The 144,179-nt window shown below is 41.6% G+C and overlaps 1 protein-coding gene, 1 long non-coding RNA gene and 1 pseudogene across 3 annotated transcripts; 2 read left to right on the top strand and 1 right to left on the bottom strand.

Annotated features, from left to right (window-relative positions):
• Positions 1-51,861: 51,861 nt before the first annotated feature.
• LOC139702726 (endoribonuclease LACTB2 pseudogene) lies at positions 51,862-52,373 on the bottom strand (annotated as a pseudogene).
• Positions 52,374-65,086: 12,713 nt separating this feature from the next.
• On the top strand, positions 65,087-66,463 carry LOC117794738 (uncharacterized). Its single transcript, XR_004618603.2, has 2 exons — positions 65,087-65,273; positions 66,165-66,463. It is a non-coding gene; the product is annotated as an uncharacterized lncRNA (long non-coding RNA).
• Positions 66,464-85,378: 18,915 nt separating this feature from the next.
• Positions 85,379-137,060, top strand: N4bp1 (NEDD4 binding protein 1). Of its 2 annotated transcripts, XM_027938982.2 has the most exons (8): positions 85,379-85,679; positions 112,766-114,447; positions 123,339-123,469; positions 126,589-126,685; positions 127,939-128,046; positions 130,031-130,138; positions 131,992-132,292; positions 136,005-137,060. In XM_027938982.2, exons 1-8 carry the CDS (start codon positions 85,482-85,484, stop codon positions 136,140-136,142), a joined length of 2,763 nt encoding a protein of 920 aa, XP_027794783.2. In that variant the 5' UTR covers positions 85,379-85,481; the 3' UTR covers positions 136,143-137,060. The 2 variants fall into 2 exon arrangements, with proteins under 2 accessions (XP_027794783.2, XP_027794785.2); XM_027938984.2 differs by having other exon boundaries at positions 131,992-137,060.
• The last annotated feature ends 7,119 nt before the right edge of the window (positions 137,061-144,179 follow it).

Genomic DNA, 144,179 nt, shown 5'->3' with positions numbered 1-144,179 from the left:
CCTGGACAACTTAATGAGACCCTGCCTCAAAAATTTATTTTTTTTTTAAAAAAAAGGGTATTGGGGTTAGGACATATCTCCATGGTGGAGCCTTTATCTAGTATGCACAAGGTCCCGGGTTTAATACCCAGTAGCAGAAAAGCAAAATGAATCTGTACTATCCCTGATTCTTTCCCCTGTGACATGCCTGAGAATCCCAGGGATCATTCTCGCTGCCCACAGACATTCCTGCCAAGTCCCTGCTGAAATCACAGGCAAAATGATGGTCAGAGGCTTCCCTATCTCTGGAGATAAATGCTACAGTCGAGCCCGTGTGTCTCGTGGATAACATGCCCGGTTTCCCCCAGATCTTAACATCACTGTGGTCCCACCACCTCCACTCAGGTCTAGTGCATAGTAGATGCACCAGAAAGATGGAGGAATGGAAGAATGGAGGAAAGGATGGATAGAAAAATATATCAGATATACACTTTCAGTCAGGGTTGGGCATTGAATGGCTGTTCAACGGTAGCTAATTGGTTTTGATAGGCAAAGGTAGGTCTTCATGAAATGCTCACTGTTAGTGGTAGGTGGGTAGATTTTGAATAACAGTTTCTTCAGATAATGATTCAGTACTCCACAACAACTCCTCAAACATTTTTATCAAATTAAAAAAAAAACACTCTAGTTTAATGCTATTATGATTTGCATCTTAAATGTCCCCAAGGACACTGCTGAAGGCTTGGTTGTAGCCCATGGTACTATTGGGTATGGCAGAACCTTTAGGAGGTGGGGCCTGGTGGAAGGAAGTTAATTCATTGGGGCTTTGTCCTTGAAGTGATATTGGGACCCCAGCCCCTTCCTTTCACTCTCACTGCTTCCTGGCCACCACCAGGTGAGTGGCTCTGTTTCAGTACATGCTCCTCACCATGATGTTCTGCCTTGTGACAGGCCAAAAACCTCTGATACCTCTGAAACCATGAGCCAAAATTAACATTTCTTCCTTTAAGTTGGTTTATCTCAGGTATTTTATCACAGCAACAGAAAGCTGACTAATACAAGTACAAAAGGCAAAAAGCACAGGACTGGAGTTGGGTCCAGTTATACCATTTACCAGGTTTCCCATCCTGTCTACATTTCCTTAGACCTCTGTTTTTTCATATGAAAAATCAAGGTGAGTGTGCCTGTCCCCAAGATTTATAGTAGGAATAAAATGGAATTTTTTTTTTTGATAGCACGTTGAATTTTTCAGATCAGTGTGCATTTTTTGAGTACCTGCTATATGTTCATCCCTGAATGAAAGAAATAAAAGACAGTGTCCCTACTCTGGAGGGTCCCATAGTCTAGCAATTAAGACAGACTCAGGAATAGGAAAATGACTGCTAATTTTGTGCCAATTTGTCTGGCCCATAGTGCCCAGCTATTTGGTCAAACATTATTCTGAATGTTTCTACAAAGGTGTGTTTTGGATCAGTTTAACATTTAAATCAGTGGATTTGAGGGGGTGGGGGTTACTGGGGATTGAACCCAGGGGCACTCGACCATTTAGCCACATCCCCCGCCCTTTTCTGTATTTTATTTAGAGACAGGATCTCACTGAGTTGCTTGGAACCTTGCTTTCACTGAGGCTGGCTTTGAACTTGAGATCCTCCTGCCTCAACCTCCTAAACTTCTGGGATTACAGGCATGTACGACTGCACCTGGCTAAATCAGTGGACTTTGAATAAAGCAGATGCCCTCCATAATGTGGGTGGGCCTCATCCAACCTGTTGAAGGTCTGAATTGAATAAAGAATGACCTCTCCTACATGACAGGGAACTCTGCCAGCAGATGGCCTTTGGTCTCAAACTGCGACTCTCCCTAAGGTTTCTACCTACCAGCCTACCCCTTCAGATTTTGGACTCACTAAGCCTTTCCACAAGCCAATTCTTTAAAATAAATCTATCTACACACAAACAACAGCTTGTTGGTTCTGTTTCTCTGGAGAACCCTGACTAATGCAGGAACGGTAACACCACAGTGAGCTGGACACTCTAAGAATGGTCCCTACAGACTCTGTGCCACAGAACACTGAGAAGCAGCAATGAAATCTGTCTAGAAGGGTGTGAAGGCCTTTGATGCAGGAGCTGGGCCCTGGAGGCCAAGTACCTGTTAAGAAATGAGAAAAGATCTCCCAAGCATCACTCAAAGGACCATGGTCACTCCTTCCCTTTCCCAGTAGTAGTGTGAATTTTGATCCAGTTCTTTGCCTGAGCCATTCAGCCTATTGTTTGAGCCCTCAGCTATGTGACCTAAGCAAATCCCCTACCTTCTCTGAGCCTCAGTTTTCTCCTTACTAAAAGCCTTCTTCAAAAATAAATAACTGCATGCCTACTTCAATGGGTGCGGGAAGGCACTCCACACACTTGAAAAGGCCTTACAAGTTGGGTGCAGTAGCACATGCCTGTAATCCCAGCAGTTTAGGAGGCTGAAGCAGGAGGGTCGCGAGTTCAAAGCCAGCCTCAGCAAAAGTAAAGTGCTAAGCAACTCAGTGAGATCCCGTCTCTAAATAAAGTACAAAATAGGGCTAGGGATGTGGCTCAGTGGTCGAGTGCCCCTGAGTTCAACCCCTAGTACCACTCCCCACCCCATCCCCCCAAAAAAGTCTTAGAATTCTTTGTTGTCATTAAAATGTTTAGTAGACTCATACTCTCAGGAGCCTCGGTGAGTGTCTTTAGACTTCTGTCCAAGAAAATAATGAGGAAATGGGCTTATACTACATCATGTATTATTTATAAATTAGCTGTAAAGAAAGACAACACTTGAACAAATTTAAATAATCAAATGGTATTATAAAAATTAGGGACTTTTGTGTCTTGAGATTTCATTAAAGAGACAGCATCTTGCCCTAAGCCAAGAACACAGTTGGATTCAAGACCTAGATGTCCAGACCTGAACTTGGCATCAGAGGGAGGACACGTAGGTGGGCTGAGCTAAGGAAAGCATTGCCCATGGGGGGATGGGGTGTCCTCTGAGCCACCCTCCCACACACACTATGCAGAAAATCAAGAGGACAAAGATGGCATCTGCCTTGGCTGAAGACTAGGATCATCCTGGGATACGCAGGTGACCCTGCAGCCAGCCCCACACTGTCATGAAATCCAGAGCCTGACCACAGGCTCCCGAGAATCAGGGTAGTCCAGTCAAGGCCACCAGCTGATTGCAGACCAGTCACTGAGAGCATGAGCTTCCTTACCTGGGCTCTACTTACCCCAGACCCCACTGAACCAAGCCTCTCTCTAAATGACCAGTGTTAGCTAGCGTTTAAGGATAAGGGAGAACGCCCTGTGGGCAGAAGGAACTAAAACCCTGCAGAATTCAATTGGCCTCTGCATCCATTTAGAAGATTAAAAATATACCTGGCACATATTGTCTCCCTCTTGTGAGGAGCGAGCTACTAACTAGACTGCTCCGGGGATGTTTCTTAAGTCTCAGCCCAGATTAAAGTCCAGACATACATTCAGGTATTGAAAAGTTCATATGTCTACAACTTCAAACCGAAAAAGGAGAAAAAAAAAAAAAAGCAAGACATCTGTGAAGGCAGTCAGAACCCAAAGTGATGGCGTGACTTTTCAGGGCCTGAGACCTGGGTTCAAATCTTGATTCCACTCCCTGATCTTGTGTTTCTTTTCTTAACCTCCCTTTGCCTCAGTTTCTGTGTTTCTCAAATTTAATGACAGCTCTTTATAGCTCTTTCTTTAGGAACATTGTGAAGATTACAGACTAGAGGATGCTACTGGCTAGTTGAGGGTGGCATTTCAATAAATAGACACACTTACTATTATTTCACACAAAGAAATGGTTCTTAATGTTTGCATTAAAACATATTGGATAATCATCTTGCAATATAAAAACTAGACAGCAAATAGCCTAAAATCAAAGGAACAACACAGCATGCACTATGTAGAACATCTAATTCCATGCTACCGTTAGGTTTTAGAATTGAACATTTTCATCTTTATTTTATGCCCAATGCAGAAATGCCTCAAGTTTATTTACCAACTAGACACTAATGTGCATGCTAAGGGAAATTACCCTCACCAGGATCTATCTATGGTTGTAAAATGTTAAATAACAAATCACTTAGTAAAAGTGATTTTTTTTTGTTTGCTTTTAAATAAAGATGAGAGTGATAGTGGAGTTCATAAAAATAAGTCGGTCAGACCTGTGCCTGGTTCTTTTCAACACATCCCTAAAAGCAAGGGTCTGCCTGCCTCCATTTATCTTAAACGGAACTGAGGCTCCCGACTCTGGGAAAGGAGACTGCAAATGATCAATTACATCTTAGGGCACAAAGTCAAAGGTTAAATGTATCATTGCTCACCACAGGCCAACCCTAACCTCAGGATTCATGCCATAAACAAAAAAGGAAAAATATAGTCAAGTCCGTGAAGGTTGCAGCTTTAGTCTCCAAAGAATTACAAAAGGGAAATGATGACCCCTACCGTTCGGAACAAAAACAGACAACACAGAGAGGAGCTGGTGTGGAAGGAGGAGTAGTTTTTCTGAGAACTCAGACACAGGTTCCCACAGTAGTGTGGGACCAACCGAGGACCAACCGAGCAGGACAGCCTGGCTTTCTCTCCAGATAGCTCTCTGCAAAGCAGAGGCCCCTGGTAAAATTGGAGCTACATTTGTATTTGCAAAACAGAGAGAGAATGAATGAGAGGGACTGTTTGGGCCCTGGGTATAAAGCCTCAAGGGAGAATCCTCCCAGGCACAAATGGGTCTCTTACTCCTAACTCTATAATATCTGCTAAAGCTGGGACAAGGGGTGAGGGGCGAGGAGTTCTCCTGCATCCTCCTGCTCCCCTACAGATCTGCCCCTTCTGACCTCAAAACCCAGAGCTCACTTTCCAGTTCTGAGGCCCCAGTCTCCACTGTAGATCCCACTGTAATGAGGCCCTCCACGGGCAACTGGAAGTGACATATAATCCCTCTTTAAACAGGAACAACCCAGTGGTGCATGCCGTATAGTAGTAATCCCAGCAACTCCCAGAAGCTGAAGCAGAAGGACCCCGAGTTGAAGGCCAACCTGGACAACATAGACCACTCCTCAAACCTGAAATTTTAAAAAAGGACAAGTGGAGGAAGGAAACCAAGGGAAAGGAGGAGAGGGGAGAAGGAGTAAACACTAGGGAACAAAACTGACCCACGTATATTTTTCTATTGTGTGCATGTACGAATAAATAACAACAAATCCCACTGTTATGCATAAAAAAATAAATAAGGAGCAATAGTCCATGATCCAATGGCCCAGTGTTCTGGTTTGAATCTTCAGTGTTGTCCACCAGCTCACGTGCTAAAGGACTAGACATCAGCCTGGGGTGCTATTGGTAGGTGGAGGCACATTTAGGAGATAAGGCCTAGTAGATAGAATTTGAGGTCACTGGGGGTGTGCCCTTGAATGGAATCCTGGGACCTGGCTCTTCCTCTTTCTCTGCTTTCCAGCTACCGTGAAGCAAGCAGCCCTCCTCCTCCAGCACTTCCACCATGATGTGCTACCTTTCCACAGACCCAAAAGCAGCAGGGTCAAATGACCATGCAATGAACCAAAATAAACCTTTCTTCATTTTAAGTTGTTTATCTCAGGTAATTTGTCACAATAACAGATAGCTGACTAATACACCCAGTCACTGGAAAATTGTGGAACAGAGTGGACAAAGCTGAAAGTAGCCTTGACTAAGGCCACTCAAAATAGCCACCTGTGGTAGTCAATGGTGCTGTCCTCCAAATATTTTTAGACTACTTTCTGGCCCCTCTTAGGTGGGATCATATGAATAGTTCTAGTCAATTCTTTTATATATATATATATATATATAGAGAGAGAGAGAGAGAGAGAGAGAGAGTATAGGGACACAATATTCTATTTTATTTATTTTTAAAACCAGTTCCTTACACATGCTAGGCAAGTGCTCTACCACTGAGCTACAATCCCAGCCCCTCTAGTCAATTCTTTTTGAGCAGAAGTTAGGGCATTTAGTCACAAGTGAAATAGACCCTCCACAGTTCTTTTCTCACAATGAGCAGAGTTTCTCCAACCCCTAACCCACAAGAACCATGTGACAGTATAGTAGCAAAATAAAACTTGAGACTGGAGGGCTATTTGTGATGCAGCAGAACCTAGCCCCTCATGAATGACTCATCAACCAAGGTCACAAAACAGAGACTGTCTGCACTCAGGAGAATAGTAAAGTCCATAGGGAATTTGTGAGGCTGCATCAGGTAAGCCAGACCTTAGGTACTGCTTGGTTGAGAAAAACTAAAGTCATACTGACACTTGTGCTGGCCAAGGAGGGCACTTCCTTATTTTTTTCACATCATGGTATGTATAAAAAATTTTAATAGATACATGGTTCCCTGGGGATAAATTGAAGAAGAACTGGGGTATCTACATAAGATTCGGGGGGCTGGGGATGTGGCTCAAGCAGTAGCGTGCTCGCTTGGCATGCACGGGGTGCTGGGTTCAATCCTCAGCACCACATAAAAATAAAATAAAGATGTTGTGTCCACCGAAAACTAAAAAATAAATATTTAAAAATTCTCTCCGAAAGAAAGAAAGAAAGACATGCCTGTAATCCCAGTGACTCGGGAGGCTGAGGCAGGAGGATGGCGAGTTCAAAGCCAGCCTCAGCAAAAGCAAGGCGCTAAGCAACTCAGTGCGACCCTGTCTCAAAATAAAATACAAAATAAGGCTGGGGATGGGGCTCAGTGGCCGAGTGCCCCTGAGTTCAATCCCTGGTACCTGCCCCCCACAAAATAAACCAATAAATAATAAGAAATAAAAGGGGCTGGGGATGTGGCTCAGTGGTTAAGCATCTCTGGGTTCAACACCAGGTACCAAAAAGAAAAAACACAAAAAGGAAAGAAATTTTCCTTGGCTCATTGATCTAGAGACCGCCAAGTCCAAGAGCATGGTGCCAGCATCTGCTTGGCTTCTGGAGAGGGCCTTGCTCTGCGTCCTAACGTGGTAGAAATGCAAAGCAGCAAGTGGGCACCTGCCTGCTAGAGAGACAAACATGACGGGCAGTGCTGCTTTACAAAAAGCCCCTCTCCTGAAAACTAATCCAGTTCTGTGAGAGTGAGAACTCACCCTTGAGATAGTAACCCAATCCCACCAGAAAGATATTAATCCCCCCAATAAACTGCACCCCCCCCCTTTTTTTTTTAATACCAGGGATTGAACCCAGGGAGTCTTAACCACGGAGCCACATCCCCAGTCCTGAGCTTCTGGGATTCCAGGCACACACCAGGACACTCCCACACTCCGCAAACTGTCACCTCTTAAGGGCCCCCACCTCTCAACTCGGCCACAGTAGATATCAAATTTCAATATGACTTCTAGACAGCACAAACCATATTCAAATCATACAAATCTATGGTTTGAAATCTTTTTAATTTTTTAAGCTGGGCGTGGTTTGACAATTACAACTTTTTTTTGCATTACATTTTGTGCTTGAAGTGGCCATACACTTCCTGAGGAGTCTTGTTAACAAATTCTTGAGAGTCAACATCCATATCAAAAAACTTAGATGCAGCTGGACACAGGGGTGCACACCTCTAACCCCAGCAACCCAGGAGGATGAAGGAGGAGAATCCCAAGTTCTAATCCAGCCTAGGCAATTTAGGGAGACTGTTTCAGTCAGCTTTTTAGCTGCTGTGACTGAAAGGACTCGATCTGAACAAATGAAGAAGAGGAAAGATTTATTTAGGGCTCACGGTTTCAGAGGTTTCTTCATCCATAGAAGGTGGGCTCCATTCCTCAGGGCGGGAGGTGAGGCAGAGTATCATGGTGGAAGAGTGTGGCAGAGGGAAGCAGCTCACAGGAGGATCAGGAAGCAGACGGATATATTTGTATCTTGCCAGATACCAGGGATTGAACCACGGGAAGCCACACCCCCAATGCCCACCTCCTCCAGCCACACCCACCACTTCAATTGCCACTCAGTTAATCCCTATCAGGGGAATTAATTCACTGAATGAATTAAGACTCTGATGATCCAATCATTTCTCCTCCGAACCTTGCGAACCTTGCGTTGTCTCACATGTGAGCTTTTGGAGGACACCACATTTAAACCATAATAGAGCCCTAAGCAACTTAGCAAGAAAGAAAGAAAACTTAAAAAGGGCTGGAGCTAGAACTGGAAAGGTGGCACATGCCTGTAATCTTAGCAATTTGGGAGGCTGAGGCAGGAGGATCATAAGTTCAAAAACAGCCTCAGGAACTTAGTGATACCCTCAGCAACTTAGTGAGATCCTGTCTCAAAACAAAACATAAAAATGAAAAGGGGGGACTGGGGATGTGGCTAATGGTTAATTACCCCTAAGTTCAATCGCTGGCACTAAAAAATTAAATTACATTAAAAGAGGGAATTGAGGGTAGAGCCCAGAGAATCTTCCCAGGTTCAATCCCCAGTAGCAAGAAAAAAAAGAGGAAAGACAAGAAAAAGCAAAGATAACTTATATGTACTGGTAGGAATGAAATATTTCTACTACAAAATTGTTAAAATGATACTTAAAGAATCTAATTGGTTTTTTGAATGTTAAAATTTCTTATAATAATGTAAAAGTTTCTTAATTCAATGCAAAAATTCTTACTGAGTCTATCAAAATAATGATGAAACTAATTGGCAAATATAAATGTGAGTTGGAAGAGTCACCCTGTGGCTAGCCTGGATCCTACTGAGTGAGCAAATCAGCCCCAGACAGACAGAAGTATCCAAGCTCTGTGACATTTCTATTTCGGGGCTTCCACCTGGAGCTGTGTCCTCACAGCTGCCCTTGCCTAAACGCCTCCGTGCCATCCCGGTCTCATCTACAAGGCCCTGGCTGCCAACCCTCGCCCAACCCAGTCTCCACCCTACACATCACACACAAGCTATCCACTACCTCTGCCTGGAAGACCCCTCCCTCTGTGTTCCTAGCTAACCCCTAAGCACCGTTGCTCCTCGGGATGGCTCTCTTGCCGAAGCTAATCAAAACAAGATCTCTGTGCTCATTGTTTTGCATTTTGATCTCCTCATTTCGTAAAAATGGAATTAAAAATATGCTCATTTTGAAAAATAAAGATAACACCTGTAGGCATCCAGAACAGTGCTGAGAGTTTATAATAAACATTCAATAAACCATCACTGTGCCTTTCACTTTTCCTTTGTAGATTTACCACAAATGCTTGTTTGGGTGTATTTGTTCCCCACTGGACTGTGAACTCCGAGTTAAGGCCAGAGAGCGTGTGTTCTGTGCTTACCAAGGCCTGGCACAGTCCCTGGTATCAATATGTATTTGCTGAATGAATAAATCAATTTATTCAATGAGAACACACTTGGCCATAGAAATGATACACAGTGGAGAATCCCCATCAAGTCGTTGGGGGGGGAACCTGAAAGAACGTAAAATGCTTCTGTACCAATACTTTGACCTACTTCCTCTTGCTAGCCACCTCCTGCTCCAGTGCCTTTTGACCTTCCCCTCCTCCCCCTTGTATTCCATTCTCTCCCTGAGTTTGTTTCTCTATTCTCTGTACCATCCACATATGGCTTCTGGTAGACAGTAAAGGCGCCATACATTTTATTGAATAAGTGCTGGGATGCCCGGATGGATGAACAGACAGATGGACCACTAGCTAAACGAGAGGATGGATGTGGTTGGTACCTCCTACCTTAGCATGGAAGAAATTCCTTATGATTTCAAAGAGTCCCTCCTCCATGAAATCTCAACCCTTGAGGGTCCCCTCATCCAGTGAAGACAGAAGTGGTCCCTCTCCATGAAGATCATTTAAACCCTAAACATGAATCGGGTCTGATGGGCCCGTGACACTCGGGGGCTCCATCTGGGCAGCTTCTCCATTACTCCTAATAGCCAGCCTTGAAATGGAATTACTTCATTCTTCAGAGTAAAGTGCAAGAGAGCTTTCCCTCTCTGAACAGTGAGCACACACTGCAGAGACATTCTGCCTCTATAAATATGCTTTTCTAAATGTTAAAGGGTTAGAGCAATTTCCAAAGGTCTCTGCCTCGAAGGAGCCCTCGGATGATATTTAATTGAACTACTTTGCTTTGAGAAGTGAGGACACTAAAATGTAAGACGTGGAAATGCTTCTTGGGTTTTATGTCAAAATACAGGCTTCTGGATAAAATAATGGAGAGAGAATTTTCTGTTATTAAACTCAGGGAAGTGAACATAAACAGCTCAACCAAGGAAAGCTGAGTGTAGAATTTTATCAGACGGTCGGAGGAGAAACTATCTCCTTTTAAACTCTTATGTTCAACCCCTTAACAACCGTGGAAGGCACTTTGGTTGATTAAAAATCATTAGAAATCTCTCTCCCTCCTTTGGCCTTGGAAGAAAGTGAACATTAAATATAAACATATCTACCACAAGTTTAAATATTAACTTTTTTTCATAATATCCACCCCCCCCCGGTGTTTTCTGTGCAAACTCCTTTGAAGAGAAGAAACTGAATTTTGTGAAGGTTGAAAGAGAGAGAGGAGAACACCTGAGAGAGGCCAATTCTGAAAAAGAGCAAATGATCGATTTGTCATTTCATATCTGTGAAGACATTCAGATCAAAATTGGCATACTTTCAACCTAAATCACATCAAAGAGCCAGCAATTAAATCCTTGCTCCTGTTCAGTGTATTCAGAACGCTGGTGTAATTCGGAATTTGACGTGATGCTCTCTGAAGACAGAGAACTGGGGACTGCTGGGTCAGCATTCACAGGATGCTGGAAAGACAAGGCAAACACGTGTGCCCTGCAGAACCCCAGTGAACACCGTTCCTTCAGATCACAAGGTGAATGGCACCCCCTAGACTTTTGCAGTGACCAACCTGTGCATCTGCACTTGGCACTCTGTAGTTGTGCTAGTCTTTTGTTAGACCAGGGAATATCCCTCCAATTTGAGGAAAATGCAAACCAAAGAAAGGCAGGACCCCAAATCTCATTATGGTAGCCAAAGGGGATACATATTACTTTTTCCTGATTCCTTGGATCCAGCCCAGGCTCAGTCAAAGAAAGCCAAACCTGGTCTCTGGCCCAGAACTCTCTATCCTAAGGGGATGACACAACGGGCAAGCACACTGGAGATTATCAAAGACAACAGCAGTGGCATTGACAGGCTAGGGTGCTGCCGATTAGCAGGGCTCTCTGGTGCCTGGGTGGAGAGGAGCAGATTCCAGTGGACATTCTGGTGGCCGAGGTGGCAAAGCGACACCTCTTTCTAATTCACATACAGGAATGGGAGTGGTCCCTGGCATTGAGTGTAGGACACTTGCAGCAGCTATTGAGTCTGTTCCAGGGTCCTAATGCTGATCATCTCCTCAGCTACACAGCTTGCCCGGGTCCCTGTTCTCCGCCTTCCTGTTGACTCTGTGAGTTTTCCACCATCCTTCCAACACATCAGTCTTTTACTTAAGTTTTGCAGGAAGCAATTTCTTTTGTTTGCACATCTATCCTCTGCCCAACAAAGCCTCAGCTGCAGACCCCCTTCTTGCCAGATAATCCCACCTTGCTTTGTCACCTACAGGTCCCCAGCAAAGGCCAGATTTAATAGGGTATGCAGAATTCGAAGGGAAGGAACACGTTGGATGAGAGTACCCAGATGATTGGAATCAGTCTCCATTTACTGAATTTTTTTTAACAGATGAGGATAATAGAAACCATCTATTCCAAACCCTGCATTTGGGGGAGGAAACCAAGAGGAGGCAGGTGAGTCGCTCAAGGTCACCAAGCTTGTTAGTAGAAGCTTCAGTAAAACCTGTGATCTCAGCTTCTTAGTTCTGTTATTTATGTAGGCACCACAGGGTGGCTGGGGTTAAACAAAGAAGGGTCATTGTTCAGCTCACCATGCTGAACAATTTGTTGTTGCTTTTAAAAGCTCAAAGGGTGCTCTGCTAAAATCAATTTTGCCTTCGAATTTTAATCCGGGTCCAGAAGCATAACCCTGACTTGTGAAATCTTAAGAACAATGTTGTAAGGCATTTCGAACATAAAATTTTTAATTAAGATTTATAGGGTGGACACGCCTCCTCTTGTGGTTAAGACGTAAGAACACGGGGGATTAGAAAAGAGAACGAGGATGTGCAAGCCACAACGAACTACCCAGAAAGCCCTATCTGTCCATCTCTTCACCTAGAATATAAAGGAGACTTTGTCCTGCAAACGCTGCAAATGGTGTGAGCACGGAGCAGTAATGGGAAACTGAAGTGCCTGATCCTCACAATGTATTGTTTCAGTGACTCGCCTAATGTTCATTCATAGTATGGGAAACATCAGGAAAGAAATGAAAACACCTTCTTTTTTTTCTTTTCAATCATGGACTAAGTCTTTTAGTGAAAATATAAAAATTCAGTAGAAGAATCTTCCCACCTCTATATCTCGCACAGCGCTCTAAGACACAAGGAGTAGGAAATTTTAGCTTCAATTGACAAATCTAAAGGCAGACGCCTAGAAAGGAGGGATGCCAGGCCTGATGGCGCACACCTGTAATCCCAGTGGCTAGGGAGGCTGAGGCAGGAGGATCGTGGTGGGTTCAAAGCCAGCCTCAGCAAAAGCGAGGCGCTAAGCAACTCAGTGAGACCCTGTCTCTAAATAAAATACAAAATAGGGCTGGGGATGTGGCTCAGTGGTTGAGTGTCCTTGAGTTTTATCCCCGGTACCCCACCCACCCCCCCAAAAAATAGAAAAGAAATAAAGGAGAGAGTGGAAGCCATAGCCCCTGTCTCCAAACTTCTCCTTAGATCACAGTGGTCCTATAAAGTAGAGGTCAGCAAACTCTTTCCACAAAGAGCCAGATGGTAAATACAGTCACCACTTCTCATCTCTGCCACAGGTGATGACAGCAGCCAAAGGCAATAAGCAAATAAAGGGGAGAAGTTGTGCTCCAATGAAGCTGTATTTATAAATCAGGCTGTGGGTCAAATCTGACCCGTAGGACCACAGCTTGCCCACCACCGATCAGAGGTCAGAGTTCACCATCCCCACCCTCTAGCGCCCGCACATTCAATCATCCAGCCTCTTTAAACTCGTCCTCAACATCTTTCAGATGGTAACATCATCTCTCAAATCCAGAGGTGGTAATTACCATGGTAAGAGGCAACATCCCCAATTTTTCACGAACGGTGGCAGGAGGGTGAAGTTTTCCGACATGGTCACATTGTCGGGACACTCTTCACTTGTCAGAGGAAAGAACTTCTCGCTCCCCACACCGGGTCCCTCCACATAACACGCATCCCATCGCAATCCCATCTATAGAATTAGCATGCGACATCTCGTCTCCCGTGCAAGCGTTTTTTTTTTTTTTTGCCTGAAAAACTAGGCAGCCGTCTCACAGTGACAACGTGAGAATAACTTGTCGTTCTGGTAATGGTCTAACCGCATATAAGTGTCTGTCATAATGAAAATTGGTCTCTTCCATTTCAATTTATTTTGTCAACAATCCAAATGAATCCCGAGTATATCTTCCAACACCACCGCACGCAAACCAAATAGGAAAGAGAACTTTAAAGTGAACCTCATCATCATATGACTAAATATTTACATTAAAAAAGATTCTCTCTCCTGGAAGATGTCCCAGCTCTGCTGTTGTCCCCTGCCAGTACACCTGCAGCTTTTTGTAACTAATTAAAGAACTCCAGAAAACACATTCAAAAGGGGCTTCTGCAAACAGATGCACACTCCATTAATTAAACAAGCCGGAGCAATCGCCCGGGCTGTAATTGGAAAATGTGCTTCTCTCCTCCATTTTGAAGGCACAGTTATTTGCAAATGCTTTTTGATAGTTTCTCAAAAGGAGAAAGCCGGCTAGCAGCAGGCTCTGGCTTCCTCGGGCAGGCGGGGCAGATGTTTGGGAAAGGTTGGAGGGAGGAGGCAAAGTCATCCAGGTTCTCTAATTAGCTCTTCGGCCCCTTCCTCCCCCCTGTAGAAGTCTGTGCTAATTAGAAAAGGAAGTTTCAGAGCTAAAAAAAGAAAGCGAGTCTGTTAATGCTACTTAATGGCACAAAGACCGTCCTGTGCGGTGCAGTCCAGGGCTCTAATTGGGGTGGGTACCAGTCCAAGAGTGTGCATAGCTAGCCAGCAACCAGGTGCCCCACCCCTGCCCGTACCTGAGTTTGCATTGTCCACAGAACCAGTGATGTGAGCAGGAAGATGGTAGAGAAGGTCATTGGAGGGGAGAACCAAGAAACAAAATAGCCCAGAGTCTCTCCTCTATCCTTGCCCTTTCAGGCAGTGTGTTAGGGGAACTCCCATACAAAGTAGAATTCCCTCTTGATGAGGTTATCCTGGTAGGTGAACGTCCCTATGGGGCTAACAGACACCAGGACCTCCAGAGGCCAGTATTCAGGTCATTATAACAGGCCCTGGGGTCTGTGGTAGCATGCCCACAGAAGAGATTGTGGGATTCCAGCCTCCCTGGCTTCCTTGTCTTGGAGATGTGATGTCTTCCACCCTAGGAGACAAATCTCCCCTTGCTTGAAGATCTTGTAATACTGCGACGGGCGCCTTGCAAGTGTATGCTTATTTTTCTCAAAGCCCACTCAGCATCAGTTATCGATCGCCACAAAACGAATTCCTGTGAAACTTAGTGGCCTGAAAAAAAAAAAAAAAACAATAAGCTTTTCATTATCTCTCACAGTTCCTGACGGTCAGGAATTCGGGAGCAGCTGAGCTGGCCATTCTTGATCAGAGTCTCTCGTAAGGCTGCCGTCAACATGTCCACTGGAGATCAGCCAACCCAAGCCTGGACTGAGGACCAGAGGATCTGCTTCCAGACGCTTGCCCTGAAGCCTGGAAAGTTGGTGCTGGCTGTGGGCAGGAGGCCCCGGTTTCTCCCCACCTGGACCTCCCAAAAGGCTGCTTAAGTGTCACATGGTGGCAGGCCTTCTTGAGAGTGAGTGGTCAAAGACGGCACACAGTGGAACCACCGCCCTTCCCCCAACAGCAGGTAATTGTATCAGGGGTGGACGTTGACCCGTGAGCTGTTCTTGGGAAAAGTCCCACTAAAAAAGACAAAGTGGAGCCAGTGGAGCTTGTTGGATTCTGTTTCTCAAGAATCTGACCTGGAATATTTGGTGGATAAAGCCTAATCCTAAAGGCTGTAAGTGGATGGAAGTCATACAGAAGAAGGAGCCACGGGGCAGAGAAAGATGCATGGGAGAGCAGGGCACAAACACAGGCAGGTGTCAGTAATAGAGTGAGAGGCAAATATTAGGAGGTGTTCTATTACCTTAAAGTGGCGTATCTGCAAACTCCTACTGAGGGGTTAAATAACCCAGTGAGTAGAAAGGCCTCAGCCCTTCTCGTCCCTGAAATGATCTTCAGCAACTCTTGGAACCAAGTCTGAGTCTCATCTCCATTGTGACACAGGCATCCTCCTAGTACAACCCTACTGTGGCTTCATCACAAGCTTCTGTCCCTTACAATGAAAGCAGCCAAATGAGACAAAGTTTGTCTCAAATAAGGAATTTGCTATGATTTGGGTGCTGTTTGTCCCCCAGTGGTTCGTGGGTTGGAAGCTTGATCCTCTGTGTGGTGGGGAACCTTTAAGAGTGCAGCCTCGTGGGAGACCCTGGGGTCTCTGGTAGCATGCCCACAGAAAAGATTGTGGGATTCCAGCCCTCCTGGCTTCCTTGTCTTCAAGATGTGATTTCTTCCACCCAATTACTCTCCTGATGGCCACTATCCACCACAAGGTCCTCACCAAAGTCAAGTTGTGCTGATGCCAGGCTCTTCTAAAACTGTGAGCTAAATAAACTTCTTTACTTTATAAAGTTAAGATTTCCTCAAGTATTTCATTATGGCAACAGAAAAGAAAATACTACAGCATCTGAAGGTTTACATAGCTCCCTCACAATATGTGCAGAGAGAGATATGGGTGGGGTTGTGGGTATTGAACCCAAGAGTACTCTACCACTGAGCTACATCCCCAACCCCTTTTGTTTTTTAAGTTGAGGCAGGGTTTCACTAAGTTGCCTAGGCTGGCCTAAAACTTGTGATGCTCCTATCCAGTTTCTGGGATTACAGGCATGCACCGCCATGCCCAGCTCTGTGTGTCTTTAAGTTAACAAATTTACCTCTCTGAACCCCAGTTAGATCACCTACAAAATGAAGAGTAGTAACTTGGCATTCTCTGACTGGTGAGAATTAAGGGGTTTATTTAACACTACCACCGCTACATAGCAAACACTGAATAAGCAATACCCAAATGCTGTCGTCATTATCATCATTATCCTTGACACTGTGACCTGCAAAATCCAGTGGGAGGCAGCCAGGTGGACTTAATTTTTAAAATATGCAGCTTTTCTTGTGGTAATAAATACTGTGGTCTCTTCCATCATTAGATATTTACGACTTTCCCCAGTCTTGTGACAACTGTGAGGACAGTATGGCCCATAGGAGAAGCTCAATAAACACATTTTAAATTAATTAATTTGTGTTCAACATCTCTAGCAATTAGAGAAATGCAAGTCAAAACTACACTGAGATTCCATCTCACTCCAGTCAGAATGGCAATCATCAAGAATACAAGCAACAGTAAATGTTGGCGAGGATGTGGGTAAAAGGTACATTCACACATTGCTGGTGGGACTGCAAATTGGTTGCAACCACTCTGGAAAGAGTATGGAGATGCCTAAGAAAACTTGGAATGAAATCACCATTTAGCCCAGCTATCCGACTCTTAGGTTTACACCCAAAAGACTTAAAATCAGCATACTAAAGTAACACGGTCACATCAATGTTTATAGCAGCTCAATTCACGATAGCTAAACTATAGAACCAACCTAGTGCCTTTCAACAGATGAACAGATAAAGAAAATGTGGTATATATACACAATAGAATATTATTCAATCTTTAAAAAGAATGAAAGTATGGCATTTGCCCATAAATGAATGGAACTAGAGAATATTAGTTAAGAAAATAAGAATCCCAAAGAATTGAAGGACAAATGTTTTCTCTGATATACAGATGCTAATTCACAATAAGGAGTGGTGGGAGAATACTGGTATTTTGGACTAAACAGAAGGGAGTGCAAGGAGGGGAGGGGTCATGAGGATAGGAATGATAGTCGAATGAAATGGACATTATTATACTATGTGCATATATGATGACATGACCTGTGTAACTCTACATCATGTACAACCAGATGAAGGAGAAGTTATACTCCATTTTATGGATGATGTGTCCGAATGCATTCTACCGTCAGGTATAACTAATTAGGACACATTTAAAAAATTAAAGCTTCTAAAACAATTAGTTAATTTTAATTAATTAATACATTGTCTTGAAGGAAAAATATTTAAGACCACTCTTCTTTCAGCTCCCTGTCCTCTTCCTCACTTGTCCATGGGTGGGGAATGTCACTGGACTGGTCAGGTTTGTGAACACTGACTGGGCTGAAGGAGGAGGCACCTGGTTTGGGAAGTCTGTGGACAGAGTAAGGAGGTCAAAGGTGAGTCCCCCACGGAAAATACCCACCACCCTCCTCCCCTCCTGCCCCACCAGGCATCAGCCCTGGCCCACACTGAAGCCAGGTGCCAGGCACTGAGACTAGCACTCTTTTCTTCAGGTCCACTACCTGGTTAAAAAGTCCTCCGGCTCTGGGAGGGGGTAACACGGATAAGCCTCTCTTCTTCAAGAGCTGAGCCTTGACCCTGGGGGACCACATAAGCAAAGTAAGATCCATATTCTGCTACATTTCCATGGAAGAGTGAGTTTAAAGACGTTTCCACGTTGCTCGTTCTAACTTGCCACAGTCCTCTGTGTTGGGAGTCCAGCGTCAGCTTCTCATTTGCCGTTGTTCCCTTCCCTCAGGATTCTGGAAGAAAAGAGTAAACAGAATTGAGGTTTCCTTGGGTTCTTAGCCAAGCTTCAACTCGATACCATCTTTCACCCAGAATGTTTATTTTATAATGTTTATTCTGACAGAATAAACAAATTGATGAATACAATACACACTCCCGGGCCTCAAGAAAACCCAGACACACTCCCTGGCTTCAAGAAACTCACATCATGTTTAGGGGAGAACTAATTCCTGGGATTGACATGCTCGTCTCAGCCTTAGATATCGAGAGGACCCTCTGTGTAAGGTGTTGTAGCTACAGGATGGTGAAGACCCTTGTTCTCTGAGAGTCTGTGTGGGATATAGTCCCTGGGCAGCCTGCATTGCCAACTTGGCACAGGAAAATAAATAAATAATATATATGTGTGTGTGTGTGTGTGTGTGTGTGTGTGTGTGTGTATTCATGTTTGTTGTGTTAAGCTAACGATTTCAGCATTGTTTGTTATCAATAGCTTAACCCCTCCTGACTCTATGGTTCAAGTATGACCTACAGCCTGACTTAACTCCAAAGACATAATGCTTGTTGAATAGCCATAAAATCTCCTGAGAGGCTACGTCATCATCCTTCTAATCCTGTTAAAAAAAAAAAAAACCACCTGAGATAATCCATTTTTAAAAAGGAAAGATCTATTTTGACTCATGGTTCTGGAAGGTACGAGAGGCTCCCCACTGACAGATTGGCCCTGTTGTTTTGGGGCCTGTCAACAGGATACCATGGTGGGGAGCACACAGTGGCCAGGAAGCAAAGAGAAAGGAAGAAGAGGGGCCAGAATCCCAATATCCCCTTCAAGGGCTGCTCCCATGACCCAATGTCCCTCTACTAGGCCCCTTTTCCTAGAGGTTCCACCACCTCCCAATATCACTGAGCTGAGGACCAAGTCTTCCGCACCAGGCCTTTGAGCCCTCTGCTTCAAATCCAAACTCTAGCAGAGTCTAACTATCAAGCTATCTCTGTTCTGATCTCCTAAATCACATTATTTCAGGATCCTGGGGGCCATGGATACTAAAGAGTTGGGTCTTCGTGACAAAAGCACAGCAGCCAGGATGCAAAACAAACCCTCAAGTTTCCCATATATAATGAAAATTGTGTTTATGGGAGACACCTCTTGCTCTGATAAGAAGATATATTGGAGGAAGTAAGAACTACATCGGTTGAAAAGAAATAAGAGGCTAGGAAGAGTAGGGGTGTGGGAAATGAGGGGCCATAAAGGGATATCAGAGGAACAGTGAGACTTTGGCAGATGGTGGAAAGGAGGCCCTAGAGACTCCAGGCAACCGTGTGGCTTCTCCTTTCCCATATTCCAGAGTGCCTGAACCACTTAGCTTTCCTCCCCACCCATCAACATGTCCAAGAAGATCATTTTAAGCAAAGCACCGTCTTTCCCAGCTGATAAACTTACAATTTATGGCTTTTCACACGGTCATTTGTCATATCTCTTCCCACTTATTGAAGATTCAAAGAGCACTGTACTTTCTACTGAGGCAAATTCTGCTAACTAAGATGAACAACAGAAACAAACCACCTCCTCCTCCTCCTCCTCCTCCTCCTCCTCCTCCTTTCTTCTTTTTTCCAATATTGGGGATTGAAAACAGGGCCTGGAACCTACCACTCAAGTATTCTACCACTGAGCTTACACCCCCAATTTTTTTTTCATTTGTATGTTGAGACAGGATTTCCCTAAGTTGCTGAGGCTGGCCTTGAAGTTGTAAGCCTCCTGTCTCAGCCTCCAGAGTAGCTGGGATCACAGGCATATGCCACCATGCCCTGTGGAAAACTTCCTTCTGGGGAGAAATTTTCCAACCCAGAAAAATGCCTGTCTAGTTCCCTGACCATATCTCCACGTACTTCGATAGGTATAACAGGTTGATTTTGCATAATAGGTTGCAGCAACTTCAATAATGAGGGGGAAACTTTTAGGATGGAAACCATATGTCAGGAGGGTGAAGAAAAAAAGGTATGAGAGGCTCCCCACTGGCTTTGTGAAACCTGGACCGTTTACCTCCAGACTTAACTTAGATGGAAAAAAATAAACTTCTCCCTTGTCCAAAGCATTGTTATCTTGGATTTTCTATTATTGATGATTAAACCCAATGCTCCCTGATGAGTATAATAATGAGTAACAGTGTCTAGACTTCCCCTGTCACCATAACAATTAGAAAATTACAGAACCTATGGAACCAATAATTTCAGATATTATATAAATGGCATCAAAAGATTGAGTTCTTGGGCTGGGGATGTAGCTCAGTTGGTAGAGTGCTTGCTTCGCGTGCACAAGGCCCTGGGTCCAATCTACAGCACCACAAAAAAAAAAAGACTGAGGTCTCTGAGATGAGGGAAAAAAAGCAAGGTGAACTCCATGATCTCCCCAGCTTTCTTCCTGAAGTCAATTTCTGGAGGTCCAAGGAAGGGGAACATTTAAATAGAGCACAGTGAGCACTGTTTGAACAGAAGAGACAGAGACTGGAATTTGGGGAGACTAAAGTAGCTAAATTTGTGGAACAAAATATTAAAGAGGAGCTGAGTGTGATGGCACACACCTGTAATCCCAGTGGATAGGGAGGCTAAGGCAGGAGGGTCCCAGGTCCAAAGCCAGCCTCAGCAACTTAGTGAGAACTTCAGCAACTTAGTGAGACCCTGTCTCAAAATAAAAAGTAAAAAGCGTGGGGGATGTGGCTCAGTGGTTAAGCACCCCTGGGTTCAATCCTCAGTACCAAAAAAAAAAAAAAAATACTTGACATGTGTAGAAGCAAGAAAATGTGAGATAAATAAGAAAACTCAGTCAAAAGAAACTGACCTAAAAATGACTTTTAAAAATGTCAATTAACAGCCAGGCATGGTGGCACATGCCTGTAATCCCAGTGGCTTGGGAGGCTGAGACAGGAGAATCATGAGTTCAAAGTCAGCCTCAGCAAAAGTGAGGCACTAAGCAACTCAGTGAGACCCTGTCTCTAAATTAAATACAAAATAGGGCTAGGGATGTGGCTCAGTGGCCAAGTGCCCCTGAGTTCAATCCCCAGTACCCACCCAAAAAAATGTCAATTAACAAATAAGTCAAAAGAGCTCTTACGATTAAATTCAAAATGCTTAACTTGTTAAAGCATAAGCTGGGCACAGTGGCACACACCTGTAATCACACACACACACACACACACACACACACACACAATAATAATAATAATAATAATATTTTTTATTTTTTATTTGTTCTAATTAGTTGCACATGACAGTAGAATGCATTTTGACATATTGTACACAAATGGAGCGTAACTTCTCATTCCTCTGGCTGTACATGGTGCTAAGTCACACCAGTAGTGGAATCATCCTTGTATATAGGACAATAATGTCTGTCTCGTTCCACCATCCTTCCCACCCCCACCACCCGACCCCTCCCTCACTCCCCTCTGCACAGTCCAAAGTTCCTTCATTCTTCCCTACCACCACCGCCACTATGGATCAGCATCCGCTTATCAGAGCAAACATGTGGCCTTTGGTTTGAGGGTTTTGGCTTAAAGAATAATTTTTTTAAGCCATGATCCAGCTATATAATGTTTGAGACTCACTTTTAAATCTAAGGAACTGAATCAAGAAATCTAAGGCTGAAAGTAAAAGGACAAAATAAAAAATGAAACCATGCACATAATAAAGCATCTACTGAGGGTGTAGCTTAGTGGTAGAGCACTTGCTTAAAATGCATAAGGCCCTGGGTTCAATCCCTAGCACCACAAAAGAAAATAAGAGAAGGAGAGAAAGAGAGAGAGGGAGCATGCATAAGAGAGTCTACACAGTCATGTAGCATATAAAGATAATCAACAAGGAACCGCATACATAGTCAGTGGTAATCCATACAATTGTATCACCTGGTGACATTGCAGCCATTTGAATTTGTATAAGCATACTCTACAATAACTGCAAAAATGCATTTCTCAGAATGTATCCGTCATAAAGTGGTACATGGCTATAGCAGACAAAGCAGACTTTAAAATTGTTACAAAAAGCAAATAAGGACACAATATATTGATAAATAGAGTCAGTTCACCAAGAAGATATGACAGTTTCCCAACATAGAGCTCCAAAACACATGAAGCTCCGGCTGCAGTGGCATATGCTTGTAATCCCAGCAGCTCAGGAGGCTGAGACAGAAGGACTGCCAGTTCAAAGCAAGCCTCAGCAACAGTGAGGAACTAAACAACTCAGTGAGACCCTGTCTCTAAAGAAAATACAAAATAGGGCTGGGGATGTGGCTCAGTGGTTGAGTGCCCCTGAGTTCAATCCCCAGTACCAAAAAAAAAGAAAAATGAAGCAAACGTGACAGAATTGAAGGAGGACAGAGACAGTTCTATAATAACAATAAGAGACCTCAATATACCGCTTTAAGTAATGGATAAGATTAACAGATCAATGAGGAAAGAGAGAGAGCACTCAAAAAACATTAGAAACCAATTAGACCTAATAGTCATATATAGAAAACTCTCCCCAACAAGAGCCAAATATATATATATTTTTTTTTCTCAAGTTTAGTTGAAACACTCTCTAGGAGAAAACATATGCTATGCAAAAGTAAAAAAAAGAGAGAGAGAGAGAGGAATGAGAATAAAGAAAAGGAGAAGGAAGAGAAGAAGAAGGAGGAGAATGAGGAGGAGGAAGAGGAGGAAAAATAAGGAGAAAGAGAAGAAGAAGAAGAGGAAGAAGTCATCTTAAATTGTAAAACATTGAAATCGTACCAACTACCTTTACTGGTCACAATGGAATGACACCAATCAATAGCAAAAGAAAAAATGAAAAATCCACAAAAGTCTATCTTTTTGTTTGTGAATGATACTTTTATTTACTTGCTGTCTCTAGAAGCAGATAAACTCTTATACAGTTATTTATTGCACATTTTTGGAAATTGACTATAATTTGTTTATAAACCAAAACACATATTAAATCAATGGACTTTGGACAGTTCATCCTGTGGTGTTCTCAGTACAAATGAACAAAAGTGTGATTTAAACAACACACTCTTAAGCACCAATGGGCAAAATGAGGAAACCGCGGGGAAATCAGAAAAATCTTGACACCAAAAGACGGGAGGAGGAGATAACCTCAATACAAAAGAAAATGAAAACACAACTTACCAATACTTTTGAGATGTAGCAAAAGCAAAAAGAGGAAATTTATAGCTGTAAGTGCGATGTAGAAAAAGAAGCCAGCCTGGGTACAGTGGCGCATGACTGAAATCCCAGGAACTCAGGAGGCTGAGGCAGGAGGAATTGCCAGTCCAAGGTCAACCTCCGCAAATTACCAAGAGACTCAGCAACATAGCAAGACCCTGCCTCAAAATAAAAAAACAAAAAAGGCTGGGGTTGTAGCTCAGTGGTAAAGAACTCCCGGTTGAATCCCTGAAGAAAAGAATAGAAGAAGAATTTAAAAGAACAGAGAGAAATCTGTAACCCCAGCTACTCAGGAGACTGAGGCAGTGTGAACGCAAATTTGGGGCCAGCCTGGACAACTTAGTGAGACTCTGTCTCAAAATAAAATAACAAGGGCTGAGGATGTAGATCAGTGATAGAGGGTTGTTTGCCCAGCGTTCATGAGGCACTAGGTTCAATCTGCAGCACTAAAAACAAATTCATATCAGCAACTGAACTCATTCATTAATAACTAGGAAAAGAACAATGCAAAACCAGGAAGAGACAATAAAGATAATAACAGATAAATAAAAATATTGAACAGAAAAACAATAAATCTACTGCACTTCTATTATTCCCCTCAATCTCTCCCCATATTGTGAGTTACCTTCCACCTATCAGAGAAAACATTCAACCTTTGGTTTTTGGGAACTGGCTTATTTCACTTAGCATGATAGTCTCCAGATCCATCCATTTGATGGCAAAGGCCATAAAGTCATTCTTCTTTATGGCTGAGTAATACTCTATTGTGTATATATACTACATATCCATAAGAATGGGACTCTAGGGCTGGGAATGTGGCTCAGTGGTAGAGTATTTGCAGGAGGCCTTGGGTTCAATCCTCAGCACCACAAAAAAAAAAAAAAAAAAAAAAAAAAGAATGGGACCCTACTAGAATAAGATATAGTCCATGCTTGTATAATTATATTAAAATAGATTCTGCTGTCATCTATAACTAAGAAGAACCAATAAAAAAAGGAAAGAAAAACAATAAAGAAAATCAATGAAACCAAAATTTGGTTCTTCAAAAAGATCAAAAAAAATTGACAATCTTTAGATTGAGGGAAAAAAAGAAAAAATATTCTAATTATTAAAATCACCCACAAAAAGTGGAGACATTACTATCAGTCCTACAGAAATAAAAAGGGTTTTAAGAAATTGATAAAATACAATTGAATTGCACACCAATAAAATGGACACTAAATGAAAAAAAAAATTCCTAGAAACACAACCTAATGAGACTAAATCATGAACAAAGAAAATCTGAACAAAACTATAACTAGTAAGAAGATTGGACTGGTAATATTTAATCTTAAAACAAAGAAAATCTCTGGAAAAGATGGCTTCACTGCTGAATTCTACCAATTAAAGGAGAACTAACAACCAGTCCTTCTTAAACTCTTCCCTTAAAGAGGGAACTCTTAACCTTAAGGAGTCAAGGAGTTCCTGACCCATCCTATAAGACCAACGTCATTTCAATACCAAAGTCAGACAAAGAAATGACAAGAAAATTACAGACCAATTTTCTCTTAACAATATTGATGTCATGACACAAAGTCAATACCTTTCCTTTACACCAATGATGAATTATCTGAGGAAAAAAAAACAGGGAAAAAATCTTATTCAAAATAGCTTCCAAAAAATAAAATAAGTTGCCTAGGAAAAATATAAATAAGGAGGTGAAAGACCCCCTGTAATGAAAACTATAGACCACTGAAGAAAGAAACTGAAGAAGACACTAGAAGATCGAAAAACTTCCCATGTTCATGGATAGGCAAAATCAACACAGTTAAAATGAAGGGGACATAGTAGGACAAACTTGTATCCCCAGTGACTCGGGAAGCTGAAGTAGGAGAATTGTAAGTTCAAGCCCAGCTGTGGCAACTTAGTGAGACCCTGTCTCAAAATAAAAAATAAAAAAGAACTGGGGATATATATATAAATAAAATGGCCATATGACCATGAGCAATATACAGAGTCAATGCAATGCCTATCAAAATGCTAATGACATTCTTCACAGAAACTAGGGGGAAAAAGGAAAGACTTAACATTCATTTGAAAGACTAAAAGATCCTGAATAGCTAAAGGAATTCTGAGCCAAAAAATAATAATAATAATAAGTAATGCTAATGGTATTACAATACTGACTTCGAATTATACTAGAGCTGTAGTAACAAAAACTGCATACTACTGGCATAAAAATAGATACTGGGAGACAATACTAAAGATACTAAAACAAACCCACAGAGATACAGTCATCTGATCCTGAACAAAGTCACCAAAAACATGTTTCAGAAAAGACAGTCTTTTCCACAAAAGGTGCTGGGAAAACTGGTTATCCATATGCAGAAGGATGAGAATAGATTCTTATCTCTCACCCTGCACAAAAGCCAACTCAAAATAAAACAAAGACCTAGAAATTAGGCCAGAGACTTTGCATCTCCTATAAGAAAACATAAGGTCAACCTTCCAACATACAGGCACAGAAAACAACTTCCTCAATAAAACTCCTTAAGCTCGGAAGATAATAACAAGAACGAATAAATGGTATGACATCAAATTAAAAAGCTTCTGCACAGCAAAGGAAACAGTTAAATGTTGAGAGAATCTACAGAATGGGAAAAATTTTTTACTAGCTATTTTTCTTTTATTTTTCCTTTTTTTAAACTGTTCTTTTTAGATATCATAATAGAGTATATTTTGACCTATTATACATATAGGGATTATAATTTAGGATCCCATTCTTGTGGTAGTACAATGGAGTTTCACTGGTGGTGCATTCACATATGAACACAGGAAAATTATGTCTGACTCATTCTACTGTCTTTCCTATTCTCTTCCCCCTCCCTTCTCTTCATTCCCCTTTGTCTAATACAATGAACTTCTATTCTTCCTTCCCACTCCCTTTATTGTGTGTTAGTCTCCACATATCAGAGAGAACATTTAGCCTTTGGTTTGGGGGGGATTAACTTATTTCACTCAGCATGGTAGTCTCCAGTTCCATCCATTTACCAGCAAATCCCATAAATTCATTTTTCTTCATGGCTGAGTAATATTTCATTGTGTATATACACAAATTCTCTTTATCAATTCATCTGTTGAAGGGCATCTAGGTTGGTTCCATGGTTTAGCTATTGTGAATTGAGCTGCTATAAACATTTATGTGGCTGTATCACTCTAGTATGCTGATTTTAAGTTCTTTGGGTATATACCAAGGAGTGGGATAGCTGGGTCAAATGGTGGTTCCATTCCAAGTTTTCTGAGGAAATCTCCATACTGCTTTCCAGACTGGCAGCACCAATTTGCAGTCCTACTAAAAATGTATGAGTGTACCTTTTTCCCCTATATCCTCACCAACATTTATTGTTACTTGTATTCTTGATAATTGCCATTCTGACTGGACTGAGATAGAAAATAAGTGTAGTTTTAATTTGCATTTCTGTAATTGCTAGACGCGTTGAACATTTTTTAATATATTTGTCAACCATTTGTATTTCTTCTTCTGTGAAGGGCCTGTTCAGTTCCTCTGCCCATTTATTGATTGGGTTATTTGTTTTTTTTTTTTTTGGTGTTGTTTTTTTAGTTCTTTATATATCCTAGAGATTAATGCTCCATCTGAGTGGATGTGAAGAAACTTTTGGGTTTGATTCCATCCCATTGATTGATTCTTGATTTTACTTCTTGCACTTCAGAAAGTCAGCTCCTAAGCCAACATGATGAAGAGTGGGGCCTACATTTTCTTCTACTAGGTATAGGGTCTCTGATCTAATGCCTAGGTCCTTGATCCATTCTGAGTTAAATTTTGTGTAGGGTAAGAGAGAGGGGTTTGATTTCATATATATGGATTTCCAGTTTTCCTAGCACCATGTGTTGAAGAAGCTATATTTCTCCAATGTAGGTTCATGGCAGCTATGCCTAGTATGAAATGACTATAGTTTTGTGGGTTGTCTCTGTGTATTCTATTCTGTACCATTGATCTCCATGTCTGGTTTTGTGCCAATACCATGCCATCTTTGTTACTATAGCTCTGTAGTATGATTTAAGTTCTGGTATTGTGATGCCTCCTGCTTCACTTTTCTCACTGAGAAGTGCTTTGGCTATTCTGGGTTTCTTATTTTTCCAAATGAATTTGATTACTGCTTTTTCCTTTCTGTGAAGAATGCCATTGGAGTTTTAACAGGTTTTGCATTGAATCTGTATAGCAGTTTGGGTAATATGGCCATTTTGATTATATCAATTCTGCCTATCCAAGAACATGGGACTTTGTGACTTCTAAGGTCTTCTCCAATTTTTTTCTTTAGTGTTCTGTAATTTTCATTGCAGAGGTCTTTCACTTCTATTGATTCCAAATTTTTTGTTTGTTTGTTTGTTTGTTTTGAGTCCATTGTAAATGGAATAGTTTTCCTAATTTATCTTTCAGCTGATACATCATTGATGTATAGGAACACAACTCATTTATGGGTGTTAATTTTATATCCTGCTACTTTGATGAATTGATTTATGCATTCTAAAAGTTTTCTGGTACAGATTTTTCAGTCTTCTAAATACAGAATCTTGTTCTTGGCAAATAGGGATAATTTGAGTTCTTCTTTTCCTATTCGGATTCATTTAATTTTTTTCATTTGCCTAATTGCTCTGGTTAGGGTTTCAAGGAATATGTTGAATAGAAGTGGTGAAAGAGGGCATCCTTGACTTGTTCCAGTTTTTAGAGGGAATGCTTTCCACTTTTCCCATTTAGAATGATTTTGGCCTTGGGTTTAACATAGGTAGCTTTTACATTATTGAAGTATGTTCCTACTAAACCTAGGATGTGGCAGGGTAGTGGAGTTCTCCTGAGTTCAATCCCCCAGACCCTAAATAAATAAATAAATAAATAGATAAATTTGGAAGCTTTCGGTACTCAAATCCAAGACTTAACTGCAGAGCTATGGTAATCAAGGGAAGGTCATAATGGCCTAAGGGAAGACATATAGATTAATGAAAAAGAATAGAAAGTCCACAAATATGCTCTCACACATATAAGGTCAACTGACTTCTGGCAAAGGTACCAAGGTAGTTCAATGGACAAAGGATAGTCATTTCAATATGGCACAACTGCATATCATATTATATGAACAGGGAGTGGGGGAATGGGAATGAATCTTGATCTTTGCCTCATCCTGTTCAAAAAAAATTAACCTGAAATTGAACTCAGGCATAGGATCCTCCAGGCCGTGAGTTCAATCCCCAGCACGCACACACACACAAAAAAAATGCCAAAATGAATGATAAATCTATATGTAAAAGTCAGCACTTATACAAGTTTTCAAAGAAAATATAAGAGATTTTGGAGTGAACAAGAAAGTTGAACAGGCGTGACCCCAATTGGAGAGGGGGCGGAGCGGAGCCGCCACCCGCACCCGCAAGGTGGGCAGACCCGCGACCCAGTGGTACATGGGCATGGTAGGAGGGACAGGGCAGAGCCGCTGTTCACGCTTGCAAGGTAAACAGACCTGTGACAGCCTGGCGGGTCAAGCCCAGTGGCCTGCCAGTGTGGTACACACGTCACCCCAACTGGAGTAGGGGCAGAGCAGATCCTTCTCCCACGCCCGGATCAGGCCCTGCCGGTGTGGTGGTCATGTGACCCCAATTGGAGTGGGGGCGGAGCGGAACCAACACCCGTGCCCGCAGGGTGAGCAGACCTGTGACCAACCTGCAGATCAGGCCCAGGGGTCCGCAGGCGTGGTAGGAGGGGCAGGGCAGATCCGCCGCCCGCGCCTCCAAGGTAGGCAGACCTGCAACACACCGGCGGATCAGGCCCAGGAGCCTGTCGGCATGGTACACACACCACCCTAATTGGAGTAGTGGCAGAGCAGAGTCGCCGCCCGTGCCAGGAACAGGCCCAGCGTCCTGCAGGTGGGGTAGTCACGACACCCCAATTGGAGTAGGGGCAGAGCAGAGCCTCCACCCGTGCCCGAAAGGTGGGCAGATCTGCGACCGACCAGCGGGACAGGCCCAGTGGCCTGCCGGTACGACAGACACGTCACCCCATTTGGAGTAGGGGCAGAGTAGAGCCGCTGCCCGCGCCTGTAGGGTAGGCAAACCTGCAACCAACCGGTGGATCAGGCCCGGTGGCCTGCCGGCATGGTACACTCGTCACCCCAATTGGAGTAGGGGCAGAACAGAGCCGCCGCCAGCACCCAGAACAGGCCCAGTGACCTGCCGGCGTGGTAGCCACGACACCCCAATTGGAATAAGGAGAGAGCAGAGCCGCCGCCCGCGCCTGCAGGAAAGATACACAAGCAGTATGAAAAGACAAGGAAAGAAAGGACCACAAGCAATGCAGGTCAACGCAACTTTAGAAGAGGTAACAGCTGCAGCAGATGGAATGTCAGATAAAGAATTCAGGATATACATGCTTCAGATGATCTGGAGTATCAAGGAAGACATTAAACAGCAAAATCAGACAATGAAATATCACTTCGACAATGAATTACGCAAACAAATCCAGGAAGCAAAGGATCAACTATACAGGGAGATAGAGGTTATAAAAAACAAACAAACAGAAATCCTAGAAATGCAGGAAGCAATAAACCAACTTAAAAACTCAATGGAGAATACTACCAGCAGAGTAGAACACTTAGAAGATAGAACATCAGACAATGAAGACAAAGTATTTCAACTGGAAAAGAACACAGACAGCTCAGCAAGACTGTTAAGAAACCATGAGCAGAACATCCAAGAAATATGGGATAACATTAAGAGACCAAACTTAAGAGTCATTGGGATACAGGAAGGTACAGAGCTCCAAACCAAAGGAATGAGCAGTCTATTCAATGAAATAATACGAGAAAACTTCCCAGACTTGAAGAATGAGACAGAATCCCAAATCCTAGAAGCCTACAGGACGCCGAATGTGCAAAATCATAAGAGATCCACACCTAGACACATTATAATGAAGATGCCCAACATACAGAATAAGGAGAGAATTTTAAAAGCTACAAGAGAAAGGAAGCAGATTACATTTAGGGGTAAGCCAATCAGGATAACAGCTGATCTTTCAACACAGACTCTGAAAGCTAGAAGATCCTGGAATAACATATTTCAAACACTGAAAGAAAATGGGTTCCAACCAAGAATTGTGTATCCAGCGAAATTAAGCTTCAGGATGGAAGATAAAATTAAAACCTTCCACGATAAACAAAAGTTTAAAGAATTCGCAGCTAGAAAACCATCTCTTCAAAACATCCTCGTCAAAGCATTACAGGAAGAGGAAATGGAAAATAACAATGAAAACCAACAGTGGGAGGTAGGACAGTAAAGGGGGGGGGGATAATCAAAGAGGAAAACAAACCATGTTTAGTAACAGAAATAAACAAATATGGCTGGAAGAACAACCCATATCTCAATAATAACCCTAAATGTTAATGGCTTAAACTCACCAATTAAGAGACACAGGCTAGTAGAATGGATCACAAAACAAGACCCAACAATATGCTGCCTACAGGAGACGCATTTGATAGGAAAAGACATACATAGGCTGAAGGTGAAAGGTTGGGAAAAATCATATCACTCATATGGACTGCGGAAACAAGCAGGAGTGTCCATACTCATATCGAATAAAATAGATTTCAAGCCAAAGTTAATCAAAAGGGATAAAGAGGGACACTACATACTGCTTAAGGGAACCATACACCAACAAGACATAACAATCATAAATATTTATGCCCCAAACAATGGTGCAGCTATGTTCGTCAAACAAACTCTTCTCAAGTTCAAGAGTCTAATAGACCACCATACCATAATCATGGGAGACTTCAACACACCTCTCTCACCACTGGACAGATCTTCCAAACAAAAGTTGAATAAGGAAACTATAGAACTCAATAACACTATTATCAACCTAGACCTAATTGACATATATAGAGTATACCACCCAACATCAAGCAGTTACACTTTTTTCTCAGCAGCACATGGATCCTTCTCAAAAATAGATCATATATTATGTCACAGGGCAACTCTTAGACAATATAAAGGAGTAGAGATAATACCATGCATCTTATCTGATCATAATGGAATGAAACTGAAAATCAACGATAAAAGAAGGAAGGAAAAAGCATACATCACTTGGAGAATGAACAATAGGTTACTGAATGATCAATGGGTTATAGAAGACATCAAGGAGGAAATTTAAAAATTCTTAGAGATTAATGAAAACACAGACACAACATATCGGAATCTATGTGACACATTGAAAGCAGTTCTAAGAGGAAAATTCATTGCTTGGAGTTCATTCCTTAAAAAAAGAAAAAACCAACAAATAAATGATCTCATACTTCATCTCAAAATCCTTGAAAAAGAAGAGCAAAACAACAGCAAAAGAAGTACAAGGCAAGAAATAATTAAAATCAGAGCTGAAATTAATGAAATCGAAACAAAAGAAACAATTGAAAAAATTGATAAAGCTAAAAGTTGGTTCTTTGAAAAAATAAACAAAATCGACAGACCCTTAGCGATGCTAGCGAAGAGAAGAAGAGAGAGAACTCAAATTACTAGCATATGGGATGAAAAAGGCAATATCACAACAGACACTTCAGAAATACAGAAGATAATCAAAAACTATTTTGAATCCTTATACTCCAATAAATTAGAAGATAGTGAAGGCATAGATAAATTTCTTAAGTCATATGATCTGCCCAGATTGAGTCAGGAAGATATAGACAACCTAAACAGACCAATATCAATTGAGGAAATAGAAGAAACCATCAAAAGACTACCAACTAAGAAAAGCCCAGGACCGGATGGGTATACAGCAGAGTTTTACAAAACCTTTAAAGAGGAACTAATACCAATACTTTTCAAGCTACTTCAGGAAATAGAAAAGGAGGGAGAACTTCCAAATTCATTCTATGAGGCCAACATCACCCTGATACCTAAACCAGACAAAGACACTTCAAAGAAAGAAAACTACAGACCAATATCTCTAATGAACCTAGATGCAAAAATCCTCAATAAAATTCTGGCGAATCGGATACAAAAACATATCAAAAAAATTGTACACCATGATCAAGTAGGATTCATCCCTGGGATGCAAGGCTGGTTCAATATACGGAAATCAATAAATGTTATTCACCACATCAATAGACTTAAAAATAAGAACCATATGATCATCTCGATAGATGCAGAAAAAGCATTCGACAAAGTACAGCATCCCTTTATGTTCAAAACTCTAGAAAAACTAGGGATAACAGGAACATACCTCAATATTGTAAAAGCAATCTATGCTAAGCCTCAGGCTAGCATCATTCTGAATGGAGAAAAACTGAAGGCATTCCCTCTAAAATCTGGAACAAGACAGGGATGCCCTCTCTCTCCACTTCTGTTCAACATAGTTCTCGAAACACTGGCCAGAGCAATTAGACAGACGAAAGAAATTAAAGGCATAAAAATAGGAAAAGAAGAACTTAAATTATCACTATTTGCAGATGATATGATTCTATACCTAGCAGACCCAAAAGGCTCTACAAAGAAACTATTAGAGCTAATAAATGAATTCAGCAAAGTGGCAGGATATAAAATCAACACGCATAAATCAAAGGCATTCCTGTATATCAGCGACAAATCCTCTGAAATGGAAATGAGGACAACCACTCCATTCAAAATATCTTCAAAAAAAATAAAATACTTGGGAATCAACCTAACAAAAGAGGTGAAAGACTTATACAATGAAAACTACAGAACCCTAAAGAGAGAAATAGAAGAAGATCTTAGAAGATGGAAAAATATACCCTGTTCATGGATAGGCAGAACTAACATCATCAAAATGGCGATATTACCAAAAGTTCTCTATAGGTTTAATGCAATGCCAATCAAAATCCCAATGGCATTTCTTGTAGAAATAGAGAAAGCAATCATGAAATTCATATGGAAAAATAAAAGACCCAGAATAGCAAAAACAATGCTAAGCAGGAAGTGTGAATCAGGCGGTATAGCGATACCAGACTTCAAACTATACTACAGAGCAATAGTAACAAAAACAGCATGGTACTGGTACCAAAACAGGCGGGTGGACCAATGGTACAGAATAGAGGACACAGAAACCAATCCACAAAACTACAACTATCTTATATTTGATAAAGGGGCTAAAAGCATGCAATGGAGGAAGGATAGCATCTTCAACAAATGGTGCTGGGAAAACTGGAAATCCATATGCAACAAAATGAAACTGAATCCCTTTCTCTCACCATGCACAAAAGTGAATTCAAAATGGATCAAGGAGCTTGATATCAAATCAGAGACGCGCCGTCTGATAGAAGAAAAAGTTGGCTACGATCTACAGTCGGTGGGGTCGGGCTCCAAATTCCTCAATAGGACACCCATAGCACAAAAGTTAATAACTAGAATCAACAAATGGGACTTACTCAAACTAAAAAGTTTTTTCTCATCAAAAGAAACAATAAGAGAGGTAAATAGGGAGCCTACACCCTGGGAACAAATCTTTACTCCTCACACTTCAGATAGAGCCCTAATATCCAGAGTATACAAAGAACTCAAAAAAATTAGACAATAAGAGAACAAACAACCCAATCAACAAATGGGCCAAGGACCTGAACAGACACTTCTCAGAGGAGGACATACAGTCAATCAACAAGTACATGAAAAAATGCTCACCATCTCTAGCTGTCAGAGAAATGCAAATCAAAACCACCCTAAGATACCATCTCACTCCAGTAAGATTGGCAGCCATTATGAAGTCAAACAACAACAAGTGCTGGCGAGGATGTGGGGAAAAGGGTACACTTGTACATTGCTGGTGGGACTGCAGATTGGTGCAGCCAATTTGGAAAGCAGTATGGAGATTTCTTGGAAAGCTGGGAATGGAGCCACCATTTGACCCAGCTATTCCCTTTCTTGGTCTATTCCCTAAAGACCTAAAAAGAGCATGCTACAGGGACACTGCTACATCGATGTTCATAGCAGCACAGTTCACAATAGCAAGACTGTGGAACCAACCTAGATGCCCTTCAATAGACGAATGGATAAAAAAAATGTGGCATTTATACACAATGGAGTATTACTCTGCATTAAAAAATGACAAAATCATAGAATTTACAGGGAAATGGATGGCATTAGAGCAGATTATGCTAAGTGAAGCTAGCCAATCCCTAAAAAACAAATGCCAAATGTCTTCTTTGATATAAGGAGAGTAACTAAGATCAGAGTAGGGACGAAGAGCAGGAGAAGAAGATTAACATTTAACAGGGATGAGAGGTGGGAGGGAAAGGGAGAGAGAAGGGAAATTGCATGGTAATGGAAGGAGACTCTCAGGGTTATACAGTGGAGGGGGTAGAGAGAGAGGAGGGGAGGGGAGGGGATAGGTGGGGAGGGGGGAGGGGGGAGGATGGGAAAGGCAGCGGAGCACAACAGACACTAGTATGGCAATATGTAAATCAATGGATGTGTAACTGATGTGATTCTGCAATCTGTGTATGGGGTGAAGGTGGGAGTTCATAACCCACTTGAATCAAAGTGTGGAATATGATATGTCAAGAAATTTGTAATGTTTTGAACAACCCACAATAAAAAATTAAAAAGAAAGTTGAACACAAAAACATAAACCATAAAATAAAAATTGATAAATTCAACTTCTTCAAAATTACAAACTCCTTTCTAGATGTGATAATGCGATTCTGTAATTCCAGCTACTTGGGAGGCTGAGGCAGGAGGATCACAAGTTCAAGGCCAGCCAGGCAACGTAGTGAGAACTTGTCCCAAAATAAAATGTTTAAAAAGGGCCAGGGATGTAGCTCAGGAGTAGAGTGCTTGCCCATCATGTGTGAAGTCCTAGGTTCAATCTCCAATACTGCAAAAAATAAAAAAATATTCCTGCTATTCTAACTGTATTAAGAAAATGAAAGAACAAGACACAGAATTGGAGAAAAAAAGATTCATAATACATGTGAAAAGGTACTTGTGTCCAGATATATTAAAAATTATTGATATTATATTAAGAAACTTGATATTAAGGAGATAATATCCAGTAAAAATTAACAAAACCGGGAAATAATAGCAAGAATCAATAAATGGGATAGCATCAAATTAAAAAGCTTCTGCACAGCAAAGAAAACAATTTAAAGAGCAAAGAGAGAGCATGCAGAATGGCAGAAAATCTTTACTAGCTACTCTTCCAACAGAGAATTTATATCCAGAATATATAAAAACTCAGAAAACTGAACAACAAAAAACAGATAACCCATTCAATAAGTGGACAAATGAACTAAAGCAGAAACTTCTCAAAAGAGATAAACCTATATGTAAAATTCAAATGGCCAAAGATAATATGAGAAAAGGTGTTCATCCTCTTTATCCATCAGGGAAATGCCAATCAAAACTACTTTGAGATTGCATCTCACCCCAGTCAGAATGGCAGTCACCAAGAATATGAAAAACAATAAATGCTGGTGAGAAGGCAAGAGAAAAGAGCCTTTATGTACTGTTGATGGGAATGTAAAATAGTAAAGCCACTGTGGAAATCAGTATTGAAGGTACCTAAAAGAAAGCTAAAACTTGAACTACCATTTGACTCAGTGATACCACTCCTTGATATTTATCCCAAAGAATTAAAGTCAGCATACTTTAGAGATGTATGCATACCCATGTTTACAGCTGCACAATTCACAACAGCCAAAGTTATAGAATCAGCCTAGATGTCCATTGACAGATGAAAGGATAAAGAAAATATGAGGTGGATATATATATATATATATATATATATATATATATATATATATATAGGCAGTATTATTCAATTATTTTTATTTATTTTTTTTAATATTTATTTTTTCAGTGGACACAACATCTTTGTTTGTATGTGGTGCTGAGAATCGAACCCGGGCCACACGCATGCCAGGCGAGCGCGCTACCGCTTGAGCCACATCCTCAGCCCTATTCAATTATTTTTAAAAAATGAAATTGTGTCATTTTCAGGAAAACGAATGGACTTGGAGAACATTCTGCTAAGTGAAATAAGCCAGACTCAGAAAAACAAGTAACATATGTTGTCTCTCATGTGTGGGAAATGGAAAAAAAAAAAAAAAGGAACATCAATATCATGAATGTAGAAGGGAGATTATTAGTATAAATGAAGAAGATGAGAAAATAAACTGTGGAGGGTAAGGAGAGGTATTGGGGATGAAATTTATCGAACTACATTATACGCACATATCAATATGCCAACCTGACACCCACTGTTCTGTATAAATTAATATACACCAATAAAAATTAGCAAAACTTGTGAATAGACACTTCACAAAAGATTTGTATAATGGCCATTAAGTACATGAAAAGGTGCTTGACATCATTCATCATCAGGAAAATGCAAATTAAAATCAAGTGAGGAGCCTCCTCCACAAAGCACCCAGTAAAACAACCGATATTAAAAAAAAAAAAAAAAGACTGACAATATCGAAAAATATCCAGAGAGCAACTGGAACCCTCATACATTGCTAAGAGATATGTACACTGGTAAAATCACTTTGAAAAAAATTTGACATTTTCTTTAAAAAAAAATTATTCATTATCATCCCAGCACAGTGGCACACACCAATAGTCCCCAAGACTTGGAAGGCTGAGTCAGGACTATAAGTTCAAAGTCAGCAATGGCAACTTAGTGAGATCCTGACTTGCAATAAAAAAATAAAAATAAAAATAACAAGGGCTGGAGATGTAATTCAGTAGTACAGCAACTCTGGGTTCTATTCTCAGTGCCAAAAAAAAAAAAGTTGTTCATTTTCATGGAACTAAGCAATTCTATTCTTAGGTATATATTTAATAGAAATAAAAGTATATATTCATACAAAAATCTTGAACAGGGGATGTTATGGCAGCTTTACTTGTATGAGCAAAAAAGAACAAAAAAATACATATCTACCAACAGATAAATTAATAAACAATCAAAACTAGTCAGCATTAAAGTTATTACATATGACCTGAATGAATATCAAAATTTCATGCTCAGAGAAAGAAGCTAGACACAAGAGTAAGACTACTTACTGTTTGAGTCTATTTAAAGAGGACTAGAAATGGAAAATCTAATGTTCAGTGGCACAAAGCAGATCATGGAGCATGAATACACCTTTTGGAGTGATAGAAGCATTCTGCATATGCAAAGTGGTAGTACTAGACACCCAAGCACACACGTTTGTCAATACTCACAAATGTGAGGTTGTGGGGGACTTTTTCTGTTTTTGTTTTCTGTTTTGGTACCAGGGATTGAACTCAGGGATGCTTAACCACTGAGCCACATCCCCAGCCCTTTTTACTTTTTATTTTGAGACAGGGCCCTCACTAAGTTACTGAAGCTGGCTTTGAATGCATGATACTACTGCCTCAGCCTCCCAAGTCACTGGTATTACAGGCATGTGCCACCCATTCCTGGATATACTTACAGATCTGTATACACACAAAAAAAGTGGGTCTATTTTATTACATATGTATTATACCCCAGTGAAGTTGTTGCTGTTGCTGTTTAATTGCAGGCCTGATGACTTAAGCAGGACACTTCTGAAATAAGGAAGCCAAAAGGATGTTCAGTTTGATAAGATTACATAGAGCTGAAAGTCACCTGCTGGTCTCTCCTCTCCCACCAGCTCTACCTTCTACTCTCATCTTCTCCCATAGTTGTATTCTCAAGTTACCCAGAATAATGTTAGTGCTATACACTATCCCTTAAAATGGAGAGAAAAATTCTAAGACCCTCCCCAGTAGCCAAAACAAAGTCAAGCAAGAAGAACAAAGCTGGAGACATCACAGAACCTGATTTCAAAACCTACTACAAAGTGACAGCAGTCAATAAAAAGCATGGTGCTGTCACAGAAACAGACCTACAGACCAATGGAATAGAATAGAGAGTTTAAAAATAAATTCACACATTTGTGGTCAACTGATAACAAAGGTTCAAAGAGGGACATATGATCTCTTCAATAGTGTTGGGAACAACTGGACATCCACTGCAGAAGAATGAATTAGACCATACACAGAAGTCAACTCAAAACGTATTAATGGGGCTGGGGCTATAACTCAGTGGCAGAGTGCTGGCCTAGCACACGTAAGGCCCTGCGTTCAATCAAACCCCAGCACCACCAAAAAAAAAAAAAAAAGATTAATAATTTGAAAGTAAGAACCAAAACGTAAAAATACTAGAAGAGGACTGGGGGTGTGGCTCAGTGGTAGAGCACTTGCCTAGCACCTATGAGGTCCTGGGTTCCAGCCTCAGCACCACACAAAAATTAATTAATTAATTAATTAATTAGAGGTATTATGTTCATCTACAACTAAAAAAGTTTTTTAATATTAGAAGAAAACATAGGCAAAAAGCTGACTTTGGTTTCGGCCAAGTTTTTTTTTATATTGCTCCCAAAACACGCAAAGAATACAAAAACAGACAAATAAGAACTCATCAACCAAAATCTCCCACCCAGCAAAGAGCCATCTCATGATTCAGGGAAAATATTTGCAAGTCATATATTTGAAAGTGGCTAATATCTGAAATATAAAAGGAACTCAAATAAAATAGCAAGAAAACTCAAATAATCCAATTGTTTTTTTAAATGAGCAGAGAACCTGAACAGACATTTCTCAAAAGAAGGCATAACAAAGGGCCAAGAGGTATATGAAAAGGTACTCAAGACCACTCATCATCAGGGAAATGCAAATTAAAACCTCTATGGTTGTGCTCCATTTGTGTGCAATGTGTCAGAATGCACTGTATTGTCATGTATACTAATTAGAACAAATTAAAAACTTCTAAAAAATAAAATAAAATAAAAACAATATGAGCCAGTACAGTGGTGCTCACCTGTAATCCCAGCTATACAACAGGCTGAGGCAGGAGGATAGGAAGTTCCAGGCCAGCCTCAACAACTTAGCAAGACCCTGTCTCTAGAAAAAAAGTGGGGGGGGGGCAGAGAAGTAGCTCAGACATGTGTGTGCGTGCATACACACACACGCTATGAAAATATCACTTCATAATTAGGTTGTTTTACAAAAAAGAAAAAAGGGTTGGGTATAATATGGTAGTAGAGGATTTTCCCAGCATGCTTGAGGCCTAGTTTGGATCCCCAGCATCAGAGAGAAATGTAGAGGAGGGATAAGATAACAAGTGTTGGCAAGGATGTGGAACAAAAGAAACCCTTGCACACTCTTGGTGAGAATGGAAATTAGTACAATCACTATGGAAAACAGCATGGAGATTCCTCAAAAAATTAAAAAGAGAATCATATGATCCAGCAATTCCACTCAGGGGCATATATTCAAAAACAAATAAAATCAGTATGTCAAAAAAAAATCCATACTCTGCTGGGCATAGTGGCCTACACCTGTAATCCCAGCAGCTCGGGAGGCTGAAGCAGGATGAACAGAAGTTTAAAGCCAGCCTCAGCAACTTAGTGAGGCCTTAAGCAACTCAGTGAGACCCTGTCTCTAAATAAAATATAAAACAGGGCTGGGGATGTGACTCAGTGGTTGGGCACCTCTGGGTTCAATCCCTGTACCCATCCCCCAAAAAAGATATCCACACTCTCATGTTTATTGCAACACTATCACAATAGTCAAGATATGAAATAAACCCAAGTGTCCATCAACTGATGAATGGATAAAGAAAATGTTGTGGATGTACACAGTGGAAGACTATTCATCCTTCAAAAAAGATAGCTTGCCATTTGTGACAATGTGGATGAACCCAAAGGACATGGTGTTAAAGTAAAATAAGCCCGGTACAGAGAGATAGATACCACATGATCTCACTTATATGTGGAATCCAGGGGAGTTTTAACTATTAGCCAGGTACAGTGACGAGCCTATAGTTCCACCTACTCAGGAGGCTGAGGCAGTAAGATAACATGAGTCCAGGAGTTCAAGGCCAGCTGAGGCAACAGAAAAACTCTGACTCATAAAGAGATGATAGATAGATAGATAGATAGATAGATAGATAGATAGATAGATAGACAGACAGACATAGATATATAGATACATAAATTGCACTAACAAAAGCAGAGAGTACACTGGTTGCCAGGGACTGAGCAGGAGAAGGGGTAAGAATGGGGAGCTATTTGTTGAAGGGCATTAGACAGGAGGAATAATTTCTGGAGAACCACTGTATAGCGTGGCAACTATAATAAATAATAATGTAGCCAGGCGTGGTGACCCTCACCTGTAATCCCAGCAACTCAGGAGGTTGAGGCGGAAGGATCGCTGGTCTGTGACCAGAATGAGCAACACAGTCCGCCCCAACCCAAAGCTCATGTGAGATCCTGAATCAAAAATGTGAAAGATACATATATAAAAGGGCTGGGGTGTGGCTCAGTGGTAGAGCACCCCTGGGTTCAGTACCCAGCACCACTAACACCTCAAATCCAGTCAAAACAAGTTGTCTGGTTACAAATGAACTAGGAAGACATGAACCATGGACCATATTGTCCTGTTCAAGGGGACTGTGTATAGAGCTTCTACAGCAAATGAGGCAGAAACACACTTATCTGTGTCTGAGGCACTGTCCTGCACGGGGCGAATGGGGAGTGTGACTTACCAAGGTCCATAAGTACCTGGAGCCACCTTAACAGAGCTGGTTCATCAGAATGACCTAGTCTGATGCTTTCAACCACTATGATGACCCACCTGATTGTCCCTCCTGCAAACGTTTAACAGACTAGGAGAAATGAATGCACATGGAAGTCCAGCTAGCTCCATAAATTATATTTCTTGTGTTCTGTCCATCCTATAAGAATGAATGGCTGGGTATGGTGGTGTGTGCTTGTAATCCCAGCAGCTCTGGAGGGTGAGGTAGGAAGATTGTGAGTTCAAAGCCAGCCTCATGCAAAACCGAGGCGCTAAGCAACTCAGTGAGACCCCGTCTCTAAACAAAATACAAAACAGGGCTAGGGATGTGGCTGTGGTCCAGCGCCCCTGACTTCAATACCTGGTATAAAAAATAAAATAATAAAAAAAAAAAAAAACGGATGGCAGCATTCCAGTTTTCTTTTCCTTTTAAAAATCTAGTAAGATTCTATTCCTTCACTCCTAAAGTTACATGAAGCCATGTGACTTGTTTTGGCCAATGAAAAGTGAGTGGAAGAAACAAAAGTCTCCTCCAGTAGAAAACTATAAGAAACAGTGAGTGATTTGCTGTGACCCTTTTCCTTCCTCTGTAATTATTGAGATGGAACTAGATGAAGCATGTGGACTTCATCAGCCTGGATCGCTGAGAGACAATGAGGATCAGAGCCCCTCTACTAAACTGCAGAAGTGAGAAACACACTTTCATTGTGTGAAGCCACTGAGATTTGGGGATTACTTGTTACTGTAGCAGAAGCTAGACCATCTTGACTGATACAGTGTAAGCCATTCCCACTGAGTCTTCTCATCTCTGCTTTTGGAAAAGAAAAATAGAATTTCTGAGCCCAAGAAGCTTAGAACCAGACCCTGAGACAAGGAGACCAGTCTTAAAGAACCAATTACCTGTCTTTCTTCCCTTCAGCTTGCAATCACTAATATTTGAGGTATTTGTCATGGTTTAAATGTGTCTGCCCCACCCAAAGCTCATGTTTTGGAAACTTAGTCCTCAAATTTACATGTTAATGACAGTTGGAGGCAGGGCCTTTGGAAAGTAATTAGAATTAAATGACTTCATGAGGGCAGGGTCCCCATAATGGCATGAGTGGCTTCATAAGGAAACTGGGAGACCTGAGCTGACACACTTGCTCTGTCTCACCACACAATGCCCTCTGCCATGTTATGATGCAACAAGAGGGCCTTCCCCAGATATTGGCACAATGCCCTGGGACTTTCCAGCCTCCAGGATGGTGAGCTAAATAAATCTCTATTCTCTATAAATTACCCAGTGTGCACAGTCGGTTATAGCAACAGGAAGTGGACTAAAAAAGAATTTCATTTGGCAGCTGACCACAGGATGAAGTCCACCTGCTTCATCACCCCACACAAACAACTGTCAGAACCATGTCCAACCTACAGATGTGTTCAGGTAGCAGTGCTTAAAATTTTTAAGTATGGGTTAGGGGTGGGGCTCAGTGGTTGAACACTTTACCCAGCGCACATTAGGCCCTATGTTCAATTCACAGTGCAGCCAAAAATAAAATACTGAAAATAAATTTTTAAATTGGAAAAGTTTACCTAAAAATCTGAATTTCTCCCCGGTAATCCCAGTAACTCAGGAGGCTGAGGCAGGAGGATAACAAGTTCAAGGCCAGCCTCACAATTTAATGAGACCCTCAGCAACTTAGCAAGATCCTGTATCAAAATAATTTTTTTTAAGAAAGAAATGAGTAGGTACTCAGTAATAAAGTACCCCTGAATTTAATCCCCAGTATCAAAAACAATTTTTAATAGAGTAAAAAATATTTATTGATAAAAAAAAGATGCTTTGGAATTACTGATTTTTTAAAGGGTTACAAAATTTAATGCACAGCATGATCCCATTTTTCTAAAAATAAATGTACACATATACAAATAAGATACATAAAACCACTTGGAAAAATACAACAAGATATTTACAGTGGTTACCATGTATAGTAAAATTATGGTGATTATACCTTCTTCTGGATTATTTATAATTTCTAATTTTTCTAGAAACATGATCTAGTAATAAGAAAATTAGTTTTAAAATATAAACTAATAACTGAAAACAGGTACAGTATTAAGTCAACATTTTCAAAATAAACTCTCCAAGTATAGGAGGAGTTCCATCAGTTCTCAGAACTTGGAATAGTGATTTCTCCTCAGTCTCCAAATGCTATCTATAAAGGTTGAGAAAATCTAGGAATCACATATAAAAAGAAATGTGTATACCAGGGCAAGTCCTCAAATAAGGAGCTCCTACGGGATGTCCGCATTACTTATCAACCCACCAGCACCTGAACAATCAAGGATGTTAAAGCACTACTCCAATTACCTACTTTAGACACTGCCTCTGACATTACCAAAAGGGTTGTTCGAGGTGTGAATGGGAAAAGTAACTATCATTATTCATGCCACTGAAGAGAGGATCTTTAATCACCAACTTTTGGGGAAAAGTCACACTACAATGTGATGGCCCTCAAAATTCCATGAGAATTCCATATTCAGGGTCCAAACAGATCATTCAGGCCCAAAGTTCAGTGTCTGCATCTCTGCTGCCATTCTTCTCCTGTTCCAAAATTCTGCTGGCTCACAGCAGGAGGTTTGAGCAGATTTTCCAGCCCTTTTAACACTCTGTGACACCAGGATTAACACCAACATAGGCTGCAGATTCAACCTAATGAGACTGATCCCACTGCAGTCCAAGACAGGGAGTCTCTCAGAACCCAAGTCAGTCCTCAGCCTCAACAACACAGGATCCCAAAAATAATTTTTATAGATAGGTAGATATAGATTGATTGATACAGATATAGGTAGATTGATATACACATATTTTTACATGCACACACACACACACACACACACACACACATATTTCTGGCTGCTCAGAAAAACTAGACTATCTAGTCCCCTTGGTCCCGTGTTTTTGTTTTGTTTCATTTGGGTAGTACCAGGGATTGAACCCAGGGTTGCTTCGCCACTGAGTTACATCCCTAGCCCACCCCCACCCCCCGTTATTTTTTCTTTTGAGACAGTCTTCTTAACTTTCTCAGACTGACCTTGGACATGCAATCCTGCCTCAGCCTCTAGAGTAACTGAGATTACATGTGTGCACAACCATGCCCACCTGGCTTTTTTTTTTTTTAAGATGAACTTCTTTTGATTTGTTCTTTTTACTTATATATAACAGCAGAATGTATTTTGACATATTATACAAAGTATAACTTCCCATTTTTGTGGTTGTACATGATGTGGAGTTACACTGGTCATGTATTCATTTATGGACAATAGGAAAGTGAGGTCCAATTCATTCTACCATCTTTCTTATTCCCATCCCTCTCCCTTTATCTAATCCCAGGAACTTCTATTCTTCTATTCTTCCCTCCCATACCGCTTATTGGGTGTTAGCATCCACATATCAGAGAGAACATTTGGCCTTTGGTTTGGGGGGATTGGTTTATGTAGTAGAATGAAATTGAACCCCTATCTATCACCCTGCAAAAAAATTCCAGTTCCATCCATATACCTATAAATGCCCTATTTTCTTTCTTCTTTATGGCTGAGTAATATGCAATTGTGTATATGTACCACATTTTTTTATCCATTCATCTGTTGAAGGGCCCCTAATTTAGTTCCATCGCTTAGCTATTGTGAAATGAGCTGCTATAAATATTGATGTGGATGTGTCTCTGTAGTATGCTGATTTTAAATACTTTGGGTATGTACCAAGGAGTGGGATAACTAAGTCAGATGGTGGCTCCATTCTAAAGAATCTCCATACTGCTTTCCAGAGTGATTGCATCAATTTGCAGTTCCACCAGCAATGTTAGAATCTACTTTTCTCCCCACATTCTCACCAACATTTACTGTTACTTGTATTCTTTATAATCGCCACTCTGAATGGAGATGGAAAAACAGTGTAAATTTGCATTTCTCTAATTGCTAGAGATGTTCAACATTTTTTTTGTATATTTGTTGACTGATCATATTTCTTCTTCTGTGAGGGGCCTCTTCGGTTCCTCTGCCCCTTTATTGATTGGGTGTTTCTTTTTTGTTGTTGTTGTTGGTTTTTGTTTTGGGGGGTTTTTTGTTGTTTGTTTGTTTGTTTGTTTGTTTTACTGTTAAGTTTTTTAGTTCTTTATATATCCTGGAGATTAATGTTCTAACTGAGATGAGGGTGGCCAAGATTTTCTTTCATTCTGAAGGCTTTCTCTTCCTGTTCTTGATTGTTTTCTTTGCTGTGAAGAAACTTTTTAGTTTGATACCATCTTGTTTATTGATTCTTGATTTTATTTCTTGTGCTTTAGGGTCTTTTTTAAGAAATTTGGTTCTTAAGCCAACATGATGGAGAATAGAGCCTATATTTTCTTCTAGTAAGTGCAGAATCTGTGGTATAATTCCTAGGTCCAAGCTTGATCCACTTTGAGTTTTGTGCAGGGTGATAGATAGGGATTCAATTTCATTCTACTACATATGGATTTCCAGTTTTCCCAGCACCGTTTTTTTGAAGAGGCTATCTTTTCTCCAAAGTGTGTTCGTGGTGCCTGAGATATTTGTGTGGGTTTGTCCCTGTGTCTTTTATTCTGTTCCATTGATCTCCAAGTATGTTTTTGTGCCAATACCATGCCATTTTTGGTACTATAGCTCTGCAGTATAATTTAAGGTATTGTGATGCTTCACTTTTCTCGCTAAGGATTATTTTCCTTTTCTCAATAAGAATATTCTGGGCCTCTTATTTTTCCAAATGAATTTCATAGCTGCTTTTTCTATTTCTATGAAGAACATCATTGGAAGTTCAATAGGAATTGCATTAAATCTGTATGGTGATATGGGTAGTATGGCCATTTTGACAATATTAATTCTGCCTATCCAAGAACATGGGACATTGTTCCAATTCTAAGGTCTACTTCAATTCTTTTTCTAGTATTCTGTAGTTTTTATTATATAGGTCTTTCACCTCTTTTGTTAGGCAAATTCCCAAATATTTTTTTTTGAGGCTATTGTGAATGGGATAGTATTCCTAATTTCTCTTTCAGTTGACTCATCACTGATGTATAGGAATGCAATTGATTTATGGGTGTTAATTTTATATCCTGCCACTTTGCTTAACTCATTTATTGGTTCTTGAAGTTTTTGGTGGAGTTTTTTGGGTCTTCTAAGTATAGAATCATGTTGTTAACAAATAGGGATAGTTTAATTTCTTCTTTTCCTATTCATATCCCTTTAATTTCTTTCTTCTGTTTAATTTCTCTATGGCTAGAGTTTCAAGGACAATGTTGAATAGAAGTGGTGAAAGAGGGCATCCTTGACTTTTTCCAGTTTTTAGAGGGAATGCTTTCAATTTTTCCTATTTAGAATGTTGTTGTAATTGGTTTAACATATCTACTTTTACAATGTTGAGGTATGTTCCTACTATCCCTGGTTTTTCTAGTGTTTTTAACATGAAGGGGTGCTGTATTTTGTCAAATGCTTTTTCTGCATTTATGGACATAATCATGTCATTCTTGTTTTTAAGTCTATTGGTGTGATGAATTACATTTATTGATTTCCATATGTTGAATCAAATTCGCATCCCTGGATGAAGCCTAATTGATTGTGGTGCACCTTTTTTTTAAAAAAATTTATTTTCAGTACATTAAATTTACTCATGAAAACATTCTAAAAATGTACAATTTTTCCTTTTTAACAAAGTATAATAAAACATAAAATCCCCAAAAACAGAATACTTGACATTTACAATTCAAAATCAAATTAGCAGAATATTAAATATTTACAAAACTATATCTTTTAAAAATATTTATAGAGTAACATGCAATTTTGTAGAACTGACAAAAGAATGACTCAAAAATGGGAGAATATTCCTTCATTCCTAAGAAGAAAGCATGTCTAATAGAAGCTGTGAAGGTTTCAGTCTCGGCTCCAACGCCTCATCTCTGCACACAGGAGAAATGACACATGTGGCCACCATTCCCTCCGCTGGTGAGCAGGGTGGTGGTCCACCAGCACAGTATATGGTTTTCTAGAGTATGCTAGAGTGGACCAGAGACCTCACTTACTCAGCCCTGGGACTGTTCAGCAATAGCCTCCTCGGATGGCATGTCTTTCAGTGTCACCTAACATGTTCCTTAGAAGTCACCTGCACTTAGGTTATAAATGTGTTTTTTGCAATTTGCCAGTATTTTATTAAGAATTTTGGCATCTGTGTTCATCAGGGGTATTGGACTAAAGTTTTCTTTCCTTGATGTGTCTTTGGTTAGTATCAGGGTGATGCTAGCTTCATAGAATGAGTTTGGAAGGGTTCCCTCCTTTTCTGTTTCATGGAATAATTTGTGGCGGATTGGTATAAGTTCTTCTTGGAAGGTCTGGTGGAACATGGTTGAGAATTTGGTCCTGGGCTTTTCTTTGTTGGTGGGCTTTTCTTTGTTGGTAGGCTTTTGCTGGCATCTTCAATTATATTAGTTAAAATTCATCTGTTTAAATTTTCTATGTCCTCCTGATTCAATTTGTGCAGGCATATGTCTCTAGAAATTTGTTGATGACTTTAAGATTTCCTATTTTATTAGAGTATAAATTTTCAAAATAGTTTCTGATTATAGTCTGTATTTCAGTAGTGTCCATTGTAATATTACCTTTTTCACCACAAATTTTAGTAATTTGAGTTTTTTCTGTCTCTTCATTAGCATGGCTAATAATTTTATTTATTGATAAGATATTTATAAATGAGAATTTATTTATCATTTTTAAATTATTTGTTTATAATTTTTAAATTATTTATTATCATCTTTAATTACTTATTTATTTTTTCCCAAAGAACCAACTTTTGTTCCATTAATTTTTCTGTTTATTTTTTTTCAGTTACATTCATTTCAATTATTTCCTGTCTTTTTCTGGCTTTGGTGTTGATTTGTTCTTTTTCTAGAACTTTGAGATGTAATATTAGGTTATTTATTTGGTGACTTTCTATTTTTTAATGAATTAACTCAATGCAGTAAACTCTCCTCTTAGCATTGCCTTCATAGTGTCCAAGATATTTTGATATATTTTATTGATGTTCTCATTTACCTCTAAGTATTTTTTTTTATTTCATGCCTGATTTCTTCTGCTATCCATTGATCATTCAATAGCCTATTATTTAGCCTCCAGGTGTTAAGAGTATCTTCTATTTTTTTATTTTATTGTTGATTTCTGATTTCATTCCATAATGAACCGATACAATGCAAGGTACCATCTCTATTTTTTTTTTTTTTTGTCTTTGCTAAGTGTTGCTTTGTGGCCTAAGTAAGATATGGTCTATTTTAGAGTAGGAGCCATGTGCTGCTGAGAAGAAAGTAAATTCAGTTATTGATGGATGAAATATTCTATATATATGTCTGTTAAGTTTAAATTATTAACTGCATTTTTTTAGTTCTATAGCTTTTTGATTTAGTTTTTGTTTGGAGGATCTATCCAGTGGTGAGAGAGGTATGTTAAAGTCACCCCATATTATTGTGTTGTGGTCTCTTTGATTCTTGAATGTGAGGATTTGTTGATGTACATAGATGCTCCATTGTTTGGGGCATAAATATTTACAACTGTTAGGTCTTGTTGATATATAATTCCCTCAAGCTGTATAAAAATGTCCTTCTTTTCCATTCTGATTGACTTTGGCTTGAAGTCCACTTTATCTGATATAAGGATAGAAATACCTGCTTGGGCCTCTTTATGAGATCCGTGTAGGTTTTTTTGTCAGCTTTTTTGTTGCTGTGACTAAAGGACCCGACCAGAACAACTGTACAGAAGGAAAAATTTATTTGGAGGCTCATGATTTCAGAGGTCTCAGTCCATAGACAGCCAGATCCACTCCAGGGGATCCAGGTGAAGCAAAACTTCATGGCAGAAGAGTGTGGCAGAAGGAAGCAGCTCACATGATGATTAGGCAGCAGAGAGAGACTCCACTCACCAGATATGAAATATATACAACAAAGGCATATACACAGGGACCCACCTCCTCCAGCCACATTCTACCCACCTTTAGTTACCACTCAGTTAATCCTTCCAGAGGATTAATTCACTGATTGAGTTAAGGCTCTCATAACCCAATCATTTCTTCTCCAAACCTTCTTGAGTTGTCTCACACATGAGTTTGGGGGCAACACCTCACATCCAAACCATAATAAATGATATGGGTTTTTCTCATTCTTTTACCTTCAGTCTGTGGAAATCTTTGTCTATAAGGTGAGTCTCTTGGAGACAGTATATTGTTGGGTCTTGTTTTTTAATCCAATCTCTCAATCTATGTCTTTTGATTGATGAGTTTAGGCCATTTACATTCAATGTTATTATTGAGATATGATTTTTATTCCCTGCCATTTTGATTTATTTATGGTTTCAATTTGAGTTAGGTTTCTTCTCCTTTGATTGAGTATTCTTCTAGTGTAGTTCCTCCCTTTGCTGGTTTTCACCTTTATTTTTTATTTCTTCTTCAGGAAATATCTTATTGAGCACATTTTATAGTGCAAGCTTTCCAGTTGTGAATTCTTTTAACTTTTGTGCATTATGGAAGGGTTTTTATTTTGTCATCAATTATGAAGCTTTTTGCCGGGTATAGTATTCTTGTCTGACATTCATTTTGTTTCAGAGCTTGGTATATATTTTTCCAAGACCTCCTAGATTTGAGGATCTGTGTTGAGAAATCAGCTGAGATCTGGATTGGTTTCCCTCTAAATGTCACCTCTCATTTTTCTCTGGCAACCTTTAAAATTATATCCTTATTCTTTATGTTAGGCATTTTCATAATAGCATGCGTTGGTGTGGGTCTGTTGTAATTTTGTATATTTGTGGTCCTGTAAGCCTCTTATATTTGATTTTCCATTTCATTCTTTAGGTTTGGGAAATTTCCTGATATTATTTCATTGAAAAGATTGTACATTCCTTTGGTTTATATCTCCAAGCCTTCATCTATTCTAATACATCTTAACTTTGGTGTTTTCAGGTTATCCCATATTTGTTGGAAGTTCTGGTCATGATCTCTTAACATCTTTTCTCCATAGTCAGCTTTATTTTTAGGATTATATATGTTGTCTTCATTGCCTGAAACTCTCTTCCAAGTGATCTGTTCTGCTGGTGATGCTTTCCATAAAATTTTTAATTTGGTTTATTGATTCCTTCCTTTTGAGGATTTCTGCTTCATTATTTTTCCCATAATCTCTCTTTACTGAAGTGATCTTTCACTTCCTGTATTTTCTCTCTGATTTCACTCCTTACATCATCTTTTACCTCACAGATCAGTTTAACTGTGTACCTTCTAAATTCCTTTTCTGACATTCCTTCATCTGTGATGTTGATGGATTCTGTTGAAGTATCTTGGTTTGTTTGGGATGATTTATTCCCTTGCTTTTTCATGTTGTTTTTGTGTCTACCCATCTAACAGTATAGACCTGAGGCAGTAGAGTTCCTACCCTGTGGACTTATAGTGTCCCTGAAGGATTCCAGTACCTCACCATTTAGGAAGAGACAAATAATAGTAATCAATGCAAAGAATATACAGCATTAAACCTGCTATGATGTCTACAATGTTAATTGTCACAATAAACAGAAACTATATGATCAGTAATTGCCTACAATAAAAATGGTAAGTTTGCAATAGGGTTTACAATTTCAAATGAGGGACAGGAAGAAAACAGAAGTGATGTAGGATGTGATGATTATGAGGGAGGAGGAGAGAAGATAGAAGTAAACAAGCAAGAATGAAAGAAAAAACAATGGAGATTGGCTATTAGAAGAAAAGAAAAATAACAGAATGGAAGGAAACAATATGTAACATATATACAAATATATATGTGTAAACGTTTAAAAAATTAAATTAAAATAGAATACAGAACATTATTGAAATACAGTAATCAAAATCCTAGCCCTCAAAATCTGATCCATGAAAAGTAACTGGCCTCAAAAATGCTAGAAATAAGTAAAAACCAAATATGAATATGTATAAATATTCATGAACCATTAAGGTCACAATTAAACAGAGGAAGAGGGGAACATCTCAATGAAAAATTAAAAAAATGGTTTCCGTTGGAGTTCAACAGATCCTCAACTTCCCATTTCAGCAGTTTTATGTGGGGTGGTCTGGAGTGTGATGCTTGCTACACCTTGAGAGCGGGGTGTTGTGAGAGAGGTGATTCTGTAGGTGGGACTCCTGGAGGCAGGGTTTAGGCATCGGTAGGCTCCAGGCTCCAGGCTCTTTTTTTTTTTTTTTAGGATTCAAGTTTATTTTAGTATTGAAATTTGTCAACATTATTAAGACTAAATAAGCATTGATGAGCTACCCTTTGAACCTAAACTATTTAAGAATGCTACTTATATTAAAATAAAAAGCCCTGTATTATAATCTAATTTATAACCAATTTTTTGGTGTATGATTCATATATAAGCTGATGACTGTGGACAGACATTAAACTCAGAAAGTATGCTGCTTGCACTAATGGATAACAAAAACAAATTATTCATATAACACTTTAAATTGGAAGTTTAATAAATTTCAGTTCCCCAAATTGATTTACATGAGTCACTTGTGGGATACCATTATAAGAAAATACATATGATACAAGCTACGGAACCAATACTTAATCATAATATAATTGATAGAAACGTGAAAACAAGCTGTTATATATAGATAAGGACAAGCATTGAGGAAAAGGAAAGAATATATAGAAATCTGGGCTGTTAACTGAAGCAGTTAGAGAAAATAGTATTACTGAAAACTGGTAATAGATAACTAATCTCCAAAAGTAATATCAGGTTTAAATTACCAAAATTTAAAATTTATTTTTTGTGGTACTGGGGATTGAACCCAGGGGTGCTCTACTACTGAGCCACATCCCAAGCTAGTTTGGGTTTTTATTTTGAGACAGGGTCTTGCAAAGTTGCCCATGAGGGCCTCAAACTTGTGATCCTCCCACCTTAGCCTCTTGAATTCCTGGGATTTTAGGTGTGCATCACTATGCTTGGCTAAATTTCATTATTCTGAAAATAGCCATTTTATTTAATTCACAGAAAATTGACAAACTCTTGGATTCTGAATTTTTGGTAAAATGTTAAAAGACCAAGGTTAAAAAACCTATACTATAGATATCAAATGCAGTTTACGTATTTTAGAACAAACATATTGTTTTGAAGTGTATTTTTGAATTCTACATTCCATATTCTCTCCACATAACCCACATCTGGGAAAACATACCATCCCCTAAAAGCGAAACAAAACAGAACTTTCATTAATTTGAAACTAAAGTGCAGCTCTCCACTTCTTGTTAGGATCCGTGTTGCTAAATATTTTCCCTTCTTTTTCTAGTTTTTTCAAATGAAGCAAGACGTTACTTTCAGCCATTTTATGTAAATTCTCAGGAATATTCTGGATATATAATATTTGCTTTGATCTTCAATAACTCTTTCAGGGAGTTCATATAATCATAGAGGTCTTCAAATATAGTTTTTCCTTCCCCAAGAATGCAATCTCCAGAAAAGAGGGCATTTTCCTCTTCTAAGAGTAGAGCCATATGATCATCAGCGCGGCCAGGTGTGTCTATAACTCTTAGAATGGCTCCCTCAGTCTTAATCACATCTCCATCTTTCAGATAAATATATTGTTGCTCTCCATTTCCTATAATTTCTTTTCTGTGAGGATTCCGTGGGAGTTTTTTAATACAATAGGTAGTTTCTAGAGCCGGTCCCCACCAGGTAGGTGTTGGTGCCTTGCAGGGTCATGGGACAGGATCCAGGCTCTTTGCTGAATGCCAATTGGTCTGGAGATTTGCTGGGCCACACTGGAAGACTGCGCCCCAGGGATCTCCCCTGGGTTCCACTCCTGCAATGGAGAGCCGATTCTTAGTCCACTCCATTACCTGCAGACCCCACATTTCCTGTTATGGGGTTCAGTCTCCAAACTCAATCTCTCCATGCCCACCCTTTTGAATTCCCAACCAGGTGTGTCTCTCCCAGCTGGTCCTGCAAGCAGCCAGATCAGAGGGATAGAGCCCAGTGGGTTTCCATAACCGGTTGTCTCCTGTGTAAACCCCTCTCCATGTCTGATTTTCTCCTGGTCACTCAGGCATACTCTGTGTCAGGCAGTATGGATTAGCCAGGATTATATTTTGGGCCAAACTTGGGTTTGCCAGGAGTCTGCTACCCCAGTTACTGGCCCCTGCACCATGGCTGCAAAATGGTTCCTTCTTCTGTCCTCCACACACATCCAGGAGAGATGCAGTTTCTTTCCCAGAGGAGGATACTGTGCCAAATGCCTTTCAGGTTCGTCAGGCAGTGTCTTTGATCTCTAAACTCTGTACCTGGACACACCTCAGGCCTCCTAAAAATGCAGGTTCCTTTAATTCCCTTATCCCTCCACTTTGCTGGAGGAGGGACCACTCTGGCTGGTGCCTCCTGCTGCAGCTGCAGCTATGGCACTCAGGATTTCTTCCTTATTTTATTATGTACAACCTCTTGAGTCCCCAATCTACTCTGAATGTCCAGTATTAAATCTCAGTAAATTCCCCCCAACCTTTTTTTTCACCCACCTTGCTGAGAAACTGCCTACCTGCTATTTTGGTCCCAGACCAGGGAGCAGTTAAGAAAGGGCCTTTCTCTATTCCTCCACCTTGAAACCCTCCTCCCGACCTGGGTTCTTACGTGACTTAAACTGAAATCAGACCTGCCCTTTCAGATAGGAACTGAGTACACCAAAATGCCACAGACCCCACGGTTCCCTACTGTCTCAACCTCAGTTGGCTTCATCCACTTAGGTCATCGTCCTGAACTCTGAAAGCATCTGAGTTTGTGATCTCTGCGTCTCTTGACCCTTATATACACATACCCACCCTTCTTTCTAGTCATTCCATGAATCTAATCTTGTCTCCAATGTTCTCTTTCACCCTCTTTGCCTTTGTATTCTATTTCCTCCCTCTACAATGCCCTTCATTATTTCCACTGATTGAAGTGAACCCGTCCATTGGTCAAGACCCAGCATAACTGTCACAATCTGGGTGACAACAAAGTGAGCGGAAGGGAAGCAGACACCTACCTCAGCATCCATCCCTACTTCCTGCATCTCACAGCTTTCCCTGCAGTCACAGATGGTCACATATCTAAGTCCTGGCAAAGAGATCGAAGTAGAAGTATGTGATAGATTTCCAGCAAGGCCATCCATAGGAAAGTGTCTCTCCTAGGAACTGGCATGCACCCCTCAACCTCCTTCAAGGACACACAGTCTGCCTCTTCATTGCACTTCACCTCTTTCAAGCCAGTCCTCAAATGTCATCCCTCAGCGAGATATTTTCTAATGACTCAGTTAAAAATATTGAGCCCTCACCAGGCATGGTGGCCCACTCCTGTAATCCTAGCTACTGGGGAGGCTGAGGCAGGAGGATGCAAGTTTGAGAATAGGCTGGGCAACTTAGCAAGAATGTGTCTCAGAATTAAAAATAAAAAAGGTTGGTGATGCAATAGCCAAACTATGGAACCAGCCCAGGTATCTATCAAAGGACGAACAGATTAAAAAAAAAAAAAAAAAAAAATGTGGTGGGGCTGGGGCTGTAGCTCAGCGGTAGAGCGCTTGCCTCACACTTGTGACGTACTGGGTTCGATCCTCAGCATCAAATAAATAAATAAATAAAATAAAGATACTGTGTTCATATTTTTAAAAAATCTTTTTTTTAATGTGGTATATATACACAATGGAGTTTTATTCAGCCATAAAGAAAAATGAAATTATGTCACTTGCAGAAAAATGGATGGAACTTGAGACATTATGTTAAGCCAAACTCAGAAGATCAAGGGTGATGTTTTTGCTTGTGTGTAAAATCTAGAGGGGAAAAAGAAAAAGAAAAGGTGGGAATAAATCTATGAAAATCAAGGGAGATCTGTAGAGAAGAAGAACGGAGGTGGGGGCGAAGAAAGGAGGGAAGGGGGATCAATTGGGGAATGATATCAGCCAAATTATATTGTTATATTTTGCACATGTACAAATATGTAGCAAAAAATTCCACCTTTATGCACCCTATAATATGCCAATGAAAACTATGGGAAAATAAATGCTGGTAATGAAGCTCAGTAGCACAGTACCCCTGGGTCAATCCCTAGTACCACAAAAATAAATTCATCCATCCATTTAATATTGGTCTCTCTTCCAGACTCTCCTGATCATTTCCCTGCCATTTATGCGGATAGCATTTACTTTTTAGTGTCCTATATAATGAACTTCTTTATATTTATTTATTGCCTGACACTCCATAAAGATATAAGCTTCACAAGGGCAGGAGAGTGTCATTGTTTTCAACTCTGCATCCCAAGCAGCCAGATCAGGCCTCTGAGAGACATCACTAAGAGCCTTGAATGAATAAATAGACCTCACTCCTTCCCTGCAATTTGAAACTCAAGCCCCCCACCCCCACACCCGGCACTGAGGCTCAAACCAGGGCCTTGCACCTGCCAGGCAAGTGCTCTACCACTCAGGCACACCAGTAACCCCCTTTTTAAATTTTTTTATTTTGAGGTAGGATCTCACTAGGCTGCCCAGGCCAGCACTGAATTTTTGATCCCTGGGCTGCAGCCTCCTGAGTAGCCGGGTCTGCAGGAGTGCGTCTCAATGCCTCGCCAAAACAGATACTTAGAGGCTCAGTGTTACCCCAGTTTCCATTAAAAAGCCAGACCTGTCCATCCTGTCTCCCCAGCCACCCCTTTCTGTTCCCGATCTTTTCCCCTGCAGTCCATCCTACAGACAGAAGGCTTCGCTGTGTCACTGCCCTGCTTAAAACCTTTCTTTGGTCCCCACGGCCCTGAAGCTAAAGTGCAAACTCCAAATGGCCCGCTAAACCTTATGGGATTCAGCCTCTACTCCAGCCAAGCCTCCTACCGGCGCCTCCACCCAGGACTGCTCAGGCCTGGGGTGCACCTTACTGTTGGCCCAGGAGCTTTCTGCAGACCTTTATATCCTCTTCCTTTTCTACTGAAAATGCTTTCCCCCTTCTATTTCACCAGGCCTGATCCTGACTGTCCTTGGGGACTTTGGCACCTCCTCCTCTGGACAGCCTTCCCTAACTGATCCTCAAGCACGGTGAGGTGTCCCACCCTGAGATCATATATCACCCCATGCTGATCTCTACCAGCCTTGCTGACTTTAACGTAAGATCACAGTGCCTTGAGAACTGGAGTTTTGCCTTCTCCTATAAACCCAGGAAAGGTAGAGGATCTATACATAGTAGGAACTCAGTTAAATAAGAGTGGTGGAAAGCAGAAGAAGGAAGGAAATCATTGGGTCTCAAATGCTCAGCTCTGTTTTGGGGGCACACGGGGCTGTACCTCTCCACCCTCTTGAGCTCATGCACAGCCTCGTAACCTGCTTTGGGCCACGAAGTATGAGTGAAATGGCAGGTGTGGCTTCAAGGCATAAGCTAAAGGCCAGTCTGTGGTCTCCAGCCTTGTCACTGCCTGCAGGGTTGTAGGTGCATGTGTTGAGATGGAGCCTCTGTCATCTGGGGCCCTGAGTGTCTGAGACAAACTGACACGCAGCACTAAGGGAGAAAGACACTCTGTTCTTTTGCTGACAGTTTGCAGCTTATTGTTAACCCAGCATAATCACCATCTGCTCTGACCAATGCACTTGGTTTGAGATCTTTTATGGTTTAGATACGAGGTGTCCCCAAAAGCTCATGTGGAAGACAATGCACAAAGCTTTAGAGGTGAATGATTAGAGGAGAGTTATAACCCACATCAGTAAATTAATCCACTGATAGGAACTAACTGGGTGGTAACTGAAGGCAAGTAGGGTGTGGGCAGAAGAGAAACGTTACTGGGGTTGTGCCTTTGGGGTTTATATTTTATCCTTGGTGAGCAGAGTACCCTCTCTCTTTCCCCACCTCCTTTGGATTGAACTCAGGGGCACTCGACCACTGAGCCCCATCCCCAGCCCTATTTTGTATTTTATTTAGAGACAGGGTCTCACTGAGTTGCTGAGCACCTCACTTTTGCTGAGGCTGGCTTTGAACTTGTGATCCTCCTGCCTCAGCCTCCTGAGAGGCTGGGATTACAGGTAGGCACCACTCTACCCAGCGCTCTCTTTCTCCTTAACCGCCATGTCCTGAGCTGCTTTCCTCCACTACGCCCTTCCATCATGATGTTCTGCCTCACTCAAACTCAGAGCACTGGAGTCAGCCATCTGTGGACTGAGACCTCGGAAACTCTGAGCACCCAATAAACTTTTCTTCCTCTAAAATTGTTCTTGCCAGGCGCGGTGGTGCATGCCTGTCATCCCAGTGACTCAGGAGACTGAGGCATGAGTAATGCAAGTTCGAGGCCAGCCTCAGCAACTTAGTGAGGCCCTGCAACTTAGCAAGACCCTGTCTCAAAGTAAAAGATAAAAAGGGTTGGGGATGCAGCTCAGTGAGAAAGCACCTCTGGGTTAAATCTCCATTACCACAAAAATCGATCTTGTCAGGTCTTTTGGTCACAGCAGTGAAATAGCTGACTAAAACAAGTTCTCAGGGAAAATCCCATCTTTTAGCCTTTTGTTCCCTGAGAATATCAGGTACCGCTTCACATTCCTCACTGATACACAATTTTAAAATCCATTTTGATGCTTTCCAAGGGCTTCCCTGGATCCATACAAAGATTCTATAAAGTAAACCAGTCAAATATTGCTAAGAGCCAAGTATATGATGCATGGCATTTTTGGTTGAAAGGTGACGCCAGCTAGCCATTGAGATGATATGATTATGTTAAGATTTGCATTCATATGGATATTGGACTCCTGCTGTTCACCTAGGCTGGCTACGGGACTCCTGGAGAGTTCCCATTGGTTGGGGAAGTACAGTAGGAGGGAGTTCCGGGGGAGGAGCTCGCTGGGCGTCCGAGAGGAGGCCGCGTGGGTGGAAAAAATCTTCCCGGGCGGTACCGGACATTGGCGGCAGTTTCAAAAAATAAACTTTGTTCCTGCTTGAGTGGCTCGTGATTTTGTGCCCAGCCAGACTGCGGCAAAATATCATTTAGCTCCCTCACCTACAAAACTCAGAAAGAATGACATAAATGACTGTTTGAGATTCCCTGGGAGGAGAGAGAGGCACTAATACCAGAACCCAGCTCTCTGATCCTCTGCTCGGGTTAGTTGTCTAGCTCCAGTAAATAAAATGGTGTAAATCTTTTTTTTTTTTTTTTGATGTTTCTAGTTATAGATGAACACAATGCCTTTATTTTATTTATTTATTTCTATGTGGTGCCAACAATCGAACCCAGGGCAACCCACATGCTAGACAAGTGCCCTACCACTGAGCCACAACCCCAGCCCCTGGTGTAAAACCTTTCTGAAAATTTAAACTGGGTATGGGGACACACGCTTGAAATCCCAGCAGCTCGGGAGGCTGAGGCAGGCAGATCACAAGTTCGAGGTCAGCCTCAGCAATTTAGCGAGACCCTGTTCCAAAATTAAAAATAAAAAAGGCTAGGGATGTAGATCAGTGGTAAAGTGCCCCTGGTTTAATCCCCAGTACTGCAAAAAAAAAAAAAAAAGAAAAGAAAGAAATCTAAAAAGTCTCAAATTTGGAGCTGTACACCAAAAAGAGGTCCTTCTCTGGGAGCAGAGGAAATATATCAAAATCATTAGAACCATGGATTTTGGAGCTGAGTTTAATCCCAGCTCCAGTCTTAACCTACTCAGTGATGTAAGCAAACAGCCTCTCTCTCAATCTGCAATTCCCCCGTCCTGTAAGGGGAGACCAGTAGTTACTAGGTAACACTCTTGTTTTGAGTCTTAAATAAATCCATGGAGAGGGCGAGGCATGGCCTCTGGCATATAACATTTGGTTATTACTGTCCTGTTGTCACAGTGGGAATTATTACTTTTAACCATGTTCCAGGATGGTAATACCACGCTCTTACCACGAGGTGGCACTGTTGTCTCTGGCCACCCGTTCTGAGTAGCTAAAGCTTCATTTCTCAAAATACCAAGTTGGGCAGTGATAGGAGAACTAAGCAAAAGATGAGAGTCTGAGTGCTTCCGCCAAAATAGTGTCCTCTAAGAAAATATCAAAGTGTTGAAGCTATCTGGGCACCCAGCTACTTTGGAGGCTGAAGCAGGAGGATCACAAGTTCAAGAGCAGCCTGGGCAATTTAGCTAGACCCTGTCCCAATATAAAACAAAAAGGCTGGGGGTCTAGCTCAGTGGTAGAGTACTCCTGGGTTGGATCCCCAGTACAGGAAGGAAGGAAGGAAGGAAGGAAGGAAGGAAGGAAGGAAGGAAGGGAGGAAGGGAGGAAGGAAGGAACTGATGCTGTCTCTTAGTGCTCCCTCTTGGGAGCATTTATGAGCTGGTAAAGGGGGTTGTCTGACCCCACCCCAACCCAACCCCATTGGCCCTGGGAGTCTTGTGGAGAAGGGTGATGGAAGCCACTGCTGCAGAGCAGGGCTCCTAGGACTTTCATACTCATATATCACCTGGTACTTTGTTAAAATGCAGAGTCTGATTCGGGGGCCTGGGTGGGGCCTGGGATTCTGCGTTTCTAATAATTTCTCAGGCTCATGCTTCTGGGCCATACGTCATACTTTGAGTACCAAGAGTCTCACAGACCTGGCTCTTTGCCTGGCAAATGGAAGCACATAGACTTTCTGAGTGTTTACTTTGTGTACCAATTCATTTAGCTCTCACAATGGCCCCATGAAATTAGGACTATTGTTTGTTTTATGAGTGAGAAACAAAAACATTAACTTTCCCAAGGTTGTGACCATTAATTATTAGCAGAGCGAGAACTCAAACCCAACACACTTCTGCTAAATGATTTTTGTTTGGGGGTCATTGTGGGTATTTCCCCCCCACACTATCCTGAGGATTGAACCCCAGCCTTTTTTTTGGGGGGGGAGGGGGAGGACAGGGTCTCATTAAGTTGTCCAGGCTGGCCTGAAACTTGTAATCCGCCTTCCTCAGCCACTGGAGTCACTGAGATTATAGATGTGTGCCACCACACCTGGCTCATTTCTGCTAAATGAAATGCTATTGCCTAATACTTAATTAAAGTAAACGTGATTATGGCGAGGCTGTGGGAAAAAAAAGGCACACTCGTACATTGCTGGTAGGCCTGCAAATTGGTGCAAACACTATGGAAAGTAGTATGGAGATACCTCAGAAAACTTGGAATGGAACCACCATTTGACCCAGCTATCCCACTCCTAGGTTTATACCCAAAGGACATAAAATCAGCATACTGCAGTGATATGGCCACATCAATATTTATAGCAGCTCAATTCACAATAGCTAAACTATGGAACCAACCTAGATGCCCTTCAACAGATTAATGGATAAAGAAAATGTGGTATGTATATATACACAATGGAATATTACTCAGCCTTAAAGAAGAATGAAATCATGGCATTTGCAGGTAAATAGTTGGAACTAGAGAATATCATGCTAAATAAGACAATCCCAAAAAAACAAAGGCCAAATGTTTTCTCTGATAAGAGGATACTGATCCATAGTGGGGCAGGGTGGTGGGGAGAGGGGAGAAGGTAGGGAAAAATGAAGGAATTTTGGATTATGTAGAGGGGAATGAGGAGAGGGGTGGGGCAGTGGGGATGGGAAGGGTCGTAGAATGAGACAGACATTATTACCCTATACATGTATGATTACACTACTGGTGTGAATAGGCACCATGTACAGCCTGAGGAATGAGAAGTTGTGCTCCATTTGTGCACAATGTGTCAAAATGCATTCCACTGCCATGTATGATTAATTGGAACAAATTAAAAAACAATAGAAGGGAGACCAGTAAAACAGAGGGGGATCAGGGGGAGGGAGGGGAGGCAAAGGGGAGGTACTGGGGAATGGCCTTGACCAAATGACACTGTTTTATTGTGTGAATGTGTGAATTTATTATAACAGATACAAAAAGTCTTTACCGACCGATAAAAATCTTATATATAAAATGATAATAAAGTAAACATGATCAAATCTTTCCCTCCCCAAGTTTCCAGGGCAGAGAGGAAAGGCCACACAGGCAACAATATCACAGAGTTGTAAAGAGGGCAGATTCTAGAGCCAAAACAGGATAGAAATTTGGGATATAGAAAAAGAAAGATAGTCTGAGTCTCAAAAGAGAAACATCCATGAGCTGTGGGGATGCAGGGAACACCCACCAACTTTTGAAATACAAAACAAGGGCCTGGAAATGCTGCTCAGTGCAAGAGCACTTGCCTAGCATGTGCAAGGTCCTGGGTTCAATCCTCAGTACTGTGGGGCGGTGGGGGGTGCTCAATTCCTGAGCAAACCAGGAATCGACCTTGCTCGTACACTTGACCCATGCCCTTGTCTGCAAAAACTAACAGGAGGGCAATGTGCAAGCTGACATTGTGTTATTTTTTCATCCTGGCTTCATTTCTCGTCCAGCCTCTAACTACTCTCCCTTTATAAACATCGGCCCCCATGCCAAGGGGTTGTTTTCTCTCCCTCCCAGAAAAAGCTGGCAAATGGACCCAGAGGTGTAGCAAACTCATACCAGAAAACCAGGCCCATGAGCTCATCAAACACACCAGACCACTGAAAGAAGGAACCCCCTTACACAAGGATCATAAAAGGAGGAACACCCCAAGACTGAACCCGGCAGCCCCCTAACCTAGCCAGCTGGTCACTCATCAAGAGCCTTGCCCAGGAACAGAGCCACTGACAAACCTCTGAATGTCGGTCCTCAGGCTTCTGCAGAGCAGGGTTTCTCCTGCCCCTGACGATTATGTACCGCCCATGCCAAGCGGACACTCTGAGACCCCCTCCACCTGGACCCTGGCCTAGAGCAAGCTCCTGTGCTTTGACAGCGTTGCATCTGAACAAGTTCTTCAGCTGGCTCTGGTTAGTAAACTCATCTGAGCACCTGCAGTGACTCTTTGCGTTAGTATCTGCTCTTCTGAACCCCTGTGCCTGCCTTACCCCTTTCTTAGCCTTTCTGTAATATGTGTATAGATTTTTTTTTTCAATTGAGTAAAGTGTGATGTGTGACCTGAGTGTTACAGATATTAGTAGTTCTGATCAGAATTAAAGCCAGACACAGTGGCTCTTTGCCTGAAATTCTAGCTACTTGGGAAGCTGGGAAAGGAGGATCATGAGTTCAAAACCAGCCTCAGCAACTTAGTGCAACCCTGTTGCAAAATAAAATACTTAAAAAATGGCTGGGGAGGTTGCTCAGTGGTTAAGCACCCATGGGCTCAATCCTTGGTACCCAAAAAAATCAGAATAAAAGAATTTAGGATTGCCCAGTTTATGACTTCTAACACACTAGTATCCACTGAGCTGCCACCATTGAAAGTGGTATAACCTGTGAATTTATTATTGTTCAATAAATTCTGACATTGTGGAAAGACACAGATGTGCACTGTGTCTCAAAATAAAAGTTATAAAGGGCTGGGGATATATCTCAGTGGTAGAGCACCCCTGGGTTAAAACCACAGTACTACAACAGCAAAAAAGATTGTGTTGCTGTGCAACAGTACTGGATATATTTGGATATTTATGCAAATTATAAAATGTATTGCCTTTTGGGGGGTCCACTGTACCATGAAGCTACGTCACCAGCTCCCCTTTTTATTCATTTATTATTTTTTCAGTTGTATATGGACACAATATCTTTATTTTTTATGTGGTGCTGAGGATTAAACCCAATGCCTCACACATGCGAGGCAAGCGCTTTGCCACTGAGCTACAGCCCCAGCTCCCCCTCCTTTTTATTTTGAGGCAGGGTCTCACTAAGTTGCCCAGGTTGGCCTCATCCTCCTGAGTAGCTGGGATTACAGGTATGTGCCATGGTGCCCAACTCTGTATTGCCTATTTTTTGGGGGGGAGGGGGAGTACTAAGGATTGAACTCAGGGACACTCAACCACTAAGCCACATCCCCAGCCCTATTCTGTATTTTATTTAGAAACAGGGTCTCACTGAGTTGCTTAGCACCTCACCATTGCTGAAGCTAGCTTTGAACCCGCAATCCTCCTACCTTAGCCTCTAGGATTACTGGCATGTGCCACCATGCCCATCTGTATTGCCTATACTTTTAAATAGCTTTAAAATCATTGTGCCCAAATAATAATATGTCACCCATTTCTATTTCACTTGAGTAAAGAGTGTCATTGTATTGGGAAGGGGTTAGAGAAAAAGAGCATATTCTTTGAAATCAGATTGAATAAAATTCAAATCCTGTCCCTGTCTTTGGGAAGGTCAAGTAACTTATTTAATCCTCTTTAAATTGCACATAAAAATGATGCCCCCTCAAAGAGTTGCAGTGCAAGAGCTGAGGGTTTTTTTGTAAAGTGTGGAGCAGGGAATCTAGCCCAAAGGGAGCCCTAAGTTCACAAAGACTATTATTTTCCCACTGCACCTGAAAGAATCCTGGAGGAGGGGTGTCTTTTTAGCCAGGGGGATGATTCTTAATCTGTGAGAAGCATTCTGGCAGAATCACTTGGGGTTCTGTGATTCTGTATGCATGTTCAGGATCCCACTCCCAAACCCACCAAGCAAGAATCCACTAGGGTTCTGAGTCCTGAGCAACCTAATTTCATACACACACACACCTTTAATTTGGATACACTAAAAACCAGGTGAGGTACAAATGTCCTGCGCTCCTAGGCCTCACCTCCTAGCCTACAGCTGCAAAACTTAAATCTCTTCTTGGCTAGTAGTTCCACCAGGTAACTGGGTTGGGTGCTGGGAAAGTGGGAGTGGGAGGTGGCAGGCCCAGGGAGAAGAACATGCAGATGTTATTCTAGACACAGGGGTGTTCTGGCCTCATCCCTGGACGCTGTTAGGAGTGAGAACTTGGGGGAGCAACTTCCCCACATGTGATCTGGGGGAGAAGGAAGAAGTCGCCCTTCCCAAACTGTCATCCGATCACCATCTGCTTAAGCAGCGAAAACAGTGCACGTCCCAACTGGATTTTATGGAGCTTCGGGCGCAGACCTTTCCCCACACCCTCACCCGGCCCCGTCTCAGCAGCTCTCTACACATCTGGCGAAGCAGTGGGGACAGTAGCAGCTGCAGGCTCCCCTGGTTGCCTGGAGATGCTTGTTGTAAGCTTTTATGTCAGAGGAAAAAGTGTGGCTCCTGGAGGGCTGCCTGCCTATCGACTTTCCTCCGTTTCCCTCCCAAGTCTCTCCCATCCGCGAGAGCCTTGTTCTGTCCATCGTATATTGCATTTTTCTTGCCTTCCAGTTCGGCCTTGCCACCTGTCCCCTGAAGATCTTGGTCTGGGCGGGGGTGCCCGGGACTCTCACCGTCGCTACTGGGAAGGGTTTGGCGCGGCCGCAGGCTGCACTGACGCCACAGGAACAGCAGGTGGCGCCACAGGCGAAGGAGCCCGTGAGCAGCTGAGGCTGCAGAAGCCGAGCTGCCCGGTGCACAGGGGCTCAATAAATATTTGTTGAGTGAGGGGGGGTGTGTGTGATACACCTGGGAGAGTCTCCCGTTACACTCTGTCTCCATGTCTAAGCACCAAAGCTGACAGGAGGGTGAAGGAATGAAATGGGCTGCTGCAGAAATGGGGATTTTTGCCCCCTGGCCGAGGAGGGTCACCCAGCCACCCACAGGGATCCGGCAGAGCCAGGACTTTCGTGGGGCTCATTTTTTTGGCCAGCCTGCAGCCAAACCTTGGACCCTAACACGTGACTCTTCCAAAGCATTTGGCGCTATTAACCTATCTCCTATAAGAGACCCGGTACTTGGTCCTTGTCGGCACCAATGAAGATAAATAAATTTCCCACCCTTTAATATCTTTTTTCTTAAAATCAACATACTTTTAAAATTACATGTAGCCTGGCGTGGTGGCACATACCTGTAATCCTAGAGACTAAGGAGACTGAGGCAGGAAGATCACAAGTTCAAAGCCAGCTTCAGCCCCTAAGTAAAGCCCTAAACAATTTAAAATAAGGAGGAAAAAATTAAAAAGGGGGAAATGGGGTTTAAGTGTCCCTGGGTTCAATCCCTGGTACCAAAATAAATAAACAAAGTTAAATATAATTATAAGGGAAACGGCTTATTGTTATAATAACTAGAAGCCCACTGTTAATCACCAAAACAGAACTGAAAAAAAAAAAAAAATACAAAACAGTTCTGATTTCTTCTGTCTAGCTGTTTACCATTGAAAATCATCTGACATATCATCCGTGGTGTGTTTTTCACACTTTAGGAAAAACTGGGATTCCAGCACAATCTCTCCTAGGGATTCTGAATGAAATGAGGTCAGAGGTGGTGCATAGGGAGAGGGGGGAGGGGAGACAGACAGGAACCGGTTTTACCCTGTTGCAAAACAAAGGGAACCCTGACTGACATTGGGCACCATCTGGCTAATTCCATGGCCTTCCAACAGGATGCACATATGTCCGGAAACTTCAAGTTATTTTTTAACTAGGAAGTTGAGGAGGAAGGGTGGAGACGGGGCTTCCTGAAGTTCTTATGCCAAGTATGCTGGCATCTCAGGGAGGGGGGTCCTTACTGTTCACCCAGACCCCCCTCCCTCATATCTGATGACTGAGTTCCTCTTCCACATCCTTCTTGCCTCTGCCCCCGCTCACTGCCTACTGTGGAGGTGGTCTATGGGTGGCCATGGGCCAGGACAGCAGAAAAGACACAAGTGTCCTCAGGAGGAAAAAAAGAGGAGGTGAGTGATCCTTGTCTAGACCTTGGTGAGTCTGTGGTTTGAGGCTTCTGAGGTAGGTTGTAGGGAAAGAACCACAGAGCTTTAAGATAGAGGGCAGGACAGGCAGGACCTTACAGTAAGCCCCAGCCCCACTCAGTTCCCAGACTCGGGGCTGCTAGAGGGAGAAGATATCTGCTAGAGGGAGAAGACTGGCCAGCCTGGTCTTCTTATGCACACTAGAGTTTTATAAAAGGAAGTGCAGATAGTCTCTTCCATTCCTTCAGAGAACAACCAAGAAAGTGTAGTCCAGTAGGAGGAGGATCTGCTTTGCTCTCTTTGTCCTACAATCCTGGAGTATAGACAAGTCATTGGCACCCTCTGGTCCTAGAGATCTTTAGGTCAGGAAGGCAAAATCATTAGTCCAGAACCATCCCTGAACTAACCTGGGGTGGGAGAGTTGAGGAGGAGCCAAGGCAGCCTCTGCACCTCTGCTTCTGCAGGGAAGTCTTCGAGGTGGCAGACCTGCTGGGCCGATTCTGGCTCTGTCCCTGCCTAGTGCTAGGGACTCCCGACAAGTTACTTAGTTTCTTCACCTGTAACATGGGCATCATGCTGCCTTCATAGAGTCATGTGTGGGGGCTGAGATCATTCGTGCAGAGTTTCTGAAGGAGGACCAAGTCACTGGCCCAACCAACTCCATTTTCTGACTCCACTTACCTTTTTAAAAATCATTTTTGCATCTGAGCCACTTTCCTCTGCAGCTACCTTGTGTTCCAGGAACCGCAGGCCTGGTTGAAAAGTATCTTAATAACAAGTGGCTTAATACTGACTGCTAGAACAGGTGCCATGAGGAGATGACCCCCTAAGCAGGAACCATGACCCCATGACAAAGTCGAAGCTGCTCCTCTCTAGCAGGAGCAGTCATTTCAACATGGGGACCCAGTCACCCCCTCAAGCAATGATGACCTTCCCGGAGCTTCACAGAAGCAGCCCTGAGATAACGACCCACCAGACCAGAACCTGACCAAGATGTCTTACTCTACCAGCTCTACACATCCCCCAGCCGTACAAATCTCCAACCCTCACTTGTGTTCCCCTTTTATATGAAACCTCAAAGTTTCTGTCCATTCCTTGAAGACCTATCTTTGGTCGCTGTATCCCTGCACCTGTTCTTCCGGTGGTCATGCTGATTAAAGGTCTTTTCCTTCTGTTCTCTTTGATGGGCGTATGGGGGTGGGTGGCCGAGCCTGGCCTGTGCAGACCACCTGGGCCAAGGACTCCAGTTACAGTCAGCAAGTCAGCATGGGCTGAACACCGACTGTTCTAAGTGTGGTGTATAATCCGAGTTCCTTGTGTGGGGTTAAACAGGCAAGGAGTTTCCAGAAAAGCAATAAGTGTGTGTGTGTGTGTGTGTGTGTGTGTTTGGCATATCTTCTGTGCCACAGCAGTTCCAGTCTATCCCCTTCCTCAAGCATGCTCGCTGCATCTTCTGACATCTTGTCACCAGTAGTGATAGCGTTCCACCTTTACTATGGAGACAACACCTTCAAGGAAGATAAGCTTCATCAGAGTGGCCCCAACCTCCCCCCCCCCCGCCCCCGCACATCACAGACACCCATATGAAGCTTGAGTTGTAAACTCCACTGACCCAGGTGGCTTAGACCAGCTTCCCACAAAGCAAACACCTTTTGTTTTGCTATTGTGTTCTGAAGGCATCTGTAACCAGCCAGGTGTTAAACCTGATTGCAGGACCTGCTCCCAGGCACTTGGACTCTCGGTCCCAGCTGACAGCTTCACCCACTTGCAGGAACCACACAGCCCCTCCACTCCCAGCTCAGACAGGCTCTGCCCTGTTAAACACAAAGCACAGGAGGCCATTGTTTTGGATTAAGCGCCTGCATTCGGCCCCAACAGTCCTGGCTAAAAATAAAAATAAAATCACTCATGTTAAGGTTTCACATCACCAATCTGAAACTAAGCTATCTGATCTTCTGAGAAATCGGGATTATGAATGTTTATAGGCAAATTTCCCAAACAGGTCAATTTCAATTGAAATGATAATGAAGCTCTCTCTCTCTCCTTTAATTCTTACACAAAAAATACTTGAAATAACCTGATATTAACTGTTTTCCTATCATTCTGTCCCCTGCCCCTGCCTTAAAGGGAAAGTCACTTTGAAAAAACCAATCTGCCTTTTGTTCTTTTTTTCTCTTTCTTCAGTCTTTCTCTGTCCATAAAACCAAACTCTTTTGTTCAGTCCTACCAAACACTTATTAATCTGTTTATTGGAATGAAGCGTTGCCAATTCTAGAATCAAGCATAAAATTGGGTTGAGGGTGTAGCTCAGCGGTAGAGCCCCTGTGTCACATCATGGGGCCCTGGGTTCGCTTCCCGGCACCACGAAAAAAAAAATGACACACAAGAAAATAAAGTAAAAAATAAATAAGGAAAGGAAAGAAAAGAAAGTCAACTAGCTGGGCCCAGTGGCACAAACCTGTAATCCCAGCTACTTGGGAACCTGAGGCAAGAGGATCAAAATTCAACGCCAGCCTCACCCATTTAGTGAAACCCTCAGCAACTTATCAAGACCCTGTTTCAAAATTTTAAAAATAAAAATAAAAGTGGATGGGGTTGTAACACAGTGTTAGGGTGCCCCTGGATTCAGTCTGTAGTACCAAAGACCAAAAATCAAACAAAAAAAGCCAACAATCTTTTCTAAGAATTGATATTGGAAATCCTGAAAAATCACTTTCACTAAATTCTATTAGTCAAGTGTTATGGAGCCAACCCAGATTCTTTTTGTTTATTTATTGGCAGTGTTGGGGGTCAAACTTAGGGCTTCATGCATGCTAGGAAAGTGCTCTAACCCTGAGCCAGGTTACCCACCAGCCCAAATTCTTGATATAAAGAGCAGCATGCACATGCAGAGAAGGAAGTAACAGTTGTGGGCCATCTTTACAGGCTACCTAGTACAGATCAGAAGGAGAATAGAGTAGCAAGCCCTCTAAATCTCAACGGTCACTACCTAACACCACACTATTCATTCATTCATTCATTCATTCATTCATTGTCTCTTTCCCTCTCCTATGTAAGTTCATGAGAGTACACACTTTGCTTTGTTCACTGATGTATTCCCAGAACTTAGAACAATGCCTGGCACCTAGTAAAAGCTCGGGAAATATTTGAATGAATGAATCAATCAATCATTCAACTGACCTGACCAGACACAGGAAGCTGAGTAGGTGGGGAGGTTTCATGGAAGAAATGAAATTTAAACTGGACTTTAAAGAATGTGTTCCATAGTGTGGGAGGCCATCCTCGCACGAGATTTGAGTTACCTCCCTGGCTGGGTGAGAGGCGCTTAGACATAATGGTGTTAAAGCCATCCCACACCCTTTCCCAGGTCCGAGGGCTTGTCCGTGCAGAGGCGTGCCTGGCCATGCAGAGGCGTGCCTGGCCACTGACCTGAAGACCCTATCGCCGGCCCTGACCTTGGGATGCTGCCCCCCTTAACCTTCATTGGATAGGATTTTCCCTTGAATTTTTTTTTCCCAATAAAAGCTCACTCCCTGGCGTGCTCTCCCTCTCTCGCTAGTCTCTTCTGTAAACCTCGCCACTGCATTAGGTGGCTACAGGCAGGAGCTAGGAGAAGCCGTCTCGGAGCTGGGGTTAAAGGTAAATGAGAATCTGTCTCTTTAATTTAAAACTCACTAGCAATTTCTTATGCATCGAACCTTCTTTTATGAAGCTCGCGCTGGTCGAATGGCAGACCATAGGTAAGATGATGAAAAGTAGTGATGGGTTGGGCATGGTGTCACACACCTGTAACCCCAGGGACTCAGGAGGCTGAGGCAGGAGGATCACAAGTTTAAGGCCAGCCTCAGCAACTTAGCAGGACCTTCAGAAACTTAGTGAGAACCTGTCTCAAAATAAAAAATAAGAAGGACTAGGGATGTAACTCAGTTCTAATGTGCTGCTGGGTTTAGTTCCAACACATAAAAGAAATGAAAGCTGGACACGGTGGTGCAGGCTTGTAATCCCAGCAGCTCTGGAGACTGAGGCGGGAGGATCGAAAGTTCAAAGCCAGCCTCAGCAAAAGTGAGGCACTAAGCAACTCAGTGAGACCCTGTCTCTAAATAAAATACAAAATAGGGCTGGGGATGGCTCAGTGGCTGGATGTCCCCCAGACACACACTCACACACACACACACACACAGAGAGAGAGAGAGAGAGAGAAAGCAGAAAAACAGTGATGGGAAATGGGGGGCTTACCTAGTTATATGTTTGGTGGGCACATAACCATCCATAAACCTCTTGATCCAGTGGTATTTCAAACTCAATGCAGATATAGGAGAGCATTTAAGAGGGCAATTTCATCAGAGTCAGTGCACACATGTGGGTTAATGTTCATTTGTGTATGTCCCCTGGCAGGGACGCAGTCTGCAGAAGGAAGGAGACTAAATTCTCACAGGCTCAGTCCCACGTACAGGGCTTCCTCTGACCTTGTTCTGTAGGCATGAGATTCTCAACTGGAAACAGTTTTGACATTAGGCAATATCTGAGGACTTTTTGTCATTGTCACACTAAAGGGATGATTGTTATTGGTATCTAGTGAGTAGAGGTCACTACTAAATATCCTACCGCTCACAGGACAGCCCCACCCAACAAAGAATTAGCTGGCCCAAATTGTTAACAGTTCCACAGTTAAGAGGCTCGGTTGACACATGTGGGAAAATGGGACACCCATTCATTGAGACTGCAAATTGGTGCAACCACTGTGGAAAGCAGTATGGAGAGTCCTCAGAAAACTTGGAATGGAATCACCATTTAACCCAGTTATCCCACTCCTCAACATATACCCAGAGGACTTAAAATCAGCATACTATAGTGACGTGGCCACATCATTGTTCATAGCAGCTCAATTCACAATTGCTAAGCTATGGAACCAACCTAGGTGCCCTTCAACAGATGAATAGATAAAGAAAATTTGGTCTATAACCACACTGGAATATTACTCAGCCATGAAGAAAAAATGAAATTATGACATTTGCCAGAAAATAATAGAACTGGAGACTGTCATGCTAAATGAAATAAGCCAGTCCCCAAAACCAAAGGCCAAATGTTCTCTCTGATATGCAGATGCTGACTCACAATAGTGGGGAGTAGTAGGTTCACCGGATGGGACAGGAGAGATGGAGAGAAAGGAGGAGCTATGGAAAGGGAAAAGACAGTAGAAGGAATCAGACATAACTTTCCTGTGTTCACATATGAATACGCAACCCATGTAAATCCACATCATGTACAACCACAAGAATGGGAAGTTACACTCCATGTTTGTATGTCAATATACACTCTACTGTCATGTATAACTAAAAAGAACAAATAAAATAACTTTTTTTTTAAAGGCCCTGTTGGAGAGTGTCATGGGGCACCACGGGGAATTGCCATGAATTCAGGGCATCTGTGAGATGGCACACAGTGAGAATCTTCATAGTAGAGCTCATCCCAAAAATTGTGTTCCCACCTAAGATGACTGTATTCTATAAATGACTTCTTTCAATTTTTCAGCAATCTCAATTAATGGAGCTTCAATAACAGGGATAATTAAAAGTTCAAAAGACATATACAAGGAGGGAAATAAAAGACTGGAAGCAGCCTGCACATCAAAATCCTCCTGGAACTAAGGAGAAACAAGTGGTTTGTACTTAATGCAGAGAATGTACCTACACAATAGCTCCCGGATTCCTCCTCTTCATCTCCACTCCAACCTCTCTACTCCAAACCACCGTCATCTCTCACCTGGACCAATGTTCTAATGTTCCCTAAATGTTCTTCCCAGGTCTCCTCTGGTCCCTTCCATGTTTCCTCCCTCAGGAAAGAAAGAGGGCTCTTAGAGAATTGGCTGCTGAAAAACCTATGGAGGGTTTTGTTTTTGTTTTTGTTCTTCCTGTTTAAGAAAAAATACAAAAACTGCAATGGGCCCATCATGCACTGGAAGACCAGCCTCACCTACCCCTGGCTGCTCCTCCTCCTCAGTGCCCTTCAGCCATGGAGTACTGCATGCTAGTCTGCTCTCCATTCCCAGAAGGCCTCAGATGCACTCCAGCCTCAGTCACTGTCACTCAACAGGCACTTGGAGAATTGACTTTTGCTAAAAGCAGTGACTCTACCCAGGCGTGCAGGTGCCCAGTGGGTAACTACAAACAGGACAAAGCTTGGCATCTCTGCCTTCATGATGTGTCTGTCCCCCTTATTTCCTTAAACTTTGTGACCAGCTCAGCTCTGCACGTGAATCATTGAAGGAGCATGCATCTAAAAACTGGTGATTCGAGGTTTATTAGCCCTAAATGCACCTAACCTGCCTTGTTCCCCTTCAAGACCGAGGCAAGATTTGCAGGGTCGTTTACAACACCCTGTTTCTGACCCCTGGAGCTGTGCCTACAAGCCTCCAGTCATTCATTGCCCTGTGTCTTGCCTTCCAGGGACAGCAGAGCTTTGTAGGAACCTCACCCCGTTATGAGAATGCCCCCCCCCCAAGCAGCAGCAATTGTTTCATGGGAGATCACATAAAATATTCCTTGAAGCAAATGGAGATTGCCCCCTCAAGTGATAAGAAGTTCTCCAGAGCCACCTCCTAGTACCAGAACGAAATGATCAAGTAAACCACAGTGTGATCAAAATTGCTTAACTATGCATGCCTGCCAGCTCCTGCCCCAATTCTTCCTCTAGTTAAAACTAAAGCTCACCAGGTGCAGCCCACACACCTGTAATCCCAATGACTCAGGAGGCTGAGGAAGGAGGATCACAAGTTGACAGGATTCTAAGCAACTTAGCAAGACCCTATCTCAAAAACTAAAAAGGGCTGGGCTGTAGCTCAGTGGTAAGCACCCCTGGTTTCATCCCCAGTCCCAAAAGTAAACAAATGAATAAACCTAAAGCTCATGTCGGCATCCAGAAGACAGGGCTCAGATGCTTGACCCTACTTGCCTTCCTGATATGGTCATATTGACTACAAAGTTCCTTTCCTGCTTTTCACTATGGCCTCTTCTGTTTTGTTTTTCGGGGGAAATTTATAAACCTGATTTGTTGAAACTCCCAGAGTCAGGCCTCTGGCACAGGATTTTGGTAGCATCCCCATGGAGCTGAGGGTATACTGGTGGAGCCAGACATGAATCAATCATGGCACATAAGCACAGAGAAAACTGGCACTATTGATACAAGGGAGAGGGGGGTCACAGCTCCCTGAGAACCTGCCTCAAGGGATTTTATTTTTCTTGGCAGAGCCAGGGATCAAACCCAGGGCCTTCCATATGCTAGGCAAGTGCTTCACCACTAAGCTACATCCCCAACCCTTACACCAAAACTCCTGAGACAGAGGCTTCTGTGAAATAATAGTACTTATTGGATGCTTAGGCAGAAAGGGATGTTCTTATTTATTTATTATTTTACTATTTTCTTATTGCCTTTAAAGTACAGTTGTTGTTTTACGTTGACATGTTGAAATTACCCTGGCTGTAGATAAGGGAGGTGGATAATGTGAAGCAGGGAAAGTTTGGGGGCGGGTGGACCACGCATCAGAAGTGCTGTTACTTCTGAAACGGTTGGGGTGAGTAGTCCAGAAACTACACAAGAGCAGGAGCTAGCTGGAAATGGTGGTCCGCGTCTGTAACCCCAGCTGCTTGGGAGACTGAGGCAAGAGGATCACAAGTTCAAGGCTCAGCAACTTAGCAAGAACCTGTCTCAAAATTAAAAAAAAAAAAAAAAAATTAAAAGGACAGGGCATGTGTTGGGGGGGGGGCGGGGGGTGCTATGTGCCATTCACTGATAGAATGCCCCTGGGTTCAATTCGTAGTACTTCAAGAAAAAATAACGCATTCAGGAATGGGGGACCAACTTTTGTAGGGTTCACTTAGTAGTCCTCAACTAGTTAACTTCCTTCTTCCTTTATCTCTTCCCTTCACCACCTCTTGGTCTTTGTAATTAAATTTGGTCATTTCAGAATTTTTTTTCCCTGAATGCATCTTTGCTGTGTGTGTGTGTGTGTATTGGGGATTGAACCCAGGGGCACACATCCCCAGCCTTTTATACTTTTAATTTTGCAACACTGACTTGCTAAGTTGCTTATGGCCTCACTAAATTGCGGAGGCTACTCTTGAATTTGTGATTTTCTTACCCCAGCCTCCCTAGTCACTGGGATTATAGGAGTGCACCACCGCACGCAGCACATTATAAAACTTATGAGTTGTTTCTAAAATTTTCCATGAATATCTTAGTTGACCTTGGGTATCTGACAAATAAGGATAAGGAAATTCCTGTATCACCAAGGCTTCCAGGACTACAGTGGTTTATTTAAATTAAAATGTGATTTACATGTGACTCATTAGGGTTCCAAAATGCATCTCAATGGAAGAAATGATGGATCTTCTGAACAATAAAAGGTTCAGGATGGAGTTTTTATTTTTACTCCTAGCCTTTAACTCAGTTAAAGGAGACTATCCTAAAATCTTTGTAAAAATAGACAAAATTATTGTAAGAGAGCCAAAATTATCGTGGGCTCTCTTAGGACCTTTATTAGCCATTCTCCTTACCTTGTGTATCTCACCTTACATTCTGGTAACTAATGAATAAGCTTCAGTGACTTGGAAGGATGAGGCAGGAAGATCTCAAGTTGAAGGCCAGCCTTAGTAATATAGTGAGGGCCTATTTCAAAATAAAATATTAAAAAAAAAAAACAGACTGGGGAGGTGGCTCAGTGGTAAAGCATCCTGAGTTCAATCCCCAGTACCCAATAAACAAATAAATAAGTCATCCCCCCATAAAATACTTGTTAAGACAACCACCCCCGCCTATCTCCTAGGACAAGTTTTAGATCCTCTGACAGGTTACTGCGTCTCAAATTGTGGGGGTATAAGTGATGGAGTTCTCGTTTCCTTATCAAAGTTCCAGAGGAAAGAAATGGTGTCATCACTTGAGAAAAAACACTGAACCAGCGCAGCGGCAACTTGGGAGGCTGAGGCAGGAGGATGGCAAGTTTGAGGCTAGTAACTTAGGGAGACCCTATCTCAAAAATAAATAAATAAATAAATAAATAAAAGGTGCTGAGGATTAGTTCAGTAGTAGAGTATCCCTGGGTTCAATCCCCAATACCCCCCCCCCCAAAAAAAAGACAACATGCTGATCACCCACCACCCCCACTGATAGCAAGACTATTTTATGGCTAATGGAGATGCAGACTGCACTCGAGTGCAGGGTAACATATGCTCTGTGATGGTGGTGGTGTGTTGTCCGTCAGGTTTGTTGTTGTCGTTGTTAGTTGTTGATAGACCTTTACTTTATTTATTAGCCCGTCAGTTTTTAACGAGGTACACACCATACTTGGTTTTGTATGAAAACAACTCTGTCCCCATTCTTGGTCTTTTTCTGTTGTGATATAGTGAGGCACAGCTTTATAAAGGCTGAAGGGCCATCTTAGCTCTGGAGGCTGAGGCAGGAGGATCATGAGTTCAAAGCCGACCTCAGTAACTTAGTGAGGGCCTAACTGACTTGGGGCTGGGGATGTGGCTCTGTGGTTAAGCACCCTTGGGTTCAATCCTTTGTATTGAAAAAAAAAAAAAAAAGCTATCTTAAAGCAGTTAGGGTTGGTGGAGGAGACGTCTATTAAGCTTATTGATATATTCTGAGAAGTTGGGTTATTTTATTTTTATATTCAGGATCTTTTTATTCATCATCTAACAGAGGTTGGTCAGCCAGAACCCAAATAAGCTAATACATAAGGCAGGGGTCATGCTACGACAACACAAAGACAGCAGAACATTCCTTTTTTTCTAAATGATTAGCACAAAAAACAATTAATATTTCAGCCAGTCTCTGAAAACCACGAGGACAGACACTCATAATCTTATTGAAAAAAACAGATCACGTTCATCAATGTAGGAGGTGAAGAAGATTTGTGGGTCTATGAGATCAGACTCAAATTAACTCAGGGACAAATTTGGGACTCTTGTGATCATTACTGTTTGCCGCAGTCCAGCTGCAGCAGAATAATCAGGGGGGGTGACGAATAACTTGTGTACCTTGATACAGCAGGAGTGGAAGCCGTTTATTGCAGGACAGGAGCAGTATTTATACATTCCACACAGCTTATCTAATTAGCATAAACTAGATACATCAGTCAACCAATAAGGAATCTCCACACTTAATGGCTTGTTTTTGTTACTTCTCAAACCACTCCCTCTGGCATTTTGCCAGGCACCATCCAGACTTGTTTACGAACTCTAACATTCCCCTGGCAAAATGCCAGGTGTTATTTTGACTTGTTTACAGACTCTAACAACTGTTATTCACTCTCACACAGGAACCCTTCCTTTATAACCTCCAGCTTTACTTACTTTTGGTGGGGCTGACACCAGTGTCCATCTTATGTTACATTAAAAAATAAAAACCATTGATTTTCCTTCTAAATGTCCACGTAGGACTGTGTTTTTATTCCATACTCTCCTGCCAGATGTTTAAGACCAAGTTGGTCAAAACTGACCTTTTTCCCCTTACTCTTCAGAATCAGCTAAGGTTCCTCAGAGATCACACTTGGGGACATGTGTGAAGCCTCCTGGCTCCTTTAGCTTTCCTCTGCCAGTGGTGCCACCTGCCAGGTTGGGTTGGGGTTTGGCTGACCTCATGTGGCTTCTCTTGGAAGCATCAGGAACATTTTCATCTCCAATGACCCTCCTCTTTGTAGAATGTGCACTGATCAGCTTCCTGTTCTTTGGGATCCTCTTCATCTCCCTGATCTGCCCATAGGGTGACTCTCCAGGGTTGAAGGACCCAAAGCAGAGTCCCAGCTGACCTTAGAGGGCAAAGGCCAAAATGTTGGCTGCTTTTTCCTTGACGCTTTTACTTCCTTGACTTTGGGATCCAATTTTTTGTTTTAAACATCCAGCAAGCCAGTTTCACCAGTCTTTAAGAGGGAATAATAGGTTATAACTCAATATCTATAATTTTACAGATACCCCTCTCATTTAATTGGCATTAGCATTAGTAGGAAGTCAGCATTATATATTATCTGTCCTGTAGGTGATGCTTATTCTCTCAAATTAACCCAGGTTGTTGTTGCTGTTTAGAAGCAGTATCTCTTCGAAACACTAATAGGCAACAGGTATAAAGTTTACAAGGAAAATACAAAATGAAATTAACAGAGCAAAAACATATTCATTTTGTGTAATAGCTATGAACAAAGAAAAGTGATTTTTATAATCTTTTTTAGTTGTCAGTGGATCTTTATTTTATTTATTGATACATGGTGCTGAGAATCGAATCCAGTGCCTCACACATGTTGGGCAAGTGCTCTTCCACTGACTCACAAGCCCAATTCGACTTTTATAATCTTAAACCTTTATTTAGTTATATACATTCCCTGTTTGAGATAATAGTAATCTTTAAAACAAAAATCAATCTTTTGAATACAACTTTAAATGAGCTGAAGTTTAGACTATTTTGGAGCCATTCTAACATGGAGTAAGGTGGGAGGCAGAGCCTTATCTCAGGTAAGGTGGGACTCTTCACAAATAATACAACATTACATCTGAAACATGAGTCAAAGAAAGACTAAGAGAGATTTTAACTTTCTTTTTGTGGAAAAAGTGGCAGAATGCTTCCATGTTTTACTATGTCACCTTTAAACAGATCCAGTTCTCCTTAATACCTTCCAAAAATACACTTAAATTCCAATTCCAGTGTGAAGAGTAACCCAAAATTGTATATTTAACTTATTGAGAACAGGTAACTTTATTCAGCTATAAAACATCAAACACACAAATAAATACCAACCAAATTTGTTATTTTCACAAACCCAAGATTTTTGCTATACCTAATTTTAGTTTGGAGAACACCAACTTGGCAAAGTGCTCTCCAAAGCTTTATATTTAACTAGTCTAACTTTTAAAGTATACAGTATATACATAGTATACAGTAACAATAATCACAGGTCTGAACGGGTTAACAAAAAGCAAATCTCTTATACATTTAGGAAACAGAATTAATGAGCAGAAATTAGCTTAGTCAAAGCAAACAGATATAAGGCAGGTCTTCAAAAGACAGTGGAGCCCTTCTACATCAGATACAATGTATAAAAGAGAGCACTTATTGGTTATCTTGCCAGTAAACTTACATAAACTTTCATTTTACAAACTTTTACATAACATTTAGACAAGGCTTAGACAGATACAGTTCTCAGATGCATGTATTTAGTCGCATATATTTAGGATGTCAACCATATTGTTAGAATCTAAATAAACAGTTGTTTAACCAGTTACATAGTAATCATTTAAGACTTTGAAACAGGTACAACCCTAATTCCTTTAATATTTAGTTTCCCCAAATAATAAAACCTAACAAACCACAAGAAAATTATCTCATAGGTAAAGCAGATCAATGTTTCAGACTTTGTTTCATATCAGTACATTAAAGTTCAATTAACTGACTGCTAATTACAGCCAATTTAATCACAAATACAAACTTTTAGAGATTTACCTTCTGCAAACCTTCTATGACTTACTTAAACATTCACAACTCCTTTACATTCTAAGTTTTGTCCTCTTTCATCTTGGAATATTACTTTACCAGACAAAATACTTTCTCATCAGGAGACATTTCTTTTATCTTCTAATTTTCCATACTAACATATATTTCCATACCTATGACTTTCTTTTATCTTTTGTAGTTTTAGACCCTTTCTTAAATTCATATTCCAAAACAAATCTTATGTGCATTTAATTCACACAACCAATTTCATCCCAGGAAAGGGTTGGACAATCCATCATTTACAAAAACAAACAAATAAAAAAAAATTGTGGGTTAATCTTTTTTCTTCCCAGGTTGCATTCAAGGGGTTGGAGCACAGGATGTTTTCTAGCCTGACCTACCTCCATTATCACTATCACAACGCCATCAACTTTAAGTTAGCGTTTCCTACATCAGTTGTACCCAGAGGTTCCTCTGGGGCCTTTTTCTTGGCATGCAGTGGAGGAGGACTTTTCCATCCCTTTCTTTAGGTTTCCTTGAGATCCCTTTGCAGAAGCTGCCTACAAAACACGGTTGACCTTAGTTTCTGTCTTTTTCTTTTCTGGGTGCAGTTATTTATTCTGCCAGTCTCCCCAGGTCATAAACTAAGAGTGCTGGAACCCACCACCACATTCCTCATGGCCAGCAGCCTCCACGTCCCCACCCCAGGGCAAAAGGGGCTGGAAGACAGGGCAGAGGCCAGGTTCTCTTTGGCCATTTTCTACAGCCTGGGCAGCTCTTCTGGGATTTTTTTCCCTCCCATTTTAGGGTTGGTGTCCTTTACCCACAGTGAGATGATCTGTGGCTGTCTGGGGCCAGGCTGAGAAATAGTACTGGGAGTGCCAGCACTGGGTTTAAAAGATTTTTTAAAAAAATTTTTTTTTAATTTAAAAATTTGAAAATTTTTAAAGTTTTTTAGTTGTTGATAGAACTTTATTTTTATTTATTTATATGTGATGCTGAGAATCAAACCCAGTGCCTCACACATGCTAGGCAAGCATTCCACCACTGAGCTATAACCCCAGCCCCAAGATTTAAATCTTTTTAACCCTTTCTTCTGGAGTCTGCTCCCCTTGCACCCCAGAGGCACCCTTTTGTCCCCTTCAACTTAGTTCCTGATGGTTCAGACCCCTTATCATGCAACTGCATAAATGCCTGTACATACAGAATCACTTTCATATACTTTACTCCTGACATACCAACTTCAACTTGAAGATTGTATAATAATCCACACACATACACGCAAAAATTAAAAGGCCAGGTTGTGTTACAGTAAACTATCTTTCTCTTAGACAGGCTTATTCCTACAGGTGGCCTATGCAGCCAAGATCTCTGTCCTCAAGAGACTACCAGTAAGATCAGTGCAGCGTGACCCATGTCTTAAAGGGCCAGTATCAGACAAAAAACAAACAGATAAGAGAGGATCTCTGAAACCAGAGCTGACAGACGGGAATCTTTAAAACAAAACTGAAAGTACAAATTTCTTCCACTTACTTTACCTTTGACAGACCAACTCCAACTGTAAGGTTGTACAATATTTTAGAAAGCTACCTAAAAGCCAGATCATTACAGTAAAACACACATAGACCTATATGTGGCCCTTTTACCACTCACTTTTCTCTGACAGGCCAACTCCAATTGCAAGACTGTGCAAAAAAGAAACAGAAAGAGGCAACCAGAGAGGAACCCCCAAACCATGGCTGACAGATGGGAACCTTTACAAATTGACCAGTCAAGATCTTTCCCAAGAGACTACCCATAGAATCAATGCCATGTCTGCAAAGGGGCAGCAGCAGATTCAAACAAAACAGACAACCAGAGGGAATTCCCAAAACGGCCAACAGACAGAAACCTTGAAAACAGATAGTCTAGATAGGGGAAAATCCCAAGTTCCCAACTCCAGCTTAACCATGACTTCTACACTAGCGGTGCCACAGATGTCCCCATGAAGAGGGACCAGATGTTCCTACAAAGAGGAACCAGGTGTATAGAATCAAGGGTCTCAGCGTGCACACTGGGGGAGCTTACCAAATGGCCAAAGTTGTCGCTACTTTCCTGAGTTCAGTTTCCTTTTTCTCAAAGTAGAGCAACTGATGGAGCAACTTGTGCAGTTCAGGGAGACAGGGTTGGAGTTCCCCGAAGCAAAATGAGCTGTGGCAGCTGCTAAGATGGTCCCTCAGTCCCTCCCTTTACAGCTCCTCTGGTTTGGTCTGTGGCAAACTCACGCCGTCTCCCAATTTCTCCAGAGGTCAGCTCTCAACAAATTCATCAGCCCCACGAATCCTCAGCATGGAAACGGGGTTCCTTGGAAAGTGGGGTTCCAGGCCTGACCAAGAAAGCTGGATGGGGGCTGCTCTTGGGTCCCATCTGGGTCACCAAATTTGTGGCCAAAACCTCAGTCCTTGTCCCTGACACCAATCCAATGACAAGGATATAGTTTTGAGAAAAAGGAAAAAGAGGGTTTGTTGCTTTGCTTGCAAAGGAGAAACACAGGGGACTCCTATCCCAAAGGAATCAATAGGAACATCTTCCCATCAGTAGGAAGAGGATTTTTTGTTTTGGGTTTGTTTTGTTTTGTTTTGTTGGTATTGGGGATTGAACTCAGGGGCACTCAACCAGTGAGCCACATCCCCAGCACTATTTTATTTAGAGACAGGGCCTCACTGAGTTGCTTTGCACCTCACTTTTGCTGAGGCTAGCTTTGAACTCTTAATCCTCCTGCCTTGGCCTCCCAAACCGCTGGGATTACAGGCATGGGCCACTGCACCTGACCACAGAGGGCTTTTACAGAGGTGATTCAGGGAAAATGAGATTAGGGAGGGGATATCAGTAAGGAAAAGATCAGGGAAGAGAGTTTAGGGAAAAGAAGATCAAAGAGAAGTTTGGGAAAAAGACAAAACATGTAAGTTTCAAAGCGACAAGAGATATAGTCAAAGCATCAAGTGGACTCTGTTACAGTTGCACTCCTGTTTCTTACTTTAAAACCCTGTATGTGATTGCACCAGCACAGAACCCAGGAGGACACTGACCTAGACACTGCTGGCCAGGGGGCATCTTGAATCTGTTTATCAGATTGGTTGGGGAGCCCAGCAACATTCCATGTGCTGGTCTATTTTGAGCAACATCCCCAAGACAAATAAGATCCAAGCATTAGGGGATGGGGTTTAAGAACACATTGTCTCTTCTTGCTTACCTTTCACAAGGGCAAAAAAGGAAGCTGTTTACACATAAAGGTTTGTTATTATTATGACCTAGCAATGCAAGAACACTTAGCAGAGTCACACTGCCCTGGTTCAACTGCCCATTCCTAATATCTTATCAGCTTTGTGGAACATTCCAGAATCTCTCTATGCTTCTGTTTTGTTTTGTACTGGGGATTGAACCCAGGGGCACTTTAACACCAAGCTACATCCCCGGTCCTCTTTATTTTATTTTGATGCAGAGTCTTGCTAAGTTACCAAGGCTGGCCATGACTATCAATCCTTCTGACTCAGCCCCCTGAGTACCTGGGATTATATGCATGCACCACCACACCCAGCCCTCATCTTTAAAATATCCATGGATCGAAGTTTTAGGAAGCCAATAAACAATCATTCTGCCCCTTCTGAGGCCAGAACTGAGAAATAAAAGTGGAGATACAGATCAGTGATAAAGCCCTTGCCAAGCACGCACAAGGCTGTGAGTGCTATCCCCAGCTCTGCAAAAATAAAAAACAAAAAAGACAGAAAGGTAGAGATCAATGTCATCTTTATTACTAATAAATGCTGTGCGGGAAGATGTGGCTGAGGCGAAAATACTTCACCCAGTCGGTAACACAGTGGGCAACTGCAGACAGCAGATAGTAGTGTTACCGCTGTTGACCGGTGACGAGTTCTTGCTTCCCCAATGTTGAAGAATAACACCAAAGAAGCATGCCGAGGCAAGGTCAGAGTAGAAATTAGAAGTTTATTAAAGGACAGCAGAAAAGACTTCTCCCGGAGGAAGAAGGGGACCCAAGAGGTGGAATCCGTGGAAGTGGGGTTGTCTCTCCATTTTATAGTTTCTTTCAGTGATGGAATGTAGGTGGGAAGGCCTGAGGGGTGGGACACAGGTGGGCCAAAGAAGTAGTCTGAGCAGGAAGGACTTCATTAACACTTCTTTGGGATGGACTTTGGCCTAGGGCCTTTTCGGGACTTCATTAACATTCCATGAGTTGTCCTGTGTTTTCCCTGAGTCATTCTCCGCATGGTCTCCATTTTAGATTTCACTCGATATTAGACCCAATTTATCTAACTACACTGACTACCTAACTTTAAATCTGGCTTCATTAGCACACCCTGTTCAGTTGGGCATGGTGCTCTAACCCAGAACTGAACCTCCCCAGAAAGCCACTACTCAGGGAAATCCCCCTCTTGCTGTGGGGAAGAGTGAGAGGTGGATGAAAACTAGATAATCTCTCCACATTTTGTCCTCCACACTCGGCCTTACTGGGGAGTAGAGTTGGGGATCTACCCGCCCACCTTGAAAATATGAGAATGGGTAATAAGTGATTCCCTCAATCCCATCTCATGCGGTTAATATGGAGATTAGAGAAAAATACAGGGAGTGTCTGGAACAGACTCCAGAAAGATTTCTTACCAGCCTGGGTTGTTCTAGGCTGGTAAGTCCAGCCAGAAGGACAACACTGGCCAACTAAGGGAAGGTGTGGTTAGAGAATGTAGGAGGCAAGGAAGTGTTTTTGTTGGCTTTTTCCGTTTGTTTGTTTTGTGATACTGGGGATTGAACTCAGGGCACTCTACCACTGAGCCATAGCTCCAGCTCTTTTTAGTTTTTGAGACAGGGTCTCACTAAACAGCCTAGGCTGGCCTTAAACTTATGATCTTTCTTCCTTAGCCTCCTAAGTCACTGGGATACAGGCATGGGCCACCACAACCAGCACAAGGGAGTTTCTTTCTTTCAGTTCTGGGGATTGAAACCAGGGGTGCACTACACTGGAGCCATATCCCCAGCGCTTTGTATTTTTTGAGACAGGATCTTGCTTAAGTTGACCAGGAACTTGTGATCCTCCTGCCTCAGCCTCCTGAGTTGCTGGGATTACCTAGAACACTGTGCCCAGCACAGGGGAGTTTTCTAAAGGGTGGGGGGGGGTTGCACTTTCATTTCTCTATCTGTTCCCTACACTCAGGAAAGCTTGAGCGTTCCTTAATACTGATAAAATATGAATTGGCAAGACTTCTAAATAAGAAAAGAACCCCAAAACTGTGTATCTTTGGTAACATACCAACCCAGTGTCTTCTGAGTATAGTTAATGGCCGCCTTTATGGGTGTGTGTGCTATTTCTGTTGTTTTAGGGTGGGGTGTTTTTTAGAGGGTGGAGAGGAAAGGACTCTTGTGTGTTTTTCAAGGCAGGCTCCCTCCTCACCCAGTGATTAAAACAATCACTGGCCTGGAAGTCACTGGAAGCAAACAGGAACCAGCCCAGGGGAAAGCCCTGACCAGTTACTGAACAATATAGCAATTGCAGTGAGTGCGACTAAGAAGACAGGAAATAACAGGTTATCCTGATAACATGCCTTACTGGTATGTTGCAGGTCTGGGTGCAATGTATCATCAAGGCTGTACTTTCCACCTGATCTGCCTCAGCCAATCCCAGGTCATCTACCAGATGGAGCAAGGCTGCTGGTTGTGTGGACATCACAAAAGCCCAGGGCAAGAGGAAGCTGATGGTCTGTGAGCCTGATGGTTCCCTTCCCTGTGCTTAGTCATCTCTTCAGTGGGGCACTAAGAGAACACCTGCCTGAGTTTCTGGAATACATGGAAAACCCCAGCAGCCTGCATCCCTGACAGGTTTTACCTGGGGTAATCCCTTTAACAGAGACATCACCCTTGGCATTTCCAACTGAAACATCTTTAGATCCTCCTCTCCTCAAGGGTCAATGGACACAGAGGGAGCAGGCTCCTAAGCTCACACAAGTTCCACGCACTTACACAAGATTTTCCGTGAATATTGAGGCTTGCTAATTTAGCAATAATAATACCTAGTGCTCAGGCATTATATTAATTTTCACAGTAGGAAGTAAGAGTTGTTGTTACCCACATTTTACAGAGGGCAAATTAAGACACAGAGAAGCCAAGTGGTGTTCCCATGGTTTCCAACTATCTGCCGCGTCCACACCACATGTTTAGTTCAGAAGGAGGAAATTAATACTTTTCCCATAATTTGTTCTCCATGACTCAGAAAATATAAGATCTGGAAAAGGCCCTAGAGATAACGGAATGTAACCTTTACAGCTGGGATGTAGTTCAGTAGCAAAACGCTTGTTTCCCATGTGTGAAGCCCCAGGTTCAATCCCTAGTACCCTGCCCCCCCCCCCCCCCCCCCCCCGGGGTGTAATCTCGGATTTTACTGATGAAAAAAAATCTTAGATCTGGGGTTATTTGTCCCAGTGTTACCGCTGTTGACCGGTGACGAGTCCTTGCTTCCCCAGTGTTGAAGAATAACACCAAAGAAGCATGCCCAGGCAAGGTCAGAGTAGAACTTAGAAGTTTATTAAAGGACAGCAGAAAAGACTTCTCCCGGAGGAAGAAGGGGACCCAAGAGGTGGAATCCATGGAAGTGCGGTTGTCTCCCCTTTTTATAGTTTTGGTGATGGAATGTAGGTTGGAAGGCCTGAGGGGTGGGACACAGGTGGGCCAAACAAGTAATCTGGGCAGGAAGGACTTCATTATCACTTCTTGGGATGGGCTATCTTCAAATCTGCTGGGGGCTATTTCCTGGGTTCCATTAACATTTCTTTGGGGTGGACTTTGGCCTAGGGCCTTTCCAGGACTTCATTAACATTCCATGAGTTGTCCTGCGTTCCCGGAATCATTATCATTATGGCCTCCATTTTAGATTTCACTCAATATGATATTAGACCCGATTTACCTAACTTCACCGACTACCTAATTTTAAATCTGGCTTCACCAGTTCCACCATAAAATCATAAGCAAGCCTCAAAACTCCCTATTTCTGTGCCTCTCCCATGACATATTCCCCACCTTTTCCCTCCCAGAAATCACACTCTTGAAATTGTCTTATTACTACTATTATTATTTACTTTTCAGTTCTCCATGGGAATTCCCATTTTCTTTCCCCATCATCATTTTTTTTTAAAGGAAGAGGGTGGGTGTAAGGGAGGGAAGTAGGAGAGAAAAGAAAAGAAAAAAGAAGAAAAAGTCCCATCTGCGTGTTAATATAAAACCAGAAATCTGCATTATTAGATTGCCGGAAAGCACTGAGCCCTCATCAAAGAAGGCTGCTCAGACCTTCAGAACTATGGTTTTGCCCTCAACCAACATGGTGAACGCGCATGACGTAGACTTAGACTTCCGTCGCGCTCTCTCTACCTACCCGCTCTTCCCAAGGGGGCGGCGAACTTCAATGACGGCTGCAGGCGGGGCGCATGCGCGGCGGCGGAGCCTGGCCCGCGGTGGTGGCGGTGAAGGGGCGTAGGGGATAGATGTCCGCAGTTGCCAAGCTGCGGCGACTGAGGCGGGATGGTGTAGCCCGGCTTGCAGGCGGGAGGGTGGGGGTGGGGGCGAGTCGGCCGGGGACGGCCGACGCCGCCCTACGGGCTCGGGTGTAGCGGCAGCACGCTGAGGGGGCGTCGCCGCCGCCGGCCCCCGGAGCCGCCGCGGGAGGCCGCGCCCGCCATGGCGGCCCGGGCGGTGCTGGACGAGTTCACGGCGCCCGCCGAGAAGGCGGCGCTGCTGGAGCGGAGTCGCGGCCGAATCGAGGGCCTGTTCGGAGTGAGCTTGGCGGTGCTCGGCGCGCTCGGGGCTGAAGAACCGCTGCCCGCGCGCATCTGGTTACAGCTCCGCGGCGTGCAGGAGGCGGTGCACAGCGCCAAGGTGAGTTCGGCCGCCGCCCCCGCGCGCCTTCCTTCCCGGGCCCGGCCCGCGGCCTCAGCCGGGCCAGTCTCGCCTCCCTCCCTCCCTCCCTCCACCCACCGTGACCCCAGCGCTGAGGTTGAGAGCGCAGTGTTGGGAGCCGGCGAAAATTGCTTTCTCGCGGCACATCAACCATGTGACCTTGGGCTAGCGGTTTAATCCCGGGAGCCTCAGTTTCTCTATTGGTAAAGTGGTGCGGTGGAAGCACCTACCTTGGAGCATTGTCGCGCGGATGGAAGTGGGTGTTAGGAATAAAGCACAGGGCACTGTGTTTAGCCGGGAAACGTTGCCTGTTATCTGTAGCCGCCTCCTGGATGTGCGTAAGGCCCGCAGCTCCAGGTTCACAGTGTGTTTGTTTTCATCCAGACCTCCTCCATAGGGGGTTCTTGAACCTTGTAGGGTCTCAGTCCCTCTTGAGGATCAGGAAAAAACCGTGATAGTAAATATTCAGAGACTGTCGAGAAGTAGGGTATTTAATCAGAATGTTTAAAATAATATTATTCCTTGGGTTAATGTTATGCACAACTAACATTTGTATAATGTTGTTGCATATCAGACTTTACTCCGAATACTTACGGAATAATGCAGCCCTTTAAAAAAATCCAATGAGGTAGCTTTTTATGTCCTCCCTTTTTTCTTGTTAAATTATCAGCTGGGGAAACTGAAACTTGAAGTGGTGACTCACCTTGTATCTAAATCAGCATTTTAGACTACTTCTTCCCATACCTCTCCTTTCTTCCCTTCCCAAGCCAAAAACAAAATACGACCTGTGTAGGGGAGAAAAAAGCTTTTTACCGACTGGAGGTTCTGTAATTCAGCCTACAAAAAGATGGCTGAGTAATTGAAATAAACTTGACAGTAAACACAGCAGGAGAAAAACCTTTTTAATCGTGCATATATGCAGAGGAGTACCACAAAGTATGATTGGGAACAACAGCCAGGTGATTGAAGTTTTGTAGCATCCTGAGCTACAAGAGTAGTAGGAGCTTGTGGTTTTAGGTGATGGTTTCCTCTATAGCGGTATTTGGACATTTTTGGAAGGTTTGCCTTCAGTCAGATCAGGAAACTTCTGAGAAAGCCCCTCCCTTCATATGCTGTTCCTCAGGTGCTCTCAATTTGAAGTAATCAATATACTAAAGTGGCTTAAATAAGAACGATATTTCCTGAACCCCTTCACCCTCCCAGGTACCCGAGTTTCTCCAAATTTTCCCATTTATAGTAGGGCAGCAATATTCAGAAGTAGGGAGTTTGTTTCCAGAGCCCATGTTCTTGATAATTGCCTCTCAAATGATTTCTCTGGGGATGGGAGTGGGTCCTTTTATTGCCTATTTCACAGTGCTCTTGAAGATCTGAATAGTCCTGACATTCGTAGATTTAACAACAAAAATCTTAGATGCTTACTTTTTAACTTGTGAAGCTGCAGTAGGACATTTAACTGTTGAGTCTTCTCCATAGCTTATCTTAAAAAGTAAGTGTTGAATCAAGTTTGCATTTCTGTGCTACTAATTTCTTATTAAGTTGACTTTCTATTTTGTACAACTGGTCTAATTTCTTCCCATACCTCTCCTTTCTCCCCAGCTGCCTAATTTCTACTACTCAGGGCTGAAAAGTTCAACATGACTGACTTTCCTGTTGTTTCTGAATTATCTTACCTGTATTCATTCTCTCCTTTCCATTGTCTTTGCTGTGATTAAGACCTTCATTTTTGGTATGTGTCCCCTCCCTTGCTTCAATGCCTTTACTCTATGGCTCCCTCACTTTCTGGGGAGCTGCTGGAGCCTCCTATCACCTAGCTCATTCAGTCTGAACTTGAACTAAGAAAATACTCCCTACTAATCCAGCCCCATCTTATTTTCCTAATTTTCTGTTATAGCAGCTCTTTACTTAAACCTCCACTGTAGTCTAGACTCTGCCCTTGCTGGGTGTTTTTCCCCACTCCTGGTTCTGCTTTTACTGAAAGCAGCCCAAGGATAGAAAGTACTCCCTTTGCTATACGGAAAAGCCCTGCCCATTCTGCCAGGCCCTTCCAACTGCAGTTCTCTTGGCAATTACTACCATACAGGTTTAGCATAAAGTAATTTGAAAAGTTCTGTCTTACATAACTTTTGATAGCATGAGTCACCTCATAGTCCAACTCTCTCACATGTAAGAAATCCTTTTTCTCTCTTTCTTCCTTGAGATGCAGAGTAAGGAGCTGATGCGATGTTCAGGCTTTTTTTGTTCTTGATTGTTTGGAAGTGTGTTTTACATTTTTGGAGGAAAAAACATTAACTTCACTTTAAAAGTTAAGAACAGAGAGCCAACTTGATTCAACATCACAGTGTTTTAAGTTTAGCTGTTGAGAAACTGGTTGGGGAGAGGGAAAAGAGAGTAAAGAAGAGTTTTAATTATTTATTTATTGCAGGGCTGGGGACCCAACTCGGGGCCTCATCCACATACCACTAAGCCACATCCCCCCTGCCTAAGAATTATCTGGTATAGTCTCTGATCAGAATAAGAAGAGATGAACTGATTTAAATCGGGTCCCACCTGGTGGTTTACTTTTAAAATGTTAATTCACTACCTTTGCAAATTTTTGAGGAGAATGTTGAGGATTAATTAGGCCTTCATTCACTGGAGAGAGGCAAGTTGGGAGCTATTGGTAGAAAGTGGTAGTGCCTGCAGAGTTCAAAAAAAGGCACTGAGAGTGGCCAGCTTTGGACTTTGAGCCTGGAAGATTTTAGGTACTTGCATTCCAGATTGAGGTGGTTATGAGCAAAAGCTTGGAAGCCAGACTGATATAATAGAAAGTCTCAAGGACCCCCTGGGAGAGATGAATGCCAAGGGACCCAAGAGCCATGCCAGGACCCTTAGATTTTATCTAGTAGGGAGTCGGGATTTTGAGAAGAAAAAATTTGCCTGCTTTAGAATTAGGAAGATCCAACAGTGGTAGGAATATCATTCCAAGTTAGAGTTTGCATTGTTGGAGTGGGTAAAGTTTTTTCACAGATTTTGAAACTGAGTGGATGTAGAGATTTAGGGATAGATTTTAAGTCCTGGTTGCAGGAAGAATGGTTGATGTGTGCGTCCTGTTGGTTGGTGGGGCTCACCAGGTAGTTCACATTTAAGAAAAGCTCATGTGCATTCGCTATTGCTGTTTCACCTCAAGGAGCCTGCAGTCTTGTAGGGGAGACAAATATGGAAACAAACAGGACAGTGTGATACATGTAGCAGTTGAAGAGTGCAAGGTGTTATAGTAATACAAGAAAGGAAGGTTTGCTGTCTTCAACTAAGTTCTAAAGGATGAATGAGAGTTTTCTAGAGGATGTTGAGTTTCTGGCAGAGGAAAGAGCACACACAAAATCACAGGAATAGCCAGGCATGATGCATTCCTGTAATCCCAGCAATTCAGCAGGCTGAGGCAGGAAGATAGCAAGTTCAAAGCCAGCCTCAGCAACTTAGTGAGACCCTAAGCAACTTAGCAAGACCCTGTCTCAAAATATAAAAAATGGAATGTGGGTCAGTGGTTAAGTGGCCCTGGGCTGGGTTCAAGTCTCAATGCAAAAAAAAAAAAAATCACAGGAATATGAGAGTGTAATTGCATTAGTTTCCTTAAGTGTTGAGAGAGTACGGAGGAAATTGTTAGAGGTAGAAAGGAGTGGGGCACATGTGTTTGGGGCCTGCTGAAGAACATGGATTTTTTAACATGCAGGTGGACAGTGGAGACCCCTGAACATGAGTGATGCAGACAGCAATATTCTTACAAAATGCTTCAGTGTTCACCACTCTGGGCTTGTGTTCCATTGATGGTTTGTAATAAGTACAGAAGGTTTAGCAACTTTCATAGCATTCTGTCTTTACTTCAGGGACTGGAGAGACGATGTATGAAAGTGAGAGGAAAACCAGAAGAGAGTATTGTCCACAGGGGGCCCACAGAGGGAGCTGATGTCAGTGGTAGAAGACTAAATGGAAGCAAAGGAGATTGAATTTCAGAGAGGAAGGGAGGTAGTAACCACCTCATGCAAAAGGAAAGAGATTAAAGATGTAAAGCAGTGTGGGAATTCTCTTCATAGGCAGTGGTGGAAAGGGATGTTGTTGAGATCTCTGCTGGGGAGTGAGATACTTTCTTTTCCATGAGAGAGTCACAAATATAGCTAGCACTCCCTGGTACCAGACAGAGAATCAGCCTAGGAAGTGACTGGATAGTACGGAAGAACTGGTGAGCTAAGGCTGTCTGCCCTGCAGGAGAGGGCAAATGCTCATGCATAGTATCAGACAGTTACACCTGTGTATGTTCATTATCCACAAGCCTTTGGGAGTCTAGATTTCATTGTGTACAATCTAATGTGTGTTTTTTTTTTTAAGTGGCAACTAATTTATGTTTTTAAAATCACCCATGCTGTGAATTATATAAAATTTTGCATCAATACTTTTTTAAATTTTATATTGTTAAAAGCAAAATTAAAAACAATTATGCATGCTAAACAAAACATGTTAGTGAACCAGATTCAGCTTTTGAACTGCTTTTTTAGGATTCCTACTTTAATAGCAGACAGGATTAGTAAGCTAGCACCTTTTAGTTTTTGGTTTTTTGGGCTTGGAGAAGAGGGCACTTGAAAGCCCTAATGGCCTACAGTACTGTCTCAGTAAAGTAAAATGCTAGATCATCCCCAGAGAATGAGGGTGAGAGATTGAATATACGTTGTAGGTACAGGGGAACTGCTGGAAGTACATTGGAAAATAAAGAACCAGAAGAACTATGGGACTAAAATAAGGGCCAGGCAAAATTAGCGTGAATTTATAGTGTCACTTTACCCAGAAACTAGCTTTCTTTTCTTCCTTTTTTTTTTTTTTTTAATACTGAAGATTTTTGCCACTGAACTACATCCCCAGCCTTTTTATTTTTGAGACAGAATCTCGCTATGTTACTTAAGGTCTTGCTAAGTTGCTGAGGCTGGCCTCCAACTTGAGATCCTCTTGTCTCAGCTGTCCTACTTGCTGGGATTAGGGGCATGCGCACTCAGCCATCCAGAAACTTTCTAATGGCAGTGTTTTCCCCATTTTGGGGTTAGTGATGCCAGTACACAGACTAGAGGCAAAGGGGTCTAAAGTGCAATTGAGCAAGGCCAAATGGGGCCCAGGAATTGTTTTTGGATGGTCATCTTTTGGGGGCTAGAACAAGACAGGTAAAAACAGAAAGGTATGTTGCATGGTGGGAATAGCAGAAGAGAGAAAACCTGTTCCCTTCTAGCCTTAGAGTCATGTACCTGGGACATGTTCAATATATGTTAAAGAACTCTGGAGGTTATGATCAGAGGAATTTTCAAAGATTAGAATCTTGGATGTGAAGGAATTCTGAGCACCAGGGTTGCTTCTGGTCATGGGTAAAGTGAAAGTGTTCCTTTCATCTTAGAGCAGTGAGGAGAGAAAGGAGGTGGAAGTATGAGGTATCTGAAGATAATGCAGTGCTGAGATCAGGAGTTCATAGTAAAAAATTGAATGCAAAAGTTAGTGAGACAGTACCCTGGCCTAGAGATTAAGTATAGTAACTGAAAGTAAGTGCCATGGCTGCTTATTGTATATAGTGTCCCTGAACCTTTAGGCAGCTGAATTTGCTAACATAGCTGCCCTTCAGTTGATGTTTTCTTAAAAGTATTACTTCATGGAAATGAGTAGACATCACAAGCATACCCTGAGCACAAGCCTAGAGAACTCTAGGAGAGGAATGGGGAAGACTAATAGTCTTAAAACATTGAAACTTTGCTAAGATAGACAACATCCAATCCATTTTTGTGAAGAAAAGAAAAAGGGAAAGAGTCTTAAGAAGGAGTGGTAATTGACCTTTACCCAATTGAGTTTTTACTTATATATTTGTAGAGTAAGGGAATAAAGATAAGAATGAAAAAAAAATACACTTTTTGTGGTACTGGGAATTGAACCCAGAGCCTTACACATGCTAGGCAAGCACTCTGCTACCTAGCTACATCCCCAGCCTGCACCCCCGCACCCTTTTTTTTTTTTTTTTTTTTTTCAATTTTATTTTGAAATAGGGCCTCTTTAAGGCCCAGGCTGGCCTTAGACTTAAGACCACTAAATTGTACAGGGTGCCCTGATGAAAAATGTGATGCACTCCGAAGTGGCCTATTACTCTACTGACTTCAGAGGGTTAAAGTTGACTTTGTGTTGTTTCATTTCCTTTTTTGTTGGGAGACCTCGATAGCTGGTTCATGAATGAACGGTAGATTTGTTCATGGAGGAAATACTTCAGAGATGTAATACTAGTTAATGTCCCTGGAGCTTTTGTTTTGATTTTACCAGAAAGAAGGGCGGTGTCCTTTGCATTTCCTAGAATGATCTTTTTTTTTTTTTTTTTAACTCAATATAGTTATGAAAATAATCTTCTTAAGAAACAGTGGTTGGTTCGGTCTCTTTTTATGGTTAGTATTTTGGGGTTATACCGGAATGTTGAAATATGGGATACTCACACTGTTACTGCTGGGGTCAAAAGCCATTACTCATGACTGTAGTTTCCTCTTCCCTATTCACTTCCCAGCCAGTATTGTAGGGTTTTGTTTAAATTAAGGACCACATCTTGTATAGTGCTGACTTTTTACTAAATTGACATGATTGTGGAAGTTTAGCAGTCTTAAATTTCAAAACAAAATAATAGGAGGGAAATCCTTAGAGTAATTAAATTTTTAAAAAATCAGTTATTTAATATGAAAGCAGCATTTTATTTAAGTCTGAGGCAGGAGGATCACAAGTTTGAGGCCAGCCTGGGCAACTTAGTGAGAAACTGTCTCAAAATAAAAAGAACAGCTAGAGATGTAGGGTGCTTTCCAACCATCCTGGGTTTAATCTCCAGCACGGCAAAAACATATAGGTCCTAAAAATATAAAGTTAGCCTATATAAAACATTTATTTAGCTTGTTTTGAAGGAACCAGCTGAATAAGAAAACTGGCTCAAGGAGCATTGGAGGAAATAATATGAGTATTGAAAAAAGAATGTTAGCTAGCATGCACAAGGCCCTGGGTTCAATCCCAGCACCACAAAATAAATAAAGAAAGAATATTGGAATAAGGTTGCTAGATTGGGGGCTGGGGCTGTAGCACAGTGGCAGAGCGCTTGCCTAGCACATGTGAGGAACTGGGTTTGATCCTCAGCATCACATAACAATAAACAAATAACATAAAGGCATTCTGTCCATCTATAACTATAAAAAAAAAATTTTTTTTTTTTAAAAAAAGATTGCTAGATTGGATACCAAAGCTTTCAAAGTTATAAGCATGCTTTCAGTCACTCAGGTAACTCATGAATGAGGGAACCAGCAGAAATGTTCTATAGGATAATGAAACCATAATCTTTGGATTCAGAAATTATCTGTGTCAATATTGGACAAAAATCTACAAATTAACGTAATTTCACAGTTTCTGAAGCTGACTTTATGAGTAGTATGTCAAACAAAAGTACATCCTTCTAAATCATACATCAGCAAACTTTTTTCTGTAAAGAACCAGCTAATAAATATTTAAAAATTTGTATCATGTTCTTTGTTTTTACTTTCACAGCCCTTTAAAAATGTAAAAAGATTTTTTCAAAGGCTATACAAAAATTTTCCAAGTTGGACTTGTACTATCCAAAATGGTGGCCCCTAGCACATGGGGCTGCTTAAATTGAAATGAATTAAAATTTATTGAAATTGAATATTCAGTTCCTTGGTTGAATTTCAATGCTTAGTTGCCACATGTAACTGGTGGCTACTGCAGGTATAAAACATTTCCATCATTGCAAAAAGTTTTATTGGACAGTTTTGTCCTGGAGTATGAAGTAATCTGTGGTTGGACCTGCTAGACAGCAGTCTGGTATGACATTGAAGAATCATGCAACCTTTCTTTTAGGGGTTTTTGTAATCTTTGTTCATTGTGCCCACTTGTAATCATAATGTCCAGTGGTTATTCTTTTTGTGTATGTGGGTTTAACCCAGGGCCTCAAGCATGCTAAAGCAAGTGTTCTACCACTGAGCTACATGTATCCCTAGCCCACCTTTATTTATCATTCATTCATTCATTCATTTTTGGAGACAGGGTCTTACTAAGTTGCCCAGGCTGGTCTCAAACTTAAGATCTCTTACTTCAGCCTCCTGAGTATCTGGAGTTACAAGTATGTGCCTGGCTGAATTTGTTTCTTTAAAAAAGATTTTGAAGCAGTATGAGCTTCTGAGAGTTTTGGTTTTGGTTTTTTGCTCTTAAAAGACAAACATATTTAAAGTATTAGATGTTTAGCTTATTTGTTTATTAGGAATTTTAGAAATAAAATTGTACCCACTTATAATCACAATGAGATTCATGGTGGAGATTCATATAAAGGCTTGTTATTTTCTATCAGCCAATTCGAAAACAAGTTCTTTATGAAACTTGATAATTTATTAACTAGTGCCCAGAGAAAGGAATATACTTCACATTCACATCATGGAAAATAAAGGCTCTTCTCATTTATAGTCACAAATATGAAGAGAGCCTTCAGCTTGGATTCTATAACCTTAGCTACAGTTCAAAACTAATTTAAAAACACATAACTAACTGGTTGAGATTTCATAAAAGCTATTTCATTGGCCTTAAGACATGTTCTTGCACAAACAGAAATGACCAAGACCACAGTTCTTTTCTTTTTTTCCATCCATCCTTTCTTTTCTTTTATTCCTTTCTCTTCTTCTTGAACCCAGATCCTCCTTTGAACATGCTAAGCAAGTGCTGTATCCCTGAGGTACATAACCCCAAACTGGACTTTCTCAGTCACTTTACCTGACTGAAAATTGACTCTTTTCTATTAGATTGCTAGTAGAGGTAAATTATCAGCCATGCACCGACCAGATTTATATATATGAAGTATGCATTTGGGAATAACCTAGTGATCCCCTGTGCACTGGTCCCTGGGCCAATGTAGAAAGGAACATAAGGAGCATTCCTGTAGCACTGGGGAGGTCAGCGCAGGAGGTTTACTTGAGACTAGCCTGGGCGATATGTAGTATCAGAAGAAAAGAAACCAATAGGGAAGCAACAAAAGTAAAATTCACTCCCTACTTGGGACTGGCTCAGGGAGCCAAAGTTAGACACACTTGGGTTTAAACACACAATGAGTGTGCCCTTCTTGGACCATTCAGTTTAATAGCTCCAACAGGTAAGTAGAATTGAGAACTGGGTCCTACAAAGCTTTCAAAGTTATAAGCATGCTTTCAGTCACTCAGGTAACTCATGAATGAGGGAACCAGCAGGAATGTAAAAGTGATTCGAAGAGGATTTGAGAATCAGTATTTATCAGTACTAAAACAAGATCATTGGAATAAAATTGCTCAGGTAGATAGCACATTTGGCTAATTGCTTATAATATAATGAAATCATAAACTTATTTTTTAACATTTATTTTTATTTGGTCTGAGGATCAAAATTCAGTGCCTTACATGTGCTAGGCAAGCGCTCTGCCACTGAGCTACAACCACAGACCATAAACTTATTTTTTCTACCAGATGCATAGTTGGCATCTCGGTGGGACAGAAGTCTCATTTAGTAATGTCCAGCTTTACAGTTCAGATAATGTTTGTAGTAAGTGGTATATCGTAATAAGTGGAAGTATACAAGAGTATATTTCCTAAAGAGTTAATGATTTGGGGGTAATACAAAGATAGTGCTTAATGGCAATTGCCTTATAGAAGTTTTGATGATTTTTTTCTCAATGTTATACAAACTATTAAAATGAAACACACCTTTTTGTCATTTTGGCCTCTCTCAACCAATATTTAACCATGTCTTTGATTAAAGGCTGGATGTTGGTCTGTGTTCCCAAACCTCCTAATTCCTCTTCTGACATGTGTTTGTTAGAGCTATGTATTGATTTGTTCAGGGTTTCTTAACAGTAGCACTATTGGCATTTTGAACCAGATAATTGCGGGGAGGGGATTTTCAGGGATTGAACCCAGGGCCGCTTTACTGCTGAGCCACATCCCCATCCCTTTTTAAAATTTTATTTAGAGACAGAGTCTTACTGAGTTGCTTAGGGCCTTGTTAAGTGGCTGAGGCTGGCTTTGAACTTGAAGTCCTCTAAGCGTATGCCACCCAGCTGACCCAGATAATTTTTGTTGTGGGGATTGTATTGAGCAATCCAGGATGTTCAGTAGCATCTCTGGCCTCTACTCTTTCCCCTCCCCTCCTTTTTTGGTATTCAGGATTGAACTAAGGGATGCTTAACCACTGAGCCATACCCCCAGCTCCTTTTTACTTTTTATTTTGGGACACAGTCTCACTAAGTTGCTGAAGCTGGCATTGAAATTGTGATTCTTTCTGCCTCAGCTTCCTAAGATGCTGGGATTACAGGCATGTGGCACTGAACCTGATGGTTTCTACTCTTTAAATGCCAGGAAAAATCCCCTCAGTTGTGAAAAACAGAAATGTCCCCTGACATTGCCAAATGCCCCAGGAAGAGTGAAATCACCCTGCTTGAGAACCACTGAATTAAATGACCAAGGTCAATCCTCACCCTTTATCAATTAACAGCCTAGAAGAGTTTAATAAGATATTTTTGTGTTTAGAACAGAGGTTAATACACATACTTCCTAGCTGTCTCCAAACATATCTTTGGATAAGAACACAAGGAACAAAAAGTTAAATCAGACTGCAAAATAAAACACTCTTGTTAGTCCAAACCACAGGGTCTTTTAATATGGTTCTAAGGATCTTCAACATGAATCCTGCACAGGGAGAAGTTTGAGAAAGTTTTTGAGCAAGGAAGTGAAATGGGTATACTTCCAGAAATAACTTTGATGTTATAACAAAGGGATTGGAGTATGACAAAACTGGCAAGTAGAAAGAAGAGTTTAGAGTTGGTTGCAGTGTTTGCACGACGCTTAAATGACTGTCATTGAAAAGAAACTTGGACCAAGGATGAGAGATCCGTTTTGTGTGTTTGTTTGGCGGGGATTGGGGGGTGGGGTGGGGGGTGTTTGGTGGTACAGGGGGTGGAACCCAGGGCCTCATGCATTCTAGGCAAGGGCTGTACCCCACTGATCTACATCCCCAACTAGAGTGAGATCTGTTTCAAACCTAGGTTTGAGGCACTGGGAGGGTTGGGAAGGGGGAGAATCAGGTAGAAATGCCCAGGGGGTATCTTTCAGCCTAGCAAAGTGTTAAAAGGCTAGAGGTTCAGATATGGAGTTTTCACCAGAACAGTGAAAGTGAGGATTGGAGTTTGAAGGGTCAGAATATAGTTAAGAGAAAGGACCAGGAGAGAATTTGGGGGAAATATCTACATTTAAGAAATAGTAGAAAAAGACAGCAAAGGATTTGGGAATAGAAAGAGAGAAAGTAAAGACAACTAGTGGTATGTTCCAGAAAACCCAGTCAGTCAGTATGAGAGCTGACTTCATGGTGTAGTGAGACCTAAGAAAGAGAGGCAGGCTCATCTTGGATTGCACAGGGCCATTTAGTGGGGGACTGAGAGAAGCTTGTAGATGAAAGAAAGACCAATTGGATACTCTTGGGCCAGAAAGAAGGGTATATTTATGGGTTAGGACAAAAGGAATTTCACCCAGGATAGAATGTACCTGATTTATCTTGGTTTTTTGTTTTATTTTTTAATAAATACAACCTATTTAGTGAGCAAAGCATTAATATCTGTGAATATTTATTTTTAAATTCTATTATTTTTAGATATACATTATAGTAAAGTATATTTTGACATTATGCATGGAGTATAATTTCTCATTTAAAAAATAATAATTTTAGTTGTCAATGTACTTTGGTTTTTTTATTTATATGTGGTGCCGAGAATCAAACCCAGTGCCTCACACATACTAGGCAAGCGTTCAGGTTATATATGATGTGAAGTTAAGCTAGTCATGTATTCATCAGTGTACGTAAGATAGTTACGTCCGATTCATTCTGCTTTCTTTCCTGTTCCCATCCCCTTTCCCTTTCCTTCATTCCCCTTTGTCTAACCTAGAGAACTTCTATCCCCTTCCTTTGTTGTGGGTTAGCATCCACATAATAGAGAGATGTACCTGGTTTATCGGTGCATAATATCAGAGTCCATTGGATCCCTGGAGCTTGGGTCTGATTGTAAATCTTCACATATGACTCTAGTGTTTTTATCTGTTAATGGTTTGCTGGGAAGTTATGCAGGAAAAGTGAGGTATAGGGTTCCTCAGGGCATTTATGGCAGTTATGACTCAAGATGGCTGCAGTCATGTCGATCTGTGTCCATACATGGTAACTCATAAACATGAAGCGCAAAGAACTTGTCATGGACAAGTCATTTGACATGTCACGCCCAAGAAGAATGAGTACAGAAAAGGGGTCTTTGGGTTTGGTATTGTTATTGTTAGCAGTCAAGAATTTTCAGTTTGAATAAGCCAGAATCCAGATTTCCAGGATTTGACTGTAAAATACAGTTTAGGGTACTTGTTTCAAAAAGTGTGAGGATGAAAGGATAGAGATGGGAGTGGACCCATATATTTAAAGTGGGGCATTAAGAAAGTACAGTGGAATCAGGGAGACCCAAGCCTATGTGTCAGCACAGGGCTAGTAGGTAAATAAAAGTGATGGTGCTTGGGGAAAGTCAGAATTTAAGGGTGTGACTTTGAAATGGAAGGAAGGAGAAAGAAATCTCATTTATTTATTTTGAGATAGGGGTCACTAAATTGCCCAGACTGTCCTGCCTAAGCTTCCCCAGCAGCTGTGGTGTGCCAAATGGAGAGGAAGTTGAAGGGATTCACTCATACTAACTTCCAGTCTCTGGTGAAATATTCACATCTTCTACTGAGAGTGAGAAGAGTGAAAAATGAAAATGAAATTGGAAGTGAAAACATTCTTTGGGTAAGAGTGAGGGGTAACTTTACCAGGAAAGCTGAAAAGTTTTGAAGATTGTGCACTCTTGAGTGTGCCTCTGGTCCTGTCTCCTGAAGTACACTCCAGTTAAGGAACCTTTCTGGGAGGAAGTTGATGGACACTGTAGAGATGAGGTTAAAGAAAAAGGTAAAATAGAAAGCAAAAGAAATTATATTACTGGAAAAATGGGTGATGTGGTTACTCTTACCTTTAAGATGATATTGTTAACATGAATGATAGATGGAGATGAAAAGTAGGCCTGTTTTGTATTTTCTGAGGTTTCTCTAGGCCAATTTGTGTGTATTCTGTAGAACTCTTGTTAATATTTTAAAGTCATAGTCTCTTTCGTAGAGATAACAGAACTTCCTTCCTTCCTTCCTTGTATTAGAGATTGAACCCAGGGCACTTTACCACTACGCTACATATTTTTTATTTTGAGACAGGATCTCTCACTAAGTTGCTTAGGGCCTCACCAAGTTTTGGAGGCTGGCCTCAAACTTGGGATCCTCCTGTCTCAGTGAACATAGAACATAATTCATGCAAAAGTTTCCTACATACAGAAATATCTTTTGATTCCTATAGTATGCAGCCAGAGTTGAGAATTCCTGATCTGAACCATTTAAACAAGTCTCTCCAATTTATCTTAAGAACATCTTTAGCCAGACATGGCACATGCCTGTAATCTCAACAACTTGGGAGGCTGAGACAGGAGACTCACATGTTCAAGGACAGTCTCCTCTTGGCAACTTAGTGATGTCCTGTTTTAAAATAGCAAGGACTAGGGATGTAAATAACCCCTAGGTTCAATCCCCAGTACCAAGGAGGGAGAGAGAGCGCGCAAGCACAAGCATGCACACACTTCCTTGCCTGCATAGTTTCTCTTTCCTCAGTATTTGTGGTTGACTTCAACAGCTTATATTGTGCCAGATGCAGTGATGTTTCTGGCAGCTACCACATTCTGGGTAGCTGGTCTCAAGTTGTTTTGATGTTTAACCATTTTGTGTGCCTTAAATTTGTTTTAGTCTGAGCAGTCTGTTTTTACTTATTTCCCATGTTGTTCAGGTAGCACCTTCTCTAGTCAGCTGCCTCTAAGAGTATGTAATCTGGGGGAGAAATTGACAAGGCCCCATAGATGTGGGCCCATAATAAGAGATGGTAATGATGAAGAGTGGTGCAGAGAAATCTTTCCTCAGGTCAGAACTGCAGGTTCTTGGACAGCTGCTTTGATGATTTCTGGTTTTAGCTTCATATTCTCTCTCCCTACCACATGTCAGGTGGTATTGGGGATTGAATTTAGGAATATCCTACCTCTGAGCTAAATCCCAAGCTCTTTTTTAAAATTTTATTTTGAAATGGGTCTCTGGCCTCAAAGTTGTGATCTTCCTGCCTCAGCCTCCTGAGTAGTTGGGATTATAGGTGTGTGCCACCATGCCCAGCTTTTAGCTTTGTCCCGAAAGCAGAAATTGCCAGGAGCTTCTTTCTGCATTTGTGAAATATTATGATAGAGTTGAGAAGAGCTAAGTTTGTCAAAAGTAGAATAGAAATGTGAAAGGGAAATTATTTTACGTGCCCCTAGCCCTATGACTAACCCTAACCCTAACCCTAACTCTAAATCTAACCTAAACCTATCCCAAAACCTAACACTAACCCTAACCCTAGACCTAATCCAAACACTAACCCTAAACCTAAAACTAAATCTATCACTTATCCTAACCCTAACCCTAACCCTCAACCTCAACCTAAACCTAACACAAACCCTAACCTAAAACTTAACCCTAACCCTCAACCTCAACCTAAACCTAACATGAACCCTAACCTAAAACTTAACCCTAACCCTAACCCTCAACCTAACTAACCCTCAACCTCAACCCTAACCTAAAACTAACACTGCTATGCAAGCGCTCCACCACTGAGCCACAACCCCAGCCCGAGTCCCTGGCTTCTAACTCCCAGTTTTCTAGAAGCAGCTACTTTTTACTGTTTTTAATTAATTCCAGATAACGTACTGCTATTTCTTGTGCAATTTAAGCATTATTCACTTCCTATTAAGATAGATGAGGCAAAAACTACCCCCATTTTCTCCAAATAGTTATTTTTCTAGTAAAACAAGGAACAGGGTTTATAAAATCATGATTTATTAAAATATTAGTGCAGAACCAGGTACTGTACAACATATTTTATTTCTGGTACAGCTATTAATTTTTCCTAGAATTTTTATCTGTTCTTTCATCCACTTGTAAAATTTGCTTTATGCATATTGCTAGTGTTTTACAGTTATATCTTTACATTATTCATTCTCTTCATGTCCTCTGTTTGGGAGAGCCTTCTTCCCCCCCTCAGATCAACTAGTTCTTTAACTTGTCTGCTGCACAACCAGGATCTTTGGGTTTCTGCGTGATGCTCTTCATGGGTAGTATTAACAACTTCCTTTCTTTGTTAAGTAGTGTTCCAAGAAAAGCATCCATGGAAATAATTTTCTGAGCCTTTAGCATGTTTAGAAATGCATTTTAGGGCTGGGGATGTGGCTCAAGCGGTAGCGCGCTCGCCTGGCATGCGTGCAGCCCGGGTTCGATCCTCAGCACCACATACAAACAAAGATGTTGTGTCTGCCGAAAGCTAAAAAAAAAAAAAAAAAATTAAAAACTCTCTCTCTCTCTTAAAATGCATTTCTTTTTTTTAATCTCCTTTTAAGTTTGATTTGTAATGTGATGAATATAGGCAACAACCTCCCTTATAACTTTGAATGCATTACTGCCCATTTTTTCTGATAATCCACAATTGGCTATTGAGAATTTGGGCCATTCTGATTGTCATTCTGTTGTTGGATCCTGTTACCACCCTACTTCCAGGATTTTCCTTGTGGGCTTTTTTTGAAAACAATAATGATTAGATACTCTGTGTATCCTTTCAAGATGGGATCTGTGCCCTTTTGTTACAAGAAGTTAAATGTGATTTTTTTTTTTTTTTTTTTTTAACTAACTATGCATTTTTATTTTAGTTTCAGGAAAAGATTTTGTGTTAGTTCTCTATTAGTTGTCTGTCTTTTCTAGAAAGCCGTTATTTGAATTTAGAATATCCTAGAGGGAGCCTTAGGCCTCTTTTCTCTCATTTTTTTCCTTCTGTGTTTGTTTCTTTTTATGGTACTTTTGGAAATATTTCTTCCATTTTTCCTGTTGACTGATTCTGGCCATCATATTCTTTCCTTTACTCCTCTTTTCGTTTGTTTCTTTTAGCATCCTGATTCCTGTTTTATGCATCCAGTATAATTTTGTATTTGTTAGAAAGTACTGTTAAATTTTTGTCAAGAGTTTTCCCATGTACCTATAGTTCCTTCCAGTTTTCCTTATTTTGTATTCTATTTTATGGTATTGATTTCTGTCTTTCATATCTGAGCCTTTCTTCCATTTGGGTGTTTTTATGTTTCATAGTAAATTTGAAATGTCAATTGGACACTCGGTCTCTGCAGAAACTGTTCATAAGTGAACTTTACCTTGGTCAGAGAATTAGGTTTTTCTTTTTTCTTTTCTTTTCCTTCCTTCCTTCCTTTCTTTCTTTCTTTCTTTCCCTCCCTCCCTCCCTCCCTCCCTCCCTCCCTCCCTCCCTCCCTCCCTTCCTCTTTTAGAGCATTTGTTTTGAAGGTCTTTTACCTAGAGAAGAAATTGTACCCCTCCAGCTTGACTAATTAATTGTTGCTGGTGGCACACTAAACTTTTCCTTATCCCAATGTCTGCATTTATTGGTCTCAACAGTATTTGAGAAGTCACATGAATTCAGGCAGTAACTTAGCATATGCTGAACAGATAGCTCCTTTTTATTGGCAGGCAGCCTAAAGATCCTAGTACAGGTAAGACAGGGTAACTACCCTGTTAGTTCCTAATTAATTCAGCTGTAAAACCTAGAGAGAATGCATGAAAACAGCTTAAAGGAGGAGTCTGAAAAGTAACAGATTGGGAAGAAATACCAGAATGAAAAGTACCAACAAACCAACCATGAGTTTACTATTTTTTCCTGTTACTGTCCTCCACCCTGGAAGTGGAAATGGGTACTGTGCCCTGGGAGGAGCCCTCTGGTTTGGGTTAAAGGGACAGAAAAGGGAACACTTACAGTGAGAAAATCCTTATGTTTCTTTTCCACCTTTTCTCCATACTCATGAACACCAGCCCCCATCAGTCCTCTGGTGGTATTGTGGTGATGGGAGTTTGTAAGAGCCAAAATTCTTAGGGAGGAGAACCTTTTCTCTGGTTGCAGTTGTGGGGTCAGGCTCTATTGATTTTTATCTTTCTGGGTCTTCTAGATGGATCCAGGGACAGTTTTAGAAGTGCAAGCTAGAGTGGGATAATCAAAACCCAAACTTTCTGGCTCAATTACCAAAAGAATAACCCCAGGAAACCAAAGTACCAAGGAGATTGCAGAGTGGAAGGAGCTCAGGAAAGTTGGCCCTAAAATTATGACCCTAGGCCCTTCCTTAAGCTATATGTGCATGTATATGCTCTTTATCAGCTCTAGAAAGGCTCTTGAGGACTGAGCAAACACTATGGCCACCATCTAAATCATAGACTAGAGACACACATGTGGGGCGGATACAGATAGCATCACAAAAGGGTTTAGAAACTAAGCTGACATTGTAACCAAAACTCACAAAGAATAGGTTGCAGCTTGCAGCCTGAATCTTACTAGATCAATTATCTGTTAAAACAAAGTGTTAGCATTCCTAAGATTGAAACACATACCATAAAGTAAAAAATGAATAGTAAAGAAATAGTTGGTAAATAAAGAACCAGGAAAATCTCAACTTTTTTTTTTTTTTTTTCCCAGGATTTAACCCAGGGATGCTCTACCACAGAGCTACATCCCCAGTCATTTTTAATTTTTAAATTTTGAGCCAGGGTCTCACAGAGTTGCCAAGGCTTATAATCTTGCTTTAACCTCCCAAACTGCTGGACTTACAGGTGTGCATTTTTGAAAATAGGAATTTTTTCTTTTTAAAAATTATTTTTTAGGTATACATGACAGTAGAGTATATTCTGATATATTATACATACATGGAGTATAACTTATTTTAATTAGGATCTCAGTCTTGTAGTTGTACATGATATGGAGTTTCACTGGTGGTGCATTTCACATATGAACATAGAAAAGTGAAAATTGCAATTTTAACCAGGTGTTGGAATCTTTTGGGGATGGAGAAGGGTTTACAGGGAATTGAACGGGCACTTAACTACTGAGCAACATCCCCAGCCCTTTCTATTTTGATTTTGTTATTTTTTAATGTGTTCTGGGGATTGAACCCAGTGTCTCATGCTTGCTAGGCAAGCACTCTACCACAATCCCAGCCCTATTTTTTTAATTTTGAGACATGGTCTGGCTCAGTTGCTTAGGGCCTCGCTAAATTGCTGAGGCTGGCTTTGAACTCGTGATCCTCTTCCTTCAGTCTCCCCAGCTGCTGGGATTACAAGCATGTGCCACAAGGCCTGGCTGGAATCTTTTGACAAAGAGTAAAATATCTACAATAAAAATTCTCTAATAGGCAATCACAAAGACTCTTGAAATTAATAGAAAAACAAGGTTTCAGCAAAGAAATAACATATAAAAGAAAAACCAAGTGGTAAATTTAGAACTGAAAAATGGAATAACCTTAATAAAAACTTACTGGATGAGCTCAATTTTATTTATTTTGGTAGTTGATTAATTAATTCAAGTACTGAGTGTTGAACTCAGAGCCTCACATATGCTAGGAAAGTATGCTACAACTGAACAACATCCCCAGTCCTGAACTTAATTTTATAATGGAGATAACAGGAAAAAGTCAGTGAGCTTGAAGATAAAACAGAAAACATCTAATCTGAATAAAAGGTATTTAAAGAAATAATTGCTAAAGATTTCCCAGATTTGGTAAAAGATACTAATACAAGAAGCTTGGTGAACATGTACAGTAAACCCAAAGGATCTTGCATCCAAATGTATCATAAGCACACTCCTGAAAATCAAAGACAAATTGAAAATAATGAAAACATCGAGAGAAAATGCATTGTTTGTTAGGGAGCCATAACTAAAATGACTATAGAGTTCTTATCAGAAACCACAGAAGCCAGAAGGAAGTGACACAATATTTTTTAAATGATGAAAGAAAAGAACTTTTAACCCAGGATTCTTTGTTCAGTGAAGTTATCTTTCAAAAGTAAAAGGGATATAAAGGAATTCAGTCGAAGGAAAATTATTACCAACACTGCCCCAAAAGAGTTGCTAAAGGAAATTCTATAGAGACAAATGGCAAATATCTGGGTAAATGTACTAAGTCACTTTGCTTCTTGACTTCTTTAACATGAATTTGATTCATTAAAACAAAAAATACAACCATGGTCTGACGAGGTTTCAAATATAAACACATAAATGAAACATGTATAACATAAAGGGAAGAAAGAGGAAAGGTAGCAAGGATTAAAGGAAACTGTATAACTACATGTGTCCTAAATTTTGTGCCCAAGTGTTTGAATTTGTGGAGGTGACTGAGTGAGGATACACAGGTCAAGAAAAAGGAGCTGCCACACCAACAGGGTGACAAGGGAAACATCAGATCTTGGGTCAAGGGGCAAAAGCAAAGAGGCAATGGATAAGGCTGGGCCACAGCCCTTATTGGGCTTTCCATGAGGAAAGCAGAACAGGGGATAAACAGGAATTGGCTTGTGTGAATAAGTATCAGGCCTTTATAAGGACTATTCTAGTTGTCTGACTTCTGACCCTGGCTTGATTTAAGGCAAGGGAAACACTTGCTTGGTATGTAAGCATTAGTTAAGGAGGTAGATGGGTATGGGATACTAAATTGGGCATTCTGCACCTGAAAGGTATGCTCTACACAAGCTTTTCACCACCCCTAAGAATTAGCCCTTGGAATAGGCAGTTTTCCCCCAGGTCTGTAACATTTTTATACACTCCTTAAAATGACAGAATATTAATTCTATGTGTACTTTTGAAATTTAAATACATATATTGTAATCGCTAGTGTGATCACTAGAAAGACTATATAAATAAGTTTAGTAAAATCCAAGGAATTATAATACTAGAACATGTTCATATAATGCAAGAGGAAATAGGGAAAACAGAAATAAGATGTGTGGACAAACAGCAAATAAAATGATAGGCTTGCCGGGCATGGTGGCAAACACTTATGTTCCCAGCAGCTCAGGAGGCTGAGACAGGAGGATCTCGAATTCAAGGCGGCCTCATCGATGGCAAAGTACTAAGCAGCTCAGTGAAATCCTGTCTGTAAATAAAATACAAAAATAGCAAGGATGGTGGAATGTGATGGTCATCATTATACAAAGTACATATATGAAGACTTGAATTGGGTGTCAGCATACCTTATATACAAAAAGAGATATGAAAAATTGTGATATATATGTGTATTAAGAATTGTATTGAAAAAAGTACATGTATGGTGGCATAAATTGGCATGAACATACTTTATATACAGAGGAACGAAAAATTGTGCTCTATATGTGTAATAAGGATCGTAATGCATTCTATTGTGTATTTAAAAAAAAATAATAAAATCAAATTATGACTGCTTTACTGCTTTTTATTGCTTTAATAGTGTTGTGTTATACTCAAGGCATACTATCTCCATTAGCTGGAGGAATAAAATAAGAATCATATGCAAAAAAATAAAATAATAAAATCTCCAGGTCTGACACCCCCCACCACCACCACCCCAAAAAGACTTAATTCCAGACTTCCCAATAATTGTATTAAAAGTAAATAGCCTCAGTACACCAATTAAAAGTTGTCAGAGTGGATTAAAAACACATAACCAAACGAATGTTTTGAAGAAACTCATTTAAAAAAATAATATAGATAAAAATAAAAGAAGCCATAACTGAAATGAATATTACAAAGAATATTACAGTATTAAAAAATAAAGTAAAAAGGGGGGAAATACACCATGTAAACATTAATTAAAAAGGTAAGGCTAGGGATGCAGTTCAGTGGTAGAGACTAATTTGCTTAGCATGATTGAAGTCCTGAGCTTGACACCCAGTACTGGAAGGAAAAAAAAAAAAGAGTGGCAGTGTGACCATCAGACAAAGTAGACTTCTGAGCAAAGAAAATTCCCAGAGATAAGGAAGCTATTACAATAATGATAAGACAGTCAGTTCACTAAGAAGACATGTGACATGTTAAATGTGTAACAAAATGCAAAATATTTCTAACAAAAACAGAGAGAACTGAAAGGAGAAATTGACAAATCCACAGTTGTGTTTGGAGACTTCGTCACCCTTTTCTCAACAATTAAGACCCATTAAAGGAAAGGTCGGTCAGCAAGGGTACAGAAGAACTTGCTAACACCATCAACCAACAAGATTGTATTTGATATTTACAGAATTACTACTCAACAACAGTGGAATACATGTTTTTTTCAAGCATCCACAGAACCATCAAGATAAGCTTTGTCCTAGCCATAAAATAAATCTCAATAAATTTAAAAGACTGAGTCATAAAGAATGTTCTGACCACAAAATAACCAAAACAACAGAGATAACAGGAAAATCTTTAAATACTTGGAAACTAAACAACACACTTCAAATAATTTGTGGGTCAATGAAGTTCTCACTTTCGTTTTATTTATCTTTTTTTAAACATGGATCTTCTAGATATGCGAGTTCTTTTTTCGTGGTGCTGGGAGTTAACAACCAAAGCATCATGCATGTTAAGCAAGCACTCCACGACTGAGTAATACCCCCAGCCCCTGAACGGAAGTTTGTAAAAGTGCACTGAACTAAATGACAATAAAAAGGCAACTCATCAAAACACTGGGGTACTGCTAAAGCAGTGCTGAAAGGGAAATATATAACATGTCAGTGCAAGAAAAGAAGACTCAATAATCTAAGCTTCCGTGTCAGTGAATTTGAAAAATAAGAGTGATATAGGCCTAAAGCAAGCAGAAGTAGGGAAATATAATAAATTTAAGAGCAGATGTTGATGAAACTGAAAGCAAACAAGAGAGAAAAACCAATTAACCCCTTTGATAAGATCAATAAAATTGAAAAACCTCTTGCAACATAAAACACGAGTTTATCAGGGATGAAACATTTTCACTGCAGAATCTTCAGACATTTAAAAGATAAGGAAATACTACAGCTCTGCATACATAAATTTAGCAACTCAGTTGAAATGGACCAATTCTCAAAAATGGCAAACTGCCATGACTTTGCCCCATGTAAAACTGATCATTTAGATAACTTGAAGTTATTAAGAAAATTGGATGGGTTTGTTGGTTGGTTGGTTTATTGGTGCTGGGTATTAAACCTAGGGCCTCCCAGGAATTAAACAAGTGCTGTAACACTGAGTTATGCCCCAGCCCCTGGAAATTGAATGAATTTTAAAATGGACATAAAAGAACTCTCTAGGCATACTTGTTTCACTGAGAATTCTATTAAATGTTTCACAAAGAATTAACCTCAGTTTTACATATTTTTTTTTCCAGGAAATGTGAGAGAGAACACTTCCTAACCCATTTGTGGCTAATGTTACCCTGATGTTAAAACCAAAGACAGTACCAAAAAGGACTGCTGTGTGGACTTCATTTGTTTGGGTGTTTTGTAGTACTGAGGCCAAAAAGGAAAACTTCAAACAGAAGACTTTCATGAGTATAGATGCAAAAGTTCTTTTTTGGAGGGGGGTGGTACTAGGAGTTGAAACCAGTGGTGCCTTATACTGAGCTACATTCCCAGACCTTTTTATTTTCAGGCAGGATCTTGCTAATTTACTGAGGGTTTCATTGAGTTGCTGAGTCTGACCTCGAACTTACAGTCCTCCTGCCTCATCCTCTCAAGTTGTTGGGATTTCAAATGTGAACCACCACATCCAGCTTAGATGCAGAAGTTCTTAACAAAGTATTTACAAATAGAATTCAATAAATAAAAAAAAGAGGTGTATAGGGCTTGATCTGTATTCAAAAAGTCAGTGTAAACCCACCTTATTTATAGGCTGAATAAGGGAGAAAAGTTCATAATTATATCAATTAATGCAGGAAAGCATTTGATAGATTCCAACACCTATTCATATTCATGTTCCTAGAAACTAGGAATGCTGAGTGACTTTCTCAACTGATAAAGACCATCTGTGCAAGGTCTACATCTAACACCATACTTAAAGATAGAACATTTTCTCCTTTAGATCATGAGGAAGACAAGTATGTCATCTCTAGCCACTAGTCTTCAACATAATGCTAGACTTTCCATTACAGAAAGAAAGAAAAATAAAAGGCATGTAAATAGAAAAGAAGAAATAGTGGCAGATGGCATAATTGTCTACATAGAAATTGTACAGGGAAGCTCACACACACAACCCTGGACTAGAAATAGGTTGAGTTCAAGAAGGTGGCAGGACAACAACATGGAAAAGTCTGTTATAGATAATTTTTTTTCCCTGATACTGGAGACAGCCCAGGATCTCTCATATTGCTAATACAAACTCTACTACTGAGCTACATCCCTAGCATATTTTATTTTGAGCTAGGTTCTCACTAAGTTGTTCAGGCTAGCCTTGAACTTACCAGCTTTCCCCCTTCAGCCTCCTGAGTATCTGGGATTACAGTCATATGGCAGTGAACACATAGAAATCAAAATTTGAAATATTGTACCTTTTATAATTAAAAAATGAAAAACTTGCTGGGTGTACTGGCACAAGCCTGAAATCCCAGGTACTAAGGAGGCTGAAGGAGGATGATCACAAGACCAGTCTGAGCAACATAGTAATAAATAGAGGAAAGAAAAGAATACTAACTTAAGTGTGAATTTAGCATAATTATGCAAGACTTTTCTAATCAAAGCTAAAAGTGCTGCTCAAAGAAGAAAGCAAAGCAAATAAATGGAGAGACATGATAGATTCATGGATCAGGAGACCCAGCAGATGGCAGTTATCCAGGCTTAACACAATTGCTGACAAAATTCCAGCAAGATATTTTTTATATGTAGTAAAAGATTGTTCTAGGCTTTGTATGGAAAAGCAAAGGAACTAAAACAATTTTAAAAAGAATAAGTAAGAATAGTTTCTACCCAAGTTCAACATATTGTGTAGTTACAGTAATCAAAACTGGTATTGATAAGGGATAGATAAACATGAATCGATGGAACAAAATAGAGAGCCCCTAAATAGCTTCCTAAAGTATGGCTAATTTTTTGATTTTGGGGTGGATATTTGGGTTCAAACCCAGGAGTGCTCTACCATTGAGCTACATTCCCAGTGTTTTGTATTTGGAGACAGGGTCTTGCTGAGGTGCAGAGATTGGCCTTGAACTTAACTCTTGCCTCAGTCTCCCAAGTAACGAGAATTACAGGTGTGTGCCACCATGCCAGGCTGTGTGTGATTAATTGATTTTTCACATAGATAGTCCTTGAAATTTCATTTGAAGAAGGTGTACTAGAACAATTTGATAATCCATAAAGCAAAAACATGAATCTTAACCTAAACTCACACCATGCAGAAAAATCTGCTCAAAGTAGATCATAAATTTCAAGGTAAAACTTTTTTGAGATAACATAGGAGAGATCCTCAAGACCTAGGGCTTCTTGAAGGTTAAATTAATAGCTTTGACTGTCACAAAACACCCTATTGAACGGATGAACAGAAAGACTCTACTTGGAGAAAATGAACCACATATCTGACAAAAGACTAAGACTCTTAATTCAACAGTATAAAAAAAATCCATTTGGAGAATGGACAAACTAAATAAACAAAACATTTTTTAAAAAAAGATATATACATGGTAAATAGCACATGGAAAAATATCCAGCATCACTACTCAGTAAGAAAATGTAAACTAAGATGAGATAATATTACATTCCTGTTAGAGTGACTGAAACGAAAAATAGTGGCAAACCAGAAGCTAGCAAGATCGTGGAGAAACTGGAAGTCTTTTATATGTTCTTGGAAAGTAAAATGGTGTGGCCATTCAGGAAAAATAGTTTGTCCTAAATACGAAAAACTAAATATGCACTTACCATGTTTTCTGTTAGTTGTACTCCTAAGTACTTGTCCCATAAAATTGAAAACCTGAGTCCACATAAAAACTGTCAGAAGCCACATATTACATAATTCCATTTATGTAACATTCATGAGGTCACAAAATTATAGAGGTGAAAATAGATTAGAAGGTGTCAGGGAATAAAACATAAAGGTGACTGTAAAGGGGCAACATGAAGGAAATCTTTTGGGTAATGGAATAATTCTGAATCCATTGAGATGGTAGTTTTAAAGCTATTCATGTGATAAAATGGCATGGTATCAATGTAGATGCTTGCTTTTGATAGTCTATCATCCTTACATAAGATGAAGTGGTTAGAGGAAACTAGATGAAACTAGAAGAGTACCCAAGGAAGTGTGTACTACCTATTATTTGTTTAAAAAAAAGTTTTTTTTAATTACCCTTCAACCTGAATACAGCATAAGTACAAACATGTACTAGCCAAATGTTGCCTATTTGGAAATCTTTCAAGGATACTTACACCAGTATTTAACACTGTGTTTGAGCGTTCAGTAGGAAAGCATGATAAGTTGTTATACCTTGGTTTAACAAAATTGCTATGTTAACAAAAATAGCAAATTTTGCTTTTAAAAATGGCTTCTCTGTCCAGGCACATTCAAGAGATGTGAGGGAGCAAAGAACCCAACTGAACATCATAACACTTAGTTCAAGCTTCTCCTCTGTAGTTTTTCATCTACTCATAGGAATTTCATGGTTTTAAATAATAGATGCACAAAGAATGTGCACTCATATTTGAATATAAGTTCTAAATATAAGATAATGTGTGACAGCAACATCAAGTTTATGGTAAACAAACCTCTTTCTGACAGGTGATACACATGTGAGACTTTTTACTATTTGGGGTAATGCTCTCTGTGTGTGTGAGAGAGAAAGACAGACTGGGAATTGAAGTCGGGAGTGCTACATTCTCAGCCCTTTTTACTTTTTATTTTGAGAGAGGATCTCACTACATTGCTGAGACTGGCCTCAAACTTGGCCATCCTTTTGCCTCAGCCTCCCCAGTCACTGTAATTATAGGTACTTAGCTTAGTAAAGCCATTCTGATTGTACCTGAAGTATGGATTAGTTATGGTGCTATGCTTATTCTCACAAATATCAGTTCCAGAAAATTTTCATTGATAATGTAAGCATTTACTATGTGTGAAGTATAGTATTAAGACTTTATATTCATTATTTATTTGAAGTCTGCAAACCCCTTATGATTGCTATTCTTGCCTCTTTTACATTTGAAGAAATTGGGCATAAGTTAGGTGACTTGAGCAAGATCAATAGTGGGTTTATTGCTGGAATTTAAGACCAAAACATGAACTGCAGAACAAAAGTTGGCTGTATACACAAATGTGTTTCGCTCTCCGTGTGTGTTTGCTCACTTGATTCGCTCTTCTACCTTCATAGCAACTGATGGCTGAGAAACCCAGTTCACATGCCTACCTTGTTTAGGTCTCCTTCAGTACCAGTATCTGAGAATAACATTATGTTTTAGCATTTTCTGGTGATTTGTTTTTAGATTTAAAGTTTGGCCTTTCTTAGAAAACAGACATAAAATTATATAGGGTATAGATTATTCCAAGCAGCTGGAAGAAATGATTTTTGTTAAATTAATCATGTTTTTTCTGAATACCTTCAAGAAGTCTGGAAACAAAGGGTAATAGTGTTTGTTTCATCTGGAAACTGGGAGTAATGCTAGCAATGCAAAAGTCAAAATTTGTTCTCTAATAAATCATTTGACTTTATTATGTAATCTCTTGATTATGTCCTTGTAGTAATAAATGACTGGTAACAGGCAAATATGTTTGTTCTCTAATCTAAGTAAATCTAGCTTCTGGATTATCCATTTAGACAAGACAAATTCCTAAGATCATACTGCAAAACACACAATTAAAACGTTTAAAATTGTTTTAAATTGTTTAAAATTGTTTCCTGTCTCTTAGATATAGATGCAAAATTCTCATTTCCTCCAAAGTTGATTAAATGGTTTATATATGTTAATCTCATTTTATGGAAACTGTGTGATATTTTCCCCAAAATTATAAACATATTTATGATGTTTTGTGAAGTCACATTAACATTTGTTAGTATACATGTAACTTAATATGTGCTGTTGAGGAGCTCTTGTAAATTGATCTAATTTCTTTTCTTCTCTTTATAGGAATATATCAAAGGAATCTGTGAACCTGAACTAGAAGAAAGAGAATATTATCCCAAGGCCATGCACTGCATTTTTGTTGGGGCACAGAGCCTGTTTCTGAAGAGCTTGATTCAGGATACTTGTGCTGACCTCTGTGTTCTTGATATTGGTCTTCTTGGCATCAGAGGAAGTGCTGAGGCTGTAGTTATGGCCAGGAGTCACATTCAGCAATTTGTAAAGCTCTTTGAGAATAATGAGAACCTACCCAGTACTCAGAAAGAATCAGAGGTGAAAAGGGAATTTAAACAATTTGTTGAAGCCCATGCAGATAATTTTACAATGGATTTGTTGATTTTGCCCACTTCCTTAAAAAAAGAACTTTTGACTCTCACACAAGGTGAGGAAAATCTATTTAAAACAGGAGATGATGATGTTATTGAAATTAGAGATGCTCAACATACAGAGTTTACACAGAATGCTGCCACAGGACTGAATATTTCCAGAGATGAAATTGTTCTGCCGGAAGATGAAAGAAATAAAGCTGGGACTCCTGTTTCTGAGCTTACAAAACAAATGGACACTGTCTTTTCTAGTTCACCAGATGTGCTTTTTGTTCCTGTAAATGGCCTAAGCCCAGATGAAGAGGCACTTTCCAAAGAGAGAATTTGTCACAAAAGGAGATTTTCTGATTCTGAGGAAAGGCATACCAAGAAGCAATTTTCTTTAGAAAATGTTCAAGAAGGAGAACTTTTACACGATGATAAGACATCCTCTGGAAGTGTAATCATTGACCTATCTGATTCTTCTACTGATTCTGAAAATTTAAGTCCAGATGTAAAAGACACTACTGAGGAAATGGAATACAATATCCTCGTAAACTTTTTTAAAACCATGGGCTATTCTCAAGAAATTGTTGAAAAGGTCATTAGGGAGTTTGGGCCTTCTACTGAACCATTATTGCTCTTGGAGGAAATTGAAAAAGAAAATAAAAGGTTTCAAGAAAACAGAGAATTTTCACCTAGTACTATAGACACCAACAAAACCAAAAGTAAAGGTGTTTGTAGCAGCATTAATGAGCTCACAACAGATTCCACTCCAAAGAAAACACAGAGTCACATTCAGCAAAATACGGTAGAAAAATTTTCTCAGTTACCATTCAAAGTAGAAGGTAAGCCTTGTACCTCAAATTGCAAAATTAATACCTTCAGAACAGTGCCAATAGAACAGAAACGTGAAATCTGGGGTTCAAACCAGAACTATGTTTGTAATATAGACCTTGAAACTGATGGCCGTTTACCCTCTGCTCCTTCAAGTCCCAAAGACGTCAATTTTGTTTCAAGGGGAGCTTCAAATCACCAGCCCAGAATTCCAGTTTTTCCTGAAAATGGTTTTCAACAGCAGGCAGAACCCTTGCTTTCAAATAATATGAAATCTGCCTGTGAAAAACGTCCAGGACATTGTAGCTCTCCTCAGTCTAAGCCAAATTGTCCACCCCTTTCTCCACCAATGCCGCTGCCGCAGCTATTACCTTCAGTTACTGATGCAAGATTGGCAGGACCTTCTGATCATATTGATTCCTCAGTTACAGGGGTTCAAAGGTTTCGAGATACTCTGAAAGTACCCTACAAGCTGGAATTAAAAAACGAACCAGGGAGAATGGACTTGAAGCATATTGTTATAGATGGAAGCAATGTTGCAATTACGTAAGTCCTCTTATCTGCAAATTATTTTATAGTTTTACATAGTACTCTAAGTAGTGTCTTGGAATTACATACATGTATATAGAAACCCTATGCATGTGTCTAGTGAATCTGAGGTGAATCTCCAATAACCAGTTGGAAAGGTTTCATCATTTCATCTTCTAGAGTCATGAACTTTACATTGCGCCCTCCTAAACTTACATTCCTATGGGCAGGAAATGTTAGAAAATTTACACTGTATTGCCTAATGATAATGCAGTCTAGAGAGTTTTTTGTTATATTATCAGTCCTATGAGTGCCATTAGGTTCTGAATACAAGTGTGGAGCCAAAAAAAAAAAAAAAAAGTTTTTCTATTTATGCTAGAATATGCTTTGTCACTAACCAAAAGTGTACAGTGGTAATAGGTGTGATATATTTCTATTGCACTTTTGATAGTTTCCTTCTTAAGGAAATTAGTTTGAGCTTCATTATGTGCTGTGTTCTTCCTAAAAGTTTGTAATATTTGTTTTTATTTAAAACAAAAAAAAAAAAATGTGGAATGATCATGTCTATTTAGCCTGTCTTGGATCTCCTGTTAGGATTCTGGTTTTATTACTGTAAGATTAGGCTGTTTCTCCAAGGGACATTTTAGCATAGTGCCTAAGAAGAATATGAGGGTCAGAGTCTCCACCCCACCTTGGAGCTGTTTAATTTTGGTCAGGTCACTCAGTACTTCTGAGCTTTATTTGCTTCAAATCTGTTGTCTTTTCACCTACCCTTAAGGACATCTTTATCATGCCATTTCAACTTGCTAGGTACTTTCTCTCCAGTGTAGTACTCTCACCCCATTATCATAAGCTTTAGTTAAAGTAAATTTGGAGAATTAATTTTAGCAAAGATTTGATTCATGAATTGGGCAGCATTCATAACCAGAAGTTCAGAGAGCTTCAGCTATCAGCAGGATTTACAAGCAGAAAAAGGGAAGTGATATACAGAAACAATTTTGATTGTAGCTCTACATTTGCCTTATTTGGGAATGGTGTGATGAGACAGTTGCCTTATGTGGACATGATCAGATCAGTTGGCAGCCTGTGGTTGGCTAAAATTCAGCTGCTGCGATTAACTGAGACTTGTCTATCACATGAATGTACTCTTCAGCTAGGTTGGGGTTTATTTTGTAGATCTGGGTTGTGGTTCACTACATGTATGAATTCAAAAATCAGGGGCACCTGGGGGCAAATTTATAGGGACCTTCAATGTCTAGCATTTTAGGAAGCCACCATTCAAGACATAGAACGTCTGCACATGGAATGAGGGAAAGGTTGCCAGATCTTAAATATACTTTTTATGCATTGTTGAATGTGTGACCCCTTATCCCAGGAGTTCTAAAAGTTCAATTAATGTCCTGAAATTTTAGAAATACCTATTGAAATTGAAAAATTAAAATTATTGACGTTTATTATGTTTGTAATTTTTGTTTTATCTGTACTCTCTCCTACTGCCTTACACCCATGTTGTTTGTTTGCTTGTTTATTGCAATGCTTGCAAGGCGGGTGCTCTACTCCTGAGCTACTCTTCAGCCCTCATTTCATCCAGAAATATTTTCGTATTTGTTGTTGTTGCTCTTGTTCTGAATGTTTTCTGTAAAGGTTTTATTACACAAAGAGGGGAGAGGGGTGTAGTTCTTCTTGGCAGCTGTTTTTCTTAGGGTGGTGAGGTCACCTCCTCTCATTTCCTGTTAGTACAGATCTGTATCCCTGCCCTCTTCTTGATGAGCTTGAGGGCTCGTTTGCCCTTGGGCATCTTGAGAAGCTCCGAAGCACACTGCTCTTGTAGGGCATAGCCACACGCCTCTTTGGTCACGTCTCACACCAACTTGGTGTGTTTGGCAAAGTGTCCACTGTGGCAGCTTGTCTCTGCCTGCTCATGTTCTTGGTTGCCTTGTGGCTCAGGTTGAGGCCCACAGCCATGGAGTAGTGTGGATCTGTGGCTGTAAAAAGCAGTGGGGAGAGCAGGTGTAGGTGAGGCTCAACTTGATTCCCACCTCCCAGAACCCTGCCGCCAGCTTCTTCAGGCTTGCTCATTGCATCCAGCCAATCCTCCAGCCCCCTGGCAAGCCTGGAGTCCCATGGAAGGTCTTTAGTATGTTGTTGTTGTTATTTTTTTTTTTTAATATAAGGACTATTCTGCTTTTTGTTTGTTTTACTTTTTCAGTCCTAGGAACCAAACCCAGGTCTTCATCCAAGCTAGACAAGAGCTCTACCACAAGCTAAATCTCCAAACCTTTTTTATTTTGAGACAGGTTTTTACTAAGTTGCCCAGGCTGGCTTCTAACTTTAAATCCTCATACCCTAAACTCCTGTAAAACTGGGATTACAAGTGAGCACCACAACATCAAGCTGCTTTTTATTTTATTTTTATTTATTCACTCATTTATTTTGGTACTGGGGATTGAATCCAGGGGCACTTTACCCTTGAGCTACATCCTCAGCCCTTTTTATTTTTGATTTTGAGGCAGGGTTTTGTTAAGTTGCCAAGACTTGAATTTGCAGTTCTCCTGCCTCAGCCTCCCAAGTAGCTGGGATTACAGGCATGTACCACCTTGCCTGCTGCAGCTGCTTTTTATTTGTTTGAATGAATTGTTGGTGTTGTCTTTGCTGTCCAAAGAATAAAGGAAAATGCCAGCAGTTCATATATTAAAGTTTGAAGAGTGGCCATAAAAATATGTAGTATACTTGTCTTCCTCTCTAAATAATATTATTTATTGTCAGTTTTCATTGTTGTTTTTTTTTTGGCAACTATTTTGGGGGAAACCCAGTAAATGACCCACAGCTGCCTAGCATTATCTAAATAAAAATCTAAAATGGAGTTTCAGGCTCAGCACCAGTTCCTCATTGTAAGGATTTCTTTCTTTCTTTTTTGGTTAGGATTTCTTGAGCCATGTGATGATAAAAATTTTAAGTCATCGCTGTGACTAATACTAACCCTTTTTTCAGAAACTTTTTTCTATATGTGGAAAGATTTCCCAAATTGATGTTCAAAAAAAGAATGCAAATTAACATAGACTAAGCAGTTGCTTCTAAAAACGTTCTGGAGGAATAAGTAGCCTGTTTCTCTAAGGGATCACTATTGGAATTTACGGTGGTACCATCTGATATTGTGTATCTGATCCCTCCTATTTTGTTCATAGTGCCCCCTCTCTGGTCATTGTGAAACCCCAAAACACTAGCACATATTTCCTATCATCCTTGAGCACAGTGCCAAATCTCCTTTGAAAACCACCAATCAGTGCAGTAAGGGAAACCTGCAAGCTTTCATTAATTCTCTCTGAAAACTGATTATTTTGGAAGAGTTTGAATTTTCTTTGAACTCATAAATGTCTTAATTTAAAAGCAATGCTTTTAAAAAAGGATGTGATGCCCATAGTTACACTTAGTTGGATATAGATTGATCTGAAAATATCAGTAATTAAAATTAACCCTTTTTATGGGAAACTCTTAATGGGCATTGGGTTTTATTTTTGAGGAAATATTTTAGAACTTGGTATAAGTGGTGGTGACACAGAATTGTTAATGCCATTGAATTGCTCACTTTCAAATGATTGTTTTCTATAATTGAATTTTTAATCAGATTTATCTCAGTAAATTAAGTTGGAAAAACATGACCATTCTAATGATCAATTTAGATCAAATTTTAACTGAGGCCATTAGTTAATTAAGTAAATATAATGATAATTAATGTCTGGTATTACATTTTTTAATGCAATTATCAGTTTTATGAGGCAAAAATGATCTGTAACTTATATAATGTGAAATAGTTCAAAAAGCTTGTCCAGGGCTATATACATGATATGTTTCTGCTCAGAGCAGCCCTGTCTCCTCTCACAGAAGTTGAGGTTAGAATTTTCAGGCTTGGCATCATTGGAGACTTAAGTTGTGAGTTTGTGTAACCACTGCTAAATAAACCATACTTATTTGACCTAACTAGTTGAGGAAGTAGTTTTTTTTTTTTTTTTTAAAAGGAAATTTAAGTCCTTAGGCAATAGGCTCTGTTGGTATAAACTCCACCTGAAAGGAGCTCAGGCCCACTCTTCCCTGGGTTTCTGCAAAGCCTTTGTTTAATTAGTTAGCCAGCATGATGTCTCCGGCCCATAAAAACCAGTGAGAAATTCCAAAATACCCTACTTAATGCTGCTGATTATGTATATCTTTACTAATTTTTCCCCCTTGTCACCATGAATGAGTCAAATGATGAGTCAGTGGAAACTGTTTGTGGTATATGGCTAGATATCACAGTAGTGGCAAGGAACATTTGGACTCTGTCAACCCGAAACTTCAGCATAAGAGCACCTGACTTGTCTGAGTTGATAATTTTCCATGTAGATGAAGCTTGCCCCTCAGTTGTTAGAACTATGCTTTTTTTTTAAAGCCTTTTTTAATGCTCATCTTTCAATATTGGGTTTCAGGGTTATCTTTGTTAAGTGGGAGCTATAGAAGGAAATAACTCTTTCCTGGATAACTGAGAAAGAACTTTGCACTGTTTTCTGATACTCCCCTGTCTGCTTCTATGACTGTTGTGATTTTTTCTGTCTCCCATCTCTCATGCTTTGGACACACTTCCTTTGACTCTCTACTCTAATATGGAAAACAACCAAAAGACACAGTTTGTTTCCGGTGACATGGGATGGGAATTCAAATCTCCTTGAGAGCCTGTCTATCTGCCTTCCAAACAAAAGCGCTGTTCATTCTGCACTTGGAGCTGGGAACCCCATAGTTTTGGTCTTCCCCAAAGTATACTATGTATGTTAAATATATGCTTGTCTCTAGGTCAAGGCAAACCCTTGGTCTGGGCTTACCTTCCAACAATGAGCCTTTCCATGTCAGTGCAGAGAGGTTGAAAGGCAGTGAGGATTAAACACATCTGCTTAGTCCAGATGTTGGAATTGGAACTAGGAAAGATTCCTGATGGGGCTTTTGGTAATATTTTCAGGACAACAATTTATCTCCACTTGACATTTTTTCTTTTTTCCCTGTAGTTTTATTTTTGGGGCATATCTGTTATTTCTTTGCCATAATTTAGAAGCAGTATTCCTCCAGCTCTGGAGATTTTTCAGAGTAGCAAAAATGATTTGATCTTTTTACAAAAAACATCACTGGAAATCAGAGCTGATCTAATGTTTCCAAGAACTTTATCCCCTCCCCCCCAGCTTGTGTTTGTGAGGGGTACAGGGCAACAGCATTCCTTTATCTGTATCCCCAACTTGACTCAGTGGAATGCTATTTCAATCCATTCAGTTTCTACAGTTGTCAAGCAGAATCATTATATGAAAAGCTGGTAGTATATACATTTCTGTCTATTGAAAAAGAGGTACTTTACAAGTTCCCCAACGCCCCCGGATTGGGGGTTGAACCCAGAGCCTCATGTATGCTAGGCAAGCCATCTACTGAGCTACATCCCCAACCCTTTTTTTAAACTTTTGAGAACAAGGTCTCACTAAATTGCCCAGGCTGGCCTCAAACTTGTGATTCTTCTGCCTCAACTTCCTGAACAGCTGAGATTACAGGCATGTGCCACTGCATCCACCTCTGTGAGGTTCCCTTTTGTGGGGGCTGGGGGTGTACTGGGGATTGAATTTAGGAGCACTTTACCACTTGAGCTATATCCCCAACTCTTTTTATTTTTAATCTTGAGACAGGATCTTACTACACTGCTGAGGTTGGCCTCAGATTTGGCAGTCTTTCTGCCTTAGCCTCCAGAGTCAAGTCACTGGGATTCCAGGCGCGCACCACCACCACTCCTAGCTTTTTAGTACATTTCCGTCAAGGGTTAGCCTTTTTAGGGATAAACATGGACCCTTTGGTTGTTGTATTTTAGATTTTTATGTTAGAGCTAAATAGCATTAACTACAGGCCTGTCCTTGCTAATAAAAAAGGGTGCCCTTTAAAAACAATACACGTTCTCCCATTCCCCACCACCACCACATGTCATGTTGCTGTATCCTTGCCATATTTGAATGCCTTTAGATAAGCCACCCACTCCTGAATTATTTTATTAAGAATGAGTTTGTTTACTTGCAGTTGTGTTTGGATAAGAGCCTCTATCATCTGTATATATGATTCCCTGAAAAAGAGAGTAAACTCCAGCCTCTAAAAAGAGAAGTTTGTGAGCAACTCTTCTGAATCTCTCCCCACCTTAGCTGTTGGTTGAGTGTTCAGCCCATGCCTCCTCTCAGGTGTTAGAGGTGCAGTTGAAGTGACACCACCATGTGCAGTAATGGGAAGGGAAAAGGACTGACTGGCCAGGTGTGAGGAAGCCAGCGGGTGAGATCTAGCATATCCACCCTCTGGCAGGGTAACCCAGGCAGATCATGCTGTCCATCAGGGTTATCTTCTTATCTCTAATAGAGAATTTAAATTTTACTCCATCTCTGATTCTGTTGCAGAGCAGGGGAGGAAGTGAGAGGAGAGGAAGGATCTGATTGGGGACTTGTGTCTAGAGACAGCTTCATAGGAGGACTGGGATAGAGTAGGCAAGGAAGATTCAAGAGCATTGCACACAAAGCAAGCAACAAACAGGAAAGCTCAGCCAGGCCCAGTGGCATATGTCTGTAATCCCAGCGCTCAAGAGGCTGAGGCAAGAGGATTTCGAGTTCAAAGCCAGCCTCAGCAAAAGCCTCTAAATAAAATACAAAAGAGGGCTGGGGATGTGACTCAGTGACCAAGCGCCCCTCAGTTCAATTCCTGTTACCAAAAAACGGGGTGGGGGGGGGACTGGGATTGTGGCTCAGAGGCAGAGTACTTGCCTAAAAAAATACTAAAAAGGGGGGTGGGAGGAGGGAGCTCAGAGGTCAGGCATCAGGAGGAATGGAATAACAAGAGACCACCTGACCAGACCAAGAATATATCGGCTCATTGATTTGGGAGAATAACTTTGGCCAGATCCCTTCTAACTAGTAAGATGAAGAGGGGACCCCCAAAGCCAAGCCAGGCAGGATTTATGTAGAAGGAAGCACTCTTCCTTCTCCTCTCCCTCTACCACGTAACTGCCTAAGAGTAAGACTTAAGTAGTTTTTCTTCTTTCAGAGTGTTACTAGATTGATTTGAGGGGATGCATTTTTTTTAAATCTTCTATGCCAAGGTTCACACACTGTTGGTGAAATCAGCCCCCTCCTGCTTTTGTGAATGTGGAACACAGCCACACTGGGCTCATTGACAACTATTTGCCTGTGGTTGCTTTCACACTTTTCTGGCAGAGTTGAGTGGTGAGACAGATCATATTGACCTTCACAGAAAAAAGTCTGTTGGCCTGTTCTTGTATGTTTACCCATTTTCCCTTTTTTCTGCTTCCTTCAAGGGTTCTATTAGTTTCATTTGATTCTTGCCCTTAAATTATTTCCCGTAAGTTCTGCCGTGTCTTAAAATCAAAAATATGACTGGGGATATAGCTCAGTGGTAAAGCATCTGGTTGAATTCCCAATATGTCCCCCACCCCCCAAAAAAAATTGTTGTAAGTTTTAAATTGGGTAGATTTTACAGTTCTCCCAAAGGGGCTGGAGTCCAGCTGGTGATGGCAGCTCCTTGGTCATTGTGATAGTGATCATCATGTCACAATATCAAATCTTAAACTATTCTTCTGTCACAGGCAGGCATGGGATATAAACATCATAGCTACTAAACTAATTTCTGCTTTAGCAACAAATTTTAAGATTCTTAGAGATTCTTGGAGGCCAGTGACTAGGCAGAATTTTAAAATACTAATGTTTTCCCCCTAGTAGGATGAACTCTTTTTGGGGGGCGGGGGGAGTTGGGTGGCGATTACCAAGGATTCAACTCAGTGCACTCGACCACTGAGCCACATCCCCTGCCCTGTTTTGCATTTAATTTAGAGACAGGGTCTCACTTAGTTGCTTAGGGCCTTGCTAGGTTGCTGAGCCTGACTTTGAACTCGTGATCCCCAGATACTGGGTTAAAGGGGGAAAAAAAACTGCATTAACTAACAAATTTACCATGAAGCTCATTACCTTATACCAAAACAGCACATCTATTAAATCAACCAAAATACAAGGAAAACCATAAGACTATCATATTGAGAGACAGAACTCCTTCAGTGGAGTCTCTTTTGGTTTTGTGAAGTAGTAGGCTCTGCCACTGACCCCTTCCCCCATGGTAAAAGATCATTACAGGGAATTTTGTTCTTTTATTTATGAAGTTGACATTTTCAAACTCCCAAATTTTTCACTTACTCAAAAAGTGAGAGATAAGGCATGAATAAACTCATACCAAATTTTAAGTTATATAAGCTAGCTGCATTTTACATACCACAAAAATATATTGTGACAAACAGTTCACTAGCTTCAAACATACGCATAAGAAACACATGGATATACCTGTGTTTTTTTAACCAGTCTCGTGTCAATAAACAGCTAAGTGTTTGACATACACATTTCCATTAATGTATTAATGGCACAATTCTGTGAATATCAAATTCACAAATTATGTTTTGTATAATCGGGATTAGGAAACTGGAAAAAAAAAAAAGGAAAAGGAAAACAGGACTGAAACTACTACACTTCCTGCACTGGATCACATGTGAGAAGGAACGCTACCAGTAGTTCTCTCTTTGGGAATGGCTTTTTGAAAATTTAAAGTATTACTTTACCAGAAAGTTTTGCCTTTGGTGTGAAGAGCAGGTTAAATGATGTACTAACAATCTCTGAGGACCTAACAAATTATAGATTTTGTGCCTAGTTACTAATGTATGCTTTAAGAGGTTAATACTGGCTGTTCAACAGAATCTTCAGAAGATTCTACTTCTGTGGTTGCCATAGCTTTACATGTCTGTGAAATTTAAGATTCTTCATTACATTTTGAACATGTTAAACTGAAATAAATTTTTAAATAAATTTTTCTTACAGCCATGGTCTAAAAAAGTTTTTCTCTTGTCGTGGAATTGCAATTGCTGTTGAATATTTTTGGAAGCTTGGCAACCGAAACATTACTGTGTTTGTTCCTCAGTGGAGAACAAGGCGTGATCCTAATGTCACAGGTGAGTCAAACCAATTTTTCCAAATTTCTAATTAGAAATTTTTAATGAGTTGGCTTAGAATTGCAACACATAGTACTTAGAGCCGTATGTTGTGGCAGGATCTTTTAACAACAAAATTCTAAGTCTCTTCCATCTAGTAAGATATCAGTTGAAGAGTACAACAGTATAAGAAGTAATTGAAGGAAAGATGCAAAAGTTCATATGATTATTTGAAAGATACGTTAGAATTTATTGTACATCACAAAAATTTTCTTTTGACATTCTGAAAATGAAAATATGCCCTCTATTAGGCCAGATTTCTGACTATTTAAATAGCATTTTTTAATAAATGGCCACTTGATAAGTTTGGCACTTTAAAATATAATGTCTTTTCAACAGTAATACTTTAATATAAATCATTAGCCATATAGTACTTTGTGCAGACCACACACAAAAGGTTGGAACCTGTTATGATTTATGAAATTATTCCAGAGAAACTTAACAGTTGTTTGTGTCTTAGGTCATGATAGGAAGACAAGTGAAAAAGCTTTGCCAGACAGCTTAACATGTTAGAGCACTTAGAAAAGGTAGACTGGGATTGGGGTGAATATAGAATTTGTCCAACACACTAAGCAGGAAGTGAGACTTTGGGTCACTAGTGAAGTGGGAAGTGGTCAAACTGCACATTTCCCAGGTACTCCCAACTTCCTTCATTTTGGAGAGCATTTTTCCTAGCAGAAGGTACATGAAGAACAAAACAGATCCACTCATTTTGTAGCTATTTTTGAAACTTGGATCTCTGAAAGAGTCTTAATAATTCTTATATGTGTACACTTCCAAGACAATCAAATACATTGTGTGAATTTTAGTGAAGTCAGTGATGAGTATTATTAGGGGACCGCGGGTATGAGAATTCTGGTTGTCTGAAATGTGGCTTTGGCCCCTAGTTCTCCTTTGTCATCACCCACACCCATAAATATCCATAAATATTTGTACAGACAACTGTAGATGTATGGCTTACTCCTAAAACACAAATGAGTTGAACCTGTTTTTAAAAAAATCTACTTATTCTAATTTGTTATACACGACAGCAGAATGCATTTCAATTCATAGTATACATATGGAGCACAATTTTTCATTTCTTTAGTGGTACACAAAATAGAGTCACACCATTCGTGTCTTCACACATGTACCTAGGGTAATGATGTCCATTTCATCCCACCATCTTTCCTGCCCCTCTGCCCCCTCCCTTTCCCTCCCTCTGTTTTGCCCTGTCTAAAGACCCTCCATTCCTCCCATGCTTCCTGCCCCCATCCCCATTATGGATCAGCATCCTCATATCAGAGAAAACATTCAGCCTTTGGTTTTTTGGGATTGGCTTACTTCACTTAGCATGATTGAGTAATATTTCATTATGTATATAGACCACAGTTTATTTATTTATCTATTGAAGGACATCTAGGTTGGTTCTACAATTTAGCTATTGTGAATTGTGCTGCTATAAACATTGATGTGGCTGCATCACTGTAGTATGCTGTTTTTGAGTACTTTGGGTATAAACTGAGGAGTGCGATACCTCGGTCATATGGTGGTTCCATTCCAAGTTTTCCAAGGAATCTCCATACTGCTATTCATATTGGTTGCACCAGTTTGCAGTCCCACCAACAGTGTATGAGTGTGCCTTTTTCCCCACATCCTTGCCAACACTTATTATTGTTTGTATTAGTGATAGCTGCCATTCTGATTGGAATGAGATGAAATCTTAGAGTAGTTTTGATTTGCATTTCTCTAATTGCTGGAGATATTGAACATTTTTTCATATATTTGTTGATCAATTGTATATCATCTGAGAAGTGTCTGTTCAGTTCCTTAGCCCATTTATTGATTGGATTGTTTGTTTGTTTTTGGTACATCAGTGACAAATCCTCTGAAAGAGAAGCTAGGAAAACTACCCCATTTACAATAGCCTCAAAAAAATAAAATACTTGGGAATCAATGAGAGGTGAAAGACCTCTACAATGAACAATTTACAGAATTGTAAAGAGAGGAATTAAAGAAGACCTTAGAAGACAGAAAGATCTCCCTTATTCTTGAATAGGCAGAATTAATATTGTCGAAATAACCATACTACCAAAAGCACTATACAGATTTAATGCAACTCCAATCAAAATCCCAGTGGCATTCCTCATAGAAATAGAAAAAGCAATCATTAAATTCATCTGGAAAAATAAGAGACCCAAAATAGCCAAAGCAATCCTCAGTAAATAGAGTAAAACAGGTAGCATCACTATACCAGAACTTAAACTATGCTACAGAGCTAAAGTAACAAAAATTGCATGGTATTGGCACCAAAATAGACCAATGGTACAGAATAGAGGACACAGAGACAAACCCATATAAATACAGTTATATCATACTAGACAAAGGCACCAAAAACATATATTGGAGAAAAGATAGCCTCTTCAACAAATGGTTCCGGGAAAACTGGAAATCCATATGCAGCAAAATGAAATTAAGCCCCTCTCTCTCTCACCATGCACAAAACTCAACTTAAAGTGGGTCAAAGACCTAGGAATTAGACCAGAGACCCTGCACCTAATAGAAGAAAAAGTAGGCCCAAATCTTCATCATGTCAGATTAGGCCCTGAATTTCTTAACAAGATGCCTATAGCATGAGAAATAAAATCAAGAATAAATAAATAGGATGGATTCAAACTAAAAAGCTTCTTAGCAAAAGAAACCATCAATGAGGTGAAGAGAGCTTACAGAATGGAAGCAAATTTTTACCACACACACATCAGATAGAGCACTAATTTCTGGGAAATATAAAGAACTCAAAAAACTTAACACCAAAAAAACCCCAAACAATACAGTTAACAAATGGGCTAAGGAACTGAACAGAGTTGAACCTTTTTATTGTTAAAAATACAGCTAGTTCATATGCTGCATTTGCCTTGGTATGGGTCTTGCTTGATGCTTTTTCATTTTCATTAATTCTTCCCAGTAAGTTAGTAATACTGAGTCAATAGAAAGGTTTTCTAAAACTCTCCAAGTGAAACATTTGGATGTACTTTCATTTATTTACACATCTGGGAAAATAGCTTTTTTCTGAGTGTGTGTTTAACTTATTCCATGAACAGAGCAGCACTTCTTAACCCAGCTCCAGGAGCTTGGAATATTATCTTTAACTCCTGCCCGGATGGTGTTTGGAGAAAGAATTGCTTCTCATGATGACAGGTATGAAAGGCCATTTTCCTTTCTAAGGTGGGAGTGGGGTGGTGAGGAACCAGCCACCTGTTCCTTTGGACAGATGCACACTCTCAAAGGACTTGAGTTGCTTGACTCAGGTTTGAGGATTTTAATATTCATGACCATTAAGTTTAGATGCTCAGCCCTGTGTGAGGGGCAGGGCTCTGGAGTGTACAGGTTGGGCTTCTGGATTCAGGAAAAGCCTTGAGGTCTTCCAGCCCACCCAGACTAGGCTCTTGCTTGATTTCTATGGTTCTCTGGGTTTTGGAGGACGTGGATACATGTGCTGATTTGTGGCACACTCGCTCAAGCCTTAGTTCCTACTTTTATTAACACCTCTACACAAATATCACCACTTAAATTCATGCCAGTTAGAAATAATTTGTAAAATATTCATTAATAAAGAACTAAATCATGTTTATTTCCAAGGTCTTTTAAGATCTCTGAAACTAATGAGGCTTTTTTTTTTTTTAGTGCCCTTTGAATAATTACTGCTAATAACAATTATTGTTAGTTGGCACCTTTAATTCCAGTGATTCCGTTTGTTTCATTGTCTTTGTCTACATTGCCTTAGACATATGTGGTGATCCTAACTTAAGAGATGAAATTTACATTGTCCTTAAAAGTATGCTAACAGGATCCACAGGAGTAATCTCCAGCAATGAAACAGCATTTTCTTTATTGTTTCTTACTTTTTCATCATTGTGTATCTTTTCATAACTTCCATTTGAATGACTCTGTAGTGTAGGCTAAGTAGAATGGCAGGTCTAGCTAGTTCTCTTTTCTTAAATCAAAGCACAAAATAGGAGCCTTTGAATTTAAAAATATATATATACAAGACTGACTGTACCATGCAGCTAGTCTTAGAACCAAAAAACTGTAGTTTATTTGCTAAAAGGCTCAATAGTGATTCCACAGGCTTGTCACCTCTAATTCATTCTCTCCTCCGGTTCTTGTTCATTCTTATTACCATTGTTTAGTGATAATATAATTTTTCTAGAAAAATGTATAAACTGTTTTTTAAAACTAGATTTTATGAAGAATAGTTCTTTTATAACAACACTAATAATTTTACAGTTCTTCATTTCTAACTGATCTTCAGTTGACTGGGGCATAACTTTTCTAGCCTTGGTTGAATTCTTTGGTCATTTCCTAAGAAGAAATTTTTTATTTTCTTATAACATGGCTTCTCTAAGCCAGGGATGCCTGTTTGCTCATTTTAAACTCTTATATTACCATAGGTTTCTGCTACACTTAGCGGACAAAACTGGTGGCATAATTGTAACAAATGATAACTTCAGAGAATTTGTGACTGAGTCAGTCTCTTGGCGAGAAATTATTACAAAAAGGTAATATTTTCGTCTTTGTTTTTAGTTAGAAAAGTTTTTTGTTATTGTTTGTTGTTTTTGTTTGCATTTTGTCTGTCCACTGTGTACATTGGTCCTGCAAAAGACTCTTCTATACCCCGTCTACAAGGTCGTTGGCCCCCTTTTCAAAGCCTCAGAACCAGTGAGTGGTGTGTCAGGGCCCACTGTGTTTGTCCACATGGTGTCCTCTGAGAGATCAGTGTTCTCAGGCATGAAATGAGGTATAGTTTTGTGGCATGATGGAGTACAAGGGCACTTCCCTCTTGCCTTGGCAGAATTTGTCAGGCCATGAGGCCTTCCTCAGTTACTTAGCTGTGAAGTGAAAGGTTGGATTTCATGACAACTGAGATCTCACCTCTGAAATATTGTGATTCCAGCAAGAGGATGGGACCAAAAGCAATATACTGATTGGGGTTTTACTTCTTACGGGTAGGGGAGAATATTTCTACTTTTCATATCTGATGCTTTTCAAGAGCTTTTTTATAGTCATCTATACTAAAAACATGTTTAGATCCATAAATAAAAATAACAAAGTTAAGAATTTAGCATTCACTGCTATAATTTTTCATTTGTATTGATACTGTGATTGTCCAACTACTGAAAACTGCCTTAAGATCAGCAAACACTGCAGGGCTTGGTGGCGCATGCCTCTAATCCCAGCAGCTTAAGAGGCTGAGGCAGGAGGATCACGAGTTCAAAGCCAACCTCAGCAACTTAGCAAGGCCCTAAGCAACTCTGCAAGATCCAGTCTCTAAATAAAACATTAAAAAGGCTGGGGATGTGGCTCAATGGTAAAGCACCCATAGGTTCAATTCCTGTACCAAAATAAAAACCAAAAACAAACCCAGCAGACTGAAGCTTCCAAGACTTTTTATTAACATGCATCCTCTGTCCAGTTACTTAAAACAAAAGGCAAGAGTCTGCTCTCATACCAGGGATAAAGTCAGATAGCCCACAAATCTTAAGACATGAGATGAATGTACCTCGAGCCAAATGTAACTGGTAAGTAGTGTAACTAGACATTTGTCTCTATTGAAGTTTCACAATTGCCTCTAATCTGATATATTTTGCTAAATCATTAGAGGATTTTAGAAAAAGCTTTGCTATAAATGAGTATATAGCATTTTGACCCATATGCTGTTAAAAAACTTTTGGTGATAACTGAACCAAGAGTGAGCCTTAGCATTTTATGCAATTTATAAGCATACATTAATCTTCTAGGACACGTTTCTGTAGGATCTTTGCCCTGGGGCTCCTTGTCAGTATTAGACACACCTGTTACTTGTTGGCAACTTTAAATGAGACTCAATACAACTTCTGTTCAGAATTTGCAAAAGCAAACCAGAAACTGAGATCTGGATATACATACACACATATACAAACATACATAAATACCTAAATCTGGACAACAAACATAGGCTCTTAATTTTGTTTATTTTTTGGTGGTCTAGGAATTAAACCCAGAGCCTAATACATTATAGGTAAAAGCACTCTTCTACTGAGCTACATCTTCAGTCCTTTCCCATAGTTGGTAAGTAATGCTTAATGACTAGATTTTCTTTATATATTGCATTGTTTTAAAAAAGGTTATTTGCAGTAGGTTTGCCTATGGATGCATGTATTTCCATTTTCATTAAAAAGTTAAATCTTTGTCGATCACCTTCTGGGTCCAAAGTCTTTACATCTTGTTTCTCTAAGTTATATTAGAAAAAGAAGCTGCTTCCCAAACCCAGAGAAATATCTAAATTGCAAAATTTCTAGCACTGCTGAATTTGTGTTCAAAATAGAAATTAAAATAGTATAATTTGAGTATAGGTTTTTTTCCTTTGAAGGCAGTAAAGCAGTCTTAGAATTTATAGGCTGATCATTCCTTTGCAGTTGGGTGAAAACTTTTGAGATAATCTGAGATGCTGTAGCCATAAAGAATTAGTGTTTTTTTTCAGTGTGTGATTTTTCTGTGTTGTAGATTGCTTCAGTATACATTCGTGGGGGACATATTTATGGTTCCTGATGATCCTCTTGGAAGAAGTGGACCTCGATTAGAAGAATTTCTTCGGAAAGAGGTCTTTCTTAGGTATTTAGTCTATCTTATGTTTTAAAAGTTTATTTCATTTAAATTTTTTGTGCGATATTCAAGTGCTATCTTTGAAAGACTAGAAGTGTAAAAGTGGTATTATAATCTTTATTTTGTGATACTGGAGATAGAACCCAAGGCCACTTTACCCTTATCCTATATTCCCCAGTCACTCTTTTTTTTAATTTTAAGTTGCTGACCTTGAACTTGAACTCCTGTCAGTTTATTATGTTTATGTTAATGTATTTACTGTTCAAGAATCACTACCTGGGGGAACTGACAGTTACTTTTTACCATCTCCAGTATTAAATTTTTCTGAAATTGTTTAGTAGTTTCAGGGTTGTTTTTTGTTTTTGTTTTGTTAAGTTTAGGTTTTGTTTTTAAGGAAAATAGTGATTGGTAGTGCTAATGGTTATTTCTGTTTTCAGAATTCTCAGGTAACAGATTTTAATCAGTCTTTTATGGGCCTAAATGGCAGATCATATAATATGGTGACAGACCTCTTTTCTTTTTAAACCAAAATTAGTTATTCTTCTGTGTATCTCCCAGCAGATGTTTGCATAAGAGTGTTCTGGAAGTCTCTAGAGAGGAAAACACTGCTCTCCCTGGTTTTTTTTGTTGTTGTTTGTTTTGGTATTGGGTCAAACCCAGGGACATTTTGTCACTGAGCTACATTCTCAGCCCTTTTCATTTTTTATGTTGAGACAGTGTCTTCACTAAGTTGCTGAGACTGTCCTCAAAGTTGAAATCCTCCTGTCTCAGCCTCCTGAGTTGCTGGGATTACAGGCATGAATCACCATACCTGGCTGCTTTCCCAGTAAAACTTCACAGCTGATCTTTGCCATTTATAACATGAGCTTTTGGGGCTCCAGGTTTGGACTTGGTAGTGATTAAGGGAGTTCACACAGAGGTATTATCTTCTACAGAGACCAGCACAGTTTAAGTCCCCTGATAGATCATTTCTCTTTGAGTGTTGGGTTTTATTATGCAAATGAGGGCTTAGTTCCCAAGGGTCATGCACTCTTCCCACAACAGGAGGATGGCAGCCATTTCCAACACCTGCTGCATGTCAGCCCATCTCACTAACCCCTGCCCCAAGACCTGTGTGTGAGTCCAGGGCCTGTGGTTCAGACGGAACAGAGGGAGAGTTCTCTCTGCTTCCTCATTGTGTCCTTTTATCTCTTACCCAATGATTCTTTGTAAAGGTGGTAAGTAATTGATAGTCTCTTCCTTCCTGAAGGGACTACTTTTTAAGTTATTTGAGTTTTTTAAATTAGGAAAACTGTTGAGCCAGTCCCATTTCTAGACTGCAAGCCAGTGTCAGGTGGAAGATTTTGAAACAATACAGATGCCCTCTCTGTACCCCCACATTCCCCCATATCCATCTGCATCAGGTTGTGGGCACCATTATAGTGCCTCACCTGTTATTTGGTGGGGAGGGGGAACCATGAGCCTGAGGTAGCTACCTTTCTACCCAAAGGGACTCCTTTTTCTAATTCAGAATCATACTCTCCAGAATAGAAGGACACTGTAGTCCCTATTTTTTAAAAAATTCTCCCACGAATACACTGGTTTACTGCCAAAACAGGTGGATAAGGTCAGCCCTCAGACAGCAGGCCTGGGACGAATCTAGCTCATCCCCTGTCCTTACCAGTCTAGAGATGGGTATCAGTGAAAATCCCCGGGGCTCCCCTGTGGTTGCTGATATCGCTGCCTCCATGGCAGTCTGGTATCTTCCCTATTAAGCAGAGAGTGGCATCTTAAGGGTCAGGGTTTGGATCAGCAGCACATGCTGTAGAGGGGTTTCTTGTTTATGTTGTAACTACTCTCACCAAGACTCACTTCATTCACAGAGATATGCAACCCCTGCTCAATGCCCTGCCGAACGTGGGCATGTTTGACCCCAGCTTCAGGATTCCTGGCACCCAGGCAGCCAGCACCAGCCACCAGCCTCCAGGCCGGATTCAGGGAGCCTCTCCAAGCCACTGGCTTCCTCAGCAGTCCCACTTTCCGCTCCTGCCAAACCTGCCCAGTGTCCCGCAGAACCTGCCCATGCCAGCACAGAGGTCTTCTGCAGAAACCAGCGAGCTAAGGGAAGCCCTGCTGAAGATCTTTCCTGATTCTGAGCAAAGACTGAAAATCGACCAGATCTTGGTAGCCCATCCATACATGAAAGATCTAAATGCGCTCTCTGCCATGGTGTTAGATTGAAGACTGTGCTGAGAAGCTTGAGCTCATGGCCAAGGGATCAAACTTGAGCTAATGGTTATACGTGATGGGAAGTACCATAATGTGAAAACCTGTTTCCCAGTGTAAACATTGTTGTAGTGTATAGAGAAAGAGAAAAAAAGAAAAGGAAAAAAAAAAAAAGATGTTTTGTGTATAAAAAAATCTGGGTTTTCAAAACCAGCTTTTTTCTATATATAAATTATGCTGCTATTACAGATTTAACATTTTCTGTAAAAGGAAAGTCTACATTTTCTGCCTGTTCAGAACTGTTTAATAGCAGTTACTCTTGAGTGTATTTACATTTTTATGTTTTTTAAACTATTTTCCTTAAATCTAAAGATATTGACAAATGGATATGATTAGCATTTCTAAATAAAAAGAGTTGCTTTCTTAAGGAAAGCAAGACCTCTTAAAGTATATTTTCTTGAGGTGAATATATCCTGTCCACTAACATGGAGTGTGCTCCCCTCTCCTGCCGCCTCTGCCCTCCCCTGGGAGTTGGGGTTGGTTTCCTCCTACGGGGTCTTTTGTCGGAGCCATTTGTGAGAGTGGACAAGTGGTGCCACTAGATGGCACTTTGTGCTTAGCCATTGTTTATGACCAGGGCAAAGTTAGACTCACAGAATATTGGGGCTAGAAGAAGCTTGAGAGCTAGTGTGGTCTCGCCTTTCTTCCCTTTCCACCCTACAGAGGAAGCAGCTGAGGCCCAGAGTGCTCACTGTCAGGACATGCCCACAGCCACTGCCACAGAGCAGCCAGGCAGGGGCAGACTGCTCATCCAGCGCCGTGACACACTCACCTCACCTGGGCCTCCATATACCTACTTGGCTCTCGAAGTCTTGTCTTTGCCTCAGAAGACCTCACCAGGGTCTGAGATGTTTATTGAAGGACCCAATATTTGTGGCCAGCTTTTGGCCCTAACCATGGAAGAACATGTGGAGTTTGTACAGCTTTGCCAAAAAAAGTTTCTATTCTCGAGAATGACCCCAGCCAATAAATAGCATTAGTAGCCTCTGTGGGGCCCAGAGCCCCTCAGTTTATTTTTATGTGTTCTTCTCTTTGTTATCCTGCTAGCAGCTCTTCCTGTGAGTCTTTCCCAGAGCTAATTTATCTTAGTATTGTCTGTTTTCAGTGTTGCTCAAAATTGTCAGTGAAATTCCTTTCTGGTATAATTCTTAACATCTTTACTATTACTGGACCTTCGAAGGGCTTTGTCTTATATCTGCATTCTCCCTGGGCTGCTCTCAGTCAGTTTCATGTCCAGCCTATAGCTCGTGTCTCTTCCACCCAGAAATAGTGGCTGAGGGCTTGCTGCTGGTGTTCATGGTGTGGGACCTGGGTGGCATTCTTCGAGAGAAGAACCCAGAACCCTCCAGGTGGCCAGACTTGTATTTCAATTATGTTTTTGCCCAGATGCCTTGACAGTGCCTCATAATGCAAAAGTAGTTGTCAGCTGTCACTTTGGACAGGTTGCCAATTCAGCCAGCTGTGGAAGTAGAGGCAGGAGACTTGAAGTGAGCCAGGGAAGTGACTTTAGTCACAGTCACCTATGCCTCAGCTTCACAGCTGGTTGTTTCCAGAAGCACAGCAGAGGTGGGAGGGCTGAGGCCAGCTGTTGACTCTTACCTCCAGGCTCAGGATTTAGTCCAACATGTCACCAACCCCTTTATTTCTCTTCCATGTTAGAAAAGTGACACAGGAGACTCATCTCGATTGCCAGGGCTAAGCTTCCACTAATGTCAGGTGGAGTTGGCTAGGCTGAGAGGGTCATGAATTTTCTAGGCTCTAGAAGCAATTTGAACTTGACCTTTGAGTTCTGTAAGCCTTTGTGTTCTTGGTATTGGGTTTTTCTTTTTGGGTGGGTGAGGATACTGAAGATAACCCAGAGGCACTCTGTACCAATGTACATTCCCAGTCCTTATTTGTTTTTGAGACAGGGTCTTGCTAGGTTGTCGAGGATGGCTTCAAACTTGTGATCCTTCTGCCTCAGCATCCTGAGTCGCTGGGATTATAGGCATGTACCACTGTCCCAGACTCCCCCCGCCCCCCCAGGGTCTTGAACACACAAGGCAAGTGCTGTACCACTTAGCTACATCCCCAGCTCTTTTTGAGAGCAGTCTTGCTAAATTGCCCAGGCAGTCCTCATACTTTTGATTCTCCTGCCTCAATCTCCCTGATAGCTGGGATTATAGATGTTTGCCACAGGGACTTAGTATTGTTTCTGAGAGATCTACATGCCCTCTTCCCTTTTCTTGAATATGGGAGGGGAGAAGAGGAAGTGGGAAGAGTACAGAAATGCATTATATTGTAAATTATAACATGAAATATAATTCATGTTTGTTTTTCTGAAATTAATTCATGCTTATTTAAGTTAAATATTTAAAACCCCATTAAGAAAACCAGTATCAAACCATTAAAGAAAGCTCATGACCTGTTAGCCACTTCCTCTCAACTGGGTTCTGTTGCTTAGAGACTTGTAGATGCTCTACCTCCTGTGTAGATTTCTCCCACCTGTGACTTTAGGAGTGCCAGCAGGAGCACTTCCTTGTAATTGTAATTCCTTCTTGGTTTTACATGGAGTGGCTCTGCCTTCTGTGTGTCGCGGCATTTATGCAAGGTGGCTGGTGGGGCAGAGTATGTCTCTTATTCAGCCCACAAAGTGTCTGATGCTCAGAGCGATTGTCCAGGTCAAAGCCCAAGTAGCTGGTGGAGCTGATTGATTCCTGACCCTGTATTTTCTCCTAGGCCCCAGATACCATCTCTGGGAATAAAAAAAGACAATCTATCAAATGGCATGTGTTGAGACCCTAAAGTTTGCCAGTCAGGAGTATCAAGTGCGCATCGGCCATCCTTGGTGAAGGGCCAGCATTGTTGAACAGGCTCAGCTCTGTTGCCAGGGACTCTTGCCGGGGTGCAGCTTTTGGAATAGAGTCACTTTTGTAGACTTGTTGTGGCATTTGTGGAATGTGAAGGGGGACTCGATGGTGTACACATGGAAACCCAGGCTCTCCATAATGCTCTTCTGATCCCTGCCACACGCCCCATGGCTCCCCCCAAGCGGGCAGTCATTCCAGGCACTAGCCCACCTCGGATCCCAGCCTGCGCCCCTCACTTCTGCGGTGTGGTCTTCCATTGGGAATCTCTTCTCACCTCCGTCTCTCATCAGTGCTTCCTCATCCTCACCTGTGCGTTCCTCCAGTGTCTCTGAACAATCCTAATTTGTTCAGTTACTCTGCTTACCTCCATTTCTTTTTTTTCTCCAACTTCTTTTTTTATTATCTACCTCCCCATTATTCTCCACGTATTTCTGATCCTTTAGATTAAAATAAATAGCTGGAGTGTCTGAGGAGTCATGTTCATTCCTTGTTGATGCTTCTCTCAACTTCCCATTCTCTAATCCTGGGTTGCAAACTTCGTTTCTGCCCCATCACTCGAAAGTAGTCCAGGAAGAACCTCCAGGGCTACGAGATTGAAAGTCCAGAGGCCTCTTCTCAGTTCTTCATCTTGATATGTACACTCAACCACCCAACATCTGATACCATTGGCCTTATTTTCCACGTTTTCCCTTTTTAGACAGTCTTCATTCCTTTTCTTTTACCTAAAGACCAACCCTTAATACGTTCTCTTTGTCTTACAGGTGATTCTCAACCTTTGGGCCACCTATGAGGCTCTCCTTGAAAAAGCAGATTGTGCCTGGAGATGTAGTTCAGTGGTATCAGGCTTTCCTAGCATGCACGAGGCCATGGGTTCAATCCTCAGCACTGAAGAAAGTTAAAAGTGCAGATTATTGGGCTCCACCCCGAGGTGTAGACTCAGTGGCTGTGGAGGAAAACCTGGGAATCCGCTGCTTTAGGACCACACCCTGATGATTCCTGTTTAAGTGGTCTATGGATCACATTTTGAGAAACTGCATTCACCCTTAGGGGTCACTATTCTGTAACTCCACTCTCCTTCTGTAGCTATTCTTATCCTGTCACCAGCCCTGTGGAATCCTCAAACTCCCTAGACCCTTGTCCTGCATCTGTTGTTTTCTCTTTCCCCATGCACTCTCTCTGAGGGCCCTGTGAGGTTGCCCTCTGCTTACCACTGCCTATTAGTCGCTCTCAAGCCCTCTCCAAGGGCATTGGTTCCTGACTGCTCAGCCTACCTCTTTAGTTCCCCCCTCTCCAGAATGCACAGTGTTCTGGGTTTATCTTCCAGAAACCCCCCTCTGGCCACACTCTTACTCTTCAGTGATTTCCCATGTTGTAACCAGAGCACCAAGTTCAGAGCCCGTGGGCCTAGAATTCATGACTGTCTGCCTTCTGGCCATACTTGATTGTCCATTTTGTGTACTGTACCCAGCCACACAGATTTCCTCAGTTCCTGTGGGCTCCTCCTGTGTTGTACCTCTTCTCTGCTAGAAATGCCTTTCTTCCAGATGGCTTCCTCCTCGGAAGCCCATCCTTGCCCGTTCTCTGACTAGAAGCAGCCCCATGGTGTTCTGTGGCCCCACAGCACTTTGTGTCTCGCTTCCAGCACGTGTGGCTCTGGCTGGTGTTGCTGCAGCTGACTGTGTACTGTGTCACCTCCCTCTCTAGACTGTGAGCTCCTCGTGGGCAGGGACCGTCTGTGCTCCCTCTTTGTATTTCTGTGGCACCTAGCACAGTGCCTTGCACTTGATAGGTGCTCAATAAATGTCTGCTCGAGTGAACTGGAGGACGGTGCCTTCTTACTGCGACATCCGGCAGCAGTACTGGGAGGACCTTCAGAAGTGGTGTTCACAAGGGCCAGGAACCCACTGCTCTGCTGCGGCAGGCATGGGGCCGTAGGGGGGCAGCTGCCTGGCTCACTCCATTCTCCCTTTTCTTCAGAGCTTCCCCACACTGTCCTGGGCAGGTGGCATGGCCTGACAACATGCTCAGCACCAGGTACTCCCAGTTTCACTCCAGCCAGCGTCGTGCCTTATGGTTTCCCCTGGTGAAAGCCATGGGATGCCTTGCCCACGTCTGCCATGGGAGTGGCTGATACTTGGGAGGAAGGAAGCAGAAACATTCCTGGCATGGAGAGCTCCAGGTTCTCATCAAGGAAGCCCTTCCTCAGATGTCACCATGCCCAGTGTTGTAACACATTTCCTTTTCTGCTAATTCACACCAGACTTACATCCCCAATATCAAGAGTCTACCTTGAGTAAAACACGTGTCCACGTTCAATGGGAGAGGTCCGGCTTCTGTTTAGAAAGGTGCCATACAGCACTTAGGGGTGGTCACCCCAGTCAGAAAATGTCAGAGCCCTATAATTCCTGAGTACACATCCCCTCAGAAGAGAGCCCCCCACCCCCACCCCGTGGAGCAGCCTGTTTCCTGCTACTGTCTCTGCTCACATCCACTTCCTCTCAGGGCTCTAAATCCCCGTTATGAAGTTCTTTGCTCATCAACTGGGCAGAGACCAGCCTGGTGTCTTGGAATTTGACGTCCCTGTACACTTGAGTTTACCCCATCAGTAAAACAAGCTTAAGATAAGCCTTCTTCAAGGTCCTGGGAGGAACGTGTGTTGGGACCTCTGAGGCACCTTTAATGGTGCCTGGCGTAGAGCCATTGGTGAATGTACTCCTGTGGACACACGTAACTGCCTACCGTTGCTCCCTCCCGTCTGTGCTGACAAAAGCCCAGATACAGATCTTCAGGGTGTGATGTGGTCCTCTGATCTCGCCCACCACCAGAAGAGTGGACCTGGATGAGGACACACAGGTTAGTACCTTTTTCAGAGCTTCAACAGGGCCCCAGGAAGCCCAGCTGAGGCCTAGAGAGGCCTTTATTCCTTAAAGTGGGCTGGCATGAGGATCACCCCGCAGGTGTCATTGCTAGAGGACAGTGGGCAGAGTCGCCACGTTCGGGCATACTGCTCCCCATGCTGAGTGCTGAGCGCCCACCATGTACCCCAACATGGGTTTTTCTCAATGCTCTCAGCAGTGCTCTGGGGTGGGCTGTTATCTCCACTTTGTACAGAGAAAACCCGAGGTATAGAAGGGCTAGGAACTTGAGTTCTCGAAATTCCTTCCACCTCCCCAAAAGGCCAATCTCCTTTCCTCCAGAGGTGACTCTACGGCCAGATGGTGTATAAGATGGCCCTCCTTTACCCCGTGAAAAGAATGGAGGGCCATGACAGGCCTGGGTCAAGGTTGCCCGCCTGCTGGCTGAGGGAGGCTGAGGAAGGAAGCCGCCTCCCACCTTCCTGAGCAATGGGGCCTGTCCAACCCTGTTCCCGTGGGAGAATGCCAAGAACACATTCTTACAAAGAAAAAGTTGACCAGGGCTACAGAAGCCGGTAGGAGGAGGCCCAGCAGGCATCATGCCCACCTTCCACTTCATTTATGGACACGCGATCAGTAACCGGGCTCTTGATGGGTTTTGAAAACTCAAAGCAGCCTTTTTCGTTCCAGTCCTCTTGACACCTGTGGTGCCAGGATGGGGGGCGTTTGCTGGGGAATCTGAAGTTGGACAGGCAGGGATTTGCCCAGAATCAGGGCAGAATTCCACAGCAAGTGCTGGAGACTTAAGCCAAGTGGGCTTGAATCAGCCCCCTCCCACCACCTCCGGCTTGGTGGCTTTAGCGCCCAGAGTCACAGGACTCCAAACCACAGACTACACACAGCCTTTGGGGCTTTCCTTAACCACTACCCCCCTGGTCCCCAGGGAGCCATGCTGGGCCCCACAGCCTGAAACCCAGGCTGGGGTCAGGCCTGGGCAGGCCCTGCCCTTCCCCACTCCCTGCCCCCAGCAGAGGAGGCAGCCTGAGGAAAGAATGTGCTTGTCTGCCTGCTTGTCTGGCTCCCGGATCAGTCTAGGGTTTCAGTCACCAAAAAAGGCAGCAGGAAGAAGACCTCCGGCAGCTGGCCCCAGGGACATGGCTTTACTCACTGAATCCCCATCCACCGTCTCCTGAGGCTGCAGGTCCCCTATCCTCACAAGCGCCCCACACCTCTGAACAGGGCTGGGCATGCTGCTCATTCCTGAGGCTCAATCAGTAAGCGACGGAGGTAGGGCTGGGGTCCCAAACACCTACTTCCTCTCTGGAGGCTTCTGCTTTCCTGGCCCCTCTATGATTCCTTCCCCGCCCCCCCCCCCCCCACCCCGTTCTTGAGCAGTCCTGGAGCAGACATGTGCAGGGGACAGTGCTGGGGGATGGGAGGAAAGAGCCAGAATGGCTCTTGTTCTGAAGGCTTATCCGTGCTCACCAACGCCTGGGTTGAGCACGTGGGCCTTGCTCTGATATCTAGGGCTATGTGACCTTGAGAAAGTTATTCAGCCTTCCAAGGCCACAGTTTCCTCATCTGTTGATGAAATTGATGGCACTGTTCCTAGAGCTGGTGGTTTTCAGTCCTTACTACTTGAGTCACTGCCAGGAGAGCTTTTCCAGTATTCAAGCCCAGCCCACGCCACAGCCCAGTGCCATCTAAACCTCACATCTGTCCCTATTTTCAGTCAGTCCCCATTTATACCAGTGTGTCCTCAAGGTGGAGAACCACTGCTCCACTAAAGAACTGTTGCAACCCAAACTGAACCCCAAGTCATGGGCCTGTGCCCCAGGAGAGTCCCTCCCTTTGCTGATGTCCCATCATTAGGAAGGTGCCTTTGCACCTGGAAAGCCTGTCATTCCTTAGAATGCAGAAGACTCCACAGCCGTCCCTAAAGGCCTCATCCGTTCTTTGGTCCTTTTCAAATCCAAGACCTTGCAGAAGCAGATCACAGCGGGGAGCCCTGGGCCCCGGAGCCCAAAGACCTTTCCAGCTCCCCGCTTTCTTTCCACAGTGCCTGGTCCAGCTGTGTGTCCTCACTTTCTGAAAGAAGCCAACTCTAATGATATCTGGGGACAATCTCTGAAGGAGGGAAGTGGCTGGCATCTGCTGAGCACACAGACTTTTTTCCATCAAACCAGAGCCTTCAAACTGCCCCACCATACCCTACCCTTGCAGACAGCAGCCACTACAGGTCTGGAGTCCTGGGCGCTGTGGAGAGGTGTCTCCCCCACTCTGGAGAAGGGCAGGAGAAGGTTTCCAAGTAGATAATTCTTTCATAGTTTGTACAGAGGCCCTGATGGCTTGAGTTGCCTACAACCACAGGCAGTTAGGTGAGATGACACTGGAATCCAGATCTTATTCCCACCTGTTCTTTCCACTGCCTCCCCAGATGGGGGGTCTCTTCCCTGGGAGAGTTTTCCCATTGTCAGATGCCTCTGGGTGTGTCCCTGAGGCCGGGACCGTCACATACCTGCAGAGGTGGGGTGGGGAGAGTGACGTCACGCGTTCATCCTGGACCCCTGGCTCTGAGGGCACCAGGAGATCCTTGACCACCACAGAAGTGGGTGTCTGCAGAAGTAGTAGTGTCCACCCCAACATTCTAGCAAGCTTGGATTATTTTGCTACCTTCAGGCCTGAACCATCCTGGAGGCTTGGTACCCCTGTCCCTGTTCCAGGTGACCACAAGGAAAATCTACAGCATGGGGCCAGGACCAGGGCTGAGAATCGGCCCTGATGTGAAATGACTTTAAGACATGTTCCTTGACCCTACTCCAGCTCCACAGCCACCTTCAAGACTGGAGATCCAGGCCCCATCTGTCTGGTGTCAGGTTCCCCACCCCCCAGGGACCCCTCAGTCCCTCTAGAGCTGCTCACCCAACTTCCTATTTGAGTCCACCTCCACAACAGCCCAGTGGGGAAGGCAGAAATGGTTATCTCCCAAGAGCCATTTGTGGTCAGCAAAGTCAAGGCCTATATCCAGGTCTCCACATTCAGAGAACGCACACTTTCCCTCCCCTGAATGGTTCAGGAAACCACAGCGGGGGCCCATTCATTCATTCATTCATTCACTATTCTCACCTCTGTTCAAACCTTCCAAAGGCAAGATGTCTGGTGGGGCACACCCTGTGGGAGGCTGGGCACAGAGACCAGGGACTGAAGAGTAAATGGGGTGAATGGGCAAGAGTCCAGCTGGATCCCCAGTTCCTGGATGAGCAGGCCGTGGATGAGAGTCCTGGCAGGGGAGCCAGCGTGTGGGAAGGAAGGCCACGGAGTGGGAGCTTTCCAGGGACTCAGGAGGTTTCTGAGGCTGGAGAGGTCAAGGAAGAGGGCCTGACTGTGTTCTGAAGGATGTGTCTGCCTTCTGTCCCTGGGCGGGGGGCCTCAGTGGGAGGCCAGCAGGGTTTGCACTCTGCTTTTTGGAAGCACCTGTCTCTCTGCATCTTGGAGACCACTCCTGATCCAGCCCTCTGACTCCTCTGGAACAGAAGGGCAGCCTGGGTTTCCAGCCAAACCAGCTCATCCCGTGGCATATTGAGGGGTTGGTGGTGTAGGGATGGGGCCTCGGCTGCACAGCTGAGCTCCAAAGCATCAGTTCGGGGAGCCCAACCTGTCAGCAGCATGTGACGGCCCAAGAGTGGCAACCATTACCTGGGACTAAATGATCGGAGATAAATCTTCCCAAAGCCCCCGAGATGGGCTGTCTCCTCAGCAGCTGGCTGTTGCTTGGGTCTCCATTTGTCCCATCCTCCTTGGGTCAGTCAGTCCTGCCACCTGTAACTGCAACGTTCATGACCTTCTCTGGTACCAAGAAAATGCATCTGGTTCCTTGTTAGGAAAAAGCAAAAACAAAAACTGTTGGATTTTTTAGGAGCAAAGATTCATTCGTTGTTCATTTATGACAATATAAATCCTCTACTCCAGAGAGTTCTTGACTGCTCTGAGTCTTGGTTTTCCCCATTTTTACTCTTGGTCACTCTGTTTGACCAGATAAAGTCATTGTCAGCTTACACCTGGCAAACCCTACACAATCAAGGTGAGGGCTAGTTCCTTTTTTCTTTTTGATTTTTTTTTTAAATGTAATTGACAGGTAGACGAGTACACAGATCACAATCATGCAGCCTGCTGGGTCTTCACACGGGGAGCCCACAGCCTCACCAGCACCAGAAGAAAAGAACATTTTAACTTCCCAGAGCGCCCCCTGCCCTCTATCCCCACCCCCATCAAGGTAAGGACCACCCCGACTTCTAACAGGCTAGAAAAAGGCTTCCTCTGCCTTCCTGCCGAGTGGACAAACCAGGACCCTTTTTTAAAAAAGCAAAAAGGAAACAGAGCAGGAAGTCAGGGGTTCCAGGGCTCCTACGCAGGACACCAGGCGAGAGAGAGAGAGAGAGAGAGAGAGAGAGAGAGAGAGAGAGATCATCGCCCTCAGTCTCAGGGTGGGGGGCCCATCTCCCCTAGGGCTGGGACTTTCCCGCCAAGGGGGCCCCAGGGGAAACCTCCAGGAGCCCATATGCAGAAAGCCAAACAGGCATCACTTTCAAAGAAAAAAAAAAAAAAAAAAGCACATTTTTCTTGTTTGTAAAAAATTGTGTGACATTTTAGAACCATATGCCCAGTTAGTGGACCAGAGCAGAGCAGCAAAAGAAGGCTATTTTATTTTATTGTTTTTAGGTTGGAACCTTGAATGAATTGCGTCCAGCTGCCCTGCATTCCGGGGGCCCCTCTGCTGCGCCCTCTCTGAACGAGCGTGCTTGTTCCTCGCCCGCCTCTCCCCGCGCTGGGTAATTGCAACCATCTGTCCAGAGTGGAAACTCGTGCTTTCAGGCCCCAGCAATGCCTGCTGCTCCCTGGAGGGTGATTGTAGGTCACTGGAAGTCCCTCCCCCTGCTGCCCACGAGCCCAGCTCTTCTCAGGTCAAGGGCACCCCAGCCCTGTCCCAACTCTGCTGGGGATTGCCTTAGGCTCAACCCTTCCCCTTTCTGAATGTCAGTGTCCCAGAAAGTCCCCATGCTGCTATTAGACTGAACAACTGTGAGCCCCCAGATGCCAAGCAGTGTGGGGTTTTGATTTAGCAAAGAGTTCCCCAGGGTCAGCTCCAAGACCCCGCTTCTAGGAGGTCTCCAGGGGTGGGGGGAACTTCAACTGTGGCGGATCATGACGTCCCTCTGTTCAGTCATCATTTTTTTTTTTTTTGGCAGCTTCCACACACAGGCACAGGGAGCACACAGCTGTGAGCCACAGAGCAGCATCCTGCCAAGTGGAGCTGCGGCTTCTGTCACCTGCCTGTCACAACTTCCATCAGTTTTGCTGTGGTCAGCATTGGGCAGATAGCAGTGCTGGAAAGCAAGACGCCCACCTCCCTGAGCCCCCTGGGGGAGAGAGAGGGGTCAAACAGCTGGTCGCGCCCTGGAGCCCGTCACTCCTGGGCAGGGACTGAGAAGGAAAAACACAGGGAGCCACAAGATGCAAAGCCCAGAGTCCTCACCCTGCTTAGGTCTGGGAAGCCCTTGGAGGTTCTGAACAATGAGGAAATGTTAACTGAAAAGTGGGAGTGAGAGCACCCTGCCCCAACATCAGAGCAGGGAGACCTGGCAGAATCACCCCTCTAGTGCCCGGGAGGTGCCCTGCAGAGTCCCAGGGTGAGGACGGTGCTTGGGCCACTGAGCACAAGGCAGGCCGTCTTGGCAGGGAAGGAGAGCTGGCTGGCCTGTGGCACTGCATCCTCCCAAGGTTCAAGAAAACCTAGAAATATGGAGTTTTAAAAATGTAAATTCAAGTCGGATTTTTAAAAAATTATTGCTATTTATGTATATACGCATGAGCTCCCCTCTACCCCTGACCCACATCCCCAGCCTCAAATCCATTTTTCTTTTTTGGAAGGAGGGTACTGGGCTTTGAACTCAGGGACACTCAACCCCCTGAGCCTCATCCCCAGCCCTATTTTGTATTTTATTTAGAGACAGGGTCTCACTGAGTTGCTTAGCACTTCATTTTTGCTGAGGCTGGCTCAGAACTCATGATCCCCCTGCCTCA

The sequence above is a fragment of the Marmota flaviventris genome, chromosome 18 (genome assembly GCF_047511675.1).
Source record: "Marmota flaviventris isolate mMarFla1 chromosome 18, mMarFla1.hap1, whole genome shotgun sequence".
Classification (NCBI taxonomy): domain Eukaryota; kingdom Metazoa; phylum Chordata; class Mammalia; order Rodentia; family Sciuridae; genus Marmota; species Marmota flaviventris.
Note: the sequence above shows the minus strand (reverse complement) of the source record. Positions and strands in the feature narration are given on the sequence as shown.

What these genes read in the sequence shown, in the direction of transcription:
- N4bp1 (XM_027938982.2), top strand. Translation starts at nt 85,482, where the DNA reads ATGGCGGCCCGGGCGGTGCTGGACGAGTTCACGGCGCCCGCCGAGAAG. An exon ending in GCGTGATCCTAATGTCACAG is followed by an intron (nt 123,470 to 126,588) that starts GTGAGTCAAACC and finishes TTCCATGAACAG; the next exon opens with AGCAGCACTTCTTAACCCAG. An exon ending in CGGAAAGAGGTCTTTCTTAG is followed by an intron (nt 130,139 to 131,991) that starts GTATTTAGTCTA and finishes CTTCATTCACAG; the next exon opens with AGATATGCAACCCCTGCTCA.